Below are 107,385 nucleotides of genomic sequence, written 5' to 3'. Positions count from 1 at the left end.
CCATCATAAGAAGTGTGGCCAGCAGCTCAAGGGAGGTGTTCCTCCTGCTCTGCTGATGAGACCCCCACCTCTGCTGTGGCCAGAGCTGGGGCTCACAACATATGAAGCCCATGGACCTGTTTGAGCAAGTCCAGAGGAGGCCATGAAGATGCTCAGAGTGCTGGAGCACCTCTCCTGCAGGCAGGCTGGGAGAGCTGGGGCTGTTCAGCCCAGGAGAAGAAAAGGCTCTGGGGAGACCTTACAGCATCTTCCCGTACCTGAAGGGGGCCTACAGGAAAGCTGGAGAGGGCCTTTTAACTGACAGGGGTGGGTTTAGGTTAGATATTAGGAAGAAATTCTTCACTGTGAGGATGAGGACTTTTAATTGTTTCTCATTTTGGATTTACATATTGTGTACAAGTTATAGCCCTGTTTGGCACTCTAGCTTGTGGCATGCTACTTAAGAAAGCACATTTATTCTTCATTTTCACTCTACAGACCTGACTGCTCTCAATATTTTCAAGATGTTCACTTGCATACTTCAGGCATGGCCTACTAATGCATTACACTGGAAGCAGAGATAAATCACTGTACTGTTTTATAAGAAATGACAAGCAATTTGTTTCTGATAACAGTAATAAATATTTACATACAGTGCTTTAGGCACTTCTTACAGAAAGATCTTTATTTGAACCAGCTTTAGCTGTACAAAGTTAATGAAATGTGGGAAAACACACTGAGAAGTTCTCTGCTTCACCGCGCTGTCCTCAGGGAAGATCAGCTCTGACCTGCTTGTCTAACCAAGACTTAGAGACCTCTGATGTGATTTGTTCCCAGGCCACGATGTTGAAGAACAGAACATTAAAAAACCAATCTGCACAGAAGCTCTAGAAGAACAGGATCCCTGTGTTTCACCACCAGGCGTCCTTGCTGAGCTTAAGAAAGCTCTGACTTTCATCACTAAGCTTTGTAAAGTTTCAGGTATTGCCAAAACAATTGCTCAGCAATGCTGGGCAGCAGACTACATCCAGAGATCTTCAAACCTGTGTAGGAAAGCATTAAAAAGGCAATAAAGGTACGCCTCAAGGAACCTGAAAAGAAAGAAACAGAAAATAGAAAGGGGATATAGCAGAAAGTAAAACCTTCTCACTGAAATGGGCAAACTCGCTTTTAGTTGCATGCAGTGGGGAGGTCACAGCAAGGTGCCACAAGTAATCCTGTTGTTTTGTCCCCTTCCCACCGAGCCTAAATCTCCTTGGTTCAGATTTCTGAAGTCAGGAATCTCAGCAGTGTTTATCTGCATCCATGTTGTGACAATTTCCCAAACACTGTACTGCTACAGGTTCCTGTACTTTCCCCCTTGTCCATTTCCTGGATTCAGGTCAATTTGCCTTTGCTTTGGCTTCCACATGTCCCATATGCTCATTGATGCTATGTTTGCTTATAGAGCAGTAGTGTTTGACTCGAGACATGACTCTGCAGAAGAGCATCTGAGTAGAAACGAGCCTCTCTGAACTGCCCCATCTCAGAGGCTTTTGGTCACAAAGTTGACAACGATGGTGGGTTTTGCAGTGCACACTGGCATGCTGCACAGAGGTGTAGCTGTCCAAGGGGATCCACACTGATGGTTATTCCAAAATCCTGTGTGCATGACAAGGCACATGCACTCAGGGCAGTCTTGGGGCAATGTGACTGCCAGCTGCAGGAGTGTAGGATGTGGCATTCCTAAAATCCTTAGAGATTGAGGATAAGGTCAGGGAAGTCTGAAGAGTTCAGTGTTCCTCTGATTTAAACAGAATTTTTATTGCTCAGGCTGTGCTGTAGATCACACTGAAGGTCACAGGTTCACTGCATCATTATTGGTATTGGTTCATATTATTGTAAAGTGTCCATTTATTCTGCAGGAGGATTTTAAAATAAGGTATCAGTAAGCACACATTCTTATCATAAGTTATTTTGAAAAGCAGAGGTGGACTTTGAAAAGCAGTAGGACTTCCAAATCTAAAGCTGAATAAAGTTGGCCCATCTTTGAAATGTGTACCTTAATTGTCTCTCTTCCAAGAAGGTGGCTTTGTTAGCTGGAACAACAGCATCTACTACTGACAATCCTAAAGCCAAATAATCAAATGTTTGATTCATATTTATTCCCTTTTGCTGCATTTTTACTTCAAGTACTGTAAGATGTGCTTTTTAATTTCTCATTTGCCTTGTTTGGCTATGATAAGAGACTTAAAATGAAGAAAAGGCATTATTTAAAAAAGGGTTGTTCATGCTTGATTGAGTACTCTCTTTGGATATTATTTTCCCTTTCAAATTCTTCTAATACTTGCTCAAAACCCACAAGCCAGTTTGCACCTTTCACCTTTAGCATTTCTTCAGCTTACTAAAATGAATAAGGCATTGTCCTGTGAGCAGTTGATTTACTTCCTCTGTGTGTTTGGAAAGGTGTTTATTTCTGGATGTCTTTGTTCACGTTCTCACAAAACTGGACGTCATCCTGTATGTACTTAATTCAGCTCCATTGCCGTGCCATGCACATTTGTATAATCTTCAGATATGATCCCTAAACTTTTTGAAGGGCATAACGTGCCTTGCCAGCTATTTCTGCTCAATCCCTGTGCTTCCATAATAATGAACACTTGCAGGGTTTGTATTTTTATATACCTAATCTCTTGGACATCCTTAAATGTGCAGGTGGGAAAATACAAAGGAAGCAGTCACAGCTTCTATACTGTGTAGGGTGTGACTGCAAAAATGCTGCTCTTTTTTTCCTATCTTCTACTAACATGTGTGTCCCAGAGCTTTTGTGTTACTAACTTCTTCAGAAGTGACTCATAAGAGGGTAACTTGGAAATTGCTATTACACGGTAGGAAGAAATGCTGGATTTTCAATTTAAACACCCTCCAGATGGTTTATTTTCTTAACAGCTAAGTTCACTGTCTGAAAGAAAGAAAGGTACCTTGGTAAGCTTAAAAATCAGCATGGTAGATAAGGAAGAAGTAACCTATTTTTAAAAATGCTAAAGTTTTAGCTAAAGCCAGTATGCATTTTATTATTTGTCAGTAAAATCTGTGATGTATAACTGCTATTAAAAGCTTTTTTTTTTTTTTTCTCTCTAAACAGCTAGGTCACTTGAGCTGTGGTTAAAATAGCCTCCTGTTAAATAGATCCAGGTTCAGTGCAGAACTAATTCTTCGTTACAAAAAAGCTGTTTCAGAAAGCACTAGCTCTCTTCACCTGGAGTCAAACATCATGCACTGCTTCAGGCAAGCAGTGCAAGGTTTCTCAGCCCTGGCAGGAGTAAGGAGTGGGAAGCAAGCTGTGCTGCCTGTGAAGTGGCAGCAAAGAACCACTTTCCCCTACAAGTGCCTTGTAGGCAGAAACTGTAGCTATGGCTACAATCTGCTCAGCATGGTCAGTGTTTCATAACATTTGCCCAAGTTACGGTCCCCAAGTGAAGATAATCTGGGGTTGCAAGAACAGGCCTTTGCCCACTGCTTCTAACTTGTGTGTGCAGGCTCACCAGCCATGAACACCTCCAGTAGGTTCTTTGTCTTCAGCCTCTGACACACATTTCACTGAGGTTAATGTGTGGTTATTTGCTGAGGTTAATAAATCACTGGAGAGGGGATATTACTGCATCATTTTCAGTTGGATAAAGTGAGATAAAAAAAAACAATAAAGGAATTACACATCATATTTTCCTAGAATTACAGGCTATCCTGAGCTGGAAGGGACCTGCATCAAAGTCCAACTCCTGGCCCTGCGCAGGGCAGCCCCAAGAGTCACACTCTGTGCCTGAGAGCATTGTCCAAACCCTTCTTGAATTCTGTCAGTCTGGTGCTGTGACTACTGCCTAGGGAAGCCTGTTCAAGTGCCCAACCATCCTCTAGGTGAAAAACCTTTTTCTAATATTCAACTTAAACCCCCACACAACTTCATGCCATCCCCTTGGGTCATGTCACTGGTCACCAGAAAGAAGAGAATTGCACAACATATAGATAAACATAGAGAAAAAAATCTCTTTACAGTGAACAGCCCTAGAAGTGGAGAGGTCTAGGGAGCAGCTAAGTATTTTCTGGCAAAGGGTTCAGCAGAGGGCCTGTGCAAGCAAGTTGTAAAGGGGTGGCACTGTGGTTTCCCTGCATGCCAGGGCCACTGTATGCCCTGAGCTGGAGCCTCACCCTCATTTATCTTTAAGAATGAGGCAGAGCAAGGCAAATAAAGCAACTTCTGCAACATGGTTGTGCAAGTCTGCTTGTGCTTCACTGGAACCCTGTGCAGTCTCTTTTCTTGTCACCTTTTGCCTAAAGACCACAACACCTATCCCTGCACAGGCTGCAGACAGGATCCACTGTCTGATCCAGTGTTCTCAGTTGGAGAAAAAAAAAAAGTTATGGCCTGGATATGCATATAGCTAAAGATATGAGGAAAGTTTTGAGGGAAAAGGAAACATAAAGGGATATGAGAAATAAACTAATAAGGAAAAGGGATGGGAATGGTTGGAAAAGACCTCTAAAATCATCAAGTACAAAAGAAGGGAGGAAAGGAGAAAGATAAATATCAAGGAATAGAGTGGACTACAAATACTTCTGATACAAATTATTTTAGGAAGTGCAAATCACTAGGTTGTACCTCCTGAGAGAACTGGAGAGCTTTGGCTGGAGCTTGAAACAAAAAAGGAGAGTTTATGGCCTTTGGAAGAAAGGACTGAGAGCTCAGGAGGATTACAAGGACATGAGTTTTTGCAGGGAGAAAATTAGAAGGGCCAAAGCCCAGCTAGAACTTAATCTGGTTACTGCCATTAAAGACAATTAAAAAATGTTTATATAAACACATTAATAGGAGCAGGGCCCTATCATGTGTAATGGTGACTTCAGAAGACAAATGCCGTCACTCCAAATGTCCATGCCTTCCTCCTTCTTCCCCCACTTTATATACTGAGGATGATTTCATGTGGTCTGCTACAGCCCTTTGGTCAGTTTGGGTCACCTGTCCGGGCAGTGTCTCCTCCCAGCCTCCCACGCATCCCCAATTTCCTCACCAGTGTAGCCATATGAAACACAGAAAAGGTATTGGCTCTGTAAACCATGCTTAGCAATAATAAAACATCCCTACATTATCAGCCCTATGTTCAGCACAAATCCAAAACCCAGTCCTAAACCAGCCACAGTGAATAAAACTAACTCTGCAACAGCCCAAACCAGCACAGAGCTTCCACTAGGCCAAGTGCCAAGTCCTGCCCTCAGTAACATCAACCCCAGGCAGCACCACAGGAAAAGCTGCCTGGAGGAAAAGGACCTGGGGTGCAGGTTGACAGCAGCTGAACATGAGCCAGCATGTGCTCAGGTGGCCAAGAAGGCCAGTGGCATCCTGGCCTGGATCAGAAATAGAGTAGCCAGCATGACTAGGGAAGAGAAGAATCTCTTGTTGAATTAATTACAGTCATACAGGTAAACATGAGAGAGTGCTATACTTAGTAATTACTAGTCAGGTTATTTTATCTTTTTACTTGTTTATGAAGGAAAAATCTTGATTTCAGGATGCTGGGCATAATTTAAAAATAGATGGGGCTTGAAGTCCCCAGGAAAGGCATGCAGTGCTGACTTCCACCCAATCCCTTGCACCAACGTGTAGTGCCAGGAGAGGGCAAGTGTGTGGGCATGTGAGCAGTGATGGGGGCTGTGCTTGTGGGTATTGACAGAACCAACAGGTCAGGCACTCACAAAACAGGCAGGGTGTTGCATGTGATAAGAAACATTCTGTCGCAGCACTTCTGACTTACTGATTTTTGTTCTGCCATCAGCATGACTGGCACATTGTCCTTGGACACAGTGAAGTGAAAGCCATTCCAACAGATTAATGAGTAGCCAGACTGTAACACTAAGAATTCAGGAGCACATACAGCCACAGCCACAGTCACATACAGTCAGTGTATGTTTCTTAAGCAGCTTGCATAATCCCATGTTTTAATGGATGAGCTGGGCTCTTACAAATGTCACCAAAGTTCATCAGCAATGCCTTCATGTTCGCACTGTGCTGTGAATTCAAGAGCCACTCTCTCCGTCTCTCTTTGAAACTACAGTGCCCCTGAGAGTAGTGGGTTGGGAGATCAGCTTCCAGGGAGGTGGAAAAAGGGAAACAGCTTCCAGCCAGGGCTGTTGCTTTTGTCCCATGATGTTAAGGGCAACCACAGGTGAGCTGCAAAAAAGGGAAGGGAGGAGCATGACAAAGGAGTCAGGAAGACGGAAGCACTGAAAGAGTGAGGTTTCATCAGATGAGTGGTTCACTCTCATTCACTCTCATTCTAGCACTTTTTCTGATTAAGGGGTGGGACTCTGAGCTGGGAGGCTCGGCTAAAAGATCAGAGCAGTCCACTTGTGGGAGCACTTCACACAACCAGGTTCCAGTGTGCTGGAGAGGACTTGTGGTACCAGCAACCCAGCTGCTCTGGGGGTGACTGAGTTCTTGGTGCAAGAAACCAGCGGTGGCAAGATTCGAAACACCCGTCAACATGAGCACGGCAGGCAAAGTAAGCAACAGTTTGTATTAGGAAAATTTCTTTGCTGCAGCTGAGCAATGCATTTTTAAAGGTGAATTATTTGCAGGGACACTGTAAGTCCTGGTGGTATAGCACAGATTAGAGTTTATGATGAAGCTGGTACAGAAGAGCTGCCTTTATTTGCAGGCTACTGTAGTTTCCTAGGAAATGGTTGTTACCTCTTCAAGGCAATAGTTTATTTGAGGCAACATAAGGTACCAGCACCACAATAAGTATAACATCCTGTCTGAGTTAGCAAACTTTTCAATCTCTGATTGGATAGTTTAAAATATGATAGAATGTACTGAGTGTTTAGACCAATGTATTTATCTATCAGTTTCTATTCAGAGATCCTACTGTAGTTTAAACTATTTTTAGTTTATTTATAATTCTATCAGCTTGTTTTCTAAAAAGAAGATATAGCTAATATTGTGTTAAATTTCAGGGTGAATTGTGCTGGCAATTAGGACAGTCATTAAATTTGAATATGCATATAACAAGTCTCAAACTTTAGTTATTGAAGACCAGAAGTAAATTTCACATTCAATGCAATACTGAGCTGGGATTGAAGTTACACCTTTGCTAGAAATTAGATGACAAGAGAGATAGAGGTTGATACCAATACATGTTCCTTCTTGCACTGCTGGCAAGATGCTAACAGGCACCCAGGGACCTGCAAGAGGGATTAAGGGACAAGCAACTAGAAATGGAAAACAACTGAATGTATGCACCTTGCTAGAATGTGCCTTAAGATAGTACCAAGATCATTTGCTGTTACTGCCAGCTGTCTTCACTATTCTAAAACCAAAAGAGAAAGGAAAAAAATGCTCTTTAACTCTGAGTTACTGCAAGTGCAAAATTAATTGTAGTCTACTGTAGGCAGATTCACCAAGTTCAGTCCTCTACTCAGCATTGGATGGAGCACAGTAAATGCAGCATTGTGATATAGCTTAACTGCTTTGATTTCACCATGTTTATCTTGGAATAACACAGGAGTTACAGTGCAATTTATGTAACCAAGCAGCATAATCCTTGTGTCCTGCAAAAGGCTGTGTTTCTACACCTGCCCTCCCCCACTGCAGTAACTCACACGGCTGGTAGAACGCACGAGCAGAGAAACAACTCTTAAGACAGTGCTTTTTTAGCAGATGAAGTGGGTGATACTGTGCTGCTGCCGCCTCTGTGGGATCTTGTGGCAATCCGTAAAAGCTCACAGGGATTAAGCAGTCAGAAAAATACATAGTTAAGTAAGGTCTCATTATAGGAGAGATTTGTTTGTTCTTGGCAATCCACACTTCTTGGCCACCTTTGTTCTTAGAAACACTACATGTGCTTTGCATGAGCAAGTCATGGAATCATCACTGTGTTACATGGGATACAATATAAATAAATATACTGCCTTTTTTTTAAAGCAAGTTGGTGCCCTTAGAAATGTGATCTTTGACCACACTTGTGAATTTTTCACTAATCACACTTGCATCTAAACATTAAATTTCAATTTAGTGCAAATATCTCTTGATGCACTTTTTTTTCAAACATTGTGCCCATCCCACTTCTGTGTCTAGCTGCTGGAAGTCTGCTGTTTTATTTCATATGTTTAGTATTTCCTAGTAATTATTTTCTTTGTTACCAGTTTTCAGTTTGTGGATAATCAGACATTATTTCTACTTCTACTTCAAAAGCTTTGATACCAAAATTTTTTTTGTTTTCTTCTTTCCCCTGTGACTTTGGCAGCATGCTGGTGTTAAGTTGTCCTGGTCACACAGGATAAATATGCATGTGCTAAACTTCTTGCAAAACTTCTTGCATCCTGGATTTGATTCCCCTCCATTTCCTTCTGAAGATAATGCCACCTGAACACTTGCAGTCAGTAGACTTAACAGAAGGACTGAGGACTTTATAGTGTGTCACCCAAGAAAATCATATTTCAGGGACTGGGGCTGTTTAAACACCCAGGATGAGATCTTTAAACACCTCCAAGGAGAAACAGCAATTATGGGGACAGAGAGGTCCCACTGCTTTTGAATACACTAGGATTGAGCTTGCAGGGAGAAAACCTGTTTGAGAGCCTGGGATGAGGCGTGGACAATGCTCTTCTCTTTTCTGAGGGGATTTTTTCTCCCAGTGGCAGATGGTCAGAGGAGCCCTAAGGCCTGCCATTACCAGGAAAAAGCCTGAAGAGTTCATGGACAAACTTCAGTCTAAGAGATGAGAGAAAAACTGTCTTGCATAGTTGAGTAGTAAATCCATCTGAGTTATATATGCCTTCTGAGAAGGGGGGGTACCTTAGCATGGATAATACTGCACTTAAAGGGACTGCTCAAGATTACCTCTGTGTAGTGCTACATCTGTTTGCACAGGTGTCCTTTCAGCCTCACCTCATGGCTGAACTTGGGCTCTATTAGAAGGTTTATAAATCTGTACTAGGCTCTGAATTCCATTTTTAGCAATTTTGTCAGTTCCCAACACAGACAGTTCTAGGCAATACAGACTTCATCACAGCCTGATAAGTGACATCATTTAGTGTGCCATCTTCAAGAAGATACAGACAAGTACTCCAACACAGCAAAATAAATTGACCAAGGGAATTAGCAAAGGGCAATGAGAATGGGTAGGGTATCCCATTACCTAGGACACTATTACACATGCAGCTGAAAACTTGATAAAAGCGACAGAATGATGAGCAAAGTCAGACATGATCTTGGTAGGGGGAAAACCAGGCTTACACTGACCTTTGGTGTTGACTTTTTTGTTGTTTGGTTTTCTTCCCTGTAGTTTCCCTCTTGTCTCCACAAATATGAGCAGGAGTTTCACAAGAAGAAAGGGAAGAATCTGTGTGGTGACTTGAAAATGCAAGTGCCATTCCCATTTTCTTTGCTCTGTTCGCAGGTTATTAAATGCAAGGCAGCAGTGCTGTGGGAAGCCAATAAACCATTCAGTATTGAGGAAGTGGAAGTTGCCCCACCAAAAGAACATGAAGTTCGCATAAAGGTACTGAAAATAAAATTTGAAACAACTCCTATGACTTGCATTCTATCTTGCTTTTAATCAGAATTAGTTATATAAATTTTTAAGACCCAAGCAGAAAACATTCTACTAGAAAGTAGTTACTAATCAGTGAGCTCCTATGTAACATGTTTAAAGTCCTTTAAACTTCCTTTTAAAAGGTTCTTTTAAAAAAAAAACTTTTTCAGGGTTGTGTTTTTGGTTCACTAACATCTGTTTTTCTAATAGGCTGAAAAAATTACAGTACAAGGCAAAAATGAGAATTCCCTGTAGTGTGGAGCAAGAACATGTCTTTTACTTTGTTTGAATCTGTGCTAGGAAATAGCTCATTAGGCCTGGGAGCTTCCTTTTTTACCTGGGTATTGGCCTCAGTTGAACTCAGCAGCTGCCTTAATTTTTGAATAGTTTCAAGTGTTACACACATGAGGAAAACCCTCTGTTGGGGTTGACAAATCCATTTGTCAGAATAAAAGTTGTAAACACATACCTGAATATTTCAAAATAAACAATGCTGTTCTAGCTGGAAGAAAAGGCAAAATAAACCACTATTTAGCTTAATTTTTTTAATGTAATATATACAAATATTTTAAATATGTACACATCACAATAATGTAATTATTGTGTAATTATATGTAATAGAAAATAATTCTTTAATACATAATTTATATAAAATATCTATTATATATTGTCATATAATCTAAATGTAATAAATACAAAAAATACACAATATTTCTATGTTTATAATCTATGATGGTTAATTTGTATTTACATAATTTTATAATATTTATATAATATTTCACACTTCCTTTTTAAGTATTTGTATCTTAATATTAGGAATAATTTCATTTACTCTGTTCTCCCTTTATAATTGTATTGCTAGAACATTGGTTCTACAGAAAAACTATCAGACTCCCTATAGAGCTCAGTACTGCATAGCAAACATTCACAAAGGAGCTTTGCCCTGTAGATTAAAGACTAAGAGACACCATGAAAATCTTAAATCAGACAACTAAATTCGTTTTACCTGTAGATTTATTGTGTGCAGATTGGATTTGGAGAGAAGCAAGTGGCTTCTCCAAATGTAGAATATAATTTTACTTCCACATATGACGTGACACAGTTAAATGCAGAAATATTCTTGTCTTCCCTGTGAATCAGATCGTGGCCACTGGGATCTGCCGCTCTGATGATCATGTGGTAACTGGTGCAATGGTTATGCCTTTTCCAATAATTCTTGGGCATGAAGCAGCTGGTGTTGTGGAGAGTGTTGGGCAGGGAGTGACTGCAGTCAAGCCAGGTATGAAACAGCACTGAAAACAAATCCTGTGCTGAGTTTCCAGACTCCTCAAGTCAAAGATTATTTCTTTCATGAATATTTTTACTGCACAGGAAAATATTCCAATTTCAGTTTTTTCAAGGATACCTCAAAGGATATAAACCTGTTGTTTACACCCTTCTGTGTCCCCAGTATACTTTCAGATTTTCTATTCAATTTCTTTTGGTTTTGGCAAAAAACATCTGCAGCTTGCTTTCCCCACCTACATAGCGTTTTTCCTGTTGTGGCACTAAGAACGTAGAGTCTTTGCTGTTGTTCATATGAAATCAGGCATTAGCTGCAGGTTCTCTGAACACAGTTTATACAGCTCACCTTCCTCAAGGATAAGGCAAAGCAAAGCACTAGATGACAAACAAGTCAAAGCACCTTTTAATTCTCTTAACAGATAAATAATCCATTGACTTCAGTTGACCAGAACTTAGGTCTTACTTCACTTTAAAAGCATCAGGGCACAACTGGGATGCCCACCCTGCTGCAGGCTTTGCATGTGGGCAGCACCAGTGCAGGTGAGGCAGCAGTGCTCCCTGAGGGCTGGATTGCTCTGAGGACACTCATCTGGACCAGCTGCTCCTCTCTCTATGTTCTCTTTGAACCACAGTGAATAGATAGTCAGTGAAAGATGACAATTTTCAGCCAAGTGTTGCAAGATGAGATGGGATTCCTCCACACTTTCATAGGACCAAAAAATTCTCACAAGGGGTAAATTCTTAAGACAAAACATGCAGTGAAAAAAACTACACAGAATCACTCAATTTCCAGGCAGTTTGTTATGATACCTGAGTAACCCACTTTTAACACCTCTGTACTTCCAGTGTCTTTGTCCATACTGACAAGTATGAAGTCTGTCCAAAGCAGGTTTGTATGTATAAAAAAAATTATTAGAGATTTCTGCTTTACCTCCAAACAAGTATGTATATTGCAAATTTCAGTGACAGCTCTAGCTGCTTTTTCTGTTATGTCTGAGTTCATAAATCTCTCTGTTGTCTAATTCTAGCTGCCCTGAGTTTCCAGGTGAGCTGAAATAGCAGGCCTGAACACATACATGCACAAAATCACATTTCTCAGATGTTGCTTAATTTACATCTCCAAGTTCTGAAAAAGGGCTTCCACTTGTGCAACATTTCTTTAGCAACATGATTACTAAGACCATAACACAGTTCTAAGTTAACTCAGAATCGAGGCAGTGGGGGCATTTAATGTTCGGTAGGCATTTTTCATTTTTTGGTGGAAATCAAAAATTTCCCTTCACTTTCAATGTGTCAAGGATTAGCCACAGTCAGTTTTAAAACTGACAAATCATAAACTGATAGGTATTAGGAAATACCAGTTTAGAGATTATCAGGCATTTACCATATATCATTGCTGTGGAAATTGCATAGGAGTAAAAAATTGCACTGGGGAGCTATGTGCTACTTTGTTAATCACATAATTGTGCTAGAGAATTACATGAGAGAATGCTGGCTTAGACTGTGTGTGCCGCTGCTTCTCAGACAAGTATTTTACCTACCTTTACTCAGTGCAACAGTAATAGGACTGCTATATAGTAAAGATGCTCAAAAGGACTGGCAACTTAATGTTTAATTCCCCCTTCTTTGTATGCACACTTTACAGCCCTGTTATCTTGGCACTCCAATCTGCTGTCCTAGTGGATGTCAACTTTTATCTCCGTTTCTTTACTGAAAGAAGGTGTATTACCACCTTATTTTTACACAGGAATATTCAGCAATAAACTGCTGAATAAGTACTTCAGAAGTGTCAGTAGATAACATGGTTTTATGACATAGGTCTGACTCAGTTCTGTGGGAAGACACCAGAAATTTTGCATATCAAAATTAGTTGTCATAACTTTGCCCTAATTATGTCTTTTATATAAAACACAGAGAGATGGTTCATCTTAAAAATGCAGCAGAAGGAAATAAAACCATGGCTGCATTCCTAGTGCATATTTGCCTGGGGATTAAATACACTTGCTTCATGTTTTTACCTGCATGCGTCTTGTTTGCCTTTTTCAATCCTCTGTCATTACTGCTTCATTTCTAGGAGACAAGGTTATTCCACTCTTTGTTCCACAGTGTGGGGAGTGCAAGAACTGCTTAAACACCAAGGGTAACCTGTGTAGTAAAACTGAGTGAGTTTTCTTGGACTACTTACAACCTTAATTTGATTTGACTTTATCCAAACCTGATTACAAACAACAAATTTCACTTACCATTATTTCTGGTCATCTTTCAAACAGCCTTGGTGCAAGTCCTGGATTAATGTCTGATGGCACCACCAGATTCACCTGTAAAGGAAAAGCAATTTACCATTTTCTTGGTACAAGTACCTTCAGTGAATACACAGTACTGCATGAATCTGCTGTGGCCAAAATTGATTCTGCTGCTCCTCTGGAAAAAGTCTGTCTGATTGGCTGTGGATTTTCAACTGGTTACGGGGCTGCTCTGCAGACTGCCAAGGTAAATATTGTGATGGGTGTTTCTGATATTTTATGCTGTCTGTTCAAGATTGTGTAGCCTTCAAATGGGTTGTCAGCATGGCAGCCAGGAGGTACAGACTCTGTTCAGTTCAGTGTTGAAAGAAGATACTAGTTCTTTGCCTACTTCAGATTCTGTCCCTAGGGTACTCAGAAGTCTTCAATTCAAAATCCAGTAAAATTACTTATTACCATCTATATTGTTTTCCCTCATAGCTTTACCACCCCTAGAAAAATGTTACAATAGAGTTAATTTTTTTATTGTAACTGAAGTCTAGGAATAGATAGAAGCAACACATATAGGCAACACTCACAATTGTAACAATATACAAATGTGAGTTTTAGAGCTAGCAGTGTCAGGAGTTGAGTGACACTAAAGATCTTAACACCACATAAATATAAAGCAATAAAGCATCATAATATAAAGCATCATAAAAAAAAAGGTGAGTCTAAACCTGAAGCTGAGACATAATGAAAAGCTGGTCTCAGAAATGTATTTTAGGGAGAATTTCTCCTAGTCACATGTAGCATTATAACAGCATTATACAGCTGGCTACTGCACTAGCAGGTATCCATGCGCAAATTCCTTCTCAGCAGGTAATCTCTAAATTGCAAGAAGTGGCTTAAGTGAAATCCTGTTGATAATGAGGAAATGCATGGTACTTTCCCTAGCCTGTAACCATATGCCATGTTTACATGGTTGTTATTATAGGTGGAACCAGGCTCCTCCTGTGCTGTCTTTGGCCTCGGAGGAGTTGGCCTCTCTGTTGTCATGGGCTGCAAGGCAGCTGGAGCTTCCCGCATCATTGCCGTGGACATCAACAAGGACAAGTTTGCCAAGGCCAAGGAGCTGGGAGCCACCGACTGCATCAACCCTAAAGACTTCAATAAGCCCATCCACGAAGTGCTGATGGAAATGACTGGCGGGGGTGTGGACTACTCCTTCGAGGTCATCGGCCGTACAGACACCATGGTATGCAGCCAAAAGATGGGGTGAGACTCCTTAGCACTCCCTTCACCAAGCCACCAAGCACTGAGGAGGAAGAGGAGCTGGGAGCCACTGCCAGAGTACCAAGCTAACTTCAAACCTGTTAAGTCCAGCTGTCGGCCATTGAGATGCAGGGACAGAAGCATGCTCAGAAATTTAGGAAAGGGAACTTCACTGTAGTGCCCTGGCCAAACCAGGGTGGTTACATGTCACATATTTCACAGGCTCTCCACAAGTGGCTTATCACTAATAGTTTAGATAAAATGGGTGAGAAGAGCAAAGCTAGTATATACTTAACCAGTGAGAGCAGATACAATGGTGTGAGCAGATACAATGGACAATTTTTTATGTGTTTTCAGTTACAAAAAATTAATTGCAAGCAGAGCCCTGAGAGGAGGAGATGGAGTTCAAACTTCTGTGCCCCAAGGACAAATCTTGCCTGATTCTGGGTGTCCCTCTGTTTCTAATGCAGACTGCAGCCTTGGCCTGTTGCCAGTATAACTACGGAGTCAGTGTGATTGTGGGAGTGCCCCCTGCAGCACAAAAGATCACTTTTGATCCCATGCTCCTCTTCACTGGTCGCAGCTGGAAAGGCTCCGTCTTTGGAGGTAAGGACTTGGAAAGATGTGATTTAACTGGCTTGAGAAACTTGTAAATCATCTTGACATCCTGGAAACAGGATACATCAAATTAATTGCTGTGGCTGTGTTACTGGAAGCAGTATTGATGGCTGTTTTGCTGATAAAGAAGTTGAAAGGGAATTAATTATGGGAACTATAATGGCAAGTGAAGGAAGAAAAAAAAAACAGAAAGGGAGGGAGGGAGGGAAGAAGAGACAGAAAGAAAGAGAGACAAAAAAGAGAGAAAACAGAGAAAAAGAGGGAGGAAAAAGAAAGAAGAAATAAGAAAGAAGGAAAATGAGAAAAAAGGGAGAGAAGCAATAGAAAAATGAGGGGGAGGGGAGAGAGGACGTTGGATAAAAATAAAGAGGAGGAAAAAAGATAAGGAGAGAGATAAGAGGAGACAAAAGGATAGAAGATAAAGCAAAAAAAAAAAAAAGAGAAAATCATAAAGAGGGAGAGAGGACAGAGAGAGAGGAGAAAAAGAGCAAGTGCAAAAAGGAGAGTGAGAAGAATAGAAAGAGAGGAAGAGATAGCAGGAGATATGGACAGTCAGGACTGTAAATGACATCAGGGCATACACTCAGCTGATTTCCACCGAGGTCAGACCTCAGCTTAGCCCCTGGCCAGCTGCCAACAGTCCCTTCCCATTCTTTCTCTTTTTGGAGCTCTCTCAGCAGTCCCACACTCAGCAAGTCCCAGCTCGCTCAACGCAAAGGCCACAGAAAACTTGTTTCCAATAACAGGTTTTCTCACTCGTAACCTGTTCCTCTCATGTATTCAAAAGACACCTGAATAAAATAGCACAGACAAATCAGGCTTCTCTGGAAGGGCATTCTACTATTGATGACAGCTTTATCTAGTGGTGCTTATAAGAAAAGAGAGACACATCCACCACCCACTCCCCAGTTTTGAGCAGATAGTCAAGTTTCAACTTACCAACATGGATGTCAGCACTCTGGCTTTTGTATGAAATGTGATTAAGTTGAAACAGTGTTTGATGTGGGGGAAAGTTTGGATTCTGTAAAGACTGACATTTGTACTGGTGTTCTGCTGCGTCTGTCATATGTGGAATAGCTGCATTTTGTCCCGTGTTTTCTGCTGGCACCCCGTGTTTCAAAGGTAAAGCCATGCCGCCACATTTCATCCTATTACTGTTCTATAGAATATTTATTTAAAAATTTAAGCTGCCATGGGTTTTATGTATTTTCAGAAGCATTTAATTTCATTATGCATTTTCTGTGGGGTTTTTTTCAGGCTGGAAGAGTAAAGATGCAGTTCCCAAACTGGTTGCTGACTACATGAAGAAAAAGTTTGTTCTGGATCCATTAATAACCCACACACTACCTTTCACAAAGATCAATGAAGGATTTGATCTTCTAAGGACAGGAAAGAGGTAAACATAATTTCATTGTAGAGGTTCTGTATAAATAACATAAAGGAGATGTATGGGAAGACAAAGTCTGACTTCATGGCAGAGAATGGGCAAGGTAGCCCAGCACGCCCCTTAATCCCTCCCAGTGTGTTCCCATGAGCTGCAGCTGGAGTCATAAAGCCAGGAAACCTTCAGCCTTTGAAATGCAGCGGGCCTTTGCAGAGGAACTTTCAGATTCTAGTTTGAGCAGAGACACTGGGTGGCAGAGGGAGAAAAGACTACATACACAATTGAGGAAGTCCCAGTACTCATTGGAAAAAAGCACACAACCAAGGGAGCATGGGAGTGCCAAGCTGTAGAGTGCCAAGTGTTAGCTACATCATATTCCAAGAAACATATAAGGATGAGGAGCAGGAACACAGAAATAGCCCACTCCCTCTTGTGAGTTAGGATGGAGTCCCGGTCCAACTGGTCCTAAAGTCACTGGGTACTTTACCTTGAGCATCAGAGCTTTAAAAAAATTAAAGTACTTGGTATGGATATACATTGGAAACTCAGAATTTAGCTCTTGTGCTTTCCTCAAATATTGTGAAAATTCAGCTCAGACTGTTTTCACAGGGTAATGAAATTGGAAATATTTTTTTGACAGAGACATTTAACAAGACTCACCATGGGAACTGAAAATTGTCCTCAGCAGAAGTAGAAAATACATTTGTATATCTTAGTATGTGTGAAAGTTCTAGGTGTTTATAACTTACAGTCTGGAGAATTACATTCATATTTTCTTTTCATTGTCATTTGCTAGCAGTTATTTTAGATGTTACTCACTCTGAATATAAAAAGCAAGTAACAAAAGGATTTCAGCCCCTGAGGTTTGTTCTCAGGTTCTAACGATGCAGCACACACTTAATTTTTTGATTGTCCTTCATTTACGTAGGCTATAAATGTTAGTTTTAGTTTTTAGTACAACAAACAGGAAAGTGATGAGGACAGAGATGCCCGCAGCTTTGCTAAGATACTGACAGTCAGCCTGAAGATGGAGGCATGTTGTAGCTGATCATTTTTATGGAGTATAACCCTTCAGTGTTTCAGAGCAGAATAAGCTGTACCAGTTACTTTGTAATTGGAAAGATGTGTCTAAGCCCCTCTCTGAGGAACTTCTCTGGCTGTAGCTGGAAATTAATTACCAGGAGCCCTGGGCTTCATCAGTGAAGGCTTCACAGTCTTCTGTGAATTTTGTTCTCTACATCTGCAGCAAAGTTTGCACATCTGTTCTGTCATTTTGCTGCAAGCTGGGGCAGGCAGGGAGGGGGTACCTGTTTGACAGCAATAGCACAGATTATCAGAGAAAACAGCAGTGTTCTGCTGATGCCAGCCCAGGGGATTTTCTAGTCACTAAGTTGTCATTTTATATTGCAGCATCCGCAGTGTCCTGACATTTTAGGATTCCCAGACGTTAAGCAGCAGATGGCTCAGCACCAGTATGAACTTCACCATCCTCCAATACAACTCACACGAAATGCAAACCAAGGCTTTCCCAAAAGATCTGCCACTACCCTGGAATAAAAGAATTAACCTCAAACTCCACATTTCAAGCACAGAATTTATAAATTAAACCATCTTTTTCCTTCTACCTCTTTCTCCTCATTCTTGTTTTAAATTCTTTATATTGTGCTGCAATTTTTCTTAATAGCTAGTTTTGAATTACAAGACTTGCTCCTGTTCTAAAACAGATGTTCTAAAAAGTTTGGATTTTTAAAAATTACTTATAATATGCAATCTTTTAATACAATAAAAAGGAAGGAAACTGTTTCTTTAGGCTTCCATAACTCTGCAAGCTTAAGAAATTTATACATGCAGTTCAGCATAGTGAAACTCTAGGTTAGAACTGTGTATCCATCCTGAATGACTGTATCATTCCAGTGCCTAATAAGCAAGGAATGGTATAGCAGAAATTAAACTTTATGGTGACTATGTGTTTGAATTAATAATTTAAGTAAATCATAGACTTAGGTACTGGAGAATGTCTCACCACTCAGTATTTTACCAGATTAACACTCCCAAATATTGTATGTAGAACTGGTATATTGTTGTTCTGTGTCATGGTTTGTATTTGGTGCTTTGGGGTTTTTTTTACCTTTATGCCTCTTTCTTGAGGTTGTTTTAGTTGTTGATCAGTGTGGTTTAAGACCTTTGGCTAATTTGTACAAATGCCTCTGATGTTTGGGAAGCAGTGTAAAGAAATACGAATGTGCATCAACATTGTTTTTTGTTTCCATTATAGAAAGGGGAGGCTCCTTAATTTCTCAGGTATGAATACAGAATAAATGGGAAAAACCAGGTGACTGGTAACAGTTTGCAACAACCCAAACATAAAGCATCTTACTGTTTTCTGAATTTGCAATGTGGAAACAGAAACAGGCTATTTCTATCTTGGCAAATATGGTCAACATTGACATATCTTTAGCATGGACTAATCAGAGCTCACAGGCACACACACGCATGGCAGCTGGGTAGAAGGGCTGCCATGTGAAGCAAGGGGACTGTGCTATGGATGGCTTACCTGTTTGTGTCAGCAGAAAGAGTCTTCGAGTGGCCCAGCTAGCTTCATGATTTGAGGACAAGAGATCACAGTTTAATGATATGGGAATCCAGAGATTACAGTTTAACCTTAAACATGTCTATAAACTAAATTTACACAACAGTTGAGAGCTGAACTTCAGTTGTCAGTGTAAAAGAGCTGAAGTACAACAAAACCTCACTTTTATCCTCTTCAAGATGATGCAAAGCCCATTTTTGTGGTTGTCATCTGCCAAGCATAGTAAATGCCAGCTGTTAGTATCTTTAATATGATAGTTGCTGGAGTCCAAAACAGTAAACCCATTAAATAATTTTCATTAGGGATATTTTATAAGGCAGCCATCTAGATCTTTCTTCACATGGAGAAATAAAGTGTATTCTGACTGGGAAACAACAAAAAGTTCATACTTTCCTAGAGTATTTTGCCCTGCACACCCTCATCAACACTCAGATGAAGATGAATTTGTTTGTGTGATTGTATAGCTCGGACAGAAAAGTTTCTGATGGCCCTTCCTAATGACTCTCTGGCTCTGAGGTACTCCTGGGGGGTCCAGAAGCATTGGACAGCTCTGGACAGCTCTTGCACAGCTCTGTGTAAGCCTCCATTTAGGAGCTCTCCTGGCAGTGAGTAGAGACCACATGCCCCATCAGAGCACCAACTGTCCACTAGCACATGATGACACCACAAAAAATCTACCAAAAACATGAAAAATCCAGTAATTTCCCAAGAAGCAAACAAACTACCAGACAAAGCACAAATGGTGTTTCCTCAGACCTTAAACTATGGTAGAGTTTGAACATGACTGGGCTTTGGACACAGCTGAGCACTCCCATGTTTCTGCTCTTCCACCAGACCCCACCCACCCAGACACTCCCCCAGGAAATGGCACATGCTCCAGTGTGCAGCTCTACTTTCACAGGCTTTTAAGATCACGCTCCCTGACAGTGCTTCAAAGCCAAATGATCATTCCCACACAACATAATTCCCTCCAATGCTTCCAGGTTATCAGATGGAGATGACAGATTGCAGTAATAAAAACTTGCTACACAGATACCTGGAAGACAACAAGCCTATGAAAATTTTTTTCTCTAACAAGATACACACATCATACTAGAAGTCATGATATATTTATTTCTTTTTTTAATGCAACAGGTTGACCAGGCTGCATACTGAAAATCTTTAAAATTTCATTCTAAAACTCCTTATTCCTGAGAAATTATACATCATCATCATTCATGGTCTGATTGAGGGTACCAGAGGTGTGCAAGCAAATGTATGAAAAAGTACAAATTTTTTGGGAAAAACTGTTAAACATCCCTGTTTACCTAAAATACAGATAAAAATGACCCACAAATGCCCGTCTGCTCTAGAGCCAGCCACTCACCTCCAAGACAGGAGCATGTCTTCACCTAGAGGTTGGGTTGACCAGCAGGGCTGGAGAACTGCATGCCAAGAAGCACATCCATGTGGCTGGGACCACTGTCACACCACAGGGCTGCCATGCTCTGTGCAAGAGCTCAGACAGATGTTGGGGCAGGATAGAGCAGATGGGCTGCATCCCTGGAGCTAGAGATAGGTTAGGGAACTTGAGAGCTGGGGGCTTGGCCGGCCAACTCTGAGTCCTGCAGCTGCAACCAACCTCCCCCCCAGCCCATGAAACAGGGCTGGGACATTCAACAGCAAGCACCAACACAAACCTCTGTGGGCAGTCCACTGAACACGTAAATGTGGGGCTGACGTCTTCCCAAACACAGAAAGAGTTCCCAAACACACACAGTGCTCATCCTGCCCCTCCAATAAGCACTTGCTCATCCTGCCTCTCCTACACATGACCTTTTCCAATGCCTCAGCAGAAAACAGCTCTGGAGGAACCCGAAAAGCCCAGGGGGGGTGAACCCACAAACCTGGCTACACCGGAGGGAAGCAAACGTGTCCTTGGAAAAAAAATCCTTTCATGACTGAAGTTCCCTTATTAATGTGGTGAAAATAGCTCCAATACCACAGACAGTAAAGCTTCAACACAGACAGTGATGTGTCTTTGTCATCCACACCACGTCTTCACTGTCTTTATTTTGTTTTTGGTTTGTTTTTTTTTTTTTTTTTAATTTTTAAACTCTTTGCAAATATTCTGGTGTGAATGGCCACCAGGTCAAATGCTCCAACCGGGCAAAAAGGGGACTCCAAGGAAGCCCCAACAGTGATGCAGATCTCATGCCTCCACATCTGCCAGTAGCAATTGGAAGGAAAAAAAGGATCTTTCTGAGCCTTTCGGGCAGGGAGGGCAGGGAATGACCCAAGGGCAGAGTCACTGATAAAAGCCTCCCTGGAGGACTTCTGCTCCCATCCAGCTCCTCCCCTCAGCCCTCGGCATCCAGCACCCGGCACACATTAACCAGCGCTCTCCAGAGACGGCGCCGCACCGGGACTGCTCCCGCTCCACGCCTGGGGGATTCTGCAACACGCCGGGGCAGCAGCTTCCCTCCAGCCTGCGACAGCCACAGCCACAGCTCTGCTCAGACCACATGGCCACTGCGGGACAAGTAAGGACAAGGCATTGCCCATCCTCCTTTCCGAGGTGCCCTGCTCTTGGCCAAACCCGCTGCAAAGGCTCAGCCTGCGCACCGCTCTGCGTGCCCTCTTTGCTCCGAGCTTACTCCCCCACCTCTGCCAAAGCCCTGTGCATTTCGCCAGACTCTGCTCTCAGGCAACTGCACGTGTCCATAGCTGCATTCGCTATGCATTGCCCCTCTGTCCTGCCCAGCTGCTCAGGAGACAAAGTATGGAATTGTGCTGCTCTGAAAAGCACCCTCCTGCTCAACCCCACCCTGTGCTCCTGCGCTGGCAGCAAACGCAGCTCTTCAGTGGTGCCCTGTCGCCTGATTTTTTAAGTTTTTCTAAGATTTTGTAAGCCTTCTGATGTTTGCATTCTTGTAGCAACCTTTCTCACGCACTTTCTGTAAAAAAGCATCTTATTGTTTTGCATTCTTTTATGGAGGAGGAGAAACTTGATGGACTGTTGGTTTGTCCAGTGTCATTGGAGAGGTGGCACTTTCACCCTCCAATCCACTGTCACCTTTGGAAATCTATAAATGTTGGAGTCAGAAATTAAACTTCCCGTTTTTTCCCCTTGAAATCAGCAGCGTGTCTGCGTCATGTTGTTTCGTATCCTGTAGTGATAGCGCCCTCTTCAGCCGCTCACCTCCTGCACTCATCCTTGGCCATGGCAATTCCCTGTTCAAACTGCAAGCCCCATTTTGCTGGTGCCAAGGAGCTTTGAGTTGATCGGGGAAGGGTTTGAGCAATGTCACACATAAATCATCCTTTTGGCAAGGAGAGAAATTATCCAGTTTCCAACCAGGCTGCGACTGTTTTGCAACTGCTTTTTCGATACTGTCAGCTCACTAAAACAAAAGTTCTGTCATGCTTGCCTTAAGCTGCAGAAGCGCTCATGCTGCTGTCACATCTGCCCCAATGAACCAGCCACTTCATTTGGTATTTCACACTTCACACAAAGCCAGTGTTTACTGAACATTGTTTGTGTTCATGTACAGCTGAGCACTCCAATGTTTCTGCTCTCCCATGGAATCCCACCCAACCAGCAACCCTCAGAAAACAGCACAGGACAGTTGTGTAGCTCCAGAAGCGTGTGCTGCACTGTGCAGAGACATGTGCTGTGCAGCCCTGGCTTTGCTGATTGTAGGACAACTGTCCTGGGCTGTTGTCAAAGGTGAACCTTTGCCTGCAATGTATTCCTCTCGCTTGTTTCCAGGTTATCAGGTGCAGGGCTGCTGTTGCCTGGGCCCTGGGCAAACCACTCTCTGTTGAGGAGGTGGAAGTTGCACCCCCAAAGGCAGGGGAAGTCCGGATCAAGGTAAAAATATATTTCAGTAACTTTTTCTCCCTAGAGGGAGCTGCTCTTCTTGTGGCTGTAGCTTGGATATAACCAAGTGATCTGGTGTCCACCCATGTGCCTTAACTGTCCAGAGAAGGATTCTCTGTGGAGAATCCTACCATAAACTGAAATAAACAGCAGCTGGACTATTTCTAGAAATCACCTCTTTCCTCTACAAACAGATTGTGGCCACAGGCATCTGTCACACAGATGATCACATTTTGAAAGGTTCCTTGCCTAATGTGGAGTTCCCAGTTATCCCTGGCCATGAAGGAGCTGGGATTGTGGAAAGCATTGGAGAAGGAGTGACCTCTGTGAAACCAGGTAACCAACACATACTCAAACGCATGCCCAGGATTCAGGCCGCAAAGCTCTGCTGGTGCCAAGGAGCTTTTTGAGTTGATCGGGGAAGGGTTTGAGCAATGTCACACATAAATCATCCTTTTGGCAAGGAGAGAAATTATCCAGTTTCCAACCAGGCTGCGACTGTTTTGCAACTGCTTTTTCGATACTGTCAGCTCACTAAAACAAAAGTTCTGTCATGCTTGCCTTAAGCTGCAGAAGCGCTCATGCTGCTGTCACATCTGCCCCAATGAACCAGCCACTTCATTTGGTATTTCACACTTCACACAAAGCCAGTGTTTACTGAACATTGTTTGTGTTCATGTACAGCTGAGCACTCCAATGTTTCTGCTCTCCCATGGAATCCCACCCAACCAGCAACCCTCAGAAAACAGCACAGGACAGTTGTGTATCTCCAGAAGTGTGTGCTGCAGTGTGCAGAGACATGTGCTGTGCAGCCCTGGCTTTGCTGATTGTAGGACAACTGTCCTGGGCTGTTGTCAAAGGTGAACCTTTGCCTGCAATGTATTCCTCTCTCTTGTTTCCAGGTTATCAGGTGCAGGGCTGCTGTTGCCTGGGCCCTGGGCAAACCACTCTCTGTTGAGGAGGTGGAAGTTGCACCCCCAAAGGCAGGGGAAGTCCGGATCAAGGTAAAAATATATTTCAGTAACTTTTTCTCCCTAGAGGGAGCTGCTCTTCTTGTGGCTGTAGCTTGGATATAACCAAGTGATCTGGTGTCCACCCATGTGCCTTAACTGTCCAGAGAAGGATTCTCTGTGGAGAATCCTACCATAAACTGAAATAAACAGCAGCTGGACTATTTCTAGAAATCACCTCTTTCCTCTACAAACAGATTGTGGCCACAGGCATCTGTCACACAGATGATCACATTTTGAAAGGTTCCTTGCCTAATGTGGAGTTCCCAGTTATCCCTGGCCATGAAGGAGCTGGGATTGTGGAAAGCATTGGAGAAGGAGTGACCTCTGTGAAACCAGGTAACCAACACATACTCAAACGCATGCCCAGGATTCAGGCCGCAAAGCTCTGCAAAGAGCTCAGAAACTTCCCCCTGCTACTGAATCATGGTTAAAAAACTAAGTGCAGACTCAGTGCAGTGGACTCTCATGTCCACTCTTCCACTCTTCCAGTCTGTCCCCATGTAGATGAATGAGGTCTGGAGCATTCATCCTCACAGGGAAAGCAGAAGGCTCATGATAGGTTTCTCCCATCAGAAAGCTCAGGAGAGGTGATTCAACAGGCAATGCCCTCAGGGACTGCGGAGCTAAAGGCACTTAACAGAGATCCACTTTGTTTCAGGAGACAAAGTGATCCCCCTTACCATCCCTCAGTGTGGGGAATGCAGCTTCTTTGAACCACAAAACCTGCTGCCGGACAAGACCAGCCGCTTCTCTTGCAAAGGGAAGCAGATCCACCACTTCCTGTGGATCAGCACCTTTGCAGAATACACCGTGGTCCCAGAATACGCTGTTGCCAAGATAGATACTGCAGCACCTCTGGACAAAGTCTGCTTGTTTGGCTGTGGGTTTTCCACAGGTTATGGGGCTGCCATCAACACAGCCAAGGTTGGAATGTTTAGCACCCCATGGCTGCCCTCACAATCTCATCAATCCTGTGCAAAATAAACCTCCTCCTCCTCTTCCTCCTCCTGTTCCTGCTGGAGACTCACAGGCTCCCATCTGTGCAGGTAAAACCAGGCTCCTCCTGTGCTGTCTTTGGCCTCGGAGGAGTTGGCCTCTCTGTTGTCATGGGCTGCAAGGCAGCTGGAGCTTCCCGCATCATTGCCGTGGACATCAACAAGGACAAGTTTGCCAAGGCCAAGGAGCTGGGAGCCACCGACTGCATCAACCCTCGGGACTTCAAGAAGCCCATCCAGGAGGTGCTCACTGAGATGACCGGGCAGGGCGTCGACTACTCCTTTGAGGCCATTGGGCTCGCGGACACCATGGTAGGTGGCACTTCAGCACCTGTCCTCCCTCCCAGACGGCCACAGGCTCCTCTCAGGGCAAAATTCACCTCCATGGGAAGTTCCCTGCCTGCTGCCTGCACTGCTGCATGCACAATGGCAGGCTGCTGGCTTAGGCATAAAACAGTGTACAAATCTTAAAGAGGTCCCAAGCTATCCAAGTCTTCTCCACAAAGGGGGAATGTGTCTTTTCAGATTACCAGGGAGGAGCAGGAGATTGCACCAAAAGAGCACTCCCATGACTAACCCATACAGTCTTTCTCTCATTCTCCTGCCTGTCCCATCAGATTGCTGCCTTGGCTTCCTGCAATATGAGCACTGGTGTCTTTGTGATGGTTGGAGAACTGGATTCTGGATCAGAGATTTCCATTGATCCCATGCTTCTGCTGACTGGGCGTACATGGAAGGGGACTGTTCTTGGAGGTAGTGAACTTAAGAAGGCTGTCTAAGTATTTCAGCTTTTCTTTTCATGGTAGTTGACAATCCATAGCAAAAGAGGGTTTTCAAGTAAAAGACAACTAAAGAGGAGCACTGCATTGCCCATATTGAACATTAGCATTAGACACGCAAACAATCCTCTACCTGTTTCATAGAGTAACCCACTCATCCTAAAGAACAGAAAACATCTCACAAGTGTGTGGCACCAGCTCTGGTCACTCAGTCCTGACGCTCACAGTAACACTGCCTTACCAAAACAGCCTTTCTACCGTTATTCATGCAGCTGGTCTTTCCTGTTTCTAGGCTGGAAGATGAGAGAATGTATCCCCAAATTAGTTTCCAGCTATTTGGAGAAGAAATTCAATTCAGACTCGCTGATCACGCACACGCTGCCATTCGCTAAAGTGAACGAGGGATTTGAGTTGTTACGTGCAGGAAAAAGGTGAGACCCTGACCAGCAGGAGGTTCAGCAAACCTCAACACCTGCTCCTAAAATTCCAAAAGGCAGAGCATGCAACACTGGCTTCACAAAGAGCACACCTGAGCCTTTTGAGGAAGCAGGGCCTCACAGCCCAGTGCTGGCAAGATCTGCCATAGCCCAGAGGGAAGAGCCCGTGTTCAGCACAGGGAGCCCTCCTGCCCATGGTTCAGCTCTGCACAGATCCTGTGGCCTTATCCCGTGAGGGGTTCCCCTCAGCAGGGATTTGAAGGCTGCCCCGCTGCCGCACGGCTCATGCAGCTCAGTCAGGAAGAGGCTGCATGACAAAGAAGGTGGCCGGTGCCCAGGCACACCTGCCTGCCACACTGCCTGCTCCTGAGCTGCAGCAAACCCTCCCTTCCCTTCCACTTTTCAGTATCCGCACTGTCCTGCTCTTCTGAAGGACACGGCCAAGGAAGCCGAGCAGAGGGAGCAGCGCAGCAGCACGTGCTCTCCTGGCCCGGGCCCTTCTCAGCCAGCAGCTCTCCTTGGGAGGCACCAGGAGAAGAGAATGAGCTTGAGCGGACACGACCACCGTGACGACATCCTGCTCTGCCCAGACAGGACATAGAAGGATGTCTCTCCCAAGAAAATGCTTGTACTAATAAAGGTTTTTAGACCAACTCATCTGACACAGTGCACTCAATCAACAGAGACTCCAGGGCCTTGGGACAATTGGTAGACACGTCAGGAACACAGGTAGTGATTTCCTTGACCTCTCTGTAATGAGGAATCATACTGGTAGGAATAGGCAGATCCATGGGGTCAATGTATTGCTCCAAGGCTGCTGTGAGCAAAAAAGAATTGGGTTTTTGACTTTGGAGTGATCCATTCACCACCTCGTCTGCAGACACCTGACAGGATGAGCCATTCTCAGAGGGGAAAAGGAGCTCTAGCACAGGAGCAAGAAGGGCTCTTTGACAGAGCTTTAAACTAATCTGGGAAGGGGAATGGGAAAATACCAGGCTGGCCAGTGATGAACAGTGGGATTGTGGGCCAAAATGTGAGGAAAGGAGCAGTAAGAGGATCCCTCCATCTGCTTCACAAGTGTTGGCGACAAAGTACCACTCGTGGAAATCTTGCTATACCAATGAATGCAGCTTGAGGAACAACCAATGATGACCTGGAAACTTCCACCAGGTGCCAGAGACTTGATATCCTTGGCATGAGTGGAACTGGTGGGACAAGTCCTGTGACTGGAGTGCCCTGTTGGATGGTTACAGGCTCTTCAGGAGGGAAAGGCAGGGCAGAAGAGGTAGGGAGGTGACACTGTAGGAATAGAAGGGATGGAAGGTATGGAGCTGAACTGGCACAGTTCGGCGCCTCTGGGTGAGAATCAAGGGGCAAACAAATAATGTGGGTGTCACCATGGATCTCTACTATAGACCCATCACTGTGCTCTGTACTATTCTCTCCTAGTTTTTCCTTCTTTGATTCATATTTGTCCTCTTTAGATCCTGATCTTAGTCTGGAGGCTTTTCTCCTGCTCTAGTTTTCATCTTGGAACAACCTCATAGAAATGCACAGACTGTAATGGGGAAGAGACATTACATGTGCATTTGTGTCCCATCACACACAAATGTGGGTGCTAGAGGTGCTATCCCATGGCTATCAGAAATCATAAAGTAAAATTCCTCCTCGGCAATGAAATTGCAGTGTGAAATTCTGTAGGATGTACTATCCAAGCTAGACTAACAAAGGAATTTGTTCTAAGCAGAAAAAAAAAGAAAAGAAAAGAAAAGAAAAGAAAAGAAAAGAAAAGAAAAGAAAAGAAAAGAAAAGAAAAGAAAAGAAAAGAAAAAAAAGTAATAAAATAAAATAGGCAAGGCTATGATCTTAATGTGCTCTCCCCAAGCTGAGACATTCCATCATTCTATGATAGCATGGACTCAAAATCAGCAATTGCTCTAGGAGTCCTGTTCTCTAGTTTAACATTTTTTTTCCCTCAGCCATTCTCCTCCTCCACTAGGGTGAACAGAATCAATTGCCCATTTTAATAGATCTTTATCAGAATTTTTTTCTATATCTCTGCTGGGTACAATATATAGGGTGAATCCAGCTCCCACTTTCCGTACCTCATTTCCCTCCTACTGCTATCATTTTTGTAAGAGGGCCACAATATTTCTATTCTTACGGAAATTAAGGTACCAGGGCATCTTAAAGAATAGTGAATTATCAATACTGCTAACAAATCCTGCTAGAATATTATCTAGTTTGTCCTTCACAGTAGAGTGCAATAATTGACTCTGAAGCAGGTGCCTACTTACACTGTGGACAGAAATTTAATGCTGGGTCATTAATAAGGGCACTCATATCAGACTTGTAATTAGAAGACTCTGACTTGTAATTAAAAATTATAGAAGCCTGCTGCAGGCAGCAGAACAGATAAGATTTGTACTTAGCCCTCATAAGTGCATTTCAGCATCTGTTCCACAGAGATTTCTGTCAAATATTCCACCATCTTCCCACCTCTTTGATACAGGCAGCAAACAACCAGAACATAAAGAGGGGGACAGAAAAGTGTCTGCCAAGATGAAGACAAATACCTTGAGGTCTGAGCCTGTGTGTACTAACATCTGACCTCACAGATCAGCTGTTAAAACCTATAAAATACATGACTCTATACAGCAAGTCAGGATAGCACATACTGTAGAACCTAGATACACAGGATCTGCCATTAAAAAGTCAGTCATTAAATCCATGCCTGCTGACATGCAAGTTTGATCTTATTTTCCCTCTATTACCTGGATAAAATGAAAACCTCTTGTCCCAAATAGATACAAAAAGCTGCACAGCAACAGGATCTCAGCATCAACTCCCTACAATAACTGCATGCATTTCAAATGTTTTGCAGAGGTGCCAGCTCCCCACGGCCCTTAACAATTGCAAGCAGGAAAGACTGAAATTCTCATTTCACATCAGTGGTGGGTTTGGAAGTTCGAGGGACTAGAGCATCACATGGATGTTTTCTGAAAAATAACAGCACACATTTGAAAGATCTTTTTACAACCATTGTGGAGGTTATACACTCAACAGCAGACACTGGACACACGTCTTCAGAGCCATGAATTACCAGCACAAGTAGCACGTTTATGTCCTTAGGTGTGAGATGAAATCATAAGCATCTGTATGGAATGCTATCTAGGAAGCAGGTGAATGAATTCATTCTTTGTTACAGGACTTCTGAAATTTGTTGGTTTCAACTTTAAGCACTGCCATCCCTACGGGATATCAGCCATATAGCAGTTGTCCTCTGGAATTGCTTACCAGCCCTTGTGCAAGGCAGAAAACAGAATGGGAATCAAAGCCAACTAACCTATGTCCCAGGAGTTCTGTAAGGTGGGTCTGTCTGAACAGCCTACAGAGTATTTTTGGTTTTAGCTGAGCACTTCAATCAGCCCACATTCAGGCTGAAGTGAGGATTGCAAGGCACAGAAAGCACATGAAAACCTTGGAGAAGAACCGTATTTTTGTTCCACGACATCTGGTAGGTGACCTGCTAGGAGAACAGGCATGAGGGAGAGCTGGTTTAACCAGATATTACGAAGAAATGCTTTACAGTGACAGTGCTGAGGCACTGGAACAGGCTGAGGAAAATTTGCCAATGGCCCATCCCTGGCAGCATTTGAGGCCACTCAGATGTGACTATGAGCAATCTCCTCTAGTCAGAGCTGTTCCTGCCCATGGTGGGGGGTTGGAAAGAAATGATCTTTAAGGGCCCTTCTAAGCAAAGCCATTCTGGGATTTTGTGGAAGGACACGTGAATCAACTGTACAGCTGAATGTGCCAAGCTTGAGTCTACAGAGTAACGCCCTCCTCATTCATGAATGTTACATGTTTTCTGGTATCTGGCCCATTTTTGCTAATCCAAATGCCGGGAGATGTCTTCTGATGTAAGAAAAGAAATATATATATATACACACATATAAACTTTCTCAATAGCCAAAGAGCTAACTTCTCCTCATTTTAGCATTCTAAATGGCTAGTGACCCAAAAAAGGGGTTTCTGTCATTAGTGGCAGTTTTCTAGGAGATTATCCCATTCCTTAGGTTTGCAAAAGTGTCCTTTCAGCCACACAGAAGGAAGATTCCTTTTGAACTGTGGGGGTTACATCACACTCTGGCTGCTCATCTTAGCCTGGTCCTCCAACAAGCTCTTGCTCATCCAATCCCTGCAATACAGCACCTTGTCCAATGCCTCAGCAGAAAACAGCTCTGGAGGAACCTGAAAAGCCTGGGTGGACTGAACCCACATACAAACCTGGTTACACTGGAGGGAAGCAAATGGGTCCTAGGGAAAAAAATCCCCTTCTGACACGTTCTGCCCTTACTCCTCTGGTGAAAATAGCTCTAGTACCACAGAGAGTAAAGCTTCAGTGCAGGAGGACATGAGTCTTTGTCTACCATACCACATTTTCATAGGCTCTTGTTTTTGTATTTTGTAATTTTTTTTTTTAATCCTTTTGCTAATATAGTGGTGTGAATGGCCAACAGGACAAATACTCTTCTTTTTTTTTTTTTTTTTATTTTTTTTTTTTAATCCTTTTGCTAATATAGTGGTGTGAATGGCCAACAGGACAAATACTCCAACCTTGCAAAAACGGGACTCCAAGGAAGCCCCAGCAGTGATGCAGATCTCCTCCCTACACATATGCCAGACAACTGGAAGAAATAAACCAATCTTTCTGAGAACTCTGAGCCTTTCAGGCAGGGAGGGCAGGGAATGACCCAAGGGCAGAGTCACTGATAAAAGCCTCCCTGGAGGACTTCTGCTCCCATCCAGCTCCTCCCCTCAGCCCTCGGCATCCAGCACCCGGCACACATTAACCAGCGCTCTCCAGAGACGGCGCCGCACCGGGACTGCTCCCGCTCCACGCCTGGGGGATTCTGCAACACGCCGGGGCAGCAGCTTCCCTCCAGCCTGCGACAGCCACAGCCACAGCTCTGCTCAGACCACATGGCCACTGCGGGACAAGTAAGGACAAGGCATTGCCCATCCTCCTTTCCGAGGTGCCCTGCTCTTGGCCAAACCCGCTGCAAAGGCTCAGCCTGCGCACCGCTCTGCGTGCCCTCTTTGCTCCGAGCTTACTCCCCCACCTCTGCCAAAGCCCTGTGCATTTCGCCAGACTCTGCTCTCAGGCAACTGCACGTGTCCATAGCTGCATTCGCTATGCATTGCCCCTCTGTCCTGCCCAGCTGCTCAGGAGACAAAGTATGGAATTGTGCTGCTCTGAAAAGCACCCTCCTGCTCAACCCCACCCTGTGCTCCTGCGCTGGCAGCAAACGCAGCTCTTCAGTGGTGCCCTCTTCAGCCGCTCACCTCCTGCACTCAACACCTTGGCCATGGCAATTCCCTTTTCAAGCTGCAAGCCCCATTTTACTGGTGCCAAGGAGCTTTGAGTTGACATGGCCAGTTTGTTCCATGTCACACACAAAGCAAACCTTGGTAAAGAAAAAAAACTATCCAGGTGCCAGTCAGATGGGGACAATTCTATAACCCCTCTCACTCCCCATCAGACCAGTGTGTTACTAGGCTGATGTCAAAGCTCTCCAGAAGCATTTCCACTATGTAGGATCAGCAGTCCCCATGACAGCTCAGTCTGGCCAGTAACACTTGGGGATATTATGAAAAATCCACCATAGCCATCAGAACCCAGTAATTTTCCAAGGCTACACCTGACACTCTTTGGGTCCCTAACCACAAATGGGGTTTCCTCAGACCCCAAACTATGCCAGTATTTATTGGACAGCACTTGGTTTCAGGTTCAGCTGAGCATCCCAGGTTTGAACACCTCTGGTTCCGTTGATTGCAGGATGACTTCCCCCAACCATGTGCTAAAGGCCAGTGTTCCCATGCAATGTACTCCTCTCGCTTGTTTCCAGGTTATCAGGTGCAGGGCTGCTGTTGCCTGGGCCCCAGGCAAACTCTCTGTTGAGGAGGTGGAAGTTGCACCCCCAAAGGCAGGGGAAGTCCGGATCAAGGTAAAAATACATTTCAATAACTTTTTCTTCCTTCCATGTGGGAATTGCTCTTCTTGTGGTTATACCTTCAGTAAAACTCAGGGATCTTTGTCCTCCAAGAGGCTTTAATTGTCCAAAGCTGCCTTGGCTCAAATGCACCATCTGTCAGGAGCTCCTTTTTGGACTAATTCTTGTCTAAGCTGTCACAGAGGAATTCCTGTCTCCAGCCCTTGCTCTGCTGGATAGGGCTCTGGTACCCACAGTGTGGCCTCCCTTCAATTTCCACCTCCAGCTCAGTGCAGAGGAAAGCCATATGGAACAAACAGAGTGAGCAGAAGGGGAAAGCCCAGCCTGGGCTCTGTGTGCTGCTATAGAGTGCCAGCACTGACTGAGGGGCATCATAACACCCCTGAGAAAATTGCTTCCATAAACTGAGTAAGACAGAAGCAAGGACATCTACTTGTTCCTCTCCAAATAGCTTGTGGCCACAGGCATCTGTCGCACAGATGAGCACCTTCTGCAAGGCTGCTTTCCCAACGCAGAATTCCCAGTCATTCCTGGCCATGAAGGAGCTGGAATTGTGGAAAGCGTTGGAGAAGGAGTGACCTCTATGAAACCAGGTAACTGACACACACACACAAACACATGCCAGGAATCAGCTCTCACACCAGCAGCATCCTTAGAGCCACCTAACACAGGATATTGTTTTCTTCCAGGTGACAAAGTCATGCCCCTTTGCCTCCCTCAGTGTGGGGAATGCAGCTTCTGCCGGAATCCTGAATCCAACTTCTGCCAGAAGTCCCAGTAAGTTTACTTTACCTTCCCCTACACCTACATGGGATTGACTTTATGACAAATCTGACACCCCCATCAGTGCTTCACTCAATCACATACAAATACTTGTGTCTCTCCCACAGTATCTCTGAACCACAAAACCTGCTGCCGGACAAGACCAGCCGCTTCTCTTGCAAAGGGAAGCAGATCCACCACTTCCTGTGGATCAGCACCTTTGCAGAATACACCGTGGTCCCAGAATACGCTGTTGCCAAGATAGATACTGCAGCACCTCTGGACAAAGTCTGCTTGTTTGGCTGTGGGTTTTCCACAGGTTATGGGGCTGCCATCAACACAGCCAAGGTTGGAATGTTTAGCACCCCATGGCTGCCCTCACAATCTCATCAATCCTGTGCAAAATAAACCTCCTCCTCCTCTTCCTCCTCCTGTTCCTGCTGGAGACTCACAGGCTCCCATCTGTGCAGGTAAAACCAGGCTCCTCCTGTGCTGTCTTTGGCCTCGGAGGAGTTGGCCTCTCTGTTGTCATGGGCTGCAAGGCAGCTGGAGCTTCCCGCATCATTGCCGTGGACATCAACAAGGACAAGTTTGCCAAGGCCAAGGAGCTGGGAGCCACCGACTGCATCAACCCTCGGGACTTCAAGAAGCCCATCCAGGAGGTGCTCACTGAGATGACCGGGCAGGGCGTCGACTACTCCTTTGAGGCCATTGGGCTCGCGGACACCATGGTAGGTGGCACTTCAGCACCTGTCCTCCCTCCCAGACGGCCACAGGCTCCTCTCAGGGCAAAATTCACCTCCATGGGAAGTTCCCTGCCTGCTGCCTGCACTGCTGCATGCACAATGGCAGGCTGCTGGCTTAGGCATAAAACAGTGTACAAATCTTAAAGAGGTCCCAAGCTATCCAAGTCTTCTCCACAAAGGGGGAATGTGTCTTTTCAGATTACCAGGGAGGAGCAGGAGATTGCACCAAAAGAGCACTCCCATGACTAACCCATACAGTCTTTCTCTCATTCTCCTGCCTGTCCCATCAGATTGCTGCCTTGGCTTCCTGCAATATGAGCACTGGTGTCTGTGTGATGGTTGGGGTACTGGATTCTGGATCAGAGATTTCCATTGATCCCATGCTTCTGCTGATTGGGCGTACATGGAAGGGGAGTGCGCTTGGAGGTAGTGAACTTAAGAATGCTGTTTAAATATTTCAGCTTTTCTTTTCATGGTAGTTGACAATCCATAGCAAAAGAGGGTTTTCAAGTAAAAGACAACTAAAGAGGAGCACTGCATTGCCCATATTGAACATTAGCATTAGACACGCAAACAATCCTCTACCTGTTTCATAGAGTAACCCACTCATCCTAAAGAACAGAAAACATCTCACAAGTGTGTGGCACCAGCTCTGGTCACTCAGTCCTGACGCTCACAGTAACACTGCCTTACCAAAACAGCCTTTCTGCCGTTATTCATGCAGCTGGTCTTTCCTGTTTCTAGGCTGGAAGACAAGAGAATGTATCCCCAAATTAGTTTCCAGCTATTTGGAGAAGAAATTCAATTCAGACTCGCTGATCACGCACACGCTGCCATTCGCTAAAGTGAACGAGGGATTTGAGTTGTTACGTGCAGGAAAAAGGTGAGACCCTGACCAGCAGGAGGTTCAGCAAACCTCAACACCTGCTCCTGAAATTCCAACAGGCAGAGCATGCAACACTGGCTTCCCAAAGAGCACACCTGAGCCTTTTGAGGAAGCAGGGCCTCACAGCCCAGTGCTGGCAAGATCTGCCATAGCCCAGAGGGAAGAGCCCGTGTTCAGCACAGGGAGCCCTCCTGCCCATGGTTCAGCTCTGCACAGATCCTGTGGCCTTATCCCGTGAGGGGTTCCCCTCAGCAGGGATTTGAAGGCTGCCCCGCTGCCACACGGCTCATGCAGCTCAGTCAGGAAGAGGCTGCATGACAAAGAAGGTGGCCGGTGCCCAGGCACACCTGCCTGCCACACTGCCTGCTCCTGAGCTGCAGCAAACCCTCCCTTCCCTTCCACTTTTCAGTATCCGCACTGTCCTGCTCTTCTGAAGGACACGGCCAAGGAAGCCGAGCAGAGGGAGCAGCGCAGCAGCACGTGCTCTCCTGGCCCGGGCCCTTCTCAGCCAGCAGCTCTCCTTGGGAGGCACCAGGAGAAGAGAATGAGCAACTCGCCTGTGCTGGTGGCACTGCTGCCCCTGGATAAAATCCAGAAGGATTTCTCTCCCAAGAAAATGCTTTTACTAATAAAGGGTTTCTGTCAAACTTGTCCCATGCAGTGCATTCAATCAAAAGTGTTTCCAGGGGAGAGAGGGAGCTCCCCCTCACAGCAAAGGCCCTTCCACCCCACCCTTGTTCTCAGCAATGACCAACACCTTTGCCCCTCCTCTGCTGCCGCCTCCCACCTCCATGTCCCTCAGTGAACTGGGCCTTCTCCTCTCTGCCCCCATCTCAGCTGGGTGAATGCTGTAGATGCTGTAGCTTCCAGCAAAGACCAGGAGGGAAACCATCCCTGATGCTGCTGCTCTGAAGCACATTATATAAAGCAGTAGATAACTTTCTTATAGTGATGTAACACTCGTACATGGTCCATGGGTCCTGTTTCATTTTGGCATATGCTTGTGTACTTTTAATATATTTTTCACACCAAGTTCCAAGGTATGTTACAGTACAACTCTGAAAAATCTTCCCCAAAGAACAGGATTGTCAGTCCAAGATGGTCATTATGCTAAACAGATCCTTCTTTCAGTGCTGAACATCAGACCCATAACACTACCATGCCTTTTGACCTCTTTTGTGCAACACTTATCACATCCCACAGCCCTTTGAACTTCTGGAAACCCCTCAGCACAATCAGCAATTACACAGAATATCATGAACACACAAATGAGTTATCGAAGGTAAACAAATCCTATCCTGTCCACCACTTTTTAGTACCTTCTGCACATATCACTCTGCCATGACATAAAGTTAGCTATAATTCTCCTAACTACTTTTTAAACATATGACAACAAGAGTGACAGTAATGAGTCAACACCAATGTAATTCAATAAATGTTAATTGAGTTCTAGCACTTCCCTACTGAGAAAACTCCAGGAACTTCCAATAAACCATGTTTCCCTAATACTGCACCTGCATTTGCACAGTCTTATCTTTATCCAGGTGACAAGTCTCAAAAATGTAATCAATTTGCCAAGTATCTCTCTAACAAATATAAACACATAAATCTGTGCAGGATTGGGACAAAAGATAATAATTTTTTTCCTTTTTGGAAAAAATCTAGACCTAGAAGAAAAAAAGTTCGATCCGTATAAAAAAAAAATCTGCCTAAAGTAAATTGTAACTTGCACTTTACCAATTCATTTGAACTGCTGTTAGGTGAAAAATTGCATAAGCTCTTCCGAGTACTGAGGAGCTCTCTGCTACAGCAAGGCCACCTGGTGGTCACCGCCCCCTGCTCGCCGGGCATGCTGCCTTGGATCTCGGAGATCCTCCTGCCCCTTTGCCAACAATCACTAACTGGGCAGGACTTCAGATTTTAGCAGATAATGAGAGAGCTCCTCAAATTCTGCTTGATTCCTAAAACGTCACTTGTTTCACAGCTGGCCAAATAATTACATTTGAAAGCAAAGACATTTCCTATACAAACCAGAAGAAAATGCTGCCGAGTGCAAAGAAAGAGGTGACAGCACAACTCCTTCACCACTTTCATCTTTCAAATGTCCCTTGCATAGTTATTTTAATATTAAAATACTAAAATCACCACTTATTAGATCAGCTTTTTGTGTTTTATTTGGTTTTCAGTGAATGCAGATACCTGAGATTATTTAATCACAAAACTCCCCAAAATACTTACTTCCATATCTAAAATATTAAACATCTTTCAGCATCCCAACTTCACGTGTCTCTACTGCAAAACTGTCATGGTCACTTTCACACTTATTTTGAATACATCAGATTTGTTTTGAAAAGTTATTTTACTCCAGTATAGTTTAGAATTATACTAGGATCAATTAGTGAAATTATTCCTAAAGTTTTTCCTTTGGAACGAACCATTTCTTGAATTACCTGATTATATTTATATTTATGTTTCTAAAATGTTGCAATTACCTAAGAATTATCCAAATAAATACCAACCAGTTGAGCATAAGTATTATCCTCCAGTACTTCACAGAAAAATGCAGGAAACTTAAATCACAATTCAAAAGGATGGTTTTGAGAACAATGCCCAACAAAAAGAGAGTTCCACTCAAGCATCCACTGCTGGAACTAGTGCACAGGTTATCCCAGCTCTAAGAAGGTTGCTCTAATGAAATATTTCCATCAAAACTACTGGTTTGATTTGGAAAATTAAGAGTATTAATAGAGGGGAAATTACCTGTGGGTCAATGTAGGACCATATCTGCCTGGGGAAAACAAAGCAGGCAATGTTTGTATTAATGCACTTCAGTTTTGCTTCTGGGTAGACTTGTCAGTCTGCTCCAGCCTCCCTGTGCCCTGCCAATCTGTTCACCAGTGTGTGAGGCTGCAGCCAGCAGCTCCAGTGCCAAAGCACCAGCTCCTCCTTCTGAGGGAGCCACACTGCCAGCTCCTGCCACTGGCACTCACACTGTCCCAGGATGGGCACCCTGGCACAGCACTTGCATCTTCATTCAGCCATCCACTGCCTGCCAAGCTTGCAAGTGATTTCTTCCCCCACATCTTCTTGTGCTTCAAAGTTAAACTAAGACACAGAAAAAACTTCACTAAAAAACTAATGCCTCCAGGGTAGGCATAATAATAGAGTTTAATTTTATTTTTTTTAAGGAAAAAAAAAAGTAATACAGACCCCTAGTTGTTTTGGACTTTTCTCCCCACTTGACAGACCACATCCACCAAACAAGAACATGATTGCCAGGTCTCCCTCCCACATGCTCAGATTGCTTCCAAGCCCTCCTCTTTTCCCCATCCAAGCTGATGTTCCTGATTAACATATAACACCTGAAAGAACAACACCAAAACCAAAAAAAATGTAAAATTCAGAGCAGCAGCGTTAGTCCTCTGCTTCAGAACTTATCTACATAAACCTGAAACATGTGACAAAGCATGGATAGTTTAGTCAAGATCATGGAGTGGTAACTTGATTTGTTTGCATGGTGCTGAGAACAGAAAGAAAGTTGCAAAACCACTTACAGTGTCCGGGGCTTCCAAAAGTACACAGCAAGATTGGGGGCAGCATCACAAAACTGCAAGGGAAGGAAAGATGAAAAAATAAACAACCTCTTTCATCTCTGAAACTGGACAATGAGTGTTAAAGACATCTGATTTATGTATCTGTCCCTTTGTCCACCAGAATCAGTGCCTACAATGTTCAGAATGTCAAAGATACTAAAAAAAGCAGAGCATCTGTGGAGTTTATCTAAACACAAAATGCTTGGAGGCTTCTTGGAAGCACTGACAAACCAGGGATGGCCAAGAGCATGAAATTAGCAAGAGAGGTTGGCAGAGCTGAATTTCACCAAGGAAATGGACAAGGCCTGCGTTGATTTCAACAGGGTGTGGAACCTGAATAGCACCCTCACTGGCCAAATTACCTTCCAGTTCCATGTCAGCTGTCATGATCCTACAGAATTAGTTTCTCATTTTTAGTTTTGTTATTAAATGTTATGTTACTTTCATGTTATTTACTAAATGTCATAGTTCTTATGTCTTGTTATTAATTTTCCACACGCTTGTGCTGTTGTCTGTCTGTGGTATTTGCTAAGCTTTTGTTAGCATGTCACTGGAAAATAAAAATTCCCTTTCTTACTGGGGGGGACTCAGTTACATCCTGCCATTTCTCAAGCACCATCACCTCTTGTGGAAAATCCCAACAGCTCACAGCAGAACTGTTCCCCTCATCTTACACAATCATGTCTGCAGACCTCACAAGAAGCCTTTCATACCCTCCCTGGAGAAAAACGGTGTTTTTGGAAAATGAAACAACAGCATGAACCAGTGAATGATCCCATCTTGCAGCAATAGCTACTTTGCTTCAAAGGCTGCTGGATGGAATGTCAAGAAGCCCAGTCGTAATTTCCATCCCACTGCAGATCCCTTCATCTACCCTGGCAGCGGGCTGCCTTCATCCAGTCTGAAGTCATGTCTTCACGCTGCACCCAGTAAAGCCTGCAGCACTGCAGTTTATCCAGCCAAGAACATATTCAGGCACAAAGGACATGGTTCTGCAGACACGGTCAGCTTCCCCCTGTGCCCAGGTGGGACACAGGCGGTACCAACACCTCCAGAACGGGAGCCAGGGCGGCAATCCCGGACCTGGGAAAGGCAGGCACATCCAGGCACTGCTGCGGCCCTCAGGGAGCGGCGCAGAGGAGGCCGCGGAGTCCCGTTAGTTGGGAGGGAATCTGGGCAACCTGGTGTGGGCAGGAACAGGTCCATGGGCCGGGACAGCGGGCCTGCTCCCTCACGGGCACAGTAATATCCATCTGCCGGCCGGACTAGAGGAGCCGCGATGGAAGACACTGGTGCGGCCGTCAGCAGCCATAAACCGACCCGCACGGCAAGGCAACACTGCGGGCACCCTCAGCAAACACAGACCCCGGCCACCACCGCGCTCTGCGGGAAGAAAAGCGCCACAGCGAGCTTTGGACCAACCCGGCCCACCTCTGCCCTCCAAGGGTGGAAGGTGAAAAAGAGAGGAAGGATCCAGTTCCTTCGCCCGCCCCTGAGAGGGAGGCGGGGAGAGAGGCAGCGGGGAAGGAGGCGGGCTCCCTTCCCCTTCCGCTGGCAGCCGTAGGCGTGCGCGATGGCGAGCGGGGTGAGCGTCTGCGTTCCGCGGCGGGAAGGGCGCCGGGGGCGGGCGGAGGGTCCCGCTCCGGGCAGGAGGAGGCGGGCGAGCCCTCCCTGCCCTGCCGTCGCTGCCGGGGCCGCGGGCCGGGGTCGCCGTGGCCGCTGTCGCCCAGCGCTGGCGAGAGCCGAGGCACGGGGGCTGTCCGGGCGCCTCCGCGCTCCTGCCCCACGCGTGTGAGGCGTACGGCGGAGTCGGTGCCGCTGCTTTGGCGTGGGAGGCTCCCGCTGTGAGTGTTTGCAGGATTAGGAAGGAAAACAGGCGTTTGCTCCCCGCCTTGTGTTGCACTGAACCCCCGTGCGCGTCCTGTGGGTCTGAGGGCTGCGCTCCGGCCGCTCCTGGGTCGCGGCGGTGCGGGAACGAGCAGAACGCCGTGGGGTTTGCGTGGTTTCCTGTGGGCTTCGGGCAGGTGCCACTGAATCGGCTGGAAGGAAGGGGTAAAACCCTGCCTGCTCACAAAGCCATTGCTGGCACGTTTGCTGCATGGCTGTAGGAACAGAGCCATAGCCCAGACCTTCTGCCAATATTTCCCCGAATTCTGCGCAGGCGGTCAGTGCCCGGGGCCCGAGCGGCGTCGGTGGCCGCGCTTGGCCGGACGCTGAAGCTGCTCCAGGCTGGCACTGGGTTTGGAGCAGCTTCTGTCACTGCCAGAGCTCGGTTTCATCGCCACTGGGATAGCTGATGGTGTGCATAGGCACAAGCAGCCCAACAGATGTGCTCCAGTGGTAGCAGAGGAAATGAACTGCTGGAAGTTGGTGCTTTGGTTTTTATTTCCAGCTGTTGGCTTCAAGAAAAGATGGGGCTTTCCTGATACCCACTTTGAATAGTCCAGGGGCCTTTGTGGCTGTATGAACTGGATCAGAAATTACTATTTCAAAATGTGCTTCCAGATGCATACTGTTAGTTTTAGATGATCAGAGTTTATCCTGTAAGGAGACTGTTTTTCTCCTCTCTGTCTTTAATTTTGTGTTTAACTAAGCTTGTGGAAATCACATTTTAGGAATGCGCTGTCTCCCATGCAAGAACAAGTGATGACTTGATGAGGGGAGGATGAGGGGATGGATTGAAAACCAGTAAATGATTTACTGAGTGATGGCTCCCCTTGCACTTTGTGCTTTGAATTTAGATTTTCTGGCAACATCTTTGGTAGATTTAGAGATTATGACCGATGGCTCACACTGTGATTCCACAGTTAGTTGTTATGGAACATTCCGTGCATTTTTGTAACATTTACCCTGGTATTAAAAAGCAGGACAAGAAGATTTCATGGTTGTAGTTCAGGGTGTTTCTGTCTAATTTAGACCACTGCTGGCTGTTGGAATAGGTACCTGTTTTCTGTTACAAAAACAGGGTCTGTAGTATTTATTTTACCAAATTTAAGCCAAGGTAAGTATCTTAAGTTCTGCTGTCACAGGTACAGTGAGGATTTTAACTGGCTCTGGCAAAGCCTAGTAATGTTTATAGTACAACAGAAATACTGCAGAAAGGCACAGACTAGCCATTATTTTCTCCTGATCACAAGTGATGAAGGAGAGCTGGCAAGCTCAAAAGATGGTCTTGGCACTGTTATTTCTTCCAGCAAGTGACATTTCAAAAAGGCAGAGTGACTGATCTTGGGAATTTACATTAATCCTCTCTTTCAAGCATTCCATGGGAACACCACTATTTTGAACACACAAAAGCTATTTTGAACACACAAAATGTCATGTTCTTCTTTTGGTTTATATTTCTAATTGCAATGGCTTAGACCTTGCCATCTTCTTGAAACCAACCTCTAAGGGTAATCCAGATGCTTATCCTGAAGCTGCTCTAGAGTGTATGGCTGTAATGCTTGCTGATTTTCTCAGTCAGTGGTGTGTATGTGCCTGTCAGCAGGGTTTACAGATCCAGAAATCCTGCTCTCTTATCCAGGCACTCACCGTTGGGATTGAAAAGCTTCCCAGGAGGTTTAGGTGTGCATGCAGAGCAGGATTTGTTGTGGCACTGGGAGCAGTGAGGGAAGACTTGCTAACAGCGATCCCTGTGGCCACTGCAGAGGTGTTAGAGCCTTATAGCAAAGTCCCTCTGCATCCCTGGGGGCTCTGCATGTCAGCTGCATCTCCTTGCTGGAATCCTGCTTGGAAACCAGCCTGATGAGGAACAGGAAATTCAGTCTTGATGTGGGTCCCCACAGTTCCCTTTCTGAGCTTTCCAACTTCAAGCACTGTGTTTAGTGAACGTACCTGAAATGAATGGCAGTCTTGGATTTTAAACAACCATTTTTATTAGGCAGCCTTTCCATTCATGTTGCTCCCTTCACTGCAGTGTGTCTCCCAAGTACTCCCAGGCTTATTACATTTTTTACACAGAAAGAGAATGACATCCAAATTTCAGCTCTTGGCTTGCTCATTATTGTTTAGCTTCCTGAAGCAAATGTGGGGCAATTAAACCTTTGTGTTGAAATTATGAATTTCAGATCTGGGATTCTTTCCAAAAGCCAGTAGTGCTGCTTTTATTTTCTCACTTGGCTGAACAAGAATTATTTTAAATGAACCATACAACAGATATCCTCTTTTTTTTTTTTTTTTTTTTTTTTTTGTTTGTTTGGGGTTTTTTTGTTCTTCTTGTCTTCTAGGTTATTAAATGCAAGGCTGCTGTTGCCTGGGAGGCAGGTAAACCTCTCTCTATTGAGGAGGTGGAGGTTGCTCCACCAAAAGCTCATGAAGTTCGTATCAAGGTAATTCCATCCATTTTTACTACATGTTTTCTATTTTAGGAGACAGACTATTAAAGATAAATAATTTGTTTGCCAACAGAAGAAATGTTGAATAGATATCATTAGTTCATTAGTATCTCAGCTGGCTTTACAGAGAAGAAAATGACAGTATTTAGATCTTCTGTTTATGAAAAACACTTTTCATTTCTACTAGTCTCACTTCAGTCTGGTCTGAAGATAATGGTTATTTTAAGGATCAATTCCAGTTGTTACAGACTAAGTTCCCTCAAAATGTCTGAGCTGGGAACATCTTTATCTTGTTGGAAGGACAATTTGTCATTTGTGACCATAAGTTACTGGCTGCTGAGCTGAGATTGGTCTCTTGCGTTCGCCATACCCAAGTTTCTGATTTTGTCAGGACTTTCCAGGAGCCTGTATCTGCCAAAAAGTATACATTAATGTGAAATTTATTCCTGTGGAAAGGATTTCTGCGTGGTGCTAAAGACTTAAGCAGGATTTATGCAGTACTGAGAGTTCTGCATTGTCTCTCTGGAAATTTTACCTCTGAGTCTTAACTTACTTCAAAGCTGAGGTGCTAAACTATGATGAGATGACTTGGAGCACTAATTTCTAGCTATAGGAAAAGACAGATTATCTTTTACCCCTTTCAGTGTCACATTTTGGTTGATGAAAATTATAAAAATGTACTGTCGTGACGTTGCATTTTCAAAATAAGAAAAACTGCCTTGCCAGGAATTGAAAATATGTTGCCCATATCCCTAATGCTGCCAGAACTTTGACCTGGCAATTGTTCTTAATTTCTGACTAAAGGGAATTGTTTAGATCTGTGCTACTATTCTGTTCTTCAGGGTGTCTCAGATTATTTATTTCTTCACAGATAGTTGCCACTGCTGTCTGTCACACTGACGCCTATACTCTGAGTGGTGCTGATCCTGAAGGATGTTTCCCTGTGATCCTGGGACATGAAGGAGCTGGAATTGTAGAGAGTGTTGGGGAAGGAGTAACAAAAGTAAAGAAGGGTAAGGAAATCCCTTACAGTGAGGAGAAGTTTTCTGCCTTCCTTGAAAGTGTTACTTTATTTGAAGAGTAACTGTCAAATTGGGCCACTGAAATGCCATATTGCAGGAGTTAATACAATATTTTATTCTGGGGTGTATGCCTGTGTAGATTTCTGTGGTCTGTGAGACAAAACACAAATCTATTCAATGAATTCTTGATTTAAAGCTTGAAAGAGCCCAGAATAGCATTTTTTTACTTGAAATCAGATCAGTGTATAATTACAAAGAGGGTTGGTTATAATTTTTTCAAATTATAGTTTTTATCTGTTGGTTTAATGAAAAGGCTTAAAGTGTTTAGTCTTGTTGTTCACTGTTGATTTGGGGTTGTTTTGTTTCACATTAACATTGCTACTTGTTCTGGAATGATGAATTTCAGATGGGTTGTCTGCTCAGCCAGGACTAAAGTGGTTTGTTTGTCTAGCACTCTATAATACCTCTGTATACCATAAACAGCTTTTAGTACACAAAGGTTTTAAGTGAACTCAGGCTCACAGAAAAAACATGCAGAATCAAGTAACTTCATTTTTTTTTTTCAGAATGCCTTGCTTGACTCAATAACTAGACACAGAATATATTTTTCCTTAGGGGACACTGTTATCCCTCTATACATCCCTCAGTGTGGAGAGTGCAAGTTCTGTAAGAATCCTAAAACAAACCTGTGCCAGAAGATAAGGTCTGTATAACTTTGACACGTGCTGTAGTATTTGTTCAATGTATACCTGCTGTTGTTAGCAAAAGTAATTGACAAGAGTTTTCTTTGAAGAATAAATCTGTTGATGCATCATTTATTGACTTGGAAAGTCGGTGTTTCACTAGTCACTTATGCAATTTTTTTGCAGTCTTCTTTAAAATTACTATTCTTCCCTTAAATAAAACTGTTTCTCTCTTTTCAAATATGTGAAGGTGCAAACTACTACCTCGTGTCCATAGGTTGGAAAACATAAATGCTCTGACTCCATATTTAATCCATACTTAAGGGAACAACTTCAGGGAATTTAGCTCTTGGGAGTGAACACCAAAGCTTTCAAGAGGTACAAAATCATACAGGCAGCTCTTTTTTCCTATGACACCTGCTTCCCAGATAAATTTGCAGCTCCTGTTCTGAAAAAAAATCTCCCAAACTCAAAAAAAGCCCCAGTGACATAACTGACAGGTGTCATTCAAGGGGAGGATGCTGAAGGACACCAGGACAGTGGTGTGGTGCTGTGGCACAAGCAGTTAGCATTGGTAACTAACAAGGTCAGCATGTGAATAAACTCCCATTTCTTTCAGTTGTTCCCTGGAGGAATTAACTGCATGAAGTTTTAGGAGTTTAGCATCTCACTTCTGTGAACTTCTAGGTTTATTGAAGTGGTCAAAATACAAAGTGCAAGTATGCAGCTGCCTCTCTGTGCTGCTTAGTGGATTCTGTCTGGTGAGAATATTTGCTGCTTAAAACTGCGCTTCCCTGTCTTTGCCTCAAGAATTACTCAAGGGAAAGGAGTCATGCCTGATGGTACCAGCAGATTCACCTGCAAGGGAAAGCAGATTTACCACTTCATGGGGACCAGCACCTTCTCTGAGTACACCGTGGTGGCTGATATCTCCGTAGCCAAGATAGATGCTGCAGCACCTCTGGATAAAGTGTGCCTGCTGGGCTGTGGCATCTCCACGGGCTATGGGGCTGCTGTCAACACTGCTAAGGTAAAGGCTGGGCTTGTGGCACACACAGCTCAGTGACTACACTAGCACTGTAAATGGGATGTACCAAATCTGTGTTCCTTCTTCCTCTTCAACTGATTAAGTTTAGCTAAGAATTTCTAACTTCCCCATAAGAGGCCAGATCAGGTTAGAAGAACCCATTGCCCTTTGGAGGAATTCAGGTGGAGTCTTCTGCATCCCTTTTGATAGCAAGCTATATATGAATTACTTTTGTGGTTCATGTTCATCTTGCTGCAAGTCATTCTGATAGTGTGAAGCTCAGGGTCAGGCAGAGGTGGTAGGTGTGTGGGCATGAGTCTTCAGGCAAAAGAAAAGGCTTAGTGCCTAAAGAGCTTTTAGAATTAAATATTTATATAGTTTCCCTTGTCTATAAAATCTCATAGCCATGTATATTTGCTTCCATTTTTTCCTTTATTACAGCCTCCTTAACCTGCATTTCCTCTTCCCCTGGAAGGATGAATTTTTTTCTGCTGCTCATGACTCCTTTCTTACTCCTAGGTGGAGCCTGGCTCTACATGTGCCGTATTTGGTTTGGGAGGAGTTGGGCTGGCGGTTATTATGGGCTGCAAAATAGCAGGAGCATCCCGGATCATTGGCGTCGACATTAACAAGGATAAGTATGCCAAAGCCAAAGAGTTTGGAGCTACTGAGTGCATCAGCCCCCAAGACTCCAAGAAGCCCATCCAGGAGGTTCTGGTTGAGATGACCGATGGTGGCGTGGATTACTCATTTGAGTGCATCGGAAATGTCGGAGTCATGGTGAGTGCTTGACCAACAGGAGCATGTGCAGGGAGGGACCAGTTCAGCTCAACAGCAACATCAGCTGCTTTCTTAACACAAAACATGCCACGCTCAATGACCTTTTTGTTTTCTTAATAGTAATGATAACTGCTATGACTCATAAGGACAATTTACACTCAACTGTAATTATATAATGGAAGCAGCTGCTACTTCTTGGACTGAAAAACATGTTTTGTCCTTAATCAGACTTTTTTGAGATCCTGAGTTTCTCTGTGCTGACAGCTGAAATTAACAAAACTCAGATAAAATGTATCGTGCAATGAGCAGTACAATCTTAGAGATCACTCAGCATTTCCCTAATTTCTCAAGTAATTAATTTCACCTTTGGAAATGCAGAAGTATTATTAAATGTAATACTAAGTTTTTTAGTATTACTAAATGTAATGCAAAGTTTTCAGGAATTACAGTAGCATTCCTAACTGTTGGTAATATGGTCTGTGATTACAGTTTGTCCCGACTCTCAGTGGGAGTTCAGAGTGACTTCTCTGAAAGCTAGATAGAATATAAAAAGTGCAAGGTGAACCTTTAACAGTGTAAGGGAACCTGAACCAATGGAAAATATAATGTAATTTTCAGTGTATTTACTGTTCCTTGAATGCTGATGTGGCAATTCATTAACTGGGGGAAAGGAAGTGCTACCAGTCCAGGCAGTGTAAACCTTAGCAATAAACACCCTGCTTTGTCCTGTCTGTCCATGAAGAGGGCTGCCTTGGAAGCCTGCCACAAAGGCTGGGGACTCAGTGTGATAGTTGGAGTGGCTGCTGCTGGCCAGGAGATCGCCACACGGCCATTCCAGCTCGTAACTGGGCGGACATGGAAAGGAACCGCGTTTGGAGGTAACTCTCTCTTGCTGTGGGGATAATAATTTACTCTGGGCTAAAGCTGGAAAGATCACACCGGAACCGCGTTTGGAGGTAACTCTCTCTTGCTGTGGGGATAAAAATAATTTACTCTGGGCTAAAGCTGGGAAGATCACACTCCCTTGGCTTTGCTTGTGCAAGAAATGTACTATTGACAGGCTATTCATAAATGTTACGTTGGCTTTTAAGATAAAGACTCTTAAAATCTGTTGTTTCTACAGACAGGGTTTGACACATTGGTATGAGGTCTAACTTATTTTGAAGAGTGAATACATCTATATGCTACTCACTATGAAAGGAGTGGGATAGTGAGACTACTTTGCCACCAGGTGAAGGTTTGGTCCAGTGAAAGGATCTAGTCTCTGGGGAGTGGGAACTCACATCAGTATGTTTGTGTTGCTTAACCACTAAGTAAATTGTAGGTCCAACATCATAATGTGCTATAAAGGCCTTTAAAATAAAAAGGGAACAAGTTCTTGATACACATTTTGTTCTGTGAACTCAAAACCACATTGAGTTCTTTTTTTGGGGAATTCAATAATTGCTGAAGTTGATGGAAGTTCAGTTTCAGACTTTGAATTATTACTGCTCTTTGTCCAATACAAAGCTTACTGGATTGGGGGGCCTGACAGAGATGCCTTGTGTATACTTTCCTAGGTGTGGGCTGCTGTTCATGTTGAATGCTGGAACAACCAGTGAAAGGTTTTTAGTGAAAGATTTTTCATCAACACTTGTGTGTGTTTGGATGATGTGCGCTTTTGCCAGCCCTCCATAGGAGGGACAAACATGTCACTCATCTCTGCTCCTTGTCATATTGATGATACAAGTTCTGTGTTAGGGCTGTGTTTTATATTTTCTGAGATGGGTGGGAAAGGAAAACAAGGCATGTTTTCCTTCTTTCAGGCTGGAAGAGTGTAGACAATGTACCAAAACTGGTGACAGAATACATGTCCAAAAAGATCAAGGTTGATGAATTTGTAACTCACACGCTGCCTTTCGACAAAATCAATGAGGCTTTTGAGCTGATGCATTCAGGAAAAAGGTAATGTGCACAGTACTGAAAGGTATACAAGACACTTCTTGATCAGACACTGTCAAAGTACAGGTTCCCTGCTCACTGACATGTTTTAAACAGGGAAGCTAAAGGGTGACACACACCACATGCATTCATTCTGATAGAAACACACTTCTGTGAGCTTTCAGGCATGTGCCAAAACAGGCACACAGTAAAAGCAAGCAACAGTGTAAAAGAGAAATACAGATATAAAGCTGGTAAAGGAAACAGGTCAGTCTCAGGCTTTCACCTTTGCTAAAACATTCTCCCTTATAATAAGGAATTTAAAGAGACTGAAGATTACATATTCAGTAATATTTAGGTTCCTCTGCAGACAGAGAATTACTTATGACCATTCTCTCCAGAAACCAGCATGGTCTTTGTATTTGATCTCAGTCTATATCTATGTATTGTATATAACTCTGGAGAAAGTACTAGCTCTATCTGCTTTAGCTCATATGGATTCTATTTTAGATAAATCAGTTGACTGTATTTGTTACAGTTGGAATCACTGCATTTATGCAAATTTCATCCAGCAGTTGATCCCTCTCTCAATTACAAACTTCAGCATCATTTCAGTGTTTTATTCATACATGAGCTTGAAAACTAATAATCAAAGCTACCTAACATTTTCCAAATAGACAAAAGGGAGAATGCCTGTAAATATTACTGCTCCTGGTCAATCTTGGCTAGCTGCTGAAAGCTGAGACCTAGGTTTGAAAAAGAGTTCATTTGCAGTTTATTTTGCTGGAGGAGAGACAAAAATCTGAAGAGAACAAGCATTATCCTAGATTTTTAATAAACATTATAGGCATAAGCATGACTTCATTTGTTACAAAAGACAGAAGGTAGAAGTTAAAATATGTCTCAGCAATGAAAGTGACGGGAGAGATGGGGAGAAAATTGACTTCTTGGTAATTTTTATTTTCTTTTTTATTTCAAGCATTCGAACTGTCCTGAAATTTTAGAGCCTAACATGGATGTTCTAATTGGCCAGCACCATGCTAACTGCCTTTTTATAATGGAATTTTTGATAGAAGATAGAATCAAGCAACTGAAAACTCACTGGGACTAGGAAGACCATGTATTTTAGGGTGAGCATTCTGGGTACTAAGTAATAAAAAATTGTTAACCACTGAATAGCTTTATGGAATTAGTTCTGATTATGGAACTTCTGTTTCTATACTCATTCTTCAAATTCAATAGTGGCTAACTCAAATCTACTTAATAAAAGCTTATTTCTAAACCCAGTGTTGGAGTTATTTAGCATTAAGAGTGACTGTGATTGCTGTGTCTTACTTGTTTTCTTTGAGTGATTTCACAGTGTGTGTGTGACAGAGGGAGTGCTCTGCGGAGTCTGCAGCAAATGATGTGGGATTCACGGCACAAGGCACAGCTGAGCACAGGGGTGAGAAGCAGCATACATTTGCTGCAACCGTGCTGAGAGAGGGGCCAGAACTTGTCAAGTTTCTGAGGCTATTCTGGGACTACAGTGGATTGTAGCATCCAGCTCAACCTTGAAGCCACATGTGGAGCAGAGACTTTGTTGTCCAGAGGTACCCATGTTCACTGGGGTGTTCCGTGTTCTGCCTTATTTCTCACTGGTCTCTTTGGCAGCCTCTTGTAAAGATCATGGCACAAACTGTTCTGGTCACTTGCTCTAGTAGTGTCCTCCAAGGCTTCAGTAGGACAGTTGTCCCATTTCCTTAACTTACTGACAAATGAAGCAAACTTTGCAGCCAACACTGCAAAAACAAACAGCATGGGATTGTCACGTCTAGTCAGAAACCTGATCATGCCACTGAAGCAGGAAATACTACTATTAGAGCAAGTCTGCTCTTGAGGGCTGCAGGGGAACAGGAGAGAGCATTGCATGAAGATGGCTTCAGGGTTTTCTGGGATTTTTTTTGTGGGAGGAGGAGGGGTTAAGTCTCAGTTTTGGAGTTGCAGGTTTTCTTAACTCTAGGTGAAGTGAGCTGTCTGGATAAAGTTCTTTTTGTATTGAAACCTGCAATCAGTGCCTCACATCCAGAAAAACATAAATAGCAAAAACAGACTGCAAAGCAGAGACAGCCCAGCCAATTAAAAGTTAGCTACATAGAAACTCAGTGTTTTTCAGTGAATCAAGGACACTGATTAAGTGAGAAGTTTCATGTTTTAAAGAACCCTGGTCAAAACAACTTCTAGCAGAAACACAGAATGCAAACAGTAATCTTACTCCCTCTCACCACCACCAATTACTCCAAGCCATTGCTATACAACTGGGACAATTACATCTTTTCCATCTCTCATTAAAAAATATCCCCTACAGCATTCTGAAAATAGTTGAGGTATGCATTTCTACTTCATTTCAGACAGTAAAGAATGAATGTGAATGTCACAAGAACTCAATTTTGAGCATCAGGAGGAAATAAAAACTGAATTGGTAACAAAACTGAGCCCTTTAGCCCAGCAATGAGATGACTCTCAGTACCTTGTAGCTCCAGGAAGGCTGGCTGAACATCAGAAAATGCAGTAGAAAACTTGCTATTAAGTTATTCCAGTGAGAATACTCCCTAATTAGAAGATGGTATCAATACAATGCTAGCTAACCTGGCAAACCACCCCTTAGCTGGATCTAACACACATAACATACTTACACTGGAACAACTGTTCCTCTATGCTGCACAGACTAAATCAAGAACACACAATCTCGTCTGCATTACATTATTACTTCAGAGAATCTGCACCTCAGAGTGTTTGTGGGAAGCCAGGCTGTAATACCAACAACGAAGAAGTGTAGTGATACCAGAGTGCTTGGGTCAAAGACTTGCAGCTTCTTCCCAGCCTGAGGAGTTGATGTCCCAGCCATTACTTCATCCTGCAAAGCTTTTGATTGAATGGAGCATGTTTGAAATAGGGTTTTTTTTGAAGTTGTTCAGCAAACCAAGGGACTCAAAGCCAAGAGCTTCTGCCCCATTTTTGGTGATCAAGGTACTGTATTGAACTGCACATCCACTGTGAATGAAAGGTGCATGTCCTCTGCTGGCTGCCATGCAAACCATGCAGGCTGGCCACTCCCCTCCTGCTGTTACTCAACACCATCTACCAAAACTTCTCTCCTTAAATATTCAAGTCAAGTTGCAGAAACAGCATGAAGAATTTCCACACTGACTTACAGCAAAGTAAGTCATTTTAATGTGTTTTCCCTTTACAACAGTACAGGGAAAATACAAAATACATTAGAGATTGATTCAGAACTAACTTCAGGATTGTGTTTTTGGTAAAAGTGCATACAATTGCTAAAAATGTAATTAAAAAGTAGATTTAACTTAGGATCTTTTAAGTGGATAGCAACTTAGGTAAGAATAAAAATAGTTAATTTCCACAATCCAGTCAGCACAAGTCTGGTATGTCATGTTCAAGCAGACACAGCTAAAGAGGTGAAAAAATAGTTTTCCTTAATATTTTTATTTAATAAATTTTGTTCTCAAGGCTGATGTGCCCTCTTACGTTGCAAGATCTGGTGAAGATGCCAGCTAAGCTTTCCACTCATTTAAAAATACTGCACTAGTATGAACTCACTACAAGCAGTTACCACGCTGTGATTTCAATTTACAGGCAGAAATGCATAGTGTCACAGATTACCTGCATTAAAAATGTATAAATTTGGTTGTATCAGTGCAACAACAAAGAGGTATCCACGTGGCACATGTGTGGGTTGAGTTCTATCTGGGTGCATGCATCTACCAGTGGGGCTTGCACTACTGCAAGCAAACCTGGGTGTAATTGATAATTCTATGTCTGGGTTTGGATTACAAGACAAAAAAAAAAGTTATTTCTGTTAAAAGCAGCTGCAACTTTTATTTCATAGACCAAAAATGAAGGCCCCCACCCCCCGCATCATACACACACACATAGAAAAGGCAAGACCATTGTAACCATTCAAGTGAAGGATAATGGTGGGCAAACCTCCAGGACAGGCATCTCCTCAACACAGCTCATTCAGCACAGGTAACCCCACTCAAGTACTACAGGCTGTTTTGTTAAAAATCTCTACACATACACGCATACGCACGCACACGCGCTCTCTGTGCATCGCTTCAGGTCACTTTACTGCATAATTAAAACAAGAATAAAGTAATGAAAACATTGCAGTGATACAGCAACAGAGGTCTGAGGCACTCAGGGCAGAGAAGACGTTTTCTGGCAAATTTGGAAGTAGACGAGTCCAGTTCTGTGAAGCACTAACCCCTTTCCCCCATCTAAATTCTGCAGTGCCAAGGGGAGCCAAGGGTATGCAGCACTTCTTATTCTTGGATCTGTGGCAACAAATTCACCAGACATTTTGTAAGAGGTGTATTTTACGCCCATGATTGTATGATTTTTAATGTCTGTGTTGGCTTGTGTTAACAGTGGTGTAAGATGAAGTCTACAATGGGGTCTGAAAAATGTTTCATTACAATTCAGAAGAAAAAATTAATTCCCTCAGCATAGACACTAAAGATGATGGAAGGGAAATGGCCTTGGTAAAAAAAAGGGTAGAGAAAAAAGAGGCTTAATCAATCCACACTCTTTAACGTAACCATTTTCAGCTTGCCATGACCCACTAACAAAATATAAAGGGGTATATATACCAACTTTGCCCACTCTATACCCTGTCTGAGGAAAAAAGATTAGTTTTCATAGCTGCCCCCCTAAGACTTCCCAAAAGCCTGAAACTCACTCAACCAAGGGGGAAGAAAATGACCCGTTTAAAAATTACCAAAAGAAAATGAATACAGTGTTGAACGTGTTTCATTTTCACACACTCAGACTTGTTTTGAGATACTTCACTGTAAGTCTTGCAAATCCAATCCCCCACAGCTACTGTGGATGTACTTTTTAAAAATGCCCCACAGTTAACAGACGTAGGGATCCCATGAATCATGGGATCTTTTTGGTTCTTGTTGCATTCCTTTACCTAGGCAAGTCTGATACATCAGCTTCACCAAGCTTTTGGTACAGGAGGCTGCCTGCAAGTACTGCTTTGCCAAAAAGCAGCTTATTCCAGGCAGTTGCATATAAGACAGACTTTGTTAACTTCCCATCCTGTCAAATCTCCAGCAAGAGAAACAAATCCTGCCATTAGCACAGTGTGCCACCCGCAGTGGCAATCACCACCAGCAGAGAGATGGGGGCAGAATTAAAGGTAGCCCGTTCTTGTACGTGCGTGTCTTTCTCCCTTCTGCCCCCTTCTAAGCTGAAACAAACAAGGCCCAAAATAGAATCTGCAGAAGTAAGAGCAAGTCTTTGGAATAAGAAATGCTTAAAATCTCAGGTGCCTCTCACAAACCAAAAGTGACAGGTCACACTGAAATGGTGAAAAAAACCTGGATCCCAAAATATCAAGTCCCAGTGGGAAAGCTTACCCACGCTTTTCTAGCTAATATCATGGCAGCAACAGAAGCAATTGTGGGTCTAATTGGAAGAAAGGTGCTAAAGAGATAATTGAAGAAAAAAGGAAAGTACAGCGTGAGTGTTGTAGGTAGGAGGAAAGCAGGAAATTCTTTAAATTCTTCTCTGCTTTTGCAGACATTGGGTCAGGTTCTTCGAGATATTCCTCTTATCTACAATCACCAAGAACAAACAAAATCTTTCTATTCTGTACTCTTAAAAAAATGCATAGTACAGGGGCAAAAAATAGATATATATTTCTTGTTCTGATGCACCTGCTCAGTGTGGACTATCACTGGGTCATGAAGTGGGGGCGAGTGCTGTCCAGGCGGCGGGTCAGGATCTCGCAGCCCGTGTCTGTGACCAGCAGCGTGTGTTCAAACTGCGCCGAGCGCTTCCCGTCCCTCGTCACCGCAGTCCAACCGTCGGGCCAGGTCTCGTCCTGCCAGCCACCTGGAAACAGAAAGCATCCCTTCTTGCCAGCTTTTAAATAACAGCTATCAGTCCCCCAAAGAGAAATGAAAAATCTATCAGCTCCACAGGACAGAACCAGCATCCTGTTCCATCCCTGCTTAGGAGCAAACGAGAGTAACCATTTTTACTCTAGTGCGAAACTGCTCACCTTCACAGATCATTGGCTCAATTGTAAATACATGACCTGGCTTCATGACTCCAACTGCCTTGTTTTCTGCAATAAAATAAACACTCAAGTTAGAAAAAGAATACCATCTTAGTAAATGACCGAATCCTTGTCCTGACAGAATACAACAGAAACACAGTACAGTCAAAGAAGCCCTTCTGAGATGAGCTGTTCACTTCTCCCTTTTATGTACACATAAAGATTTCCCTTAGCTCTTTCCTTCTCCCCATCCACCAACACTGTAATACTTACTCAAACAGCTTAAAATTAATTGCTGTCTTTCTCTCCAACAACTGGAATTTCAACTCTAGTTCTATAAAACACTGAAAAAATATAATACAGGAATTTCTGCACACTTCTATAATGGAAAATCATAATTAAAAAACAGAAGTAAGAAGCACTTAAGATATTCAGAGAAGGCTTGGAATCTTATTTGTTTGCACTGAGCCATTAGCTCCAATAAATTGTCAGAATGTGACAATGGTTAAGTAATCCCATGACTCCATTAATGAAAGACACACTGCCTCCTTATTACCTGGATAATGGGGTCATAGCAGTGTCAGTGATAATGCTGTGTTCATTAGCTAACATAAAATAGCAGAGCATTTTGAGCCATCCAGGACAATAACACAGGAATTATTTGATGTTAAATGCACCAAAAATGCTTATGTGGAGGCACATGAACTGAGGGACAGCATGACTCCAGGAGTGCAGTTTGACTGGAGAAAGGCTACAGCCCATTTCCTCTGTTCTGTTTCACATGGAAGGACAGACAGTGCAGCTCAGATGTAACTGAGCCTGAGAGCTGGAACAAACTCCAGAACTGCACAGGAGCCATTAGCTCCAAGCTACTTTGCTGCTGTAGACAATTTGCATTCATTTTACATCCCCCTATCTAACCTTAATTGTGTTAATTTATTACACTGCCTAAATCACCTAGAGGCTTTAAAAATCTCAGACATCAAGCTGCCACAACAGCAACAGAACATTTTTCTTAGAAAATTATCTTTTTGCTTTTCAAACTCCTTTCATAGTAGACTAGAAATAAGCAGCAGCATTCTTTTTTCTCCAAGAGGCTTTAAGTCCCTCAAATCTCTCCACTTAGCTTTTGCTGTGACTCTTATTTAAAAATACCAGGTAAAAGACCCAGCATCTTTCCTTCTGGGAACAGACATATTTGCCTAATAAAAAAAAATTTCAAGGTTCCAAATAGCCAGGAAAGATAGAAATTTCCTTTGTCTTGGATTGGATTTTAATGGGTATAAAAAGCTTTCCACTGCCAAAGAACCCGTATTTTCTTCATTTTACACAACAAAATGTACATACCAGGAATTGATACCCTTTTACCCTGCAATTAACAGATTTTCTCTGTTGTCAGAAAAAATAACTTGGGGAAATGATGGCATGGAAAGTCAGGAATTGCTAGACTATATTCTATAACCATAACATGTGTTAAAGCTCATTAGGAGATGGGAAGATGAAGGCACCTGTCAGGTCTGAGGAAATAAGTGTCCTGTATCAGGGCAGCTTTACAGCTGAAGTGAGTGTGAAGTGAGAAGCATCAATGCTCCACAATGTTTACTCTGCCCTTAGTTGTCCACTGGCACTTAAAATTTCATCTTCTACCTCTGTTTCTTAGTTTTGCTGGAAAAACTGTTATGGCCACCATGGACATTTCCAAAACCTACCACTACTGGGGGAATGTTCATTCCTCCTCTGCCACACACTAGGATGAAGTTTCCAGAAATACCTAATCACAACACTCAAATGAAGAAAAGTGAAATAAACAGGATTCATATTCAGGCACAACACTCATCTATACTATTCAAAGAGCTTTTTATTTGCATCTGTAAATGACAGTAAGGTTTGGCATAGAACTTCTAAGGAGAGAAACATCTGGCAGTTCATGTCAGACAAGAATGTCTAAGGGAACTCAGCTGGGAATTCAGGCAAAATCTTTGAGCACTTACCCAGTACTGACGAGAGCTAAGACTAACCACGAGTGCAGGCAGATAATGCAAGCACAGGTTCATAAAGTATGCTACAGGCCAGAGTTAAAAAAATATTATTTCTCAAGTGCCAAAATGCCCACTTGATGGCTCAAGTAAATTGGGTGCACTGACTGCAATTCACTTGTGTACAGGATAGCACAAAGGGAATGAATACTCACTGGCATAATGGGGCACATTGGGAGCTGTATGGAAAAGTTTGTGGATTCCATGCCCGCAGTAGCTCCGAACCACTGAAAATCCATTTGCTTGAGCGTGTTTCTGAATTATGTTCCCCAGTTCTCTGTACCGAACACCAGGTTTTACTGCAAAATTAATGAGATACAGAAAGGAATTTAGAGAGCTTTCCTTCAACATAACTAACCATCAAACACCATCTCTGCAACACTCATGGCTTGAGTGTCCATCTGTTCCAGTATGCAACTTCCTATGATCACTTAATCCACTGAGTGTATGTTTGTGAGTGCAATACTTGAGAGAGGGAGGAAACTATCTCATATTAAAAAAAAAAAAAACAAAAAAAAAACCACAAGAGAGACAGAAGAAAATGCCTTTTTCACAAGAATACTACTTTTTTCCTTTCATGGATGCAACTGCTCACATTAGAAGGATGCTAAAGTTTGAAATTAAAAGTAAACAATTTTCAAAGTACTTGGTGAGTTCTCACACCCTGAGATGCACCCTGGGATGCAGTGCTTTTTGCAATTAATGTAGGAACTATATTTTAATATACACTTATCCCTCTACTATGTGAAAAATGCACACAAAGGACTGATATTTAAAAAAATAAAGGAAAATGGGTATCTCTAGTCTTAGACAAGATTCAGCAAATAAGAATGTTCATATTCAGGTTTAACTTTTTTGACAATCCCTTTAGGAAGCCTACCAAGTTAGAGAGTTTGAAACACATGAAAATGCTGTGAGAAATTCACTTTGAGCACTTGGGACAAGGGAGTAATAACATGATAAAAGCAACAATGTTTCATCATTCAGCTAATGAACATTCATCCCAAAAACAACCTTGAGTTCCTTAAAACAAAATATCAAGCTTTTCCAAGACTATTCCCAACTCCCTGAATACATGCTGTTCCTTCAGGAGCCAGATGTGTGGTTTGTGGAGGCATCTTAAGCAGAGTTCACATAAAGCTAAAGCTTTATGTGAAGCAACCATTTAGTTCAATTCTCTGTTAATATAAGTGACTACAACTGAAACCCCGAAGCTGAATTTACAGAAAATAACAAAAAACTTATACTACTGGAATATACATGCTTCTCCAAAAATTAAAAAGGACATGGTGGGGAAGAGATTAATCTGTTATGTTTGTGCTAAATAGCTGTGAAGTATGGGCCTGACAGCACGTGCGACTCATTTCAATGAAGCAAGGAGCTCTCTGCTTCTCTCTCATACAGCTCTCCCAGCTAGAGCTCTGCTGGTCCAACAACATGACATTAAGAGGATTTAAAGAGGGGAGAGGTGACCCCCTTTTAACAGCTGAGACACTTGCTGCCAGAATTCCTACTCACATGCAATGTCTAAAACCCTTTAAAACACATTACAGCATCTAAAAATTGGTAAAAAACCAATTCTAATCTTATTAAAGTGAGAATTCTAATCTTATTGTAATGAACACAGGGAAATTTCTGTCACAGTTTCTACATCAAAGCCAGGATACAAAGGATAAGAGACAACACATGTAACATGTGCTATAAAAAAGTAGAGGACCAAAGATACACACTGTTCTGGTTTAGCTCTGAAAAACAAAGGGGTCATTTCAGAACAGCAATCCCACATAACCAAGAAATCTCTATTCTTCACAGCTCAACCTGGCAGTATTTTCTCGATCACACAACAGATACACAAGACATCAATCTTATGGATTTTTGTCTTTTCAGCTGCACTAGTTATCTCCAAATTATTAACCCAAATTGTGTTCATTTTAATTTCTTTCATTTACATTTACTTTTCATTAAATTTCATAAATTAATATATATATATATATGCTTTAAACTTACTATATATAACACTTTAGAGTGCCAAGCAGTGATTAAATTATAATGGGGAATTTAAGAAGCTGCAGGGTATAAAAGATACAGATGGTACAAGTACTTCCAGGGACTTAAGAAATACTTTTGTTTTCTGAAGTTAAACATGCAGCTACCTTTCTATCTCATCATATATCTTGATGCAGCTGCCCTGACTGTTAACTAAGCAAGATAATTAAAGTTCTCTAGGTACTGGAAGATATGGATCTGTCTTCTCTGGCACACTCCCAAAGAAAATCAAGAGCTCATAACTAGCTTTACGAAATAACCATCAGGTTTGGCAGGGCTGAAGAGACATGTTTAGGTGCTCACACAGTGTTTTACCTTACCAGTTCACTGTGCAACACCATACAAATTATAAAAGTAGGGATTTCCAAAACATAATTTACTTGTTGCATTCTCTTAAGTTACTCAGATCAAGGATGTCTTACTCATCAACGGTAAAAAAAAGGATGTTTCCATGTCAATATAATCCACAGATCGGCTCAGCATCAAATCCATTTTCCTCATCAGCCCACATTTAAAAAGAAGTTGCAGCCACCACTCACAGAAGCATCACTGCATTACACAGCACCCATCATCAGCTGGTGACAACACACCAGTGCTTCTGCGTGCTGCGCCAGAAGTCACCCCGAGCAGCGGCAATAGGAACGAACACGTTTGAGAACCAAAGGCTTCACGCTGCAGGCGAGACTCACCTGCATCGATGGCTTGCATTAGGCACTCATAGGTTGTCTGGACAAGCCTCCTGGCTCCCTCGTCCACCTCCCCGACATAGAAGGTCTCGTTCAGATCTCCGTGGTAGCCATTGCGATAGACAGTGATATCCACTGCAAACAACAGCAGACAGGGAAATTAGCGCTCTGCTCCTCACCTGCTGCCGCTCCACTGGTCAGAGAACACGTACAAATGGGGGATTCCAATTGTGAAGTGACTACTTCACAAGAATTCCCGAAGAAAACTCTTCCAGCTTATCCTATAGATTCTATATAATAATTTATAAGTCACTGTTGAACTGGTGAGCAGTTTGATTTAATGAAATAAAAGGAGGAGGGGGAGGAAAAACATCCCCCAACAACGCAACACAGCAAGCTAGCACTGGTTTTTTAAATATAAAAATGGGAAAGAGAAGCTCTTTGCTCTATGGGGATTTACCTGGTTGCAGTACTTTCTTAGAATTAATTCCAGCACTTTTAGGGAGAAATTAAATTTTAAAAGATATGTAATCATTGTTTTGCATATCAAGTTGTCTTGCTATGTCAGAACGGGAACTCTTGATTCTAAGTCTTTGTTGGTCATCTGGTAGGTCTAATATCTGCTAGATCACCAAACCCTCTAGAAAAGTTATTGCTCTTCTATTCATGAAGAAACCCACACCCAAATCCTCTCACAGGTAAACAGTCATGAAGGGAACTGTAGTGATCAATAATGCTTTAGGAATATCATACATGAGCTGCTGAGAGAGACCAATACGATCTTGATAGGAAGATGTGGGAAAACAGACTTTGGTGTCAACAACTAGACATCCCTTGCTAGTACCCTCTGGATTACATGTTCCTGTGATTAAAAAAAAAACTGTTTTGGACTTTGGCATGGCTTCCAGGCTAAAAAGTTTTAAACAAAATAAAAAATGGACAATTCCTTTTAGTCGTTCATTGGGTACATGCCCTCCAAGGTACCTTTTCTATCCCTCCTTGTAAACTGTTTTCGTCTTCCTTTTCAAGAGGCTTTTGAGCTTCTACTTTACAGAAAGAAGCCCAGTTCTTTCTCATCACAACAAAGCAGAAGGCTCCAAGCTCGATCAAGTGCAGGAATGTGGACAAAGGTATGACCAAAGCCTCTTCCAGAAGTGTTCTCTAGGGTGAGGTACAGCCTTTGCATGCAAATAGCAGAGAGGGAAGGCACCGTGTAGATGAAGGCAACCATGTTGATTAGAAGGCTGGAGTACCTCTTGAATTAGAAAAAGCTGAGAGAATTCAGATTGTTCAGCCTGGAAAAGGCTTTGGGGTGACTTAATTTGTGGCTTTTCCAGCACCTGAAGGGAGCCAAGAAGAAAGATGGAGAGTAACTTTTACAAGAGCATGTAGGGACAGGACAAGGAGGAATGAATTCAAACTGAAAGACAGTAGGTTTAGATTAGATACTAAACGAAAATTCTTTCAGTGAGAGTAGTGAAGCACTGGAACAGGTTGCCCAGAGAAATTGTAGATGCTCCATCCCTGGAAATGTTCCAGGTCAGGCTGGATGGGGCTTTGAGCAACCCAGTTTATACTGAAAGCATCCCTGAGACAGCACAAGGGTTGAAGCCAAATGATCTTTAAGGTCCCTTTCAACCCAAACCATGATTCTATGATTAGGCTGGACTCCAGCAATGCCAGAAGAGCTGGCAACAATAAAGAGCTGCACAAAGGCATCATCTTTGAAATTAAAGCAAGATAAAGAAGCTTTGGCATACATTGTTACATGTACCCTACAAGTTCAGAGCTTTCAACCAGACCACACCCTACCTAAATGGGGCAGCAGAGACTTGTACTGAAAAGGCTGGTACCCACAGCACTGAGCTGTGTGCAAATTGTACAATTCTTACAATAGCAAAATTGTAAGAATCTAGAGCCATCTAATCAAGAATTCACACGGAACTAATCCAGTTGAATAATTCAATATACACTCTATTCACTATATATACACAGTCTGGAACAAGTGGAATCTAGCCCACGAGTGGAATACTCAGGCACTATACTAATGCACAGATCAGAGTAGAAGAACTATAAAGCTCTTAAAGTGGACTGAACTTTTGAAATTATTTTATTAAAGAAATACATTAATTAAAGTATGTAAAGAGCAGAGGTAAATGAGAACAAGCTAACTGGTCAATAAGAACAAAAGCCCCTCTTAAGAAGCTATTCTAATGATGTTGCCTGCTTCTGAAACCTCACCTTACTGCATGGTTTAAGTGCACACAAAGTAAAAATGCTGAAGGTTAATTTTCACAGCACTTACCATTAACAATATCTCCCTCCTGCAATGGCCTCCTGTCAGGAATTCCATGACAGATCACTTCATTCACTGATGTACAACACGACTTGGGGAAATTATAATAATTCAAAGGGGAAGGATAACAATTCCTTGCAATACAAGCCTAAATAGAGAAAATACAATTTACACTGGTAAGTTTTGTACAAAGAAAAAACACCATAAAAAACATATGTGCAACAGCTGTACATAAGAATGACAGGCTGAAAAGCAGTGACTCCAAAAAACAGGATTCTTCATCATTTCTTGGCAATGTTTTTGTTACATCTTGCATTTTTTACCAGGAAGAAATTAAAGCTACTTTAATTTTGTTTCTACTCATTTTCATGTTTGACTGTGAATGCTGAGATATTCAGGTTTGAAACAATACATGGCAATATTTACTCAGTCTTAAAAGTCATTTTCAATTACCACTTTTAAGAGCCCAGTCCAAGATTTCTGCAAGACACACAAGCTAAACAAAATAATATTTAGCACTATTTTCCCCCCAGCATTAAAACCTTAAGCTGCTTCCCTTGAAATGCAATAACCTTTCTGTATTTTTGCAAAACTGACACATTTCATATATACTTACACATACAGACATACACATACTTTGTGACATACTGAGCAAAGTACCAGAAAAAACCTATTGTGTTACCTTTTAAATTATTTTATATTATATAGTATTATTATATATTATTAATATTATATAATATATTAGATCTATTATATTATATAATATATTTCATTTTATTATTTTTCAAAAAATAATACTGTTTTTGAAACTGCAAGATATCAATTAGGGGTATCAGTCAGTATCAACAACTTGCCAAAGTTTCCATGAACTCTTGAGGAGGGGTAACTCCATGTTACCTACTAGTTGTTCATACTACACATTATGCCTAAGCAAGTAGTTTGGTGTTTAATGTAGTAGTTTAACAGTTTTGAACTGTTCAGTGCAGTTCAACAGAAGTCTCCAGAAAGCAGACAATCTTGGTTCAACAGCTGCAGATGCAGATAAAAAGAAAGCTCTCTAACAAACTTAACTATACCAAAACTGTTTCCTTTCCCACAATGCACAGATGCAGCCTCAAGTACCAGATTACATGATTCATAGAGAAGACAGCAAAGCAAAAAAATTACACAATATCTATGGAAAGTTAAGGCAGGAAGCATTCTTGAACAGGTTTTTTAAACACTTCACTGGACTGCAGCTTTATTTTGTCAGACTGCATCAAACATCTTGTTTCAGTTCCCTCTGAGGCACCTCAGTTCTGATTCCCAATCATAAATAATTTGTTTCTCCTCTACATGTCCTAGCCAACCACAGAGTACAAGAAGTCCATGGCCTACAAATGTTGTTCTTTATATAATGGTATCTGTGGAGCAAAAAGGGTTTAGAAGAAAGAAAAGTGAGAAAGCAAAAGAAGAAACTTAGAAAAAATCTGAAGCCAGAAATATGGAAGCAACTGATACAGAGAGGCCCAGGAGTTCCTAAATCACTTTGAACCTACCATTGCATTGTAGCACATTTCTGCCATCTGCACTACCCACCAGTTTCAAAGTGGGAAACAGTTTGACACAAAGAAATGGAATTCATGCAACAAAGAAAACCAAGAAAACCACACAATAATAATTTAAAAATAAAGAGATAGAATAAAACACTTATAAACATCAGAAGAATAATAAACTGATCTTACTAAATGGACAGCATGATCAATTTCTTCAGTAGTTACTCCTGGTTTCACCATCATGGCAGCAACATCCAATACTTCTCTAGCAAGCTGCAAATGAAGCAATTTAAAACAGATTTAAAATTGATCTATTGACTTAATTTAAGTTGATTTAAAATAGGCCAGGACTACTCTCTACAAGATTTCTACTCTCTACATTTTTTTGACAGCTACACTGAGATCACCAGAAAAGCGGAGTTGGGCTCTAGAAAGACTGAGATGCCTCCAGGTCATGTAGTCAGCCACCTCTGTGAGGGCTGAGAATACTCCAGTTAAGGTTTGGACCACATTTTCCTTGAATGCCATCATCTTAAATCAGACTACCTAAATGCATTTCAAAGTTTGACTCTATGCACAAGGAAGTGATTACAATTGAACAGCTTTTTTTCAAAAGTTGTTTAGGGCTTTGTTTTGCTTTTTAGTTTTTACTTAGTACCAACTCCAGGAGAGGAAAAAGTTCTCATTTCTGCACTATAAAACATATTCTTAACAGAAACAACATGTCAGGCACAGATTGTCTTACTACTAATAACAAATGCAGGAAACAGATAAAAGTCATACTTCTGCTTGTAAAATACTTTACTGGGCATTGGGGTCACAAGAAGAGAAAAAGCCAGAAGATATAACGCTTCCCAAACTATTTTTCAGTGCTCTAAAGTGGTTTGAAAGTTTGTACTCTCAAATGTGGTATGACAAAGTGGTAAAATCACTATAGTTTTTTTTTAAAGACTATAAAGGCACCTTGCAAGAAAAATCAAAAGCCCCTTACCCTACACACTACTCGCATCCCTTCTATATCCTCAGATGACAGTATTTTTATTTGAGAGGTTCCTTTTAAAGCTTGTTCTGATTCAGACATTCCTGAAAAGAAAAAAGGGAGAGTATTAAAAAAAACAAAGAAAAAACCCATGTTATATAGAATGATGATCACTACACATATCCAATCCAGGAATTTCCTTAGCTTATCAAGGGCAATAGAAGTACAGACTTTCTCACCACAGCCTAAAGAAAGAAACCCACCAAGCCACAGTACTATTATCATTATTCAGATTTATTGGAATTCATAAGCCTTCCACAATACCATAATGCCCCATGTGCTCAGGAAGCCCATTCATTTACTGCATAAAACCATCATGTCCAGTTAGTCAAAACACAGCCTTAAATACCAGGTTGACAAGGAAGTTGTTTTATTCATAGAGAAGCATTTTTCAGCTGCTCTTAGAAAATACTTCGTGAGAATTACATTCATAAAGGGTTACATGAGCTTGGGAATAGATCTGGTTATACTACTGCAATAATCAGCTGACAAAAACACATAAATTCTTCCTACCAAATTCTGTGCAATCTCAGCTTTAAAGATGAGCAACCCCATAAAATCCAGTATTTTGTGTTGTTTTAATATTTACACTCTTTAAAAAATAACTACGGAATATCTTAAGATTAAAAAATAATGCTAACAGACTTTATAGCAGCCTTTTGGGGAAATGCAAAGCCCCAATACTGGTATAAAAAGAGGAAAATATCAAAAGTAATTTTGAATGCATTCCCTCTCTGTCCAAAAACAGCTGGAACTCATACCCCAGTTTTCTTTTGGGGGTTGCATACTGCAAGGTTTTCTTGGTTTTGTTATAAAATAATACATTTTCAACAGATACACTGATGCCATAGAAAATGGTTTGGTAGAATTCATCTGCAACAGTCAACTCATTGCTGTTTGTTATCAAATTAGCAACAGAACTAGGACTTGTATGTTTGAGATTAAAAAAAAAAAACCAAACCAAATAAACTCACTCTTAATTTCCTGTACACCTTCGAAAGACAACCCATTACAAACTTTGGACTCCCAAAAAATATTTGCAACTGTGATTTTTTTAAAAATATGTAAGTTACTGTGGAGAAGTAGTAAAGTGAGAACAGATAAAAGAGGTTCCCTTCTCCAGTATCTCCTTCATACTTTTTCAATGGAAAGGAAAATAGAGAGCATGCATAACACTCATAATTGTGATTTTTTTCATGTTACCTAGTGGGTGATCAGCATAATCCGGTCTCTGAATATAACTTGGCACAGGTCTTGTGGGCGTCTAAATAAATCACAGGCAAAACTGGTTAAGTTGCAACACCACTTATTACAGTCACAAAAACAGTCACACAGCAAAATTAAATAGAATATTAAATATTTCATGTGAAATATGGCCAAGTCCATTTAGAAAAAGTTGCAAAGTATGTAAACACTCCGAAAGTTCCAAGTTTCAATCCCAGACACTCTGCTGTTACCCTCTATTGCAATCATATTATACAACTTTTAATAGCCAACTGTACAGCTTTGTAAAAATCAAATTTTTATTGTCAAGTGAATCAAACTGGTTTTACAATGTATTATGCCTTATTGGAGCATTTTTTTTCTGCTGCTTTCCAGACTGCAAGTGCACTGGTTCCAAATACATCCCTCTTGTCTTTAGCAAGACTGCTACTTCTAATCACCACCTTAGTCAAAATCTCTAATTTAATTTCCATCAGTCTCCCAGCAGTCACAAGACAAAAAAAACAATGTTCAGAGGTTACACAACTAATTACTTAGCCGGTGAAATGTCTCAAACACCTTTTTCTCCAACAACACTAACAAACACACATGGGCTCAGGCTCAGCTAATCTGTTCTCTAGTGAGCCTGTAACATGGACAAGACTTAGAGAGAGGATGCCACTGGGGCAGCTTTTCTAGCACAGGCCAATTAGAAAAGACAAATGTAAAGAAAATGCCATTACTGCTGTAAAAAAAAGCTTCAGCTTACTCCATGTACAAACATGTACCAATTTAAAAATACATCTATGTCTGTATGTCTGTGTGTGTGTATATATATATATATATATATATACACACACAGAGTTATATATCATCATCTTCTAAACCCACCTTTCACAACCAAAGATCTTACTGACCTCTGCTGTTCTTCACCATTCCAGTGCACGAGATACTGTAACCTCTGTTCTTTCAGCTATTCACCAGTTCACTCACCAGGTTATTTTAAACCATTTACATAATATAATATAAAATAATTTATTTAAATTCTAAATGAATTCACCTGAACATTTAGAAACAGACTGCTCCATAATGGGTGAGGACAAAAAACAGCAGGGAGACAGCATCTGAACTAGCAGTAGCTTTTTTGCAGAATAAATGTCACAGTGTACATCCAAAGGTATAAGTCTGTTACTGATGCTCACAGGCACTCCCTTAATTATAAATATACCAGAAGATAGAACAAGTCAAACTAAAATGAACCACGATAAGGACAGCCATGCATGTCCTTGCCACTGAGTTCAGATCAAGAAGCTCTTTTCTCTCTGCAAAACTGTGGGAGGTCATCAGGTCAGGAGTGGTGCATTAGCTGCTACAGAATGTAGCAGTGCTGGAGTGGAGTGGCACCTCTTGCTTACCAGCGGATAGTGTGGCCGGAGCTTCCCAGTGTATCGATAACCAGACCAGGGATTTGTGTTAACATCGCCTTCCAGGCTCCAGGAGGAAACTTCACGCTTAGCTTTTTCATCTTCTGAAAAGACAAGAAAAAGGGGGAAAAAAAGTTGCAGCAGCAAAATCTGTCCTACTAAGAATGAGGACTGTGGGGGCTAGAAAGTGACTTACAAGTGTGTAAGTCTAGACCTGACTCCTTCTGGAATTTCAGATACTGATATATGAAAGTGTAAGTAGCAATTATCATTTTGTATTGTCCATTCCAAATTCATATTCTTCCCACCCTATTCAATAGCAAACTGGGGAATGTCAGGACTGAATGCACAAAGGAAGTGTAGTAATTAAGTTGTTCTTCATTTGTAGTTTTATAACACAGCGCTTGTTTTCATTCCTGGGAAAAAAGCCTGTTTCTACAGAGGCACTCAGGATCCCTTCAATTAACACCCTTGCACTGCAGGGGAACGTCCTTGTGATCTCCTTTAGCACCCAGTGACCAAAATGATCTGAGGTGGGAAGGAGACCATGCAAAGGTGGAAGGGAGGCCATCCTACTGTCAGCCTCAACACAGGAGGCTGCTACCCCTCCAGAGCTGATGGAGAGAGTGCTACTCTGCAGCAGTGTCCTGATACTTCTGCAGTTCAGGATAAGCAGTGCTCACACCTTAGGAGATGGTCCCAAACTGCTGGAGCTTCCCAGCTCTCTGAACCTTGTGAAATTCATGTCTGACATGGTCCAATGACTGACTTCATTCACAAATAACACATTCCTGTGAGGGCAAATTGAAGGTGTTTACATCAAGGATTGAAACATGCAGATCCTGAGCAATACCAAAAGGAGAAGTACTTACTCAGAAAGAGAAGGCAAGGGTTAAGAAAGAGCACAGTAACATTAATCTTTAACTCATAAGTGGAAAACTTGTTTGTTTTCTCTTTTTACATCTCAGAAGGATGAAGAGGTAGCAAAAGTTCTGCCATTGCAAGCCCTAATGTCAATTCCTCAGAGCCTCTGTGGCTGACATATGAGCCATCTGCTCAAATGGCATTCAGTTCAGATGAAACTGAGAAGTAACAATTTAAAAGTCCAAAGCTGTTCATATTTACACAAATTAATAGGATGCAGAATGCAAGTGTGAACTATTAGATCCCTACACTGGGAAGGCAGAAAGAAGGAAAACATTTGTAATTATCTGTACTACTCCAACCTATTTACCATTCAACATTTATCATAGAAAAAGAAGCCTTATTGGGTTTTAGGAAAAGAGGTAAATTATTTGAGGATAAGGTAGAATCTACCAATCTCACAGTATTTCTGTACCAGAGCTACCAGCTGTCACTAGGGCACACAGATACTCTTACTACCCTGAACTGAACTCAGCAAAATCCTAGCTATGATACATCCTCCCTCAGTGGCTGCACCATGAACACAAGCATTCTCCCTTTTTTCCCAAAAATGTACAGAACAGCTGCACTCTGACTCACTTGTTCCTGCAAGTGTCTAATCACAAAGACTTTGCAAGAACCTTTCCCACTGTACTGCCTTTGACTGCATTAGACATCAAAATGCTATGAAGGAACACTGCCATACAATACTGATTTATTATTCTCTTTGCCCTTTATTTCAGCACCCCTCTTTCTGTGTTCATATACCTGGCAATGTAGCTCAAGCAGTAATTCATGCAAATAGAAAAGTGAAGAGAAACAAACACTTCTGTGAACCTTTGCCTCTAAAATTTTACACAGCACTTTAGATTCTTAGAGAACTGGACAAAATTTCAGATATGCATCACCCAGTGCAAGGTATCTTGGAAAAAACCCCACTACCACTCCTAGGCAGAGAAGCACAGAGCAGTTGAGGTTGGAAGGGACATCTGGAGGTCATCTGGTCCAATCTCCAGCTCAAGCAAGACTACCTATAGCTCACTGCACAGGACAAAACAAATTCAAAGAAATATGAAAATGCATTTTAAAAAGTAATGTACTTACTTGCTTTCTTGTGTAATAACTTGTGAGTGGCCCAGCTTCCTTTAAAGCATTCCTAGAATTGCAAACAAAAATGTATAAATACATGTTTTAAGCATTATTTACGTGGACAGACATGCCAAGCTGACAAAACAGAGAAGTAAATATATTTTAAAAGAAAACTGGAAGACCGTTTTTATTAACCCTTGCAGCAATATGCACTAAATGCTACGGGTAACTGCTAGTCTTAGCAATAGAAAATATCACATTCAAAAGTTTATGAATCAGAATAGGCAGAAAAAGCACAGCCAAACAAACAACACTCATGGCAATGAAATACACTGACATAATCCTATATATTGACTATTTATCATTTCAACGAGTAACTAAACACTGTGGTGGCTGCAGGTTGGCTGAAGCAGAGTCTATCTCTGTACCTGATCTTACAGCACTGCAGTGAGCAGCAAGGTTCTCCCTTGACTCCTACAAGGAGACATCTCCCTGCTAATTGCATCCCTCTTGCCTCCTGCTCCAGCACAGGAAAGCAACAGAGGACAATTAGCACAACCACAGGGGAACTAATGAAGTAGACTAAAGGTCGGAAATGAGGGCTGCTGAGTGAAAATAAGAAATTGAAAAAAAAATTGAGAAAGTTGAAATGGAAATCAAGAAAAGAGTGACTGTGGAGGAGATTGGTCTTTCCTCTTCTTCCCAAGCATAAATAGAGCAATTCATGCAATGAACAAAGAACCAGCAAAGGGGCAGATGGAAACGACCAGCAGCTGGAGAATAAAGAAGGACTAAGATGAAGAAAAGATGTGAAAGAAAAGAAATTTTAGTAAAAAAAATGCAGAAGGCAGCATTAAAGGTGATCCTTTAAGGTGCTAATTAGCAAATTACTTAGGTTTGTAGCAGAAATTCTAAATCAATGCCTATGTGCACTCAAAACATCCATTAAGAAACTGCTAATTTCAATCATTGACAATTACAGCTGAATTTCTGAACAAAGAGGCAGGAAGCAAACTGGTTTTCTTTTTAAGGAGAAACAATACTAATGCTGAATCATCACTGTAAAACTACCATCCAGAGCCAACAACTGATTCAACATAAAGTATACAACACTCAACCAGTCCAAGACAACACATCTGCAAACTGAGTCCAGCTTGTAACATTCTACCCTGTCGCCCTGATTTTGTAAGACTTTGTTAAGCCTTCTGATGTTTACATTCTTTCAACAAACTTACTCACACACAGTTCTGTAAATAACTTATGTTTTGCATTCTTTCATGGAGGTGGAGAGAATTGATGGACCCTTGGTTTGTCCAGTGGCATTGGAGAGGTGGCACTGTCACCCTCCAATCCACTGTCACCTTTGGAAAACTATAAATGTTGGGGTCAGAAAATAAAGGTGTTTCTTTTTTGTTCCCCTCGAGAGCAGCAGTGTCTGTGTCATCATTTCGTGCCTTATCACAACACTACCCTTGCTTCAGGGTTGCTCTTGAGCGCTCTGAGCAGCCTGCTCCTGTTGAGCCACCTTCTCCCTCCTCCCTCATTAGTCTTGCAACCAGTAAGCACCAAAATGCACTCACAAACACACAGTGCAGTGGTACACAAGCACACCTATGTTCAAAGAGACCCTGCCGTGTGTGTGCTGTTGCTCTCATGACCAGAACCAGCTGCTCGCTGTGTTGTGCTGCCCCACGCACCAAGAGTGACCGCACTGCCAGGAGCTCTGAAACCAACACTTACAGGACGACCGGAGAGAGCGTCACTTCCCACAGCAGCCCAAGTTTACTGTCACACTTACATAACCCACTGCACACACAGACCTTTGCACTGCACTGTTCTCTGCTGGGAGCTGGGAGAGAAGGAACAGGTTTTAACTGAGGCCTGCTTTAGGGAAAAGAAAATTAAAAAAAAATCTAAAGATGCTATTTCAAGGACATTGGAAGAACCAGTAAAGTTTTAATCCCCTTTCAAACACGAGGTCTTTGTTCTGAAGCATAAAAGAAGGACTAAGCAGCTAAGGACTTAGAGCAGCTACCAAGTCTGCAAGCCTAGAATCCACTTTTTTGAATATAAAGGAGTATTAGGGGAAGGAAGACATACATCAGCTGTGGTAATTACTGATTGTAGTTCATTCTCTGCTTCCTATGAAATTTTGGGTGATGTTCTCCAATGCCCTTGCTTTGTCCTACACCAACAGCCTTTCCTCTCTCCTGGCCCCTAACCATCAAAAAACAGGCAAACACAGCACCAGGGACAGTAGCATAACTCGAGAGGCTCCATTTTAGCTTCTCATTTCCTACAGCTGCGCACAACCTAAGATGATTCTGCATAATGCTGCCATGTGCCTAAGTTCTCCCAAACATGCTTCCCAGATTTTACTTGTCCTCTTATCTCCAGAAGAGCAGTAGCTCTGCCAGAACTCCTGGGGCTCAGCTCCAAAGCTGCTGTAGCCCGGGACAACCAGACACCCGCACCATGTGCGCATCCATCAGCTGCAACAGGCACGCACAGTGCATCGAAGCATTTTGGTGAGCAGGGGCTGTCACAAGAGCACTGAACATTCCATCAATCTCTCTGCCTTGGTCTGACACTTCTGGAAGGCACTCAGAGGACATGCTGCACATCCACCTACAGCACATCTATTTTGTGTAGGATCAGTCACACGCTTCCTGCGAGCACTGGACTGACCGGGTACATACAAATTATTTATGTTCAACAACCTACTGCACAAGCACCACATTGCACATGACTGCAGAGCTCTGCCTTGGCACTTCCACATAAAAATACGGCAGCTGTCATCTCACAGGGTGGAGAATCAGAGCTCTGGCAACAAAGCACTCCCAAAGTACCACTGCACATTGCAAACACCCTCACCCTCTATACTGCAGACTTCCCAACAAGCTAAGGAAGAAACCTACTCTTTCTCTCCATCTGGACCACTTTTTGGAGTATTTTCTGGAGAAAATTATGCTTTTCACTGAGCTTTCTACTGACACATCTACTTCAATCTGGCTATTACCATTCCTGTCTCTTAACAATTCCTCTGTGCTCCTATGCCCTACCCAGGTCAGGATAGAAAACTTTCAATGACTAAATAAACAAAATCCGGGGAAAAAAATTCCAGGGTGACTTTTAATATTGAAGTGAAGACAATAAAGGTGGGGGTTTTCTTCAGATACAGTGAAAAAAGGAACATGTAACACTGCACAGCTATATTTTAAAACATTAAATAGCTTCAAGGGGAAAATACACACGAACAATATGAATTTGGCTTCAAGTTCCTTGGAAGGCTTCCTAGGTTTCATTTCAAGCACTACATAATCCATTAACATGCCTGATACTAATAACCCCACCCTTCTCACCTAAAGCGTGTTTCTTTTTTATTGCACATGACTTTTACACCTTGCAATCAAGACAGACATGGAAACACTGAAGAAGACTGTACAAGAAGAGAGGTCAAATATATGAGAAAAAAAAGCAGAGGGGTAGGGTAATCCTTGACTTGTTTTAGAGCAATCCTTGACTTGTTTAGAGCAATAGAATACAACTATTCTATCGGTAAGAAAAATATAACAGAGGCTGCCAACATACTGAAACCTTCACCAACATTTCTAGCTTCAGGACATTCTTAAGCCAATCCCACTGGTTTTGTGTTTAGAGACAGATTCAACCCAGTGTTCATCAGAATATATCGAAAGGTAACCAAAGGCACAACCAGCATTACCATTTGAAAAGATTCCTATTGGATGCCCTTGTGGAAGCTGTGTTATTTCTGAAAATGATATTTACCTTAAGGACTTGTCCAATATCAAGAGAATCATGTGGCATAGCAGCATTTGTTTTATAGTAGGTGCATTTTCACTATGAACACACGGATCACTACCAAATACCTCAAGAGTTTTTTTTAATCAACCATTGAAAGAACAAAGCCCTTTAAAATAGTTAGTGAAGTAATTAGGAAAAAAAATCTGCTATGCTTATTGTCATCTTTACAATAATAACAGAAAGCTTCTTATTCATTCAGTTCATGTATGCATACAATCCGATTAAGAGGTAGAAAAGTACAGCCAACTGCAAATTCCACAGGAAAAAAGGATGCTTAATCAAGATTAGGATATTACTACACTACAAACCTCTGTATAGCACAGATATAACAAACCAGATCTAAATCAGCTACCCAGAGACATGGATGCCCCATCCCTGGATGTATTCACAACCAGGATGGATGGGGCTCTGAACAACCTGGTCTAGTGGAAGGTGTCCCTGGCCGTGGCAGAGGATTGGAACTGGATAGTCTTTAAAGTCTGTTCCAAGCCAGGCCACTCTATGACAGCCAAGCCCAGGAAGCTATGCAGGCACCACAGCACAGAATCCAAGACATGCTGACGTGTTTCTGAACGGCCTTTGCATGGGAAAGGCTCATTTCAAGTTAGCTCTGGCAAGCCCTCTGTCAGCACTCCAACTTGTGTCCAACTTCCACAGAATTACCCCTTCCTCCATCCTCTATGGTCCTCATTTAGAGCCACTGCAATGAATTTCAAAAAATATCTACTTTACAGAAAATTTTAAAAAATATAGTCAGAATCAAGACTATGAGGACAGACTGTCTCTTTGCATGTCATTATATCCTGAACTGAAATGGACAAACTGCAAGTGCCAAGCAGCACACTGTAGCTAAAAATATTCTGAGCAATCTTTTTAACAGAATTTACAAATGTCCTTCAGAATGTAAAACTGTCTGGGGCTTAACCTGAGACCATGTCATTTTGCATAATGAGAACTCATTTTTAACCAAATACCTTAAAGGTATGCAAAACAGAAGACAAAAAAAAAACCACTCTGAAGTACAGCATTTAGTTTAATACCAGGCTATCAATTATATATACATATTAAATACAGCACAGATTAACTCATATTTTACCCGTAAGTACAAGTATGTTGAGGTGTTAATCCATTTGATGTTAAATGAAACAGTTGACTCTTTTTAGCATGCTGAAATCCTTCTAGAGCAGTACAAGCCCACAGAGGCAGCCTGCAGTCTGAAAAGCTCTGTACAAAATTCCCAAAGCAGTCTAAGCAGAACACATGAATAGTCAGTTTTTCAGAAGAGTTGGACATGTGTTTTCAGAATATGTTTTCAACTCCAAGCACCTACATCCAGAACCTTGGTAACAGCAGGGTTGATTGACTTTGTCCTTCATCTAAGACCTCATCTTACTCTGAGACTCCTGGGTCCCTCATGACCAAGCCCTTCCTTTGAGGAAGGGACTGCATTTTGCAGCTCTTCAGATTTACAGAAACATACAACTGATTTTTGAGTGTAGTGAAGGAACAATGGACCAGAGGAATTCCAACTGGACTATCCTGTCAGTACATGGAACACTAGCTCAGCAAGTCTGCCTACAGGAGTCTGAAGTTTTACTTTCAGAAAATCATGAAGGCTCAGCCTTCCTATCTCACCAACAATCAGGTGCTTACCTCAGACACAGGTATTCATGGTGATTTATAGGCCATTGAGAATGTCAGCTTCCTGATAAAAGAAATCTGATTTTCTAGAAGATGGTATCAGCTGAGTGCCATTTATGCCTGAGAAAACTCCTATGTGCTGCAGCTGGATCCAAGCAGCTGGTTTCAGCCTATTTCAGGCACAAAGAACAGTGAACCAAGGATGAAATACTGCACTGATGTCCTATGGGCTGATGTGAAAGAGGACAAAAAATAGTTTCATCCAGGTCTATTGCTCCCTGCTCCCCATCCCCAGCACACTGACAGTAAAAGGAAAACAGCAAAGCAGCAGATGGGACAACAATCTTCTCTTCAGGTCCCAAATTTTTCACAAATTACTGTCACCTTGAGCATCCAAAGCTGTCAAGGGCCCAGAGCTGAGTGTCAGTGAAAAAATGTGCCTTCCAGAATGCAGTAAATTGTATATAAACTCACTGAGAGAATGTAGCAGTATTTCTTTCCTGAACAAGTCATAACCCCACCTCAGATATCAAAAGGCATCACGAGACATTGGGAGGCACCTTCCAGTGCAAGAGAGACACTGGCCCTGACTGTACATTTCAGAGAAACTGGTACCCCTTCAAACACCTAAAACACACGTGGCAGTCACCAGATAACCCCAGTCCTCACTTCTGACTCCAGAACCAGACCACTTCATACACCTTGTGACAACACAAGGTTACACAAAACAGGAAGGGGCAACACTTCTCCTTGAGTAAGTTATGACTACTATTAGCATACAACCCATGGCCACCAGCTCTCAGAGAAACAAAAATGGCAAAGGCCACTGACTTCAGAGTAAGAGAGTGTTTCCAGAACGTGTCTACAAGTAGATATTTCTGAATTTGGCTGGAGAAATGGCCCTGTACCAGCATCTAGTCCACACCACAGTAAACCTATTATGTTTTGTCCAAGACACTTATACAAGTAGTACGAAAGAGGAAGTTTTTCACGAAAGCAACACAAAATCACCAATAAGTCATCCATTCACAATTAGAAGGCTCGTATAAAAATGGTAACTGGAGTTCTCAAGAACAGTCACTACTCTCCCCTTCTTTATCCTTCAGCCACTTGTAGAAGACATAAAAGAAATGCAAAGTGTCTATTTAAACACGAACTCCTTATGTATACTACACACAATGTACATGCAAGTGACTGTATCTGTAAGGCAGATTTCACAATAACAAACTCATCTTAGCAAGAGAAACTCTACACCTGAGATGTGATGCTGGACATCTGTGTGATTTCCACATTCAGAAGATAGACTGAATTACTGTACCTCACCATAAGATGATAAACACAAACAACAGTGCAATAAGTCCCTAAATAAAAGAAACCAAGATGGTGAAAAAAGGCAGCTGGTAGTGACAGTACTTGATTTACTAGCCTAAAATATTACTAAGGGTTAACAGCAGACAGCATCCCTCAAAAGAACAGTTCCTCTTGTTACAGCTTGAAGAGAAAGGGGAAAAAAAAACCCAGGATTCAACACACCACCTCAAGAGCTTCTCTGCTGCTAAAAGCCATTTTTACCTTGTCTCCATGACCAGTTCAAAACCTCCCTGCTAGGCCAGAACCTGGCCACAAGGCCCTGCTCCATCCGTGATCCACAAGCACAACAATTTTTTAGCAACTGTACCCAGTTTCCAAGGTGCCCAACAGCCAGAGAGGAAACAGTGTTGGCTCGAAGAAATCCCAGAGAATGTAAAATTACTCCAGCCTAAGCACTTTCAGGCATGTTGCTGAGGCATACGTTTAGATACAGAGAAAGAGAAAAAAATAAGTGACCAGAATAACACCCTTTCTCCCAGAAAGGAGAAACACAAATGATAAATCCACCAGGGAAATCATTGTCTTGATGCAATCTACTTGGAAAGTTCACTTCAATTCTCTATGTGCAGTCATGAAAAATAATTTTTAATCAATCTCCACACTACACTGGGATTCTCAGCCCTATACTTACCTCCTATACCTTTCAGTCCTATATCAATTTTTTCTTAGCAAATGTTAGTAACTTATAATCCAAACACATGGCTTCACATGGTTCCATCCTACAGCAGTTCACAATTTTCTGTTGTTTAATCTTAGCACTAGAGAAAATAAATTCCTACAAATTTGGTTTTAGCTCTGATTGGAGTTTTGGCTGTATGAAAAAGTCATTGTAGGCTTCCAAGCAGATTAATTACCAGGTGTCCATGCCCATACAGATGCTTTTACCTGTCAAGGAGATGCCAGATAGCTTGTGGCTCCCAATCCATCCTCAGCCCAAAGGAAGCACCCACACACCTGCCCAACACCAGTGCATTCCATAAGGACAGGCTGACTTTATAGCTGGGCTAAACTGGGCCACAGTGGGCAAGGCTGCTCTTCAGCAGCACACTCCTGAAGTGTTTCATAGCCCTGCAGTGCTAAACCAGCAAAACAACCCCAAACAATTAATGCAACTGCTTTTCCTCCATTTAAAAGTAAACTCTGAAGACCTCAGAAGTTGCTCACCAAGGAATCAGGGACAGCCTAAGGCAAAGGGTAGAAGCCTGCATCCTTAGAGGGAGGGAGCAGCTACAAGACAGGCTGTGCTGTGAGGTGGAATAACATCCTAGGTCCACTCACTAGCTTATCTAGGAGTTATTTATGCATGTAAGACCAGAATGGAAAGAAAATCAACAAAGAGAGAACTCCAGAAAAGTTTCACCCATGCTAACCAGCGCACTGCTGTCAGCTGAAACTTGCTGGAAGTTCAGAGAAAATAATAATCCTTCATCGGCCATGTGCTTATTTGAAGAGGCAGCCAGGTTGTCAGCAGCAGCTCACCTACCCCCCTGACTGTGCCAGCCAGACACTGGGGCAAGACAGCAGCCAGTCTCCTCCATGGCACACACCAGGGGACAGCCAGTCTCTCCATGGCACACACCAGGTGACAGCCAGTCTCCTCCATGGCACACACCAGGGGACAGCCAGTCTCCTCCATGGCACACACCAGGGGACAGCCAGTCTCCTCCATGGCACACACCAGGGGACAGCCAGTCTCCTCCATAGCACCAGGTGACGAGGAGAGCTGGAGCCTTGGGAAAGTTCCATGCTGGGCCCCACTCAGGGTACTAAGGGGGGCTAAGGGTCTTTGCTACAGGAGGAACACGGGGACTCTTCTCTCTGTACATGACATTTCTTGCACATCTTTACAACAGGCTGTCACTCACGTCCTTCTCTGCAACACCTTGCCACAAAACCTCCAAAGCACCTTCAGTGTGCTTACCCACATTCCTGATTGGCACAGCAAGGCACAACACGCCTCAAGTCACTCAGAAATGGGATGACTGGGATTCCCAGTTCAGTACTTAATCTTCTAGGCAGGACAGATTTACAAGCATGTAGTCAGTTATCCAGCAGCCTACTTTAACAAGCCAAGAAGTATTTCCAGTAATTCCCCTTTTTCCTAACAACAGCAGCAGATATTTCCAAATAATTAAAACTCAGTATATAGAAAACAAGAATCTCTGCATCCCATATGGAATTAGATGAGTTAGAGATGGGAAGGAGGGGAGTGAAGATGTAACTGGAACTCTGCACATTGGCCTGTTCGTTCTCCCAACAAATGGTTTTGTCATCACCAACCAATATTTGAATATACCAATGATGCATTTATGATGAGTTTTGTATCAGGCATGTCAAAACACGCAGTAAAACCTAGAGCAAATCCTAGAAGTTAACCACAAGCACCATGTGGGAACTAGAGATACAGAATTGTCAGAACAATTCTCAGCTACAGTCACTCTAATTTGGCATCGACTTCCAGCACAGGGCACGGAGATTTCAGGGGAAAGTACCAGAAGCTGTGCAGCAAGTGTGTCACAAGCACGTGAGAAATTTTCCCCTAGTCCTATGCAAACCATAACTATCAGCTTACATCCTGACTCGGAAAAAAATTCTTCCCAATTAATAAATTAATCTAGCTGATGTGACTGAATTATTTTGTTATGTTTAACTACAAAAGTTCAACGACTTTACTCTGAGTTATAATTGTGACAAGGAAAGCCAGTGTTAATGTCTGAACTAAACACATACATCCTCACTGATTTTGATAGAATTACACATACAAAAAGTTCAAAGGGTTAGGCTATGTACTTCAGTGCACATTTGAAAGTTAATTAAAAAAAACCAAACAAAACCAAAACAAACCCCACAAACAAAAAACACTCATCAGACAGTTCTTTCTATTGAAGGACCACGCTCTGTTGCCACTGCGGCCCATAGAACACGTTCAATTCTCACATTTCCCCCGGGAGCTGACTGCTCTATGACATGTGGCCTAACCTGAACCTTCCTGTTTGGCACCCTCAGAGCACAACACCAAAGGACATAGTGGAAAAATAAAATAGGAACAAAAAGGGAATAATACAAAAAAGGAAGAGTATCAAATAGTTTTTACAGAAACTCATAACTTAAAGAAAATCTGTTTTCAGAGCAACAAGTTTCCTGGTGTCTATCAAAGCCGAGCAACTCCAGAGCTGACGCCGGCAGGGAAACGCAGCCGCTGGAATTTGATGAGCACGTCCTTACTTTGTCCCACTAAGCCTTTATTTTTAAGGGGAGCACACGGACCACCCACACCTTCAGGCAGCGGAACATCCGTGCACCCTCTCACGGGCGCTCCGGCTGCGCTTTAGTGCCGCCGAGGTCCCGCATCGCCCGCGGCCACGAGGAGAAACGGGGCTCCCGCCCGGCCGGGGGCCGCCAGCCCGGCTCCCCCGGCTCAAACAGCCGAGGAACCGAGGGCGAACTTCGTGCGGGATCCCTGCCGGGCGCTGCTGGCCCAGGCTGGGCGGGAGCGGGCGGGCACAGAGGCAGAGCCGGGCACGCCGGGCCGGGCCCGGGCGGCCGGGAGCCGGCGCGGGGAGCTGGATCCTGCGCCCGCCGCACGCCCGGAGCGCCGAGCGAGGGGCTGGGCCGCGGGGAACCTCACCTGCGAGCAGAAGTAGGAGCCCTGGATGCCCAGCTTGAGGCAGGTGGGGCACTGCAGCTTGGCCTCGCTGCTGCAGCCGGCGGTCTCGCAGACTCTGCGGGTCTCCACCGCCGCCGCCATGCTGCCGGGCGGCCACGGGGGAGGAGCCGCCGCCCGGAGCTGCCGCCGGCTGGGGCGGGCGGGGAGAGCAGGACGGACGGAGGGAGGGAGGGAGGGAGGAGGCTCCGGGGACTCAAAGCCACATGTAAACCCGCCTTGAACGCTCCCAGCCATGGGCCATCCACAGCTTCCCTGGGCGACATGTGCCAGCGCCTCGCCGCCCTCACGGTAAAGAGGTGGTTTAGCCTATTGCGGCCAGAGGACTGAGAGGGGATCCCGTAAATGTCTCAAAGGTGGGTGTCAAGAGGATGATGCCAGACTCTTTTCGGTGGTGCCCAGTGACAGGATGAGGAGTTGACGGCCATAAAGTAAAGCACAAGTAGTTTCACCTCAACATGAGGAAGAACTTCTTTACAATGAGGGTAACAGGCTGCCCAGAGAGGTCATGGATTCTCCCTCTCTGGAGACAGTCCAGACCCACATGGACGCACTCCTGTGTCACCTGCTCTGGGTGACCCTGCCTGGATGATCTCCAGAGGTCCCCTCCAACCTAATTGATTCCGTGAAGAATTTCTCGTAGTTTTCATCTGCGAGGCTGTACAAAAAATTTTTCAAGCATATCTTCTTTATTATGGAGTGTGGGCTGTGGTATGTAGGTCTGTCTATGTGGTTTATAACAATTCATTTGCTCTATTTTTAGCCCAGGAAAAACCATCACAAATTCAATATTCAGTAAGGCAGTAACTCAAATTAGAGAAACAGGCTGCAGAATCAAGGTGGCATTGTCACTTGAAGGATGCTGATTGTCTTCTGGAAAGAGAAAGATTAGAAACCAATGATCTGTCATAAAAATAAATGTGATTAATGCACATATTATATTTCTTCCACTTGCATGAGTTAGAGAGTGAAAAAAAGATACTACCTGTGTCTGTAAGGTGACTGTGCTTATGTTCTCTGTGTGTTGTCAAACTTAGTGTCAATGTAGAATCATAGAGTTGGTAAGGTTGGAAAACACCTTTAAGATCATCAAGTCCAACTGTCACCATTGCTCCACCACCATGGTTAACAGCAAATCATGCCCTTAAGTGCCATATCCATGTTTTTTGAACACTTCCAGGGATAGTGACTCTATCACCTCCCTGGGCTGCCTGTTCTAATGCTTTACAACCCTTTCCATGAAGAAAAGTCTTCCTAATATCTAATCTAAACCTCCCTTAGCACAACCTGAGGCCATTTCCTCTTGTCCTGTCACTTGTTACCTGGGAGAAGAGACCAACCCCCACGTGGCTTACAGCCTCCTTTCAGGCTCTTGTAGAGAAAAGATCCTTCCTGAGTTTCTTTTTCACCAGGCTAAACCCCCCCAGCTCCCTTGGCTGCCTCTCACCAGAGTTGTGCTCCTTCCTCTGCTCCACTGCTCTTCTCTGGACACGCTGCAGCACCTGAATGTCCTTCTTGTAGTGAGGGGCTCAGAACTGAACACAGGATGTGAGGTGCAGCCTCAACAGTATCACAGAGGAACGATCACTATCCTATGCACTAAAACTAAACTAAAACTAAAACTATGCACTCTGACTTAATATCAGTGCAAGATGCTTTTTACTGGTTCATGTCAATAAGCAGTTGCTTTCAGAGCACGTGCTTTCAGGCACAGATAGATGCCTGTTGAGTGGGAGAATAGCTGCAAAACACTTCAGAGCATGTATCTGCAAGATCCAGCCCCTAGTACTGGGATCCCACTCCTTGTTTAAATTTCATCTGTCTTCCCACTGCTGGCAAGTACAGACTATGATTTCAGTTAAAACTTTGCAGGATGAGATTTTGTCTGTCTTTCTACTTCAGTGCCATTAACTTCAATGAAACTACACCAATTCTTATTCTGATCTTAGTACACAAAATATTCTCCTGATTTCCCAGCATCCAGATGACTCCCCAGAGAGTGTGTTTCAAAATCCAAACTATAATCTCAGTACTTTCTGCAACTGTCTTATTCCCTGTGGTCTTCTGTCCCCATCTTTAATAAAGAATAACAATAATTTTACAAATCTTTATCTCCTAGGCTTAGGCTTATCTCCTAGGCTAGAGGCTAGGTGAAAATTTCTGCTTTCCCAGAGCAGAAAAGCATAGATCCTATTTTTTCAGAATAAGTGTATTTATATAAATCTACTTGATGCATTATGATAGCATTAATTGGCAAAAAGTGGCTAAGTAGCCCAGCCAACCAGAGGACAAGGGCAGCAGATACAGTGCACAATCCAGGTTTGCTGTGTGATAAGCTGTTTCACTTAGCATGGCAAATTTACCAAAGGAATTTGACTATTGAAGTGTAGTTGCAGGTGGACACCTGTGTTTCTGACAGTTCTCACCTTCTTTTCTCCAGTACTGATAACACTTGTATCAGCCTATCATTTGTAGAAAGTGTGAATTCACTGTCAGAGCAAATTAGGAATGTTTCTAGGGTGCCTGCAAAACACAAAGATTACAATAATTATTTTCTTAAACAAGTGAAAATAGCTGTGTTCTGATTCATGCAGCTCACGCTGTGACAGTTTTTATGTCCCCATTCTGAAGACAGGCAACCAACTGCCAACCAACATCATGAAATATCTTTAAAGGACACATAACTGAGTGCTTATTTTAACCTTCTTAAAGGAAAATGTTACTGAACAGGCAGAATCACTCCTTAATGACCCATGTGCTAGCAGGTTCTGTACTGTGAAAAATCAGTGCTGCTTTTCCAAGTAAGCAACAAACCAAGCTATCAAGCAAAGCAGGACAGGTAGCTTCATACACTTCAGTTGCCTCTTTGTTCCATTTAAGGAACCCTAAGGAGTTGCAGACATCATTTACCTGGTTAAGCAGGGTTTGCAAGCACCTGTTGTTACTGACATGGTATAAAAAACCTGAAGTATACTGGCTGATCTAGTTTCAGCGTCTCCTGCTCAGGTGTCATCATGTGCTCCTTGATGAGATTTCAGTACAATCATTATTAATAATTTAGGATACTTTGCTAAATTTTATGATCACCTAATTCACATTCTAATCCATATCTGAATATAAATTTCACAATTTATTCCTATTTTTGTCTTTCATCCTTACTGGGACAATGTCAGTATATGCCTGTGCTCATTTTGTAGTGGTCAGCAAGGAGGCATGTAATGAAAAAAGAGGATTCCTGCTCTAACTAGTAGACGGGGTTCCTTCTGTTATTCGGTTTCATTTATTTGCTGGATTTCTGAAGTGCAAATTAAAGGCATGCTGTTTCCCTGCTTCCTTAGAGAAGCCAAGGACGCTTGTATTAATTAAACAATTTAAATGTATGTGTAATTTAAAGAACAGCAAGCCCCCTAATTGAGGAATTTGCAAACTTGTGTACTCGTCCTCCACAGTCTTTGGAAAGAACACAGACTGCAATGGCAGATCACCTAGAATAACAAACCCTGAAAGATTTGGCCTAGGGTTTGCTGTTGAAATGGTTTTTAAACAGCCCTGCATCATCATCCCCGTATTAAAAATTATGTGGTTTCTGTGGTATTTCAAAGCTTTTGTTTTCCAATTTGGCCTTGATGTTCTGATTTACAAAGTGGACTGGCTCCTGCATCCTGAAGGATGTCTGTCTGTCCACTGTCCACTGTCATTTCCCATTATTTGGTGGCACACTCATTCTCACTGGGGAAGTTCACTGACCTTTGCTATGACCTTACCTGAGCAGAGGTCTTTTTTCTCTGTCAGGCTTTTCACGTCCCTTTCTGGCTGCCTGTCCCCCTGTGTTACAGACCAACCACACAGAGACCAGTGCATGAGTCGCGAATTTTATAGCCCATTCATGATGCTTGATTTGTGTCCACTGCTGTCCTCCCAGCTTCTCCAAAGTGATGCAAGGCTGGGAGAACGTGAGGGCAGCAAAGAGGGCAAAAGGGGAGGTCAGCGATGTCTCATGGGTCAGAGAGCAGCTGCAGAAAAGCGAGAGCAGCTGGCAGCTGAGACAGCTGCTGCTTAGGGAGAAAATGGCCACTGAATTTGACATTACTTAATTAAGAGAGCACCTTAGCTTGGGTCCCCCCTCCTCTCTTTGCTTCTCTGCATTGCAGCAGTGGGGGCTGGGCAGTCCCCCTTTCCTAGTGAAGCTCTTGGTAGCTGTCTCCTGTTCAGGCTCATTGAAGACACAATTAAATGCCTCTTTGTCTAGGGAGGGCTGAAACAATGCAAAAATGCCACCCAGGAGCCAGACCACATGCAAATGTGCACTGTTGTGGCTTGGCCAGATGGTACAGGCACTTAGAGAGCTTCTCACACCAAATGCAACAGTTATGTAGGTTGTGTGTGTCTGTGTGTGCATGCAAAAAAGAGAAATTGCAAACCCATCACAAACACCTCAAAGATGGCTACAAAAGCATGATCTTAAAAAGTGAATGGAAACCAGCCCTATAGGAAACATTACTCAGAGGAAAAGACAAACCTGTGCTCAAAGCAAAATAGTCTTTCTAAGAGCATAGGGAGAAAAAATAATTGTAAACATCCTTTGTAAATGAACAGAGTTGCATTAAAGAAATACCTGTCTCCATTTTTATTCTTTAAGGGAAAATCGTGTGGGATTTCAAGTTCTGTCCAATTGTCTAAGTTGAAAGAGGCTGCAATGCATTTTAAGCCCCTGCATCACTCTTTTCCCTTCCATTGGTGGAGATGTAAACTAAACTACTGAAAGGCCCATTCCAGCCACAATCCAAGCTGGAGCAGCCTTACTCAAAGCTAATTCCAAGCAAGCTTTAATTGTGGTGAAAAGGAAGGTCCTGCATCCTTTTGTTTTGTTTTGCTTTGATTTGATTGTTCAAGCTGTACTGCCTCTTGCAGAGCCTGTATTAATGTAGGGCATCAAATTTGCACTATGATGTAAGAATGGTTCTCTCTGCATTCAAGAACACTCTTCTGGTATCCAAGAATTCTAGCATTTTCCAATGTATGCATATGAAACTGGTTGTTTTATCATGGGACAAGATCAAAGGGAAACAAGCCGCATCTTTGTAAAAAAACAAAAAGGTGTTTTTATAAAAAGCATTCCTATTTAACCAGTAAGTTGCAAGCTTTAAAGGGAGAAACTACACTGCTGGAAATATTTGGAAGAATCCATGAATATGTCTGGAGATGAGAAAAAATTTATTATTTGCTATGGAAACAGAGTAGAAGTCATGGAGTGAAGTTCTGGCCCAATGAATTCAACAGGAATGTTACTGATATCCAAAGAGATTTCACTCAGTTTCTGTCATCAGAGGGCCATAAAAATAGACTTAGTAGTAGTAAAATACAGTCAGTGTTTTATTTCCACTTTAGATACCATGGACAATACTGTGTGACATTAAAAATTCTTTTTATTTTCAGATTTCAAAATCAAATTAAGATGATTAGATTTTTAATCACATACAACATGGTGATTCTAAAAGTGTTATTTCATTCATATCAGTGAGACACAGGCATGCAGATCAATTAAGAGATCATAACTACACACCTCTGACTTGGATGCCACACTTTGCAGAATGAAGATGTTCCCAGCAACTACCTATATTCACACTGGAAACTGATAAATCCCTGAAGGATTGCTAAAGATGAGATACTCAGCATTGCTTTACTTCGGCCCCTTCTTTTTTCCACTATAACTTCAGAAGGTGGGGTTTCCTGGCTGTATCTATGATACCTCTTTGCCTTCTACCTTACATTTCCTTGTAGTTTGAAGATTATACCACTTGCAAGGCAGCCACATACTTCTGAGCATCTTGTCTATGATGTGTGCTAGCCACTTGAAAGGATTACACTGGCTCATAATCCTCTCATTGCTGCTGTAAGTTGTTGGATAACTTGTGATGTCATCTTTAGAGGCTTTTTGCCTCCAAAACTCAACAAATCAAAGAAAAACATATCCCAAACCACAACATGTGCTTGTTTCCCATTTGTGTGGCAATGAGGTAGGCCGTGTTCTGACCTCAGCTGTGCTGTATTCATCTAGCTAATTAAACACTGTTAATAAGCATAGCTGTCTTATAGAGGGCTTCGTGCTGTTCTCCCTGCCTTGCATGAGAGAAGTGAAACAGCCAAATGCTGTATGACATTCAATACAATTTGGTGGTTAACACTCACTTACAGTTCTTCTCAATAAAATGACCTTCAGGGCTATAAAATGTAGGTCTGCACACTTGGCTCTTTGAGAATAAAAGTACAAAGTTGAACACAGAAGAAGATGAAGAAAAAATTATCAGGGAGGGAGATGATTCTGGGTGGATTATCTTTATTTATGCTAAGAGACTTAAAGGCAGGATTAAAACAGGCAGTCAAAGAATGTACTTGGCTGCCAAACAAGTAAAGTGAAATATAAGATCTATATGGCAGCATTATTAGGTAAATAAATAGGAAGATTTATTAATTACTGTTTTGCGTCAAACCATATATAAAGAATTGCCAGAAATCAAATTTTATGAAATAGGTAAAATGAACTGTATACCACTGGAGAAAGGAAAAAAAAAAAAAAAAAAAAAAAAAGCTTAATGTACTTTCTGAATGTACAAATTTCAGGGATGATGTTCTTGTTTTGCCATCATAGTGTGATTTAAAATTAGATGGTTTAGGAAGAAATATTTTCTTTTTCAATTTCTGTTTTGCCCCTGGGATAAAGATATGCCCCAGTTCTTTTACTTTTAAAACTGTTACGGTATTTGTTCCATCAAGCATTATTACAAAAGGTTAAGAAATTAATTATATTTTTGTTGTGCTTTTCTTTATTGAACCTTTTGCCTTTGATAAATACAAATCAAATGACAGCACTGAAATGAATCCCATGGCGGGGTTTACCTGGTTTAACAGGCTGACAGTGTTCAGAAAAACGTGTGGATGTGACACACATGGACACGGTTTAGAGCTGCCCTTGGAAGTGCTGGGTTAACAGTTGGGCTCAGTGTTCTCAAAGCTCTTTTCCAATCTGAATGATCCTCTGATTCTGTTCCTGGGACAGGGGGCCACAGAGCGCTGTGTTCTGGGGACAAGGGACTACACACCGCTGTGTTCTGGGGACAGGGGGCCACAGAGCGCTGTGTTCAAAGAACAAGGGGTCACACAGCGCGGTGCTCGGGGCGCAGGAGGCCGCAGAGCGCGGTGCTCGGGCCCAAGCGCTTCCGGAGCCCGAGCCCGCTCCCTGCGCTCAGCGCGGGCGGGCGCTGCTGCTCCCGCAGCGGCCGCCAGAGGGCGCTCCCGCCCCCGCCCGCCCCTTCCTGCCCGGACCCAGTAGGAGGGGTTCCCGGCGGCCCCCGCGCTTGAAGACTACATCTCCCGGCGGGCACCGCGCCCCAAACGGCCGCCGGGCCCTCGTGACCACCGGGCGGCCAATCGCGCGCGGCCCGGGGCCTTTACCCGCCCCCGCCCCGCCCCGCGGTGCGTCCGCGATCCGAGCGCTCTAAGATGGCGGCGGTGGAGCCGGTGAGTGCCGCGTTCCCGTCTCCCGCCCGCCTTTCCTTTGCCTTCCTCCCACCGCATCCTTATCTCTTCCTCCTCGTCGGGGCGCCGCTCCGCCGGCCGCGACGAGCGGGGGCGCGGCGGGGGCCCGGCGCGGCGGGCAGGAGGGCGGGCAGGGTGGCCATGTTGGTTCCCGCCGCCGCGGCGAGCCGGGCGGCGAGGGGCGGCTCCTCCGGCGGCGGGCAGGGGCCGCGTTCCCGGCACGCCGTGCCCCGGAGGCCCCGGGGAGAGGCACGGCCGTGAGGGAGCGCGGGGTCGGTAAATCACGGGTGCGCTCCTGGGGCAGCCGCGACAGCAGCCCGGTTGGTGAGACTCGGCAGACGGAATCGTCTTTGCCAGGTTGTGTCATCTTTCATTTGAGAGTTTGGGATTGTTTAATTTTTTCAGACCTTTCATGATAATGCAGTGTTTCTTTTTGTTTTTTCCAGGTGATAAGTTATGTTCATGGTATTATGCTCGGTGTTACAAACGTAGCCCCAGCCTGCACTTCCATAATGAGCTGGAGCAGCTGGAAGTGATCCAAGTACAGTTGTTATTCTAATCCCACATGATTGTGTATCATGAGGAGAGGACAGCAGAAGACTCTGTTAGGGTTACAAGAAAACACAGTTAAAGAGGGCTGGTGTCTTGCTGCTGTGCACACCAGCTGTGGCTAAATAACCAGTGTGCTGTTTGGGGAGGCTTTGTAACATTAGACCAAGGAAAACCAAGTTTGACAATCAGTGGCTTTATATAAAGACTAATTTTGCCCTTTTGTGTAAGGCACACTGATTTTTCTCTTAATGCTTTTCTTCTGTGAACCAAACCCCATTTTTTAAATCTATGAGGAAGAGATTGAAGTAGATCAGCATTTATAAATTGCATTGCAGCTCTGTACAGGGAGCGTGTCAGTGATTAAGAGTGCAAGACAGACCATCAGCAGCACCCTTCCCGTGTTCTTCAGCCAGTGCTAAACACTTGTTTTCACATCCAAAAGCCAATCTTTGAGTTGTTGCCCACATATCTGAAGATGAGGACTTCCTCTCAGTTCAGTGCTTTGTGGTGACTGTGGAGCTTAGTAGGAACTGCAATAGTTTGTAATACGAAGTTTAGAAATTGAAATGACTCTAAAGGCCTGGGCCTTGTGGCTTTCTTTGCTGTGCTGCTGGCACAAAAACTGCCTTTGCACCGTTTTCTCCATTAACTCCATCTGCTCATTGAGGTAGATCTGAGCCTAATGTAGCAGAAAGTAAACAATTGGTTTTGTCATGCTGTGTCCCAGCAAGATTGATTGCCCAGATCCAGTTCATCATGAGCAGTTGTGCTGAACCTTAAAAGTAGAAGATGGGGCAACACTCACAACAGTTTAAGTAATTAATGCAGTTGTTGAGTGTTCTGCAGTAGTTGCAGTGTGTTCACATTCAGGAGTCGGCTATCACCTGTGCTTGCTTATGTTCAAATTGAAGTAAATAACAAAGTCTTTGTTGATTGTCCTTGTAGGTGGCTCCCTTCTCCTGCCCCAGCCTCAAGTTAGATGTGTGTAGTGACTGAGGTCAGAGTGTTGCAGAAATGCTGCGTGCTTTGCAGCTGAACAATTTAATTGCATGTGTGGTTAGGGATTACCTCTTGATCATAGGGAGGCCTTTCTGTTGCTCACCTGCAAAATCTGGACCTGCGTTGGTAGAGGTGTCATTTGTAATGCTTTCCTGGTGGGAGAGGGAGAATGTGTCTTGGGAAATGAAAATACAACTGAGTATGGCTCGGCTTTTGTGTTCTTTTAATACAGACTTCTACTAAGATCAGTGGTGTTTCTAATACTGTCATGGTTTCAGAAGTAGTGTACATTGAAAGTCTTAAGAGGCTTGAAAAATGTTTTGGATTGTTAACAAATACAGAAACTTGAGAGTTCTGTAGAGTCCATAACAGTTGTCAAAAAAGCAAGACTCTTTTATCTAAATACAGAGCAATTGCACAGTGGCTTACTTCTCCACTGTAGGGAGGACATAAACCTTTGCAACACTGACAAGTTAAAATTCTCACTTTTTCTTGTGATGTCTAGGTTTTTCTTTTAAAAATATTCAGATTAATTTTTGAGACTATGCAGAAGTGTCACCTGTTAGAATGCTCATACAGCCTTTGAGGATTAAATGTGATCAAGTAAAACCACACATGCAAAAGTCCACAACAAAACCAGTAGTAATGCTTTAGTAAACAATCATTTACCAAAGGTGACTTTAAAATGTATCTGCACAAAGCCTGTAACTTCTAGGTGTGTAGAAATCTAATCCCTCATTGTGCAAATTGGAAATGGCATCATGATTCTTTTGTATTTTTGCTTAACAACAGTTATTGTCATAAGTGCAATTCTTGTAAATTTAACTCCCTTTTTTTTAGCCTACAACAGTGACATTTCACTTATCTGTAATTTGGAAAATGCTTGTTTGAGAAGGTAATCATATATAGGTGGGAATCAAAACTTTATTTAAGTGAAACTATTATCTCAAGGGGTTACAAACACAGTGGTGTAGGACCTTAAAATTCTGGAAAGTTCATAATAGCTCCTAAAATTCAATGTAGGCTGAAAGGTATTTATTTTGCATTATTTGCAGACAGGTGGCATGTAAGTTTAATTCAACTTCAGACTTGCTCTTGTTGCTGGGCATTTCTGCTGTAGAAGTCAGTGACCTGCTCTGCTTGAAGTCAGTATAGCATTAAACTGCAGCATTGTGAGCACAGTTGCTTGCTCATTGCATTTTCTGAAATTAACCAGGATAGATGTACCTTTCATGCTGTTTTATAATTGAGAATATTTATCATAAGCTTTTGGATTGTAAATTACATTTGGGTGAGTATGGAGTTTCCTCTAAGAGGAGTATATTGCACATCTTGTTAAGTTTTTGAGATAAACACTTTTCTGAAAGCCATTTTAAATAATTACATTTCACACAGCATATAAAATACCAAACTTATTTCAGAGAAATGCATAAAAATAGCGTATGAAATCAAGCTGTGTTTTACTGGTACTACCTGCAGGTGTGGAGGTACGTGGGAAACTTTGTGATGGAAAATGTGTCCCTTTTGGCAGCTTTGTAAAGATTAGTTTGAATTTTGAGGAGAGAGAGGGGAGCATTAAATAAGGGATGTTGGTAGAGTGCCTGCATTGTGAAAGAGAAATGCAGACTTTAAATGTGAATTAATGTGACTTTTTCCTCAGATAAATTTTTTACTTTTGAAATATTCTATAGTCAAGGATAAACTTGAGTTTAGAAACTGTTTATTATCTTGCAGTAGTCCTTGTTTCTTGCAGTTAAACCTGTTCCTGTACGGGACACTGGCGTTAGGAAGGTGTGAGTGAGTGATGTGCAGATGTAAGTGTGCTGTAACACGACTGTTGTTAGTGGCCTTCGTGTGCCAGTTGTCCTTGAATTCTCTATAGTGCATGTAAGGCAGAAAAGTTTTAGCTGTTTAAGTCTTTTTTTTTTTTTTTTTAAATAGAGGTCTGTTTCTTTTGTGCTCTGTGCTGTTCATCAGATAACCTGTATGTATGACATCCTGTGCAGTCACTGGGCATACCAGGAGTACATCCAGTACTTTTTCTTTGAAGACCTCTCTTGATCATTCATACATTCTACATTAAATTCTTTTCTGAAGATCGAATGTGTTGTAAATTTTCAGCAGATATGAAATTCTCTGTTGAACCAGAGACTCAGTATACTTGGGAAACATGGAGGTCTTTTGTGTAGGAGTGTTTGGGGGAGACTAGAGACTTTTTGTTCTTTGAATCATCTGAACTGTTCTCCCCTGCAGTTTTCTTGTCTGAGTGCCTTAGAACTGGCAGAATGTTATATGTGGAGACTCATCCCATGGGTAGATTTTGTGTTCCAGTAGCAAAGGCAGCAGCAGAGTGCAGACTGGGGTAAGAGGTGTTAGCACAAGGGGAACTTGCTTAGGCAGCTACAGAAACCACAAAGACACTGAGGTAGTTTGATATTCCTTGTAGGCTGTTTGCTAATGCTAGTTTGTGAGTTAAATGGTGAAAATCTGATGGGCATTTTCGAGTGTATATAACCCATTTTGCAGAAATCAAGAGGACTGTAAATAGTCTTTGTATCTTTTAAATCTGAGGTGATATTTCCTAGAAAACCTTTGACCATGGAGGAAGTATGTGACTTTTTTACTTGGTCTTTTATTCCTGTTCTCCTGTACGTGTGTTGCACTTCTGTTGTAAAGTGAGGGGACATCACTCAGTTAAAGTCAGGTTTCATGCTTGTGTTCTAATAGTGATTGCCTTTCTAAAGATCTGTGGTGTTCTAAGTGTAATGATGAATGCAGTTAGGATAGTTGATCTCTCTTATATCTTGCTGTGTCACAAGTAGAAGTCCTTTCTTTGTCCTGGTGTCTGGAAATCTGCTTCACACTTTTAAATTGATAACAGGTGGCTCTTAGTACCTCTCTTCTAGTTGCTATTACATGTACTACGTATTATTTTTACCACTCTACACTCCTTCTTTAGAGTTGTGTGTCAAATCATCCCTTGGCTTGTTTCCTTACAAGATGTCATAATTGCTTGTGGGTGTGCTTTAATCTTTTTTTTATTTTTGTCCAGCATGTTTTGAAATAAATAGCTCTTGAATTTTGTGCCTTGGAAGGTATCCTCACTGTAGTGTCGTAGCAGTTACGCACAAGACACGTAAGGACCAGCAGATAGTAGAAATTGTTTTTCCCAAGACATCAGGTAAATGGGGCATGCAGTTTCCTTCTTTTGGAAACCCTAAACAAGAAGGTGAAAACTCCAGAATGTAACTTATTTTGATTTAATGCGAGAAGACTTTGGAAAGCCTCTTCCACTAATTCTCTTAGCCTTCACCAAGAGCACGTAATAGTGCCAGGTTATGTCCTTTTGGGCAATAATTGTTGCACTCCAACTGGACTTGCTAAACAACTTCTGTAGACAGCTAATGACATGAATGTGGTTTGGGCAGCATCTGAAAGCCCTTGGTAAAACCTAGTCAAGCTGCTTGTTCTCCTTAATAAACAAACCTGATGAAGCAGTTTTTATTGCAAGTGCTTTGTTTCCTGTCCTGGTGACGTGCACACTTTTCTTGGATATGTTTGTCATTATGTGCTGTGGAGAAAGAGTAAATAGCACTAATTAAATTTGCAAGTGTCCGAATCCAAGTAATTGTAGAAACACAGAGTCATTAAATGCTGAGTAGGCAAATGTTTCGTGGACTTCTGCAGGCTGATTCCTACATCAAAAACCATGTGGGTGGTGAATGAATGTCACTTAATTGTGTGCTGTCTTTGTATGAGAAGTGGGATTGGCCCTGTGAAGCTTTCCAGTTTATCTGGTAATACTACCCTATTTTATTACTTATATTTTAAAAGCAGCAAACTCAGTGGTTACTTAGTGTATAGAGTCAATTTTAGGTTAAAGAATACATTAGTTATGAGCAGTGGTAAAGTGTTATGAAGGGTTTTAAACAAAGTAGTCCAGGGACTCCAGGTGGAGTCAGTCTGACTTTGGTTAATGGTGTTGCAATTGCAGGGTTCCGTGCGGTGAGTTGCTAAAATGTGGACATTAATTCATGTGGCATTTATAGAATAGAATTGTATGCAGTTTCTTGTAGAATTTCTTGGATATCAGGACTTTAAATACCAGTTAACAAACTTATATAGTTTCTATTTGACTAATAACAAGAAGTGCTTTGATATAGAAACATTTCATTTTGGTACTCAGAGCAGTGAGGTAAAGGTAAGATGAAAGGAAAGAGGAGCTGATAGTGATTAACCAGCCAAAAATTAAAATGCTTATTTTTCTGTTTTCCTTGATGGCTGTGGGAAACAGAAGTAAGTGAAAATAAGCTGGTTTAGGCTTCTCTCTGTGGCCAGCCAGAAATAATGTTCTTTAATAACAAGTTTTGTGTGTAGGCCTGTAGCTATCCTTGGTGGGGCAGCCTGCTGCTGAAAAAAAGTCTCTTCTGGTGGCATAGTTTTTGAGGGGAGTGGCACAGCCCTGGGTCAGGGTCATAGTTGCGTGGGCCTTGGAGCTGAGCTGTCATTCTCTTGTTTTGGACAGGAGCTTGGATAATGGTTAGTCTGATTTTCATGAATGCCATGTAGCTTTCAGAACATCTAAAAGGATTTGATAATGTGGTGGCTTAGGTAAAGTGCATGTGCTGAGTCAGATGTCTTCTGACATGTCTTTTGTTGTCCAAAAACAGAATTTCATGTAATTGTGTGAAGGATGATTATCAGTGTACCAGGCAGGTGTTGAGGCTCGTTGCATTTTTCTTTTTGTCTGAATGTGCTACCTTAATCCTTTCTAATGTAGTCTTTTGTTAGAAGTTATGAAACAATTTAGCCCTGCATGTGCTCAGTGGCTTTGTATTGATTCTTCCATTTTATGTAGTTGTGATAATTCTGGAAGAGTGACCAGGGAGACTTTGGGATTAGCTCTTTGTATGTTGAAAGCTAGTTGCTGAGCAAACACGAGATTCTCAGCTGAAATTGTTTTTGGCAGATGCTCTGCATCTGCATTGAGCAAGAGTGAGTCTGTTTGAAGTTAAAATTCCTAGTGTAATAGCATTTGTAAATCAGTTGTGAATATTAGATGTCACAGCTGCAGAGTATTATGACTGAAAGCAGGCTGTATCACAAAACCTAGTGCTATTCCAGAGTATCAGCAGAATATTTCTTATTGTATTTGCACATGTAACTTTTCTGAATTTTGTAGTTAGAAGCCCCTGAAGGAACCACACTTAAATTTTAGTTGTCTATACTTTTTCCTTTTTAATACAATACAGATAATGTGGAGGAGGAACTATTGAAGTGCTTCCTTGGTGAATAGTACAGTTTCTGTGCACTTTCTGTCTTGACTTGTTCAGTGGGATGGTTTTGTGTGATTAAAGATGAATGATACCAAAAATAAGTGGGGGTAACACTAGAAATTCTATTCCAGATAGAATTTGAAGAACTTACTATGTTTTTTTGAAGGTCTGCTTAGCTTTTTATAGTATTGCACTGGAGGGGATGTGACAAATTTTTCAACACTGTGCTTCTGTGGGTTTGTTAGTGATGATCCCTTTGGGAGATCCTCAGAAGGCATTTAGTTTTATTTCGAGGAAGGGAATTGTGCTATTGTACTGTGTAAATCAAAGCACTGGCCAAGTGCTCCTGTTAGATCTTGACATGTCAGTCTCTTCACTGTGAATGCAGGTGCATGTGAGTGTTCTGAAATGTCATGAGGTGTTTTTCTAGGTGGGCTGTTAAACTAAAGCATAGTATCATGCTTAATAATGCTACATTCATTGATAATTGCTACATTTTCATTGATAATGAAGAGAAAATCCCTGTTAAGACAGATCTTCAGGTGTTATCCAGGAGAGTTTGCCAGCTGGGTCTGTGAGGATTGAACAGTGTTATCATTTCAAATCCACTTTTCAACAGCTTTGGTGTGATAAATGTATGTGGAAGTCTGGAGTAAACTGTTCCATTAATTAAGTTGCTTAACATTATTTAATTCACTCCTGTGTTATTTTTTTCTGTTAAAACCACAAAATGTAAATTAATTTTTAAATACTACTCTTATATTGCCACATTTGGAAACATCTAGAGTCTTTGAGTTTGCTGTACTTGGAAAAAGCACTTCAGTAATATAAATAAAAGCCTTCTCGGGGTCAGCTGTATAGGCAATTTGTGTTAGCTGTTGGGAAGGAGCTACGGTCCTCATTCTGTGTTTCTGTAATACTGTAGCATGGATTGCAGGTTGGGGAGGGATAGTGGTAACTGGCAGGGATACCTGGCCTCACAATAAAGTTTTGTATTCCCTGGTTTGAAGGAAAGGCATTAGAATTTCAAATCTGACACAGTGACTTCTCAAAATGAATGACAAGCCTGAGGGGGTTTGCATGCAAAGAGAATAAAATTTACTACTTTGTGTTAAAGTATATTTAACATTTCTAGAGCTGTCTCTAGAAAGTTGACGAATAACTCTTGAAGTCAATCTAATACATACTAAACCAGTAGTGCATTTATTTCAGTTGGAAATTTGAGAACTGATGAGTGTTCAAATTCTGCTGTTTGGTTCATGATGATGTTGCAAATACGGAGATAACTGTGCACTGGCTTGGCTTCTAGCTGCTTGCAGTAGCTGATTTTAGATCTGTGAATTTTAGTTGTATCTTCTACTTGTATGAATAGATTTTTTTAAAATAACAGAGCCTGTACACCTGTTTCAAATGATGCTGTCAGAAACTGATAAAAATAATTTTCATTCTGAAGTTACTATTCTCTGAATTTATTTTAGATGTGCATATTCTAGATAACATAGATGGCATGTTTCTAAAACAGCACTCAAAACTATTTCAAAATTAGACAAGTATGTATAGCAAACCATTTTGGTGACGAATTACATAGGAAGCAAATCACTGAACAGCAGCATGCAAATTCCTGCAGTTAGTGTTTATTGTAAGACCTGTTCAGATGTTGAAGAATAAAGGGATACAAATTGTGCTTTCATTATGGGATTTGGGCCCACAATCAAGATAAATTATAGAAACTCTTCGCTTCACCCTTTCTGAAGTAACTTTGGAGAACTAAATTACCTCAATAAAAATTGAGAAGGAATGTATTAATAACTCCTTTCTTCAAACAGGAAACCACTCCCAACCCCCAACCTGCAGAAGAGGAGAAAACTGAGCCAGCACCTAGTCAGGAGGTTGCCAGTCCTGAACAGTATATTAAACATCCACTACAAAACAGGTAAATGGTACAGAAACTGATAGAAAAATGCCTGTGGCTTTGCAGCTCGTGTTGACTTTATATTCTCTAGCAGTCTTTTGAGAATTCTCAGTGGTTTTTTGAAGATTTTTGCAGTGGGGTTGCAGAGAGTTGGATCCAGATGTTAATATTTAGAATTTTCTTCAGATAATGCAGTTACAGAAGCTGAGAATCTTGGCAAATTTTAAAATGCATCCGGGTACTTTGAAAGAGCATGACTTTGCTTTTAGTTGGAGGCAGACAGAGCTTTTGTTGATTTTGTCTGGTGTATTTTAAGAGGCTGACGCTGAGGTGAAGCTGCTGCCCACTAGAGCTGGGAAACCTTGCATTCTGCCTTGTACTTGGTTAAGTAATTAAGGTGCTGGTGGTAAAAACTTGTAGTTAAAATTATATTTCAAAGTTAGAAATTCAAACCCTCTTAGAGCTTGAAAAAGACCAGCTTGGAAGTAATTTTCTCCAAGTGAGCTGATGAGTTACTGTGGAATGCTCAGTACTTACTGTTGGCAGGTACCTTTTACCAAGTGATGCCTTACTCTTTTTCTAACTTTTGAGCAAGTGTGGAAAACACTGGTTCCCTGTAGTGCTATGCTGCATGTATCCCATTTTCCTTGTTGTCTTTTCAGCTTCCATCTTCCTTCTCTTCTAAATACCTTGACTAAATTGATGCTAACAGTTCTTTGCAGGTGTTAGTGAGGCCATTACTAGAATGGAGTAAACTTTTAAAACTAGGTTTGAAATGTCAGAAAGGGTCTCAAAACAACAGATTGACACCTAGTGACTTAAAGCTCTCTGCTCAGAGAAGATAAATATAGCCTAGTGCTAACCTGAGTTATTTCAACACTGCTGAAATGATCAGAGTGGAAAAAAACCCTAACTATTTGATTAAATGCCTCATTAGGTATCCTTTTCCAGCATTTTAAATTGCTGTAATGATGCTTTTTAGATTCAGAAAGAGCATCTTTGTGTGAAAGGTTCAATTCTGTCTTGATATTTGTACTCAGCAGAGATGATTTTTTTTTTTATTCAGTCTCATCTTTATATATGCTAATTTAAAAACTTGAGACAATCAATTTGTGGGGATTGTGGTGGTTGCCATTAGTAAGCTTAATGCAGCTTGCTTTTTAAAATTTATGCTTTCCTAGTATGTGAGTGCTTGAGAAGCTTTCATGTCATACATAGCTTTGGAGTGATCTAATTTGCTTATGTAACCTTTACAAGGAAATTACTGGCCAGGGAGCCCAGTTTGAATCGTTGGTGTTGTTTTAGACCATCATCAGTTGTTTGTGGTAGGGGATTGCAGTTCAGCAGTGACAGCAAAGAGAAACATCTGAAGTTTAGAGTCTTAAAAGAATTGCAAAGCTATTGAAAATATTTGCCTAATGGATTGATAAAGTCTGCCACTATTCTTGTAATGAAAGCACAAACATTGTTAGTCTGTAAAGAATTGATCATGTAGCTTATTGATGAAAACTGACTTCCATGGTCATAATAAGGTTTGCAATTAGTTTGAATGTAACAATAGAAATAATTACATTTTTAATATACTTTAATTTCTGTGGTTTTATTTTATTCTCCTTTAGATGGGCACTCTGGTTTTTTAAAAATGACAAGAGCAAAACTTGGCAAGCAAATCTTCGTCTTATCTCAAAGTTCGATACTGTTGAGGATTTTTGGGCGTAAGTAAAGATTTTTCAATCTTCACAGTAATTTTGGGATTTGTTGGCAAAACTTAGGTCCAAGTCAAAAAACCTATAAAGTACTCCATTGACTGCAAATTTTTGTGTGTAATCTGAAATATTTGCAAAATTGAAAGTGAAGACTGTTGAAGAAAATGCAAATGGAGAAGTACTTCATCCTTTAAATGCACATTGTCTTGCTGAAACACTGCAACACAGCTTATATTCATGTGTATGTGACAGACATGTAGAACATTTAATTTGTGCAGCAGCTATCTCATAGTAACATGAACCTGTAAATTCTGGTGGCCAACTGATTGCCACTTCCATGGCCCCACATTTTCCTTCTTGATTAAATTGACCACTGGCTCATGTTGCATGTTCAAGAGTGCCTGTGTCTGGAGTGTGGAGTTGAGACTCATGCAGATGAATGGCATTCTTGAAAAAAATTTCTTAGCAGTTACAGAAGAAATGACCTTCATTTGAAGTTGAAGGTCTGTGAGAGGGGTTAGGCTCCAACAGCAAAAAAAAGCCCCTGAAGGGGGGCCTGTGCTTTCCAAACACTTGCTTCAATCAAGATTTTACCTGCCATAATGCTAAAATGTGGAGAAAATGCAAGTGCTGTGAAATTGAGAGTGAAAAAAAAGCATTGTATGTTTGATCTTAGTGTTTCATGCTACATTGAGTGGTTGGGTTCTTATTTTGTTGCATACTTTTTTTGGATGCGATCCCTGTGGAGGGAGATGGGGTCTGAGTGTAGTAACAGGACCCATCAGTGATCCATTAGCACAAGGAGGAAAAATGGTTCTGCCTTTTCAGTAACTTTATTGGTGCAGTCCTGAGAGGGAATGGGATTCTGGGCTCGTACCCAGCATTCCCATTCCGACTGTGGGGATGACTGCAAACTGTGCTTCACTCAGCTGACAGTGGTGGGTATGTGATGGGCAGCTGAGTTGTTTGAAACTCACTACTGAAGTTGGTTAAGGGTAAGTTTTTGAGCTTCTATAACCAAGATAGTCTTGGTAATTAAAAAGTGCATAATCTAGATGTCTGCAGTGAAGGTATAAAATCAGCCACCAGCAGTTAAGTTACACCTCCTTTGTGGCTGGAGTGGGAAATAAGTGTGTTGTTTTGGGTAGAAAATCTCAGTGTCAAGCTAAACTTAAAAGAGGTAAACTGTTAAATTTGTAACTGGTGTTACAAATTCCTGTGCTTGATTTCTCATTGTTAGAACATCACAGTAATCAGTTTTCTTTTTGATGCTGAATTATGCCTTGATAGTAGTTGGTCTTGGGCTACAGGTTGTTGTAATATGTTCAGGTCTCCTTCTGAAGTCTGACCTGTTAGGGGTGGAAAAAAGGCATCTATCTCCTTGTTTGAGGAGATGACACTATGTACTCCTTTGATTGTTTTTCTGAATTGCACAGTTGTAAATTTAATTCTGAATATACATTTTATTGTCTGTCATCTGTTCTTGTCTTTTGAGTCCTTGATTTGAATTATGAGGCCGACAGCATTCATACCTAGAGTGCTGTATCAAATAGCAAGGTTGAGCATTTCTCCTAAAAAAAATTTCTCAGCAGTATGAGTAGCCCTAGAAATAGAAACAGTTATCCTTATTCCATTAATGCACTGAATACTCTTGGCCACAGAGCCTGCTGCCCTAAAAGCTCAGTAATTTATGTTCGAATAACTTTGAACTTCAGTTCTAAACCTTAGAACTAGGTTTAAAAGAAGCATTTAAACCTGGTTTAAAAACAGTTGTGGAGTTCCTATTCCATTCTGCTGCTTTAAACCAAGAGCATCTTAATACTGATACTTTTATATTGTTAAAAAGTACTTAAGAAATAGGGTTGCTTCTGAAATATCTTTATTGCTCCTTAATTTTTGGGCTTTGTTTGGTCATAGGTCTTAAATTCTTTAAGAATTTTGTACCTCAAAACAATGCTTAGTTTCTAATCCTGCTTTTTTCCCTCCAATAGTTTATACAACCATATCCAGCTCTCTAGTAATTTAATGCCTGGTTGTGACTACTCGCTCTTTAAGGTAGGCTTGCTAACGTTTTTTTCTTCAGTTAAGGATGTTGATGGATGATTTCCTGACTAAGCAAGACACTATCCAAATATTTCACTTAAGGCATTTAGGAACATGGTTGGGTATGTCATAAAGGTGTTAATTTTTTTGAGCAAGTCCCAAACATTGTCTGAAAATCAGGTTGTCACTACTTCTGAAATTTTAAGTACTTGCTTTAACACATTAGACAGTCAGTTTTAATCTGTGACTCTGTTAGTGTTTGTTTTACATGAGATGTTTGTGCAAACAATTAAGTGTAAATTTTGCTAATCTGCAAGGTTTTCCAGCTCTGTCACTTGATGTGAAATGAGTTTAAATGCCTGTGGGAGACAGCTGTGTTGCTCAGTGTTCCTTATGGGTGTACTGCTAGCCAGATGCACAGTACTGCTATTAATTTTTATACTACCAGGTAAATGCTGTATTACTTAAGCATGAAATAGAAAAGTGCACCAAACATGGACAATAAGAAAATGCTGAGGAAGTGTCCAGACTAGTGAATAGGGAAAGTTACATGAAATCATGCCTCAGCTGGGGTGGAGATCTGAATTGGGGCTCTAGGTCAAATCCTAACCTCTTGGTAGTGCTTCTATCATGCAGCTTCCTTTTGGGATTCCAGCACCCAGATTAGTCCCTGAAGTGGTGGTGCCTGGTTCCTCCTTTGCTCATAAAATGTAGCTGCAGGCTGGGGCTCCTCTGCAGCCTGTGTGCACTGTTTGTAGACCCAGCTGTGCAGCTTCATGTAGTGAAGAGGTTCTGCTGCTTGGGTTTGGAAAGGTAATGGTGTTCTAGGTGACTGAGCAAGCTTACTAGAATTTTAAGAAGCTGTAGGCCCTTCAGAGATTTGGATATCTATGGATAATGCTTGTATTTTTTACATCAATCCTTAATTTGTGTTTTAAGTACATGTATCTGTTCTGTGTTTGCTTGTCTTCAAGCAGTAATAATTATATAACTTCATGGAACAGGTATAGAGTTGGCAACTGTTTCATGTTTCTGGGCAATCTCTTACTGCTGTCCTTCAGTTGTGACCTCTTAAGAGGTCCTCTTAAAGGTGATGAAGTAGTTTAAGCTCTGCAGCTGCCAGTGAGGGTGTTACATTTAAAGTGAGATGACACCACTCCATCCTGCATGTTGAACACTTAGTTTTCAGCCATAAGTTTTGTTGTGCAATTCTTAGTGGACAGTTCTTAACAGAATTCCTCTGTCCAGACAATGACTTATTTTTTAATGACTTTCTGAAGTGCAGCATAGCTGGTTGATACAGGAGCAGTAGCTGGCTGCTTTGCTGTATCAGCACATGCAGAATCATTTAATTCAGTGCAGGGCCACTGGCAAAATGCGAATCAGATCTTGCTTTGGAAAAGGGCATCTTGATTTTTTTTTTTCCCCCCCTCTCCCCAGCAATGAAAATCCTCCTATTTTTGCCTTGTATATGAAGGTAGTCGTTGAGAGAGACTGCCAAAGGTGTCTATTTCAGTGAAATAATCTGTATGCATGAGTGAAGCACTTGGCTGATCTTGCACTGAGTGCAAGACATAAAATAAGGACTCCAGATAAAATTAGCTGCTACGTTCTGGTTTCATGCAGGGCGAAGCAGGTGGTTTTCTTTGCCTGTTGCCTTAGGATTTTTTTTTATGTTATATGTAGCTAAGACTTTTTGCCTGGACTGTGATGCTTCTGTAAAACTAAAAATTCACTGGAGTATGCACTTGTTGTTTTGGAAGTTTGATATTAGTGTGAGACAGTATTTCAGGACATTCTGGTGTGTGTCTTAAACTGTACACTTCTCTCTTAACTAACTGTTCCAGTTACCACTGGACTTTTGGTGGCTCTTTAGGAGAAAGAGATGGAGTCTGATTTAACTTGTGGCCTTTCTTTGCAGGATGGGATTGAACCCATGTGGGAAGATGAAAAGAACAAGCGAGGAGGCCGATGGCTAATTACACTAAACAAGCAGCAGAGACGAAGTGACCTTGATCGCTTCTGGCTAGAGACAGTAAGCACCAGTGGCAGCTCAGGAGTCTTATGTTTGTGTGAAAGTACATTTAACTGGTTTGATATTTGTGTGCTATGCTATTATCACTTCTTGGCAGCAGAGTGTCCTGTAGAGTTTTATTGACAGGCTGTATTTAAAAAATGGTTTTTTTTCAATAGTGATCTTCATGTGGGTTTATTCTGTCTTAATACTTCCTTGTAACAGGCAGCAACAGGGTGAGTTCTGTAGGACAGATTATGCTTTTCCCATGTCATTACTGTTGAACTACTGTGAAAATAATGCAACTTGCTGGTTCAGTTGATAAAACAATTTGTTTTACAAATACTTTTTTAAAAAGTGAATAGAGTTTTCAGGTTTTGGCTTTGTTGTCACTTCTTGGCAGCAGAGTGTCCTGTAGAGTTTTATTGACAGGCTGTATTTAAAAATTTTTTTTTTTTCAATAGTGATCTTCATGTGGGTTTATTCTGTCTTAATACTTCCTTGTAACAGGCAGCAATAGGGTGAGTTCTGTAGGACAGATTAAGCTTTTCCTATGTAATGCACAGAACATTACTGTTGAACTACTGTGAAAATAATGCAACTTGCTGGTTCAGTTGATAAAACAATTTGTTTTACAAATACTTTTTTAAAAAGTGAATAGAGTTTTCAGGTTTTGGCTTTGTTGAACAAGGTACTTTCAGATTTACTTTTTTCTTTCTGTATTTGTCTTAATGCTGGGGTAGGCAATAATAGCACATTCATCTTGTATATACACACCATAAAAATACTTCTTTTTTCCATTGCTCTTATCTCTTTGGAATAGAATTGAATGGTAAATGTATTTCTAGTGTGGATTGCAGTAAATGTATCACAGAAATGTGTTGTCTAGGAACTGACTCAGAATAGCCTAAGACAGTCTAGTGCGGTCTGGGATTTAGGGGCATGGATTGCAGACAGGACAAATCATAGCAGTCTTGGCAAATCTCTATCTTTAGTCCTTGTTTTTGTAGGAGGCAAGGAGTATTGCACCCCTTTGAAAGGGAGAAATGGCCTTCAGAATCAAAGCAGAGGTGTCCAAAATATCAGAACTTTGAGGATCTTTGCAGTCACTGTAGTTGTGATTTGAAGAGGGCATTACAGTACCGGGCAGTGTGACTGCACTTGAGCAAATGAACATCCTGCTGCAGATACTTGGCCTAATGCATGTGTGAGTCCTGACTGCTAATAGCCATGACATATGGCTTGGAAACATGTAGATAGACTGTGCAAACTGAAGGCTAGAGGGCTCTGCTTTTTGCTTAGCAGTGAGCAATGGCACAGAGCCCAAATACCCAGGTGACTGTGATATGTGCCCTAAAACAACCCTGTCACTTCTAATTCCAGTAATTATGTACAACCAGTTTTCTGCAATAGAAATCAAAGTCTTTATAACTCCTGTTTAGAACAAAGTTTTATTATAATTATATTATCTTAACTGTGAACTAAACTTCATTTGAGACGTTTTTCCCTGTTGTGCAACACTCATGAAAAATGTACCTGAGTAGTGTTTACTGAGCATGGTAATCATCTTGGCTTGCATGTGAACTAAGGCAGTTGATCGATACTTTACATGTTTGTGTGTGGTTTGATCTCAACCATTTATGGCTTGAATTACTCTGAGTGTGTGCAGCCTGCAGTTGGGTGTAACATTTAAAGCATGTTTAGTTGTACCTGATTTATTTATTAGCACACTTTGTCCTTTTTGCATTTCCTTGAGTAAGCCAGCCCTTGGGGGTCTGATGGGTACTGGAAGACCTGCTTTGTTTGAGAAATTGCAAACATGTTGAATTTCCAGATGTTATAAGTGATATCAGAAAACTGACATAGCCACAGTGTATTTAATGTACTGTGCAAGTGAAGGAAACAAGTGTCCATTTGCAGATTCAGTGTGCAGAAAGATTTTTTTTTTTTCTTTAATTCAGCATGGTCTAGGCGAATCTGTCTCAAGCACAAAAAACTATTAGGTCTGAATATCAGGATTGCTTGTTTTACAAGTAGCAAGCTGAAGATTTTAAATACCACTCTCACAGTTAGCATGTTGCATGGGGCTGTGACCCTGCTCGCTCTGATGCTCCTGGCCAATTCCAAGCTTCACTGCTAGAAACCTGGGAGGAAGAATCTTGTGTTACTTGTGCACCTGCATTGGTGCATTGTATTAAACCCACTTCAGAGTTTATAGAAATGCTGAAGCTTCCTGTGTCGACAGCACTTAGTGTCTGGCTGCAGTCAGATTTACTTCTTAATTGATAGACTTCAGCATGGAAATGAAACCTTACCTACCTGATGTGGCACAAATAGTCCTTAACAGACTCTTCCTAGGTAATGGATATGAACACCTAAAATTTCAGATTGGTCCATCTATGTTAAGTGTACTGTAGAAGGAAGAATACAGTGCTTTAATTCTTCTCTTGTTTTGGATTGGGAGGATGGGGTGGAAGGCAGCACTGTGGAAATGATCAGCTGTGTCAGAACTTGCGGCAGGTGGCAGAGGAGGAGGAATGGGAAATTCAGACTAGAAGGAAGATACCCTACTGGAGGATGTTCACTTGTAATATTTGGAACTTGAAGAAGACACTGTGATAAATAGAAAGTGATTGTTGTATGGCAAGTGGCTGTAGGCAGTAAAATGTGTTCCTCAGTCCTTGTGTACGCTGAGTGCTTGCCTACAGAGCAGGATTCTGACTCTGAACTGCTTTCTCTTTCACAGCTGCTGTGCCTTATTGGGGAGTCATTCGATGACTACAGTGATGATGTGTGTGGTGCTGTTGTTAATGTTAGAACTAAGGGTGATAAAATAGCAATATGGACAACGGAATGTGAAAACAGGGATGCTGTTACGCATATAGGGTAAGTAACGTGCTCGGCGCCTCGGCTGTATGGAGTGTAACCATGCATGTAAAGCCAGTTAGCTTGATAGAGGAGGCATTTCAGGCAAGTGGAGCCTGAGCAGAGCTGTATCCCAAGCTTAAGTAACTGTGTAAATTGTGTTCAGTTCTTCATTTCTAAACTACACTGAAGGTAGTGCTGCAGTACAGAGCAGTTAGTAACAGATGCCCATACACAAATCTTGGCAAAAATTCTCATTTCACAATGAGACATTGTAATTAACAACTGTAGGTAATGTGCAATCTGTTCCAGCCTGACAGTTTGTAAAGGTGGGTGCTCGGTAAGAGTAGAGCATTGATACAGGTTTTTTCCAGGAAAGTGTTGCTTACAAGTAAGACTGGAAAGGAAAGGTGCTGCAAGTCTTAAGCACAGAAGGATGTACGCAAATTTGGGGGGCGTGGGGGGGGGGGGGGAAGGGGGTGGGCAAGGTGGGGGGGGGGGGGGGGGGGGGGTGTGGGAAAGCTCTACAGTGATATGCTGTGAAACTCCACAGGCGTTTCCCTACGTTTTGGCTCTGTTTAAGTAGAGATGAAGCAATCCTGTGATTTGTGGGTTATTTGACCTGCATGCTGTAGTCTTCAAGTAAAGCAACAGTAGTTATCTCAGATTGAGTCTGTGCTATGGAAAATGCATGTTGTGCTTTAGTGTGTAGGAAGTATTGCTAATTACACAGTTACTATTACACAATTATGTGATTAAAATTACTCATTACACAAGTATTTATTGGATTCTGTAGTAGTGATGCTTCGGAATAACTTGCTGTTAAATTTGTCATTGTAGGCCATTTACCTTATGCAAACCAATGAAAATATTTATCTTCCTGACTTAGTGCATCTGTCTTAAGCCAAACTTGAACTGTCAGGCATAGCAGATTACTCTTTTCACTACCTGGTGACTCTTTTGACACATGCCTTTTTTTGGGCCTTATAAATCTGTGTGCCTTCTACTAACAATTTTATTATACAGTCATATTTCCAGGCTTCAGTGGTAAGTGTTTAATAATAAACACGCAAATGTATGGTATTCATCTTCTGCTACCACAGTGTTGCAATAAATCTAGTAGGCATCAGACAGCATTTTAGAATGGTATTAACCATTAACTAAGGAGTTGACTCCTTTAGAGAACTGTGAAAAAGTTAAGATTTTTGCAAACTGACACAAGTACCAAGGTAAGTTACATTGCCTGCTTGCTCCAGTATTACCCTAACCATAGACAGGAGTGGCCATTAGTGACTTGCATCTCACTCTGTGCTAAGGAGCACTGTGTGTGTGTTTGTGTTTAAGGCAGGTGCTGCTGCTTCTTCCTCTTAAGACATAAGATCCAAGGTGGTTTTTCTTAAAGCTTCTTGGGTAAGGTGCCTGTAATGAGGTCTGTGGGAGTCTGCTTTCTATCAGTAGTTAAAAGAAAGACAGCAACTCTCTGCAGCCATCATGTGTGGGGTGATTAGAACTCACTGTTCCAGGGGATTGCTGTTTTCTTTGGTTCAGGTGACTTTATCATCTCAGTAGTTCTGGAATTGTGAACTATGAGTTCTACATAGCTGTGTTGTTTCTCTATATGGAAATACAGCTTTGTGGTTTAATGATGCTCACATGAATGCAGAATAGAGTGCCTCTGTTTTGCATTTATTTAGGCCTGTTAATTATTTTGTGGAAGAGCATGTCCTATTATATGTGGTAAGTAATTTTACAAAACTTTAGGTGGGTTTTAGATGCATTACACTAGAAAAATCATATTTCAAGTCCTTTATCTGAGAAATTGTTTCTAAATAGGCAACTCTTTTTTTAATGTTGCCCGCAGATCTTAAAAGCAGGTGTCCTGATACTAATTCCTTCCTAAGGACTTTGCTTAAACTGTTGTTTTATTTCTTTTCCTCTCCAGGAGAGTATACAAGGAAAGATTAGGACTTCCTCCAAAGATAGTGATTGGTTATCAGTCCCATGCAGACACAGCTACTAAGAGCGGCTCCACCACTAAAAATAGGTTTGTTGTTTAAGACGACACCTTCTGAGTATTCTTTCATAGGAGACTGCGTCAAGCAATCGAGATTGGGAGCTGAACCAAAGCCTCTTCAAAAGCAGAGTGGACTACATTTAAATTTGATTTCCATCTAAATGTTGCTAAGATTTGTGAGAAGTCTCATTCGCCTTTGTCTTGTACTTCTATGTTCAATTTTTCTATTTTGGCTGAAGTAACCGTTACCAATCGGAATTTTAGTACACTTCACCCCCCAGGTCCGTAAGTGTTTCTGGCCCACTCTGTAATAGCTTGGTAGAAACATTACTACTGCAAAAAAAAAATTTGTTTATCCACAGTATTCAGAAAAGAAGTTGTGTTTCTGTACCTGCAGGAAATTACTCTGTTTTACATTTGCATTGTATGCAGTAAGATTTTGCTGGTTTGGAAAAGAGTATGGTGCATACAGTTTTCTAGCAATTTTTTTATACAGCATCATCTTTGCTGTAACCTCTGCTGATGGCTGCTAGATTAATTTATTTGTTTTCCCTATTTGATAACATTAGTGATATTTTGATTTCAGTTGTTTTTGCTCATGTAACATTTGGTGAAGAATCTGGGAGTATGACAAAGGTGGAATAAACATAAATTTTGTGCATTCTTTGGTAATTTTTTGGTTTTTTTGTAACATCAGAGCTTTGCTACAGATTTATGCATTTCAGTCAAATCAGTGATCTTTTTGTGTGATTTTCTGAACGTAAATGTGGATTTTTTTTTTTAATGTAACACCATAATTTACATTCCTTACTAGAAATAGTATGTCTGTTTTTGTATCTTATGCTGTATTTTAACACTTTGTATTACTTAGGTTATTTTGCTTTGGTTAAAATGGCTCAAGTAGAAAAGCGGTCCCATTCATACTAAGACAGTGTACAAAACTGTAAATAAAATGTGTACAGTGAATTGTCTTTTAGACAACTAGATTTGTCCTTTTATTTCTCCATCTATACAGCAAGTATTTGTACCTCTCGTGACAAGGCAGTCTCTACTGTGGCTTCTATTGTAGTGTCTTCCAAGAAAGATAAAGTCTGGAGCTAGTCTGTTGAAACTTTTAATAAACCTGTTAGATAGCACCCTAAATCAAAGTGGAATTATATCCATGTGGCTAATGTTCTTTCTTAGTGGTTGGTCTAATTGATCATGGTTTGTGTTGTTTCTCTTTTGACTTGTTTTATGCCCAACCAAGAATTTTAAGGGTACACAGAAAGCTGTTTAGTTTCAGGTAGGAGCTACAGTAAAAGTGCTTCAGTGAGTGATTCTGCTCTAAGGATATAATGCATAAAGTACAAGTAGAGCATCCCAGAGACACGGCTACAAATAAAAGTATGAGTATCTAGATAGGTTGCTATTACATGTGTCTGAGTAGTTGAAGCTTTGTTTCGTTGTTTGAAAGTTACTCCAGAGAGCTGATAGTTTACTTGGAAGTTCACAGGATGGTGGAGATTTTGAGGGTCGAGTTCACTTACTTTGAGCGTAAGATGAGAGGCTTATTCTTTCCACCTCTTAGAGCAGAGCATGCAGCAAAATCAGTTCTTTATTGCTGATTTCTTGCTGGTTTTTTAAGTGTGTGATAGGCTCCATAGCCCTGGCAAGATCTTTAAGTATTTCTTCAGCTAAGTGTCAAGGCAGGTGCTTGTTGGGGTTTTGATCTTTGTGATAACTGATTAAAGCGAGTTTAGTCACTGGCAGTGAAGAGTCAGTTGCATCTGCCTGATGAAGGCACTGAAGTGTGTGTGCTGAAATAGACTTGAACACTTCTTTTGCACATTTGTTCAGAAATGTGTCATAAGGAGCATATCA

The 107,385-nt window shown here is 42.0% G+C and overlaps 6 protein-coding genes across 7 annotated transcripts; 5 read left to right on the top strand and 1 right to left on the bottom strand.

The window, feature by feature from the left end:
• Window positions 1–6,379: 6,379 nt before the first annotated feature.
• LOC121346557 (alcohol dehydrogenase 1) lies at window positions 6,380–17,979 on the top strand. Its single transcript, XM_041424467.1, has 9 exons — window positions 6,380–6,512; window positions 9,411–9,512; window positions 10,686–10,824; window positions 12,904–12,991; window positions 13,100–13,319; window positions 14,049–14,309; window positions 14,797–14,932; window positions 16,202–16,340; window positions 17,739–17,979. Exons 1-9 carry the CDS (start codon window positions 6,495–6,497, stop codon window positions 17,761–17,763), a joined length of 1,128 nt encoding a protein of 375 aa, XP_041280401.1. The 5' UTR covers window positions 6,380–6,494; the 3' UTR covers window positions 17,764–17,979.
• A 3,331-nt stretch (window positions 17,980–21,310) lies between these two features.
• On the top strand, window positions 21,311–26,544 carry LOC121346560 (alcohol dehydrogenase 1-like). Its single transcript, XM_041424473.1, has 8 exons — window positions 21,311–21,440; window positions 22,670–22,771; window positions 22,975–23,116; window positions 24,452–24,717; window positions 24,840–25,100; window positions 25,406–25,541; window positions 25,860–25,998; window positions 26,411–26,544. The coding sequence occupies exons 1-8, from the start codon at window positions 21,423–21,425 to the stop codon at window positions 26,433–26,435; spliced, it is 1,089 nt and encodes a 362-aa protein (XP_041280407.1). The 5' UTR covers window positions 21,311–21,422; the 3' UTR covers window positions 26,436–26,544.
• Window positions 26,545–30,878: 4,334 nt separating this feature from the next.
• Window positions 30,879–34,992, top strand: LOC121346559 (alcohol dehydrogenase 1-like). Its single transcript, XM_041424472.1, has 9 exons — window positions 30,879–31,008; window positions 31,917–32,015; window positions 32,473–32,614; window positions 32,711–32,798; window positions 32,912–33,131; window positions 33,254–33,514; window positions 33,820–33,955; window positions 34,274–34,412; window positions 34,825–34,992. Exons 1-9 carry the CDS (start codon window positions 30,991–30,993, stop codon window positions 34,847–34,849), a joined length of 1,128 nt encoding a protein of 375 aa, XP_041280406.1. The 5' UTR covers window positions 30,879–30,990; the 3' UTR covers window positions 34,850–34,992.
• Window positions 34,993–39,510: 4,518 nt separating this feature from the next.
• On the top strand, window positions 39,511–49,059 carry LOC121346571 (alcohol dehydrogenase class-3). The gene is made up of 9 exons (XM_041424487.1): window positions 39,511–39,593; window positions 42,238–42,339; window positions 43,217–43,358; window positions 43,983–44,070; window positions 44,861–45,080; window positions 45,597–45,857; window positions 46,600–46,735; window positions 47,663–47,801; window positions 48,757–49,059. Exons 1-9 carry the CDS (start codon window positions 39,582–39,584, stop codon window positions 48,779–48,781), a joined length of 1,125 nt encoding a protein of 374 aa, XP_041280421.1. The 5' UTR covers window positions 39,511–39,581; the 3' UTR covers window positions 48,782–49,059.
• A 3,413-nt stretch (window positions 49,060–52,472) lies between these two features.
• METAP1 (methionyl aminopeptidase 1) lies at window positions 52,473–78,728 on the bottom strand. Its single transcript, XM_041424510.1, has 11 exons — window positions 78,570–78,728; window positions 68,120–68,171; window positions 66,104–66,216; window positions 64,689–64,749; window positions 63,438–63,529; window positions 62,636–62,719; window positions 60,921–61,059; window positions 58,619–58,750; window positions 56,039–56,182; window positions 53,851–53,916; window positions 52,473–53,681 (listed from the first exon to the last, which is right to left on the bottom strand). Exons 1-11 carry the CDS (start codon window positions 78,687–78,689, stop codon window positions 53,521–53,523), a joined length of 1,164 nt encoding a protein of 387 aa, XP_041280444.1. The 5' UTR covers window positions 78,690–78,728; the 3' UTR covers window positions 52,473–53,520.
• Window positions 78,729–86,001: 7,273 nt separating this feature from the next.
• Window positions 86,002–106,488, top strand: EIF4E (eukaryotic translation initiation factor 4E). 2 transcript variants are annotated; one of them, XM_041424462.1, is made up of 7 exons: window positions 86,002–86,123; window positions 94,795–94,901; window positions 96,500–96,595; window positions 98,578–98,641; window positions 100,551–100,664; window positions 103,390–103,529; window positions 105,451–106,488. In XM_041424462.1, exons 1-7 carry the CDS (start codon window positions 86,106–86,108, stop codon window positions 105,563–105,565), a joined length of 654 nt encoding a protein of 217 aa, XP_041280396.1. In that variant the 5' UTR covers window positions 86,002–86,105; the 3' UTR covers window positions 105,566–106,488. The 2 variants fall into 2 exon arrangements, with proteins under 2 accessions (XP_041280396.1, XP_041280397.1); XM_041424463.1 differs by lacking the exon at window positions 86,002–86,123 and adding an exon at window positions 86,357–86,498.
• The last annotated feature ends 897 nt before the right edge of the window (window positions 106,489–107,385 follow it).

Source organism: Onychostruthus taczanowskii, unplaced genomic scaffold (assembly GCF_017590055.1).
Source record: "Onychostruthus taczanowskii isolate IOZ18803 unplaced genomic scaffold, ASM1759005v1 scaffold82, whole genome shotgun sequence".
In the NCBI taxonomy this organism is placed as follows: domain Eukaryota; kingdom Metazoa; phylum Chordata; class Aves; order Passeriformes; family Passeridae; genus Onychostruthus; species Onychostruthus taczanowskii.
Note: the sequence above shows the minus strand (reverse complement) of the source record. Positions and strands in the feature narration are given on the sequence as shown.

Excerpts from the sequence above, each read along its gene's own strand:
- LOC121346557 (XM_041424467.1), top strand. Across the intron at positions 10,825-12,903 it reads AGTGACTGCAGTCAAGCCAG|GAGACAAGGTTATTCCACTC; the intron begins GTATGAAACAGC and ends CTTCATTTCTAG. Across the intron at positions 12,992-13,099 it reads AACCTGTGTAGTAAAACTGA|CCTTGGTGCAAGTCCTGGAT; the intron begins GTGAGTTTTCTT and ends TCTTTCAAACAG.
- LOC121346560 (XM_041424473.1), top strand. Across the intron at positions 22,772-22,974 it reads CAGGGGAAGTCCGGATCAAG|ATTGTGGCCACAGGCATCTG; the intron begins GTAAAAATATAT and ends CTCTACAAACAG. Across the intron at positions 24,718-24,839 it reads CTGCCATCAACACAGCCAAG|GTAAAACCAGGCTCCTCCTG; the intron begins GTTGGAATGTTT and ends CCATCTGTGCAG.
- LOC121346559 (XM_041424472.1), top strand. Across the intron at positions 33,132-33,253 it reads CTGCCATCAACACAGCCAAG|GTAAAACCAGGCTCCTCCTG; the intron begins GTTGGAATGTTT and ends CCATCTGTGCAG. Across the intron at positions 33,515-33,819 it reads TTGGGCTCGCGGACACCATG|ATTGCTGCCTTGGCTTCCTG; the intron begins GTAGGTGGCACT and ends CTGTCCCATCAG.
- LOC121346571 (XM_041424487.1), top strand. Across the intron at positions 46,736-47,662 it reads GAAAGGAACCGCGTTTGGAG|GCTGGAAGAGTGTAGACAAT; the intron begins GTAACTCTCTCT and ends TCCTTCTTTCAG. Across the intron at positions 47,802-48,756 it reads CTGATGCATTCAGGAAAAAG|CATTCGAACTGTCCTGAAAT; the intron begins GTAATGTGCACA and ends TTTTATTTCAAG.
- METAP1 (XM_041424510.1), bottom strand. The coding sequence starts at position 78,689 with ATGGCGGCGGCGGTGGAGACCCGCAGAGTCTGCGAGACCGCCGGCTGC. Across the intron at positions 66,217-68,119 it reads GTTATTACACAAGAAAGCAA|AAGATGAAAAAGCTAAGCGT; the intron begins GTAAGTACATTA and ends TTGTCTTTTCAG. Across the intron at positions 53,917-56,038 it reads CAATGTGCCCCATTATGCCA|AAAACAAGGCAGTTGGAGTC; the intron begins GTGAGTATTCAT and ends ATTTTATTGCAG.
- EIF4E (XM_041424462.1), top strand. Across the intron at positions 96,596-98,577 it reads ACTGTTGAGGATTTTTGGGC|TTTATACAACCATATCCAGC; the intron begins GTAAGTAAAGAT and ends TCCCTCCAATAG. Across the intron at positions 103,530-105,450 it reads GATGCTGTTACGCATATAGG|GAGAGTATACAAGGAAAGAT; the intron begins GTAAGTAACGTG and ends TTTCCTCTCCAG.